The following is a 129,395-nucleotide window of genomic DNA, read 5'->3' as shown; positions in this document are numbered from 1 at the left end:
AGACCAGCAGAAACTAGCAACTGGCATTAAAAGAGAAGTGGATCTCAGAAAAACCTTTGCATGTACCAGAAGAAAATCCTAAATATTATAATTAAAAAATTCAGTTTAATTCTTTGTTTTATGATCTTGGTTGTACAACACTTGTGAATATTTTTATTTTTGCCTGAGGTCTACAAAGCATGGAGTTTTCCATCAGTCTGTGAGATGGAGCTGAGTAAGTATCCTTCCTATTTTATAGGTAAGAAAGTAAAGACATCAGGATCACCTCTGAGGATGGATTGCCTTTCATGTAGTTGTGCTGGTTCATGCTGGTTATGCCCTTTGGCTCTGTCTCAGAAGCCAGAAGTAGCAGGTCAAAGTGGGATCCTAGACAGGTAGCTGAGGACACATACTGTCCCTGTCCTTGCATCTCTCACATGCAGATTGCTTCAAGTCTTCCATTTTAAGCTGTTTTCTACTTAAACAAAGATAAATAAATTTTTGCCTGAATAAGGTTTGCTATAGGATTCACAAGACCAAATACCTCATTATGGCATATATGGGGGTAAAATCAGCAGCTCCCACTTTTTTGCTGTTTTTGACTATGTGGCTCCTTTGATAATGTCAAAGGGCTTAAGATGAAAGGAGCTTAGAAAATACAAAGACCTCTGATTTCCTTCCAGAGGTACAGAGGAATAGCAGGGAAGTGACACTGAGCCATCGTCATTTCTGTAGCTCTCATTTCATTCACTGCATGAATATGCAGTGCAGAAAATGCCAGTTTTCAGGACTATGAATAGATATTTTTCTTAAGTATTTAAAGTTCCTCAGAAATGATAGTTACATGGCCTCTTGCATGCTGCCAATCCTACATTTGAAGTCTATGATTTTAGGAAAGTTTAATACAGCTTGCTGAAAGTTAAGCAAATAACTTATCCAAATGCAATGGAAGTCTGGTCATATTATAAAACATTATTTTTTTTAAACTGTTACTTTTAGTTTTCAAGAAAACAAGGTGTCTAAAATGAGATTTTGTCAGCAAAAATTTCAGTGCTATCAGTTTGAAACATTAATTCTCTTTCCGGTTCTATCTCAGACTAGATCTTTTAATTTTAACAGACAGAGTGCAGAACAGCAGCATCATACACTGCATCTATACACAAAGACTTGGTTTGTTTTCCAATGAGGTTATAATTTTTGTCCAAATTTAGGCTGCTGCTGAACTCTGCTTTCAGTTCTACTGCAAAGTCTCAACAATAAAATAAGTAGAAGACATACAAAAATACCTAAAATTAAAGGTAAAAATTACTGAGAGTGTAGTTGAATAATTAAAATATAGGTGCTATAAATTGTGGTCATCTAAGCCAAATTCATCCATACCTACACAAAAATTCCCTTGTGATTTCACATTTGACATGAAATGCTTTCAGAACACAAATACTTTTCCAAGATTTTTGCAAAATCCAGATAATAATACAGTTAAATAATTTATATCATAGCTATATTAGTTGTAGCTGTATATATAGTTATATAGTATAATAGTTAATAGAACTAACAACTGCATTCAGAAATGTCAAACCTAGAAGAATTAAGTCACTCTTCCTTCTAAGTTATATGCACATGGGGTAGACAGAGACGTGAAGGGTGCCCTCTGTGTCTCAGGCCAACTTGTGTCTGTGTGAGGGCAGGAGCACCAGCAGGTTCTTGATCACACTGGGCCAAGCACAGGCAGGTACCAGCAGAGCTGCTCTCTCCTGCCTCTGCCTGTCATTTAACCAACTGTTAAACGCATGAAAGATAACTAAGGCAAGACATAAAACAATGCTGTTTGGGAATGCCATTGAACAAATCCAGTTATATGTTAACAGAGCTTGCAGGAGAGGGGCCTGATCCTACCAGCTGCTGACAACCCGCAGATTAACTTCGGGGAAAGATGATACTCTAGCTGGTGCTTGGCGTCAGCCTGGGCAACAGCTCCAGCTCCAGAGGGACCTTAATCAAGTCTCTCTACACAGGCTTTTCCTGCTACTTTTTAACCTCACAAGTCTGGTCCCTATGAGTGGAGGTTTCTAGCTAAAAGGCTAGCAATAAAACAAAAAACCCCACCCAAACCAGAGCTCTTCCCCCCACCACCCCCAAATAAAAGGAAAATAAAAGAATATGGGCACAGGGAATAGACAAATTGATGCATTTAAATTGTGGGCTTGCTAGGGCAGCACCTGTACTACACCATGCCCAGGTCACATGTGCCAGGATAGAAACCCCTTTACTGCGAGTAACCCTCCAATAACCACTCCTACAACAATGACAAGTGCTCACTGAGGGCCCCCAGAACAACCCAAGAAGTCCTGGCTTATTTCTAAACAGAGTGCCAATGCTGTGATGGATTGCTTCTTACTTGGAACCTTCTTTCCTGAAAAGCACAAGACTGCCAATATTTGTAAGCTTTACTCACACAGGTCAGCAAATATAATAGGCAAATATGCAGAGCAAAATACATTTTGATTGATTAGATGGTTTGAAAAGAAGGCACCAAATTCTTTATTATAGATATTTATCTTGTAGTCTTTTCCACTCTGCTGCTTGTTAGTGCATATGGAGGGGTTTGCATGTATTTTTAAATACTAATAAGTGTGAGAGACATAGGAAAGGTTTTTCTGTGGATTTTCTCTTATTTGAATTGAAATTAGGTCAGATATAATGCTGGCCTAATCATGTCTTGTTAAGCTCAAACCTATGTATTTTTTGAGTACTTAGGGCATATTGAGAATCTAAACTATGTCACAAGAAGTGCAAGTAAGATTCCTGTCTTCATAAATATTTCAAGTGTCCATTATAAAAACAAACATCACAGTAGCAGTGGCTTTTCTCCTTTATCTGCATAAGCATACTTGGGAATATGCCAGCATTTTCCCACCTAAAATGGTCACCAGTAAGTGGTGCTATCTTTTTGAATTCAGTGCAAGGTTCTTCCTGTTTGTTCCTCAAGCAAAATTCTCCTGCCTGCCTCATCTTCCTGGTAGATCTTCCTCAAAGCCTTTTGTTGAAAAATATGCAATTCTCAACAGATTAATCTCATATTTTCATATTCCTTCTTTGCTGCTATGACCTTTAGTTGCTCTTGCATGCTGGTCTTTGGTTTTTCCCTATGCTCCAGTTGGTTGCAGACAGCTGTCAAGCAGGAACCTCTGGGAACGTGATTCCCACACCCAGAACTTTGGCTGCACTCCTGAAGAGCTTACCTTTGTCTTCATCCAAAGTTCTTTTATCATTACTGTATATTTCCATTCTTCCTGGAAATGGGTCTTAACATTGCTCCAAAACAAATGAACCATTTTCATTCAAACTCATATTTAATAGAACTTTCATAAAATTCTGCTTTTGAAAGCAGAATGGTGTACAATAAAGCTGGTGATTTCAGTCTTTTATCTTAATCAAAGATATTCTTTTAGCTCATTGATTCACAATTCAAACTGATAGGTGTTTTCTGTTTTCAGTGACTGTCTGGTTCAGGGCAATACCCTGTAACTCCAACTAGCAGATACTGTAGTGATGATTCTGATGAAAGCCATGACGTTGGATTTGCATTGATGGGGAGAGCCAGGCTTGTCACTACCCAGCTGTCAGCATTGCATCTTATGTTGCCCTGAGCCCTGTGCAGGAGCTGAGAAATGCCAGTGACTACTGGACCAGGGGGTTTGCATGAGTTAACCTCCCCACTGGAGACCAACAGACCTCCTTTTGTAGCTGTGATGCTCAGGGTATGTATTTGTATTTATAGTGGCTTTGGTAAGCCTCTTTTTTTTCCAGTGCTGCCTCTAAAAAGCAGTAGACTTAACACTGAGCATATGCTGACTGAGGTACTTCTGAGAGCCTGGGTCTGGAGTGGGGCATAATATGTAAGAGAAGGAAAGCTGCCAATTCCAGCACCCTGCAGCACAGTATGGCCAGTCCACATCCCTCAGCTGCCTCTTGATTCCTGTTAGAGGGTATGTCTAGGCCAGGACACTTTTGGTAAGAGACTGCTCCTCCAGAGGCTCAATTCCTAATGGTCAGAAACAAAGACATGAGTACCTCAAATCATAGAACCATAGAATGTTAAGGGGCTGGAAAGGACCTTAAGGATTATCTAGTCCCAACCACACCTGCCAGGGGCAGGAACATCTCCCACTAGACCAGGTTGCTCAAGGCCTTATCCAACCTGGCCTTGAACACTGCCAGGGTCGGGCCATCCACAGCCTCCCCAGACAACCCCTTCCAGTATCTCTCCACCCTCACAGTAAAAAATTTCTTCCTAATATGTAACTTAAATTTCAATTTGTACCCATTACTATCATTACAGTTCCTGACAAAGAGTCTCTCTCTGACTTCTCTGTAGGCCCCCTTCAGATACTGGAAGGTTGCAATGGGGTCTCCATGCAATATTCTCTTCTCCAGGCTGAACAGCCTCAACTTTCTTAGCCTATCTTCGTAAGGGAGGTGCTCCAGTCCCCTTGCTAACTTTGTGGCCCTCCTCTGGACTTGCTCCACCAGTTCCATGCCCTTCATATGTTGGGGACACCAAAACTGGATGCAGTACTCTATGTGGGGTCTAACAAGAGCAGAGTAGAGGGGGAGAATCACTTCCTTCAACTTGCTGGTCATGCTCCTTTTGGTGCAGCCCAGGCTTTGGTTGGCTTTCTGGGCTGTGAGTGCACATTGCTGGGTCATAGTGAGTTTTTCATCAACCATCACCCCCAAGTCTTTCATGTGATGCTGTGCTCTGTGACCCCTTTGAATGGCATCCATAGTCCCTAGGGTGTATATAAGGAAGCTGCCTGAAGTCCTTTTGACCTAAAAAGTATAGATATTGTGAGCCCTATAACATATCAAAAGGACTGGAGTGCTCTGCTTGGAGATGTGGGCAGCCATGGGAGCTCCCCAGCTGGGCCTCAGCTGGGACACCTACACCACTCACTGGGGAGCAGCAGCATCCTTGGAGCGCTGCCCTTTCCTTCCCCAGGTTATGAGGCCACAGGTTGTCAAGCTATTTGTTCCTTCTGCTCAGCTTAATGAATGTTGGGAGGATTTTTTTTTCTGTTTGACACACCTGGAAAGATGAAGTACATCTCTCCTCCTCCAGAGGAGAGAGGAGACTCTAAGCCTCAGGCTAAGACTCTTCCCTCAAGGCTTAGGGAATCCCTTGGGGCAACACTGAGAATAGATTTGTCCTTTTCTTAATAAATGATGATCAGAAAACTGTTGTGTGAGGGTGGAAGGTGGTGCTTATAATGATATTTTAAGAATAGTGGCTGGAACTGCATAACTGCATTTCATGAAGGCCTTGATCCCTTGTTATGTTAAGGTGCTTTAAGAATATAGTGGCTCAAGGCTTTCATGGGGACAGAGGCAAACAAACGCCCTGTTTCTGTGTCTCCTTTGAATTTAAGCATGCCTGATTTGGAACCCTAAGTCTTGGGCAGTTTGGGGCATGGGCATATTTTGTACTTAGGACCTCCCAGAGTTGGGCAACAAACAAACTGTTGAGAGGAGGCCACCTCACTATTAAAAACTGTGTTCTGTACGCAATGCCCAAATTCCCAAGCTATGCAGCCTGTTTGACTCTAGACAAAGCACAAGAAAGAATGCCTTAATCTTGCACCTCTACATTGGGTTTTCTTTTTTTTGTCTCCAGCCTACCCTGAGCTAGTTGTCATTACTGATCTATCCTCCTGCCTGTGGGAAGAAACTGTCTTGTGCCCTCACTCACATGGGCTTCAAGGTTCATCTGATACTTTACTGAGGTTTCAGTGCTCTGCACCCAGACTGTGTACAGAGAGGTATTAGCTTACTTCCCCAGCCTGTCTTTTTTATTTCAACTGAAAAGTACAATTCCTAAACTGCAATTTCTAATGTGTGCATTGCTCTAGATAAGATCTTGCTGACCATGTAGGACACTTCACAATAAAAGGAATTATTTTGTTGCAAGAGTATGATTTATGAGTATTGAAAACTAGCACAGGAAATAGAAATCTGATATGAGGAAAAGAGGTATTGTTTGGGTACACATTGAGAAACATTGACATCCTTGTTACAGCTCTGGAGAAACCGGATCAGTTTAGCCATATGATCCAAAACATAATGGAGCATCCACATTAATTTTAAAGACCTCAGTAAATCAATAAGTGTCTTGAACGGTGAAACAAATGTCCTGAACATGAATATACATCTCTACCTCTGATAAGTTTCATACTAACCTAGCTGTTATAGAAATTGGTGAAGCAACTGTCTTCAACTTAGTATCAGCGCCAGACACAATATATGACATATGTAAATTCACTGAAGAAACAGAATCATCTGGGAAGAGGAACTTTTCTGATCCTTGACTACAGATGTAAAGGAATAGTAGAATATAGAACTGAGCAGCAAGTCAGACCTACTATAAATAAGTGCGATCCTGAAAAAAAGACGAGAGAGGCAGATTTGGAAATAGGCTGCCTGGAAGAGACTTGCTAGAAGCACCGAGACTGTCTTTGTTTTCTTAATCCCTCTAATGCCCAAAGGAACAGGCTCAGAAATTTTGTAAGAAACAGCATTGCATCAATTTCTCCTAAACAGAATAACTTGCAAAGCCTCCATATTTTTGGCCAGAAAGTCTTGGATTTGCTGCTTTGCAGTTGCTTCAGGATCAGCTTTTTAAACATTTCATAACTGCAACCTTTTTTTCCCCAGTTTATTCCATTTTATCAGGTTTGTCTAGAGCTGGTACATATTGTCACTCCTCTGCCAGGTAGGAACAGATTTGAAGCTTTGCAGGCTGGTGTCCTGCAGAGCAAGAAACCTGTGCTGCAGGAGTACGTTTTTAAAATGTCTTTGCTTTACCTGCAGACACTGTGTGTGAGGATACAGATAAAAATAGATTCAAGAAAATACCCTGTTGAACTATAAGCCATCAACAGCACCTCATGGCTCCTGCTGCACAGCCTCCAGTGCTGTCCAAGCCTTATTTTTCTGTTTATAAATCACTGGCATGTACTGACTGCTATGTGTTTAGTTGCTTATTTAATATTGGTAAAGACTGAAGAGAGCAAAGGTTAAAATAGAGATGTGCAAATGATTACTTAGTACCATTAAATTTATTGTCTTTTCTACTAATAGATAAGACAATTTCTGTCTAAAATATTTTTGACTCAGCTGTATGCTATGGCAACAAAAAGATATTTTTAGGTCTTTCTACTGTTTCCAAGTTCAGATGCTTTTTTCCACTATTTTATTTCTTTACTTCATATTAGACAGTTCCAACATTTTCTCTTGTCTTTCCTGCTTCTCAGTGTTCCTAATGAAAACTGCAGCAATAAAAGACCAATAAAAGGTAAATTCACACTTCGCATGGGATTTTATCATATATTTTTCATGCATTCACAAATTCCTACCCCCAAAATCTACAAACAGGAAATTGTGATTAAAGCCTAGGTAATATAGCAGAAGATACAGCTGAAGATGTCTCCCAAACTTCACTCACATCTTAGCCAAATAGGAATATCTGCATAGGTGCTTATTTTCTAAGCTTCCTGTAGAAATTGTTGCCTATTTTATTACTTTATTGTGGAATGACTAAACAGCTGTATTTTTGTTCCAGGGCTATTGCATAGGCTTAATGCTACTCATAAGACTATATGAGACACAGGAGGGCTGATGACACATAACAATCAGAGTCTTAAAACCTCACTGATAGACTCAAAAATCAACCACCTACACTTTTAAGTTTTCTATTCCTACCTATTCATTCAAAGGCAGAGAACAAGCTGCTTTGTCACAAGGTGACAGAGGCAGTGTCACAGGTGCTGCACTCGGTGGCTTTAGGGTTGGTGCAGCAGCACCAGGCACGGTGGGCAATGGGGGTTTGACCTGACCTGCTTCTCCCTTTGCCAGTGTAGCCCTTTTGACAAAAGTGGGATGAACCCTTCCCTCACTTCCCTTGAGCACAGCTGAAGCATTTTGGCCCAGTTGCCAGGAGCGCCCTTAGCTGGGGCAGCCCTTGTCCCCAGGGCTGTGGTTGGCATCACATCTGGATACAGCAAGGCTTCACCATCCTGAACAGAGCCCACGGCTGATAGGTGCACATGAAGGCAGATGTAGTCATCTGCTTTTCTGATCTGTAACCTCTGTACTTTATGGGCTTCAGCTAATGAAACCAGAGGTCCCAAGGAATTAAACACAGATATAATTCCTTTCCTCATAGCAGGCTGGGGATCTGCAGACAGGGTTCAGCCACAATGCTAAACTTCCATTCCAGCAGAAATGTCATGTTATTTACTTACTAAAACAACACTCTTATTGCAAAGACATGTTAGGAGTGAAAATATGACAGCATCTATTTTAGGTTGTCATTGATCTTTAATTTGCTATGACCTGAAGGTTTTCCATGTAGTCAGTGCTTTTTGGCCAAAATATATGACTGCAGGGAAATGAGTAAATGAGTGCCAGAGATGTTCTTTTTTTCCTATGAAAAGACTGAAATTGCTTTGTGTAAATGTGTGGAAAATGCTGATATTTTGTTTCTATAAATACTTTGCCTCCTGCGTGCTGTATTTCATTTGTGCTGTTTCCTAGGAGTATTTGGCTTCTTATCACTTTTACGCAGGGTGCTGAATACAAATGAGCTACAGTTTACCCAGCAACCAAGCTGTGGAGCATTTGTGGCTGTTGTGCATTTCCTGAGCAAGGGTAACTACTGAATGAAGCAGATTACCCTGTAGCCTTGCAAAACACTGAGGATTATAAAACATGCATTTAGTGGATAAATACACAGAGGAAAATGCACAGACAATCTCTGTTTCTATATATATGGACATGTGTGTACATGGATATAATTGGGAGATGCAAAAAAAACCCTCTGAAGTAATCCGTCATTTTATTGACAATTTAAATACAGGAAAGGCAAACTCTCTCAAAGTTGCATTTCTTATTCTCAGTGATACCACCTACATCCAGGCTCCTTGTTTATGAAGTCCATAAACAAGGCTCCACTACCACAGACTCGTATGATCACAGGATGATTCACACTTGAAGGAATCTCAGAAGATGACTAGTTCTACTTTGAGCAGGGCCAGCTCTGAGGTCAGACCAGGTTTGCCAGGGCTTGATACCATTGTCCCTCGAAACCCTTGAGCATAGAGACTGCACAGCCTCTCAGAGCAGCTGTCCCACTGTCTGATCGTCTTCCTGGGGAAAATATTTTTCCACATATCCAATCTGAACCTCTCTTGTTTCATCATCTGTTGTCTCTCATTCTCCTACCATGCACCTCTGTGAGTTAAAACCCTAGCCCTGCCTCCCTGATGACTTCCCCATAGTTGCTGGAGGACTGCTGTTAGGTGCCTCCAAAGCCATCTCTTCTCCGGGCTGTATAAGCCCAGTTTCCTTAGCCTGTCCTCAGAGGGAAGTTCTCTAGGCCCCAGTCAGCCTGGAGGCCCTCACTGAACTCACTCCAGTTCATCATCCTCTTCCTTTTATTTGAAAGGGGCAAAACTGGGCACAGGACTGCAGACATGGTCTCACTACTGCCGAGTAAAGGGATTTAGTTACCCCCCTGACCTCCTGGCCACGCTCTCAGTAGTACAGCCATGGTTACCCCTGGCCACACTTGCTGCCAGGGCATACTGCCAGATCATGCCCACCTCGTACCCACCGACTTCCCCAGGTCCATCTTGGGAGAGCTGCTTCCCAACCAGGTGGGCACCAGTTGTGTTCTCACAGGGGATTCCTCTTTCCCAAGTGCAGGATGTGGCATTCATCTGTGTTGAATTTCAGGAGATTGCTGCTGGCCCATTCCTTCAGCATGTCCAGGTCCCTCTGGATAGCAGACTTGTCCTCCCGTTTACTGAACAGTCCCCTCGTTTGGTCTAAACTTGATGACAGTGCACTCGTGGTGTCATTGATGATGTTAAACTGGACAGGTCCCAGAACACATGCCTGCTGCGCTCCACCTGTTACTGGCCTCCAGGCATAGGATGGTCCATTTACTCCTACCCTTTGAGCCCAGCCAGCCAAGTGGTTTTACAGACCAGTTGCCCACCCATCCACACCATAATATCCTCACTTCAATGCAAGAATATCACAGGAGGTAGTGTCAAAAGCCTCACTAAAGTTCAGACAAATACCATCCATTAAAAACAGGTGTTCCTGGAAAACTCACTCCATGATTTTACCAGTAACCAAAGTTAGGCTAACTGGCTTGTGTTCCCCTGGTTATGCTTTTGGTCTTTTCTGAAGAGGTGCAAAATTTGACCTCCTCCAGTTCTTGGGGATCTCTCCTGCTCCCCAAGAACTTTCAAAGGTGACAGAGAGTGACCTTACAAGGGCAGCAGCCAGCACAGCGAGCAGCCTTGGACGCAGCCCATCAGGTCCCATGGACACCTATGGCCAAGTTCTCTTGAGATTCCTGACTCAGTCCTCATCCACTGCCAGTCTCCTCCTTCTCCTACCCTCTGCACTCCTGATGCATTTTGGCAGCGGGGTGAAACAAGACAGCAGGCCCTCTTTGCTGGGGATGGAACAGCCTAGTAGATCCAAGAAGAAAAATATAAATTTTGTCAAGAACATTTTAGGTGCAAAACAGTGAACAGCTTTTACAAGACTTCTTGAAAAATGTCAGGAGGCTTTCCCCAAACTGGGTAACTAGCCATGGGCAGAGGAGGAACGGAAAAGTGCACTCGGAGTTACACACTTAAAGTCATCATCCAAGTCAGTTTTAGCTTTTCCTCATGCAAAGCCTGAGCAAGGACGTTGTGTTGCTTTTGGAGGCAAATGGCAGTGGAAGTGCTAAGATTGCCTCAGCCCTTCCCATACGTGTGCCACTTCTTTGATTGCTAAAATGCACACATGTATATGCCTGATCTTATTACACTAGAGCATTTGTGGTGTCTCAAATCAATTTAAATGAGCCTTATTCAACTGGTTGGCAAATGTAATACAGATGCACTTGGCCATTTTTGCCTTTGCTTAAATTAAAATCTAGTCAGTGACATAGTTTGCCAAGTTAGGCACAATGATGTTATGATTACTGTAAGTTCATGGTCTCTGTATCATGACTTCCATCTACTTAATACCTGTGGTTTTAAACCTTTGCTACCATACATTGGGATAAGCTTTTCAGTGCACTGGATTAGGTTGTATGTTGTAGTAAAATAGAAATATATTTTATAAATAAAGAACATATTCTAGCATAATGTAACATTATTGAACACAGAATATACTTAGTGAATATGAATTAGTTAACTAGAACATAATTAGTGAAAATACTACTTGCCCTCTGTAAGTGGTTACCACACACAGTTTTCATGGGATGGGGGTAAGAGAAAGTGAAGGGAGGGACTCTCATGTGGAAATGAGTATAAACAGTAACAGAGGAGTCTGCTTCCATCCTGATGCTCTCCACGCCAACAAGACAAGTGGGAGAGCATCCAACAATGAGCAACCCACCTTCAGGCAGTTGCATTATGAAGAAAGAGCTGGCAAGAGAGCAGAAACTTCTACAAGTATTTCAGTATATAAACACTGTGGTGGAAACGGAGCAGGATGGGGGAGAAAGGAACAGGTAGAGTTTGACTAAGCTCTAAGAGCCCTTACTGTTTGGTCAGCACTGCCACTGCCCCTTCACACTTCCAGAAGCATTTAGCATGCCCAGGCTGCACAACACACTGAAACCACACAGAAATTAGGAGGAAGATGAGAAAAATCTAACAAAGATAGTACCAAATGCTATACTGACAACACCCAAGCTGCTCTGCACCTCTTTGGGTAATCTTAGATTGTTCTGTCTGTTGTCCTTTGCTGAGAAAATAGAGCTCGACCTTTCTGAAATTCAGAAAATATTGCAACACTTTTTAGCATCACTAAAGATGTGTCAGATTAACTCTGACTGATGTGTGCAACCTACAAGCTGAGCAATGTCTGCCCAGTGATGGACATTATCTTAAGCTTCATCTCAAATGTGCAGAAACCAATTTGGGGTCATTTTCAGGGAAATTTGGACTGCAGAGAACTGATGCTCTTCTAAAACGTAGTGATTGTCTATTCCATAAGGGTGTTGTACCCAGGAATCCTGGTTTGAATGGCAAGGTTGGAAGGAGCTCAGTGCACATGAAATCAACAAGCAGAATTGGGGTGAAATGGTCAAGGAACTGCAGTTGATCAAATGGCAGTTGATAAAATTTGTTATCTGATTGTATAATTTGTCTATAAACAAATATATACAAGGAAAAATCTAGCTTTCTATCTTAATAGTCCCCTGCCATGATTCCCACAAAACCTGCTTTCCTTCTCCTATGGCCTTCCTGTCTCTGTTTGTGGGTTATCTGAAATTATGGGGTATCTAAGTATTTATTTTCAAGTGCCTCTTGTTTTGAGGGGCTGCAGATTATCAAACTTTGTCCAAACATGGAAAAAATACACCCAGAGTACCACACTAGCTGGAGGTACTTCCAATTTCTTGCCCACCTGAAAAGCACAAAGATGGGGTACTGTTGGAAGGAGGGCAGCCATTGCCTGAGGTCACTGAAACTGGGGTAGTGAGGAAGCACAGATCCCAGGTGGGTGAGAATGCTGCAGAGAGGGAAGGTGCAGAGGGATGTGGATACACAGCCTTCAGTCAGATTCCGTTAATTTTGCTCTTCAAGGAACAACTTGCAGGTCCTTTGGTGTCTCAGGCATTCAGAAGTGAAGAAAGAGAAAGACATGTGGGTTGTTATGTTTATTGATTTTTTTATTCCTTACATGCTGCTAATATACTACAAATACCTCTTCTCAAGAAGCCTTATTGCAGGGTAGGACTATAGGTAAGGCTATATGTGAAAATCTCTGGAGCACCTCAACCTGTTCCACCTGTTGCTCTTTCTGCAGTGACTCCTCTCCAGATCTGGGGATTTGGAATCCCTGTTAAAGGGACCTTTGGAAAACATGAAAGCAAGGAGAGTACGTGTGAGCAAGTCCTCTTTTTCTGGTGTAATGTGAATAACCACCTTCACCACACATGGAATGCAGCACACCACTGGGGTAAGAGACCAGGGCTGGGGGGCATGGTGTCACTGCAGAGGACATGTTAGCTCCCACAAAGTAGGATTTGGCAAGCTGTATTTTTGTTTGATTTCTGAGAATATTTTTTTAAATAGTTTTCATGAAAGCCTATCTCGTAGTACTACATTTCAGCAAAAAAAATTCTTCTGCACTTCCTTAAGGGAAAACTGCAGTAACATACCAGGTGTGTGATCTGGACCAGAAATCTTCAGGAGTCAAAAGCAAAGGACACTTAATCCTGACCAAGCAGACTAAACATTTGGTAAAAAAGCTGGAGTACATTCAAGATAATAATAACGTGCTCTGCATGTTGCAGTACATCTCCTCTAGCAGTTGGAGTCCAAAAAGGTCACACCAACCATGAGTGAAGAAAGAAAAGGAAACACTCAGCAAGATGAATATTGCTCAGAGCATTAATTTTCCCACACCTTCTTCCCCAGCAGGGTCACAAGCAATTAAGAGTCCTCATAGTGGGAACACTTCCACTGACACACTTTCCTCTCACCCACAATTTTTTTCAAATCTCTTACTTTGGGCAGGTGGTGGGGCGTGATCCAACAAAACTCATTTTTATTTGCAAATTAAATGAGAAATTAAATTTTCTCAGACAGAAGGTTGAAATATTCTTCCCTTCCATACTTCTCACTTGGTATAGAGTGAGCTGATCAGCAGCTTTCTATCTACTACTGTCCATTTCTGTCAAGTTATAGGAAAAAAATATAGTCAAAACCTTTATATTAATATTTATTCAACAAAGCAGGGGTTTATGAAACAGGGATTGAGAATCAAAAATGAGAACATATGAGAAAGACCTTCCTGGTCTTGAAGAAACAGAGCAGACAAACTTTCCCATCAGGATATTTATTTTAATATTTATGTGCTCCTATACATTCATCTGATTCCATTTCTCTTTGCAATTCAAGATAAATATCCAAGATTTCAGAAAAGAGATAGAGTCGTTGTGTTAGCAGAAATGTCAGTGATAACATCATAGATCACAGGGGTGAGATGTCTCAGCTGTACTCACCTGGGAACCAGAATATTTTCCATTTAAGATCCACTTGGAAGATCATGTGCACCACTGCACCCATCTGCACTGGGGTACATGTTGTGTTCCCGGGGACACCCATGTTCCTCTGCATACTCAGTTATGGTGACTGTTGAAAGGCATGGCACAGTCTTGGCATCTCTCGTTTCTGTTCAGGTTTTTATATCATGTCCATTGACACACTGTCTAAGTGCTTCTTTGCTTGTGTTACCCATCTGAAATGCCATTTTATCTATGGGTATTGGATAGCACAATCCTTCATATGCTGCTGACTGCATTTATTTGTGGCATGACTTGAATGGATGCACCTGCAAGTCTACATAAAAAATCACCTGAACATATGAACTGGAATTTGAAGGAAAGCTACAAAATGCACATTTCAATGTTATTTCTCATTCTTTGATGCTCTATATCAACATCTTTTTTCTTCTCAATAAAGAGAGAGGATTTCATTTTTATTAAAGGCTACTGCATGGTACAATAGACATCACTTTTTCAAACAAGCAATTTTTTAATGTTCTTTTAAGAAAATTTACATGTGCTCATCTATACGCATATTTATATTTCTAACCCCCCAAACACCTGTTTTCTGTCATGTGAATTTTCCAAAACAATCACTCATTTTTAATATCAGCAAGACAGGACCGTCTGCTGCATCCTGCTGGCACTCCAGGCTCTCTCCTCAGCCTCTGATGAAGCCCTCACTCTTCGCACCTGCTCCTTCCTGCGCAGTACCCCAACCCTGCTGCATCTGCCTTTCATTCCTCCTCCGACTCATAAGGAAGGCTCCTTGACACTTTCAAGTCCTCTGGAGAGGGTGGTCCGTGCCTGGCAGCCCCTCACTGAGAGCAGCATGGATGCTGCAGACTAAGCTGCACAGAACACTCCAGGTGGGGAGAGCAGGAGAGAATCCTTCTTCCTCTTCCATGGGGAGGTGGAGGTGATCATCCAATAAATTGCATTTAAATCAGTTAAATCAGAAAACACCTTGTCTGCAAAACGAATTGTGGGCAGTGCTAGCAGGTAAATAGTTTTCCCTTTTGAAGCGCCCTGAGATTTTTGGATGCCTGCATGAAACACTTTAGCATGAGTGAAAACTGAAGAACCGAGTTGTGGACGCAGGGTCCTAAACTCTTTGAGGTGAAATAGCTGTGTATCTTTTAGAGAAGATGCCTTACCTGCCAAAGTGGCATTTGGAGACATTTAAAACCTTGTAACAATACTGAACCCTGGAACTGTGTTTCTGACAGCATGTTGAGAGTCACTTGCAAAGGGTGAATGCGTAAAAGGCTTCCCAAAGTGGCATCCCTGGATGGCCACAGCAGTCACGCTTCATGGAGAAATCTCTTGTTTGGTTCATGTGAATATCATGACTTCATTGAAGTTTTGGGAAATTATTGTTGGGTCTTTTCTATTTCATAGAATCATAGAATAACTCAAGTTGGAAGGAACCCATAGGGATCATCAAGTCTGACTCCCTGTTCCTCACAGGTCTACCTAACACAAAACCATATGACTAAGTCACATTCAGATGCTCCTTGAACTCTGTCAGGCTTGGAGCCATTACCACTTCCCTGGGGAGACTGTTTCAGTGACTGACCACCCTCTCAGTGAAGAACCTTTTCTTAATGGCCAGCCTGAACTTCCCTTGATGCAGCTTCTTTCCATTTTCTTGCGTCTTATCACTGGACACTAGAAAGAGAAGATTCAGCATCTGCCCCTTTGCTGACACCTTGAGGAAGTTGTAGATTGCAATGAGGTCACTCTTCAGCCTTCTCCGAGCTGAACAAACCCATGGACCGCAGCCATTCCTCATAAGTCTTGCCATCAAGATCTTTCACCATCTTGAGTGCCCTCCTCTGGACACAGTCTAATAGCTTTATATCCTTTGAGCCCAACCCGTCAGTCAGTTGTTTAGTCAGTGTATTATGTACTTGTCTAGCTGTGTGCTGGATATTTTGTCCAGAATCATACTGCGAGAGACAGTATAAAAACTTTTTGATTTCTAGTAGTGTTCTTGTGGTTGGTTTTTTTTCTGGCACTTACAGTGACTTCAGGATAAAGCAGCAGTGACCCAGATGGACAAGAATGACAGGAAAATCCAGCAGCGTTCACGGTTCACAACAATTTCTGTCTGCTTGCCAATGAAATAAACATACTTAGATTATTGTGGTTGTAGAATTAAGATGCAGACGTAGTGCATAATAGCTCCTGCAAAGAGGTGTATTACACAAATCATTAAAATCACTGGAAAGATAAAACAAGGCAAACAAAACTGGGACTAACAATTTCTCTCCTTTGTTTCTGCCTAATCAGGTGATAAATTAATTAACCCATTATCTCGGGTGTTGCTCATGCTTTCTGAATTTTTGCCTGCTGGAGGTATTGTGGAAGTGGAGATGAAAAGACCTGGATCTGCTCAGCATGAAGGAGTCCCTCTGATGTTTTCAGTCACCTAACGGGAGGCTTTGCTGGAGCTGTGTGGGCAATGGTGAGGGGCAGCAGGCACAAGCTGCAACCGTGAAAATTGTCACGAGATTCTTGCAACTGGGCTGTGCAAGGCAAGGAGAGAGACTTGGAGAATAAAGTTACTGGAGTTACAAAGAGTAATTCTTTGATGTTAAAACACAAGTAACTTGTACCACAAAGTTACAAGAGTAATTCTTTTACTGATGTGAATGATGTGTCCAGTTCAAATTAGGGCCCCCCAAATGTGGTTTTACACACAGTTCTGAAACCTTTCGAGCATTCAGATACAACAAGATTCAATTAATCAGTACTTAACACACACATATTACCACAAAGCAAATGTAATTGTGTGGTGCCATCATCCATCTGCATCTTTCATGACCTAGACATCCCTGGAGTTGATCTTAGAACCACAGAATCACTAAAGTTGGAAAAGACCTCTAAGAGCATGAAGTCATTAACCCAGCACTGCCAGTTCCACCACTAAATCATGTCCTTAAGCACCACACCAACACATTAGGCTGCACAGTGAAGTTATGGATGCCCCATCCCCAGAAGTGTTTAAGGCCAGGCTGGATGGAGCTCTGAGCCATCTGGTGTAGTGAAAGGTATCCCTGTCACTATCAGGGGATTTTGAACTAGATGATATTTAAGGTCGCTTCCAACCCAGGTCATTCCATGATTCTATGATTCCATGATTTTTTGAACACATACAGGGAGTCCACCACTTTCCTGGGCAACCTGTTCCAATGCCTGACCACCCTTTCAGTGAAGAAATTTTTCCTAATATCCACTCTTAACCTCCCCTGGTGCAACTTGAGGCCATTTCCTCTCGTCCTGTCACTTGGTAACTGCGAGAAGAGACTACACCCATCTCACTACAATCTCCTTTCAGGTAGTTGCAGAGAGAGATAAGTCCCTCCCGAGTCTCCTTTTCCCCAGGTTAAACAACCCCCCAGGTCCCTCAGCCGCTCCCCAGCAGGCTTGTGCTCAAAACCCTTCCCCAGCTTCGTTGCCCTCCTCTGGACACCCTCCAGCACCTCAGTGCTCTCCACCCCTACTTTTTGGGGTAGCATCTCTCGGGAGCCACCAGCGGGGGGCCACCCTCGCTTTGCCGGGAGGCGGAGGGCGAAGGTGTCCCCGGCCGCGCCTCGCCCCGCCCGCCGGGACCCCCCCTCCGCGTCCCGGCGCCGCAGCGGGGGCGGCGCCGCGCTGATGTCAGGGGCGGGCGGCGGGCGGGCAGCGGCCGTGCGGGATGGCGGGGCCGCTGCGGTTGCTGTCCGCGCTCTGCACCGCCGCGCTCGTCCTGCCGCCGCCCGCCGCCCCGCGCAGGGCCCCGCGCTGCGGGCCGCCCTGCAGCTGCTGGCGGGAGTCCGCGCTGTGCGTGGGGGCCGCGGGGGCGCCGCGCAGCCTGCCCGCCGGCCTGGGCTCCCTGTGAGTGCGGGATACGCGGGGCGCGGGAGGAGGAGGAGGAGGAGGAGAGATGATGGAGGGGAGCGGGGCAGTCCCGCCTGATGGGTAGCATCTCTTTTTCCAGGAGCCTGGTCAACGGGACCTTCTCCGAAGTCAAGGACAGGATGTTTTCCCACCTGCCCTCCCTGCAGCTGCTGTAAGTATGGCACTGGAAAGGAGCACGGCCAAGTAGCACTTCGCCCGTTTCTCCTAGAGTCCCTTTAAGCATAGAGCCCCCCCGTTTCTCCTAAATAGAGTCCTTTTCCCTTGTGAAAAAGGAGATAACAGCTAAATCCCCAGCTTGCACAGCCTCCCGATGTAGCCGCCGTTTCATAACAGGGATGCATTTTCCGCTCATAAACTACTTTGTAAAATGTGTATTTAGCTACTGAAGTAGGGCAGAATGTTTTCTGATGCCCTAAGTTTCTCTTTTTTTAACTTCAGCTTTAATTAGTTTAGGGCTGAGTTTTCCTCTCTGGAGTCATGTGGTGGCTCTAACTCCTGTTCACTTTATGCCAGGGAGTCTGACAGTGGCTTTGGGATGTTGCAAGCAGGATGGGGCAAGCAGAGGCTGCCGGGACACACTTCAGAGGGAAGCCTTTGTGTGTGAAGTGCTCGTGTTGTCTGCAGCATGACTCTGCTTCAGTATCCAATTTGGAGGGTGGCCCCTCGGATGCCTTCTGACCCAGTGGTCCACTGTCCCAGGAGACAGTGGTCCTGCTCCCAGCACTCTGCAGCCTTCCCTCCTTCATGTCCTCGGGCAAGTCACTTTGCAGTGCTCAGGTTGTAGTTAGGTGCATGCCTGAAGCTCGAGGAGCTTACCCAAGCTTGCTTAATTTAGCTGTCCTGGGAGGCAGTAGCAGGGAAGGTACAGACACAGACTGCGGTACAACCCCCCTGGGGAGCCTGGGTACTCGTTTCTCTGGTAGTCTGCGGCGAAGCCGAGCTGCAGCCTGTGCCCTGCCTAGCCCAGTGTAGGCTGCCAGGAACGCCTGGATACCAAGCAGACTCTCTATGCCTCCCCCTCCACCCCATAAAGACTGGCTTACCCCCCAGGCAAAGACACGCTGTGAGGAAAAATTCAGCAAAAAGATCTGAAGCCTGCCAGAAACCTAGGCTGAGTGCTTTCCACAGAGTTAGATGTTAAAACTGGTCTTAGCAAGAGGTGCCTAAAGGCATCTGGTAGCATGATGGCCAACCTCCTCTCCTCAGGCACCCCAACTTGTTTGACTCAAAGGCCTATCTCACTACTAGGGGCAGCAGCATCCCTTGCAAAATGCTGGGGAGAAGTGGGCAAAGCAAGGGGTGGAAACTGTCATCTCCTTTATTGTGACATCAGTCCCAAACCCAAGTTTTTGTGAGATTTGGGGATCAGTACAGAGCCCTGAGCAGAGGGCAGGAGGACTTTGCCCATGGGTGAATGGGGGCAAACAAACAGCTGTGCCAGCTGGGAAAGAAAGGGAGGAATCCTAGGGTGAGTTAAGAGAAACTGTGGGTGAAAAATTAGAGATGGGGGAAATCTGGCTTTTTTTGGATGGTGGTATTAGGAAGAAGCAGGAAGAGCAGAAGAAAGTTGTCCCTTTTCCTTAGCTGTAGTAGATTTCCAGGAGAAGATGTTGGGGTGAGGGGAATGGTGGACAGAGGTCAGTTGTTGAGGAAGTCAGAAGTCATGTCACTTTATGCGGTAAGTCAGATGTGGCAGTGAGAGGGTTTTGTCACCGTTGTGACTGCCTTGGGCCCTGACAAATTCTGTCAGTTAGTGTAATTTGTGACTATTCCCTTAAACATGAGAAAAAATAATGATTAAATGGCAAAAGAGCTGCATGCATAATTGAGCACTTGGGCACCTCAGGACAATGTCTTCTGTGGCAGCAGTCATGGTAAAATAGTAACGCAAGGATTTATTTTTGATGGCAGTCTGCATCTTTGTCAGATTTCTTTGGGATAATTTAAGGAGCATTTGTCTAGCATTAGCATACTATCCAAGAACCACAGGGAAAGTTTGCATTTCATGTTCATTAGTCTTCTAAATTAATTTTAGTGAAATGCCTAAAACCATACAGAAAGAGGATTAATAAGTTGCTCTAATAAAGCGATTAGTGCAGACATGTTCATTCATAGCAAAAAATTCTTAGATTTTCCAAAAATTATTTCTTTTGAGTAGTGTTCATTTTTTATACCAAATAAGAAGTTTTGCTGTTTTCTTGAAAGGAAATCACTTTCTGTGCCTTTGAACACCAACACTGGAAATAGTCCACTGTTGTACTTTGATACAGCAAGGAAGGAACTTTGCTGACAAAGCCCCTGTAGCATCCTTCTCCCCGATTGCCTTGTCCTGGCTCAGGTGACAGCCACTCTGGTGCAGTTCTAATATGTTTTGCCCCTGAAGTTCACACAGGAGGAGGGCAAGGCAGTGCCTGGAGGAGGCAGCACCACTGCTCCTCCACACCACCTGCAAACACAGGGCTTTGCTTTATCAGGATAGCAGGACTCTCCATCTCTGGTGGTTTGGGTATGTCTCTGTTTCCAGCTGACAAACTGGGTGCTGTCCTCCCACACCGTGGGCTGTACCCCATCTGCAGGTCAGGCTTGGAGCATCTCCCTGGGAGCACAGAATAAGTGAGCACTGACCCACTGCGACTGCTTAGATGAGAGCTGGTGCTTCTTAGCTTATGATTGGTGCTGAGATGATCTTAAAAGTTGTCGTTGGGGCAGGAGGGGTGATAAACAACTGGCGTCCACACTCAGCAGACCTACCATCCCATAATGGCTTGTCCTGCTCAGGGGACAGAATTGAGGACCAGGTTGCATTTAGCCAAGGTCAGTGGCACAACAAGCATTTTCCTGGGGAGTAGCGGACATTAACTGCCATCACATAATGCCTTTGGGTTTTTTTTTTTTAATAGACCATTCCACAATATTTTATGTGTGCTGCATTGGTGGGGCAATATGGGCTCAAGTCAGTAAGATTAGTTTGGTCATGGGCAATAAACACAATAGGCATAATCCAGTGTGTCAGGTTTTAATGTGCTTTCCTAATGCCTGCTCTCCATTTTCAGCTTGCTGAACTCCAACTCCTTCACTATTATACGAGATGATGCCTTTGCTGGTCTCTTCCATCTAGAATACCTGTAAGTTTGGTACTTTATGTCCCCTATAAATAAAGATATTTTGATAAGTTGCCAAGGCTCCTGCTGTGGAGTCTTGGTCTTTACGGTGATTCCCAAGAGCAGGGGAGATGAAGGATTTATGTTTCGCTCCTGTGCGAATGTTCTTTACGGTGGCTCACAATCTTTCAAAGGTTACAGTGCATTGTTAAAAGATGCCATGAATGCAAGGTGTCTCTGTGCAATTACAGCACATCAAAAAGGCATTGTTAGCAAGAGCTTGTCTTGGCTTTCCAGAACAGTGTCATCACTGCCAAGGGGATTTGAACCTCAGACAAGAGGTGGGAAAGCCTGTCCTGACCTGCAGGCAGCCTGAAGAGGAATTGCAGAGTATCTGTGTACTGCCCAGAGCAACCTTGATTACCATCCTCTTTCTCTTCCCCCAGCTTTCTTCTCCAACTTCTCCTTTTTTCTGATATCCCATTTAATGCCCATGTCATTTATGTTTGTATATTAATTATAAATACATAAATTATTGTAATTGTTTATATTATTATTTAAATTTGGTTTACATAGTTCACTTACATTTTTTACATTGCTTTCATTTCCTACATTACTTTCATTTCCTGATCCTTATTTTTTGTTTATTTTTAGTTCTTTTAAATACTTTCTTTTAAAAAAAAGTATTAGCCCTGCTACGAGGTTGTCTTCCCTTTGTACTCCAAAGGACTGGCATTTCTCTGTGTTACTGGATATGAGCTGGTGTGTTTGAAACTATGAATACAACCTCAAAAAAATTCCTCTTTCCACCCACCTTTCCATTCTGAAAGGTAGCTGTGGAAAGCATTTGTCCTTTTCTAAAGACAGACCAATGCTGATAAAGCTGACTCTTGCTAAAGTCTTGCAGACAAATAGGTATTAAAGTTAGAAATATTCAGGGTTAATAGTCTGATACCTGCGGAGCAGCCACCAATGGAATTTGCAGACCAAGAAACAGAGGATAATGGCAAATGGTGTATGCTAAAATCCATGATTCAGCTACATCTGGATTTTTCAGATAGGAAGTTATCTAAGTATTCTCTTTTACTTGTGTCTATAGGAAAAAGAATTATTTACTGTATGTTTGTGAAAAGGAAGAATAACATTTTTATGTTGTATCATTAAGTACTTATTTTCAAGTGCTGATGAGCTTATCCCTGCAGTCGTGGCCATTGCACTGGTGACTGCAGCCAGATCCCTGTCCAAAAGAAACATCCTACTCTCCTGAGCTGTCCCCAGCCACCAGCTGCAAGCCAGGGAGCAGGATGAAGATTGGTAAAGCCTTACAGTTTCAAATTACTTTAGCAGCTGAACGAGTGGTCTTGGGTACTGGTTGTGGTTGCCCTTCCAGCCAAGTCCATAGAGCTCTTCCTCTTCCTAGCAAATCTACCCTACACATTTTGGGAGCTGGCTGTGAGTAGCCTTTCTCTGTGGTTCGTTTTTTTGGCCGTGCAGCCAGGAAGACTATGACAGCTTCCATAACTCATGTGTCTTAGTTACCAGGGATCAGACTTTATGGAGAACGAGGAAACCTCACTGACAAACAAGAATGACAAGTGTCTTTGTGTACAAAGCAAAGTCTCTGGATGAAGAGCATCTGGGGAGCACCAGCTGTGTCCTGTTGCACTTGCGGCACTGATAATGACATTCAGTGCACTCTTAAACTAATTGACTCTGTGTACAGAGTCTGGGTAAAACAGGTCTGATAAAGACGGGAGCTTTGCTGGTGAACAGAGTGGTGTTCCCAGGGTAGCACCTCTTGGAGACCAACTTTGGTGACTCATGAATCTGGCAAATTACTGAGCCCAAATTTGCATCATCTTGCTGTGCTGTTTGCAGTGAAGCCTTATGTATTTGCATGGACCGGTGAGCTGGCGCTGTGCAGGGATGCCAGGTGCCAGTGAGGGTGTCAGGAAGCAGTGTGGTTCTCTGCTCTGCAGATTGAATTCATGCCCCCAGACAGCCTTGTAATGGCTGACCCTCTTCTGACACTTTCTACCTAGACACAGCACCTTCTCATCCAGTCAGGGTCCCAGTCACTTTGTGAAGGATCTTGGCTACTTCTAAACTCCAGAGCCAAGAGCACTTGCCATCTTCTGCATTCCCATCTTGACTCTTGAGAGAGGAGACCTTGTCTCACAGCATTTTTCTTGTAACTTCTCTGGAAGGCAAACCAGGGTGCATAGGAGGAAGGGAGGCATTTTTATCTCATCAAACCTTTTATAAAGTCAGCATGCAGTTGTCTTCATCCAGGTACAGCTGTACCAAGCAATATCTTGATGGCCACCTGGCTGCAATCGCTTTGCTGGGCTGATGGTGTATTTAGGGATGCGTCCTTAAGTGCTTAGGGGTCAAGATGCTCAAATATCAGCTCTTTCTTTAAATGCTGACAGGCAGTCAGGAGGAGCAGTGTGCTCCTGGAATCGATATGTGCCTGTCATTATTCCCCCAGCCCACAGGGCCATGACTGGTGTGCAGCTGGGCACCCTGCAGAGGTGATGTCCCAGCTGGAGAGAGCTGAACTGCGGCAGCCGGAACAAAACCAAGGCAATGGTCGTGCCGTTTATGCAGACACTGAATGTCTGCAGCTCCAGTCACAGCTGTGTGGGTGTGGAGGTGGCACTGTGCATGCAGCCATGGGAGCTCCCCATCAGTGTTGGTCTGCAGCCTGAGCAGCCCTAGCACCTCTGTGCTGCCCCATGGTTTTAAAAGGCAGGTGATTTGTGAGGGGAAGGTAGGACTTCAGCTTCTAAAGCCCATCTCAGGAGCCCCTTCTGTGCAGGTCTCTTGCCTCACACAACACGTCCCAAGAGGATTAACCAGGAGGAATAATTTTTTTTGCCTTGTTCACTTTGTTCCTTTTTTGTTGGATGTTTTTTGTTATGTGTTGTCCCTTGTGCTGCCTGCTACTTACATCGTTCCTTGCAGTCTGCCCAAGGAAAGAGGATAAGGGAAAGTGAGCAGCTCCACTGAGACTTCCTACCTTTCAGTCTGAAGGAGCTGCCCAGGAACCTGCTGAGTTTGGCAACCATAGCTTAAAGCACTAGTGATGCTAATAATAATGTTAATTAAAGTATTTTAAAATACTTTTTTCCCCCCTAGATTCATTGAAGGAAACAAAATTGAAACCATTTCAAGAAATGCATTTCGTGGCCTTCGAGACCTGACTCACCTGTAAGTTGTTTTAAGACTTGATAGAGTAATTCCTACTTGAAGGAAACTCCTCTGGGGGACCACTACACTGAAACCTTCTCTTCCCCCTGTGTGTTGGCTTCCTCCTTCTGTCAACAATGTGCCTTTTGTAAATTAAGAACTGGCCTTAAAGCAGTTCCTGCTCAGGCAGCACTGCAGCACGTTGGGGTGGGGTGCAGCTGGTACCCCCAGTGCTGCAGCAGTACAGCCACCACACCGTGACTAACATTGCTGCTTCTTTTCAGCATCTCACTGATTGCTCTGTGTGCTACATTTGCATTGCGGCAATAAAAAAGCTTTAAATATTTTACTTTTATGTGATCTTCGAGCAATCCCTATTCTTGAATGGGAATAACTAACACCTGTTCCTGGTAACTACTAACAATGCCAGTGGCAGGACAGTATCAGATAATTAACAACCTGTAAGTGAGCTCAGACTTGGTAAGAGCCACCAGAAAAGAGTTAGCAATGATACTAAGCTCTAACTTTCTTTTCCAGTTCTTTGGCCAATAACCACCTCAAAGCCCTGCCAAAGGATGTCTTCAGTTATTTAGATTCTTTAATTGAACTGTAAGTAATGACAATCTTTCTATTGAATGCCTGCTTTTGTCACTCTCCTGTTCTCTGTTCTAGGTTTCTGGGGGTGTGGTGCTGTATCTGGTAACTACACAGAAGAATAGAAAGTGTATTTTTTTGTTCTACCTTTTTTCATTTCATAATTATTTACTTGATAGACTCCTCTAAAGTAACTCCTTTTTCTTATATCACTCTTGCTCCTCACGATACCGTATACAGCTTGTGTCATTGTACTTCCTTCTGCTATTTCATGTAAATTGTTTTTTAGGGAAAGGGAGACAATGAATTTTAAAACTACAGTTTCCCTGAACAGTTTTCCCTGTTAATATTGCATGCATTCCCTGAGATTATTTTAGTTAAAAGCATTAATTAAAAAAAAGCTGTTTTTCCTTGGTTTTGTGCAGTTGTAGCACATTGCTAATATACTGTCAGCGTTTCCTTGTATAACTGAGCTGCTAGTCGGCTTCCCCTGTTTTTGGCCTGGCTTTCCTAAACAGCAAAGTATAATTGTAAGCCACGAAATTTGCCAAGGGATCAAAGAACAAGTACAATGTTGAAATTGCAAATACGTTAGTAGAGGGAGGTTAAATTGACTCTACATCAGTAGCAACTTAAACAATACAAGCCTTACATCTGCATTTTAATGTAACTCAGAAATGGTGCCAGCACGGCCACTCGGTCAACCAGCAGTACTGGAACAGCTTAGTGAAGGAATGGGATTTATCCATGTCAGTGGTAGGTGGTGTGAAGGAGGCTTGCAACAGATAGCCTGACTGTCAGGATTTATTTACATTACAGTCCTAATCCTATAGAAATTTACCAAAAATTAACTTTACACATGAATCACAGTGTTCTATTACTATGATTATAAGTGAGAGTAGACTGTAGCAATTTTTCAAAAAAACTCAGTGAAGAAGAGCCCATATTAAGAGTCCAAATAAAACTTAAGAGACTTCCCTGATCTCAGTTCAGAACAATTCAAGGATACTCAGATATTTTGAAATTCAGCATGTCAAGGTGATAACAGTTCTGTAGTACTCATATTGCTATCAACCTTTTCAAATATGTTTATTTCTGTGTGTTTTTTAGAGATTTAAGGGGAAATAAATTTGAGTGTGACTGCAAAGCCAAGTGGTTGTTTTTGTGGTTAAAGATGACAAATTCCACTGTTTCTGATGTCCTGTGTATTGGTCCAGCAGAATATCAGGATAAGAAGTTAAATGATGTGACAAGTTTTGATTATGAATGCATCACTACAGGTATTCAGAATGTATATTTCTAAGCACACTACAAATGGTTAAATATCAGACATTTAGACTATACCCTTTCGTTCTGTGAGCATGACCTGGGGGGAGGAAAGGGTTACGTACAAAGTACATCCAAGTACTAGAACAAGTATAAAATGGGAAAATTACATTTCAAAGCAGAAGTAAGTACTGAGTTTTTATTTGGATTAAGTGATACTGGGAAAAGAGCTCTGACAATTTGTATTCCAAAAGACTTGATTATGACTCACTTTGTGGCTTAATTTTCATCACAGAATGCTTTCTATTATCTGGAATGAAGCCATATAGTTATGGCAGATGAGCTTCACAAAATCTCAGTATTTCACAGAAAGCAATAAAAATAAGTTCAAAAATGTGGCTGTATGTGTTATATTTATTTAATAAGCCACGACTTATTAGCATCAAATGGGGTGGCAATAGTGGCAGCAGTTCTTCATGGAACTCCATTAAGTTGGAGAGAAATGTCCAATAATACTCTGACTACTGTCTGTTTAGGATCTTCATTTTTTTTGGTAATGTAAAGCATGCTGAAGGAAGTGAAGAGAAAGTTGCATGTGATTATGCTTATATTTTATGACCAAATAGCTACAGTTACCTATCTTTAAATGTAGTCACATCATATAACTGAAAATATCAGCTGCGAGTATTGTTTTTCACCTTTTATGTATAAAATGTCAGCACTCTGCCTTTTTTCTACACAGTAATATCAGAGATGTTCGAGTTCTCATCTGTCATTGAGTCAGTCATCATTATTAAAAGATAACAGAAAAGTTGATTACTAGTAATGTGAAACAAAGTTTCAGGAAAAGGTATGAAAGGTAATTCCGTGGCAATATGTGAAGGAAAAGAGAATGAACTCAGAATTCAAAATTATGACAGAAGAGCAGCAGAGGTAAAGTGCAATAATCTGCTGCATATAAGGATGTCAAGCACAGGAGAGCAATGAAGCTTAGAATGGTACCACAGTTACATTCCCATGTCTGCCAAATCACTGAGAGGCAACAGTACAAAGTAAAAGCAGGCTTTATTTCGTTGCAGTCTGGTTTAAAAGCACTAACAATGTGCAAGAACAAGCCATACTGATCCTCAGACCTATACTGACCTACCTGCCCTCTTTCACCTTTTCATACCTAGAAACTATGAAGTTGTTACAGGCAAAATTCACCCTTAACATTTGTCCCTTCGTGTGCTCCAAGGGCAATTACACCAAGCACAAATCTAATTTCATGTGCTATAGAGTTTTTGGGGACTGAAAATGTTCTATGGGGCTAGAATTGCCCAGCTGAATATTTGTTCAAATGCCATTGGAGAAGTGCTTCCACAGCACAGCACAGAGCTGTCACACACTGTTGTGTATGACCCTCATGGTCTGCAATATCAAGCCACTGCTGCTTTTTCCTTCTCTGCCATTGCCTCCCCCAGCTCCAAAGGGAGCCCATATTCAGTGCTTGAGGATTGATTAGTCAGAGGCTCAGGCTTATACCATATTCTGAAGTAAAGCAACATATGCTGTAGGTGTATTTTCCTTTCCCAGTCAGTGACAGGAAGGGCTCTACAAACGTCTTTCATTCGTGCTAGATTTTAGTATAGTGTTTCCCTCCCTTGCCAGGCAGGATCAGACTTTCCATCATTTCTGGTCTCCAGTACTCTGTGTCAAGTAAGACTGGATGTAGGATGTGGTAACAAAGCAGTTTGCTTGATAAATTGTGCATCTTGTCGGCTCAGTCAGTTCATTGCATCAGCTGAACTGCTACAATGGTAACAGGAGGAGAGATGAAAAGAGGTGCTGCCAAATTTAAACAGAAAGAAAGACAAAGAACAAAATGGTCCTGTTGCTTCTTCACAGAGAAAGTGATTCAGTGTTGGTGATCTGCACTTTTAACTCTTTTTGTGATAACATCTATCTTTTCCATTTCTCAGTGCTTGCATCATGGAAGCAGGTTAAGCCATTTCACTTGGTTTCTTGTCTTTCTCCCACAACAGTGTGTTAGGGGGTGTGCTGTGGCTGTAAGCACCACTTTGCCCAGACCTGCAGGCAGGGATCATTTCACTGAGCTTTGAAAGCTTGTTTTCTCCTTTCTTTAACTAGCTGGGACTGCCTTCTGGAGGTGGTCCTGTCTTTCCCCACTGGCTAGAAGGGAGGTAGGTTGCAAATTAATAGGTACCTGCTCCATAAGTGCTCCTGTGCTGGAAATCTCCTGTGATGGGAGAATGGGAGGGATAGTTAATGCTCCCTGGTGCACACCCAGGTCGTGGGTAGCCTCACCTGGAGTAGAAGTTTCCACTGCAGGGAAGAAGGGATGTGAGGAGACTGTGACCAATTCACAGGATGCAGTTTAGAAGCTGCTGCCCAAACATATCATCACTGCCACTTTTCCTTAGTGTCCTCCAGCATCCTACCTGCATTCTCTCCTCTGCCAGCATCCATGCTCCTGTGTGCTGGGATCAGCCAGAGCAGGGTCTGCCGGAAGAGAAATCAGCCCAATAAAAGTATTGGGTCCCTCATCCATGAACTCCTCATGCCAGTTCAACCACAGAGGGAGCAGAGGCAGAGTGGGTGACTGCAGGACAAGGGGACTACCCCAGCCTCAGCCAGCAAAAACCAGCATGAAAACCACGTCTTGAGACAGGGAGAGCAAAACTATGTATGGAGTGGGAGAGAGGGACTGCAGCAATGGGGAAAGTGGGGGCTTCATCCTCTTCCCTCTCCCATGCAGGGGATCCAGCTTAAAAGAGAAAAAGTTGGAAAAGAGCCCCCTCGATCTTGTATTTACTGTACTAGCTCTGTCAAGCATTAAAGCAAGGCATGTAGAACTAAAGCAAGCCCCCAAAGCCTAAATTTTTGGCAAGACTGATGCGGCAGCATCTTTTTACTGTGTAACCCTGTTCTACATTAGAGTCTGGTATTTCCAGAAGGTGCTAAAAATAGTGGGTTTTACTGATTATAACAGATTTTGCTAGCTATTTTTACATACAGATTGGCTTGTTTCAATTCACAGAGTTCTCCAAAGTGTTTCACAACTGTTCGGACTTCAAGACATGTCTTTTTCAGGATTAGTTTTTTATTGTTTTTTTTCTCAAGATTTAAAGATTTTTTTTATTTTCTGTGACTATCTGCTGTTGTTCCATCCTTTATCTATCTTTCATGATTGGTCAGTTAATTTTACTTTCTACATACTTTGGTGTCAGTTTTCTCCAGTCCTTTTAGTTTCTCAGTGGGAATGAAGATAACTTTCCTGTTTGCCTAACAGCATTTATGAACCAAGCCCAAGCTCTATTTATAACAGTCTCTCGAAGAATGAGGACTGTCATTTCTTTCGCAGCTGTAGAATCTGCTCTGTTTGTTTAATGGTAGTCATCTATCTTTATTCTCCAGAAGTGTAACTCCTCAAGGGCAAGGCTTTCAAGCATGCAGAAACAGAGGGTTCTTCATTCAGAACCAATTATTTCATAATGCACCAAAATAAGGGACTCGAGTGAGGACTTAATTACCATTTCACCAAAATCCCTGGATGCTCAGGCCCTTCCAGCATAGGAGTGTGTGATGAAGGCATGTAGCAAATAGAGCTTAAAACAGAGTAGTGTGTGGTTCTGCAGAGAAATGCCATCATAGCAGAAGATACCTTTCTTTTTCTATGTATCTCTTTGCATACATTACTTCAACACAGGCATCCCACCCCATTCTAGTCCCAAGTGCTGGCTTTTCTTTGCCAGGTCTGCTATACCGTGGGTTTTTTCCTAATGACAATGACATTGCCCAGCTGTCAGGTTAAAGATCAAATTCAGACCCAAGTCTCCTTGCTTTGACCCAGATTGGCTCTGTGCTGACTGCTGACTTACACCAGGGTGACTTTTATAATTAAATCTACAAAGGTACTTAGGTTTTGAGAAAAAAAACCCTTCAGTTTTGGAGTTACACTCCTAATTTTTACAAGTTGCTCCAATTCCTCATTCTAGGATAAGTTTTCCACTGGATAGTAATTCTCAGGTTGGTTGTATTTTATGCCTAAACTACATTAGAATGCCCCATAAAACTTTGTGTTAACTGAGTTTTTGATTACACCACTTTGTCTATGGTCTAGATGAAATGGGGTTATCCCTAGACAAACTGATATCATTTCACTTTCTGTCTGGTTTAGCATATCACAAATTGCTAGTGATTAAATTTGCACGACTTAAGAAGTTATTGGACTTCAGCTGGTAGTTTTCATCTCTCAGCATCAAAGTGATTCTGGCAAGGCCATTTCGCTTGGCGAGAAAGCCACTTCCAGCTGCAGGAAAAGAGACTTTTCTCTCGATATTCTGATTGCTTTGATAGTAGCCAACCTAGCGGGAAAATCTGATTTCTTTCACTATTTACCTATTTGATCTCTTTGGCAACTATATTTTCCTAGGACAGTTTATGATAACTAAAGCAGGAGACACTTTCCCCTGTTGCTGCATGCCTAACATAAGCATTGACACTTCCATTCTAGTGTTATACAAAATCCAGAGTATTTCACTCATTTTTCAGTGTAAATCATTATAATCAGCTATCACTTACTCCGTGTCTCCAGCAAGGATGTAACCTAACTGTTGTAAATGTGTATTTCTAGATTTTGTTGTTCATCAGATTTTGCCCTACCAGTCCGTTTCAGTGGATACGTTCAACTCAAAGAATGATGTGTTCGTAGCCATTGCACAGCCCAGCATGGAGAACTGCATGGTGCTGGAGTGGGATCACATTGAAATGAATTTCAGGAGTTACGACAATATCACAGGTATATGAACACTGGAATTCCAGTCATTGATGAACTGTTGGCATTTCACAAGGATGAGATTCATACATGGGACCGGTTTATTAGGTTTTGTCCTGAATCCTTGTTGAATTTGGCCAATCAAAGTGTGTGATGTCTGGACATGAGTGAGTCCACAGAGTAGTGCATCTTGTTAATACATGCACATTTAACTTCACTGTAGCACACAAACTGGGCTTTTTTTGTCTGATCTTGTAAATTGTTCTGAAGGCACAAACACTTGCTGTGAATGTCACAGCATGGCCCAGCTTAGCACTCACTGCCTCAATCACACAGCAAGTCAAAATAGAAGTTGAAGAAGCACTCACTCTTGCCAAAGTGCCTGTAAAACAGAATATAAAAATGCTCTATTGCATGTAGAAGAAAATAGGTCTGAAGGATGCTTTTAGGGTGAGTTGGCCAGGAACCCAGCTGAAGAGGGCATAGAAATATTTCAACCATGGTTGTTACCCAAAGAGATGTGCTATAAAGCTTCCATGTTTACTTTCAATTTACAAACATGCTCAATTAGCATCCTGGACATACTACTGATCAAACAAAAAGCTCATGTGAGTGCCATGTGATGTTCTAAAGCTGATTTTCTAACAACTGTTCTGTCCCTAACCAACACTCATTGTGCTCAGTCACACCATGACAGCAGGGACAGAGTTTTTAGAGCTGTTATCCACTGCCTGATTTCCCAGCTGCTTCAAGCTAGTGGTTCTGAAGACTTGGGAGTTAAATTTATCATGGAGCATCCTTTCCTCCTGTTCCCTTGTTATGTGTGATAGATTATTTTTTACCTTACATTTTGGGAAACAAGGAGCACGCTGTGTCCTTATCTGGTGTTGAATTCTACAAAGGCAACAAGCACTTACCTCCTCAGATCAGCTGTGAGCGTCGCTAACAAAAGTTTTCGAGATGCTACCCCCCTGCCAGCTAATGTTGGAAATGAAAAATGTTGCACTTTTGGGTTTCGTTGTGTTTTGGTAGATTAGGGTGAAATATGTACCAGTGGATGTAAATTGAGAAGTCAACAGCCCAGAGAGAGCTAGCTGAGCCTAGAAAAACTCTGGAATTGAGCTTGAGAGTTTGAGTCATTTGCAATGACAGCTGCCATCCAGGCATATTTCACCTTCCTGTGAATTACTTGATCAACAGACATTTCTGCCAGGGACTCGAGTCCTAACTCCACACCCAGAGTGTGTGCCCAGGCTTGTTTTTCAAACAACCATCCCGTGTTCCTGGAAGGCCTGAGCTCTGAAATGTACATGAGCAAGAGATTTTTGCCAGGGGACACAGACCCATGAGGAGCCTCTTGCAGAGCCTGAAGAATGTTTGTAGAGCTCTGGAGCCAGCTATGTGCTCCACAGGGAATTCCATTACTATCTGTATGCTTGGCATTCAGATATCTAAATTTAGCCATTTACAACATGGGCTTATGGAGCTGAGCTAGTTGTCAAGGTTGCCTTTATAGCGAACATGCAGAGAAAGACGTTGCTGTCCTCTGCAAGAGGAGACAGGAGACAGCTGAAAGCTCTTCTAGAATTAATTTTGACTAAGGTAGACCAGAAGGAGCCTGGATGATCAGCTCAAGCATTCACGCCTGCACCACAGATACCTTGTGGTATTTGAGATGAAGGGACTCACAGCGCTCCCACAGTGAGTGGGTGGCTGGTCATTCCAGACCAGCTGTGAAAGCCATAGGTAGAGGCACAGCAGAGGAATCAGGACAAGTCTCCTGTTGTGACTGACCAGGCAAACATCAGGAACTCGTGCAGCCACAGTTCTACTTAAACTGTGTGCTTCAGAGAGGAATTCCTCTCTTCCTCCAACAAAATCTGTCATAATAGTCTGGTGGTTACTTTTTTTGATGTGATTCCTCTATAGTATAACTTGACGTTCTCAAAACAGACCATAACCTGATCTGATCTAATCTGGCAACTGCAATATTCCTAAATATTTCTAGTTTAACATAATCTCAGGAATACCTAACAGAAACAACAGAGTTAGATTTATCTTTTTCATCCTGCTGTCAGATGATATACCCACAAGATGCATCAATATTTCTATTTACAGTAGGAAAAAAGCTGACTCCAACTCTTCTGGAGCAAGAAAAATATGCGATATTTCATTCTTCTAGTTAAGCTGGAAAGACAGACTTTCCAAGAATAAGAGAATTTTGGATTTCTGATCGGCAGCAAGACAATAACTCTTTGTTATTTTGAAATAATAAAATTTATCTTTAATAGTTATTTTGGATATTAGGGGCTGTATGTTTGAACAAACAGAGAAGTAAAAAGTATTGTGGATAAAAAGGAATTAGCATTTTATGATATATAATACTTGCATACCTTGCAGGGTGTGACATTTGAAGTCATCTCTCCAGTTATTGGGAAGAAAAATGCACGAAAAGAAACTGTGATGGCATGTAACAGAAGACCAAATTATGAGATGGTGAAAGTTTAAAAAAGGGGAGGGGTGACTTGATAATCTCTCTGGGGCTTAAAGGGTGCTTTGTACTGTGATAATATACATGCCTTTTTTTTTTCCTTTGGTCAATAGGTCAGTCTATAGTGGGATGTAAAGCCATTCTTGTTGGCGACCAAGTCTTTGTGGTGGTGGCACAGCTCTTTGGTGGCTCACACATTTACAAGTATGATGAAAGCTGGACAAAGTTTGTCAAATTCCAGGATATTGAAGTATCTCGAATTTCCAAGCCAAATGATATAGAGCTTTTTGAGATAGACAGTGAAATGTTTTTTGTCATAGCAGATAGCTCTAAAGCAGGTTTGTCAACAGTGTACAAGTGGAATAACAAAGGATTTTATTCGTATCAGTCCCTTCATGAGTGGTTCAGGGACACTGATGCTGAGTTTCTCGATATAGATGGGAAATCACATTTAATTCTCTCAAGCCGTGCCCAGGTTCCCATTATACTCCAGTGGAACAAAATCTCCAAAAAGTTTGTCCCACACAGTGAAATCCCCAACATGGAAGATGTCCTGGCTGTGAAGAGTTTCAGGATGCAAGATAACCTGTACATCACACTCACGAGATTCATTGGTGACTCCAGAGTTATGAAATGGAATAGCAAACAGTTTGTGGAGATACAGGCTCTTCCATCCCGAGGAGCCATGACACTGCAGCCTTTCTCCTTCAAGAACAATTACTACCTAGCCTTGGGAAGTGACTATACCTTCTCCCAGATTTACCAGTGGGATGGTGAAAAGAAGATATTCAGATTATTTAAAGAAATCTATGTGCAAGCACCACGATCTTTCACAGCTGTGTCAACAGATCGAAGAGATTTTTTCTTTGCCTCTAGTTTTAAAGGAAACACTCAAATATTTGAGCATATCACCATTGACTTGAGTTCATGAAAAGCTGCTGGAGTGAAATTTATGTAGAATGACATTTATGCACAAAATAAACAAAAAGAGACCTTTCCAAAATCAGGGTGCACCTGTGGACTACGATGACATTTTCTGAACTTTTCAAACTTGCATATTAATCAGGGACTGCCTTTACTTGGTTACTGCATGACATGTCCATTTTATCCTTTTTCCAAGACATTTTGCAATCTGCACTCATTCAAAGAGCAGTGCAGTGCATTAGGATTAATATTGACATCTAAGAGAATGATCTAAATTTTGTTCAGAAAACTACTTTGAATTGAACATCTCCTAAAAGAAAGTGAAGAGTAAGCCATACAAAGCATAGAAATTATCTTGACTCCTAAACTAACATGTTAGTAATGATTTTAATACTAGAGCCAGTTCTTCATGGTTATTGATGAATTGTAAAAACAAACAGGAACATTCCAGAATACATTTTATTTTGGTTTCTTGAGGTCTGCCTTTGTGGTTTGTAGTAAATCTGAGGCATTGTTTTAATTCATTGTAGACTAGAGAGTAAGTCAAAATCAATTGCCATTTTTCTTCCATTCACTTTTTCAGCATTAAAATGTGCATAACAGGTAGCCCAGCCCACAGTAGCTGGGTAGCCAGGAAGAGTGTGTCACTTTCAGACTACAAGGTCTTAACCAGTTAATACAGACAGAAAATACCAGAGGTCTGCATGATGCCATGAACGAATCCACTCTCTGTTTTAATAGGTATTCCAGAAATCCATCCTAATTCATTCTGTCCTAATTTATACTTTTCCCGATGATCCCAATAGATTCTGGGTGTTTTAACATGTTATTCTGTTGTGACCTCTCACTCCAGAAGGCAAACCTTAAGCTTAGCCTGAAACACATATCTACATTTATGCACTCCATGTTGTAGCACTCCATGCACTCGTCTGTGCGCAATGAGATGATTTATTCTCTAGTGTTCTCCCCCCAGCACAGCTCACAAGCAATAAATTCAGATTTGGGTCATCACAAGCTGTATTTGGGGAATCCTCCTTCTGTCTCAACTCTAACTGTGACTTCAGTATTACCAAGTCACTTGAAACTAAGGCAGTTGGAGCTGTTTCAGGCTAGACCTGACCCTGCCTCCGAGAAGGATTTCCACTTGGTGGGTCCAGCTTTTTGCCAGATTGCCAATTCATTGAAGGTTAAACAGGAGGATGTGGACAGACTCTGCTTCTTTAGTGGTTTGGGTGGTTGCAGACCAAGGCATTCAGTCATTCTAAGTAGGGCAGTCCTGGCACACAGAGTCTCTCTCAGGATAACAGAAGGGGCTGTTATTCTGGAAAGGCCCTTCACCATCCTGGTCCAACAAAATTGTGTATTGGAGCTCTTGTTCGTTCAATTACAAATATGTTTCTTGAAGTTTTCATACCACTTAGCATTCTGGGTTGTTTCATTGTGTCTTGCTGCTGCGCTGCTGCCTTGGATTATAGGGAGGCTTTGCATAAAGCAGGTAGAGCAAAAGAAACTGTCTTTTATTCCTTCATACTCAGGACTATTTTGCTGTCCCTCTGCTGAATAAGCTTCACATTTTCCCCCTGGACATGTGAAACATGGCCTATTATCACCTATAGAGATGTTCTCATAGGCTTTCTGATATCCAAGGCATGAAGTATGCTGCAGAAGGGGATTATGTATAAGGGCTCCTGTGAGGAGTCATAACCTACAAGTGACCTGGCATATTATAGTTCTCCCCAACTTTTGCCTCTCTGCTATGAAATAAAGTTATTAGTGGCCTGTCAGAGACATAACTCATTCTGTTCCTAAATTACCTGCTATTTTTTTTCCTACAGAGGTGCTCAACCTGGTTTTGTTTTTAACTACACTGGCATCCTAGCCCATCCAGCCCTCTGAAGTATCAAGCGCTGCCCTCCAAATCCCAATGCAGTGTCAGTCCCAGTGGTTCAATCAGACCAGTAGATGCAAACAAACCATTTGCAGTATGTTTTAGCAATACTTCTCCTAGGATTAAGAAACAAAACAAAGAGATTCCCTGCCAGGGAATGCAACTTCTTACCACGTTACCAGTTTACATTTTAAAGTGGATATGGCTGGCAAGCAGTGTTTATTTAACCTGTGTTGTGGGAAAGCATTTCATGTTGCTTTTCTATTGAGCATGCAAGTTTAAATAGAGTTAGATATTCTGACAAGGGGGGCATTTCTCAGTGCACCAGCATTTGCTTTTAGGGCTCACTATGAGTACCAGTCACTCAACAAAGGGCATCAGAGTGGAAGGCTGGTTCAGAGAAATTGGATCCTGGCATTTTTAACTTGAAGGGTAGCAAGAGGATGGTGGAAAAGGGCTTGTGTATTGAACACCAGCAGATTGTACTCTTTCAAGAGCCAAGGGGATTTTGAGACTTGGTTATCAAGTTGAATTAAATTAAAATGGTCTCTGCAGAGACTGGCTTAATAAAGAGGATAAAGTGATCCACAGGAGTCTAGCTCATTCACACAGGACCAGGAGAAGAGAGTGAGGGAAATAAATTCTGCTGGCAGGCTACCACTTCTGCTGAGTAGCTCTGTTGGTTGGTCAGAAAGCCCAGCTCAGCATCCCTCACGGCCCAAGGAAGAGCCTGGAGTCAGACACTGGCCTGCCTGCTCTGCTGAGTTCATGCACAGGAGGTCAAAGAAGCTAAGAGGGAGGACAAAAAGCACCAGTTGATAAAGAAAAGGTTACAGTACTTTTCACAGGATTAAACAAAGGCAGGATCTCAAAAAGAGCCTTGGTCTGCTCTTCCTGCTCCCAAGGAAAAGCTGCAGGATGCAGCCATAACAACAGAAATCACTAATCATCAAAAATACTTTCTGCCTTTCCAAATGCAACAGCAGGATTGTCTCTATGACCTATATTCTGTAATAGAAATTGTTTTGAATAGTAAATAAAATATTCATATCCATAATTCATTTCAACTGTTAGACCATCAAGACAGTGAGAAAAGAAAACAGAACATGCCAACTGACAATTTTTAATATATTCTAAAATACATAAATCTATGTAAAGAACAGTAGTTTATATAAGCATCAATTTAATATGCTAGCTACAGCGGGAGCATTTTAAGGCTGTATATACATTGAGCTTTTTTTAGTAAAGAGGAGCTGGTGCAATCTATGCTGCTGACACATGTATGTACTCTTTCAGTATATGAATAAAATGTAGTTAATGAGACTAATTTTGGCGTGTCATGTGTGTTAAAATATCCACGTTGTGAAGATCCACAGTGCCAGAGGAATGGAAAAGGTGCAAGCTTCTACTTCTCTGCCTGAAGTAGTTCAGACCTCAAAGGTTTTGCTGTTCACCAACTTTCCCCTTCACTCTTTCCTTACACCCCATCTAGTGTTAGCAAATATGTAATGCGGCTGTTGCTGAGATTCTGGGTTCATAATAAGCTTGGTTCCTTTCTTTCTTAACACAAAACCGAGATCTTAATTTTCAAAATAACTTTTAAAAATTTTTAAGATACTTAAGTGGGTTTCTTACATGCTGAATGAATAGAAACCAAGTCCTAAAATTAATTCTGAGACATTCTGATCTTTGCTCTGGGGTCTCTTAAGATTTGTTAAATTTTTACTGAATCATTGACATTTACTCTAAAATTGAAAAAAATAAATCTATCAAATGTGAATACATTTTATTTAAAGCAATACTTAAGTGTTATCTACTGATCCTGCTAGTCACTAGTGCAGGGAATAATTCTTTGGTTTCCTCCTAGTTCTTCAGCAATTCTCTATAACTAATTATAGATTTGTGCAATCAAAGACATGTCTGACATACCATAATGGGATGCAGTTGCTGGGATCATTGCTTTCCTTTCTTGTATTTCACCTTTTTAGGGGTCAGCAGCCCTTGTGGTGTGGTTCACTGAAACTCCATCATAGCTCAAACATCAGTTGCAAATCAGCACCATTTCCTCATCTACCATCCCCTGGTTTCTTTGCCCTTGCTAAGTGACCAATTTTTTTCCACCCATTGCTACATTCTTCAAATCTTCCTTGGAAAGTTTCTATTACTCCTTGAAAGTCATAGCAAGATACCAAGAGAAAAGCATTCCCAAAGAGCAATGTGGGGATGGTCACTCCTCTGCAAATTTTCAAGGGGAAGAGAGAGCAGGATCTATTTGAAAGGTCAGGCTAAAGGCATATGTGTAAGAAACAGCTCTGAGAATTCTGCTTGCCCCCTCTTAAGTCCCATTCACTGCTGGCCTACAGAGATGAGCTGATATCACCACTCCTTCCTGGCAGCAATACTCACAGCCAGGAATTACTGAGACTTCTTTTTCATACCTTAACCCAGAAGAAAGGGAGTTAAGCTGCTAACAGTGGTTGGGGTTTTTTGTTTTTTCTTCCTAGTATCTGGAATCAGCCTCTTAACAACTCTTTCTCTCCATACAGTCAGCTTCCTTTTTGAGAAACTGCAGCCTTGATGATCTAATGGGCTTCAAAACTGATCTTCAAAATCTGACAAAAACCAGCCGGCTACATGATATTAAATCCTCCACAAAATGAGAAACTGATACTGTGAAAGTATTTCAAATGACAGCTGCAAAACCCTAATCTATCTCCCAGTACTAATTTGTGCATAAGCCACTACCATTCTTGCCCTAGCTGTGTGACGAGGTGTCCAACACCCCTACCATGAGAAGGGACATCTTCAACTACGTCAAGTTGCTCAGAGCCCTGTTCAACCTGACCTTGAATGTTTCCAGGGATGGGACATCCACCACGTCCCTGGGCAACCTGGTCTGGTGTTTCACCACCCTTCTCTTAAAAAATTTCTTCCATCTACTCTGAATTTAACCTCCTCTAGTTTAAGACCATTACCCCTTGTCCTGTTGCTACAGGCCCTACTAAGATGTCCCCATCTTTCTTATAGGCCCCCTCGAAGTACTGAAAGGATACAATGAGGTCTCCCTGAAGCCTTCTCTTCTCCAGACTGAACAACCCCAACTCTCTCACTGTCTTCATAGGAAAGGTGCTCTAGCCCTTTGATCATTTTTTTGGCCCTCCTTTGGACTCACTCCAACAGGTCAGTGTCCTTCCTGTGCTGGGGACCACAGAGCTGATAGGGTCTCACCAGAGCAGAGTATCAGCTTCCCCAATCTGCTGGTCACATTTCTTTTGATGCAGCCAAGAATACAATTGGGTTGCAAGCACACACTGTTGGCTCATGTCCAGCTTTTTATCCTCCAGTGTCCCCAAGTCTTTCTCTGCAAGATTGCTCTCAATCTCTTCATCCCACAGCCTGTACTGATTCTGGGGGTTGCCATGACCCAGGTGCAGCACCTTGCACTTGGTCTTGAAACCCCATGGGATTGCCATGGGCCCACTTCTTGAGCTTGTTCAGGTCCCTACAGATGACATCCCATCCTTCAGGTGTGTCAAGTGCACAACTCACCTTGATGTCATCAGCAAATTTGCTGAGGGTGCATTCGATGGCTTTGTCTATGTCATTGGTGAAGATATTAAATAACTCTGGTCCCAGATAGATTCCTGGGGGACACCATTTGTCACTGATCTTCATCCAGACATTGAGTCATTGACCACTACCTCTGGATGCGATCATCGAACCAATTCCTCATCCACCAAAAAATCCACTCATCGAATCCATCTCTCTCTAATTTAGAGAAGGATGGTGTGGGGGACCACGTCAAAGGCTTTACAGCAGTCCAGACAGATGACATCTGTAGCCCTTCCCTTGTCCATCGATACAATCACTCCATCACAGAAGGCTGCTAGGTTGGTTTTGGGAAGATTGGATGAGAAATTTCTATAGGCATCTCCTTTTTCCAGTTTTGCTATGTCAGTGAGGTAGCCTAGGTGGAATTTGGTGGAAAGCAAGGAAAGCAGGCACCAGAAGTTTAATATAAGTAATATTGAAGTAGAGATTAGAAAACCAGAGGTGGTGAGGCTGTAGACAAATGTTTAGTTACCTTGAGGGAAACAAATCACATTTTCTAAGCACAGAGATAAATCAATGTGAGATCAGGGAATCAGAGAGAACAAAAAAAATCTTTCTAAATAAAGGAAAGGAATAGGAGTGACAGCGTATGAAGTGTGAGTTTACTTAATTGCTGTGTAGAGAAAGTATATAAGTGCCTTTCCAAGGTCACTCAGAGAATGCAATCCACATCATTTTCCTTTCAAGAGTCACCCTAGTTTATGCTTAATTAAACTATGCAAGCTCTGCACACTCTAGAAAATGCCCTTTTTATTACATTGTAGGCAATTTGCATTTCTGAAGGGCATTTGGGAACCATGACATCACCAGAATGAAGGGCTTCTGGTAGCCTTGCTCCCATCTTTATTCATTTGCAATTGTTGACTTCTACTCCAAAGTTCATTTCTATTTCCTGCTTGGACATTAGCACTGGGTTGTACAAGAATGCTCGTTTTCCAACTTCAGTGGCTGTTTCAGTTCTGACTCAGCAGCCCCTTGGGACTGACTCATCATTCAGCTGTAGGTGTGCCCTGACAGTTAATCCTCCATTTTGGTCCCATGAATGAAAGGCCAGTGGGTCAGGAAAGTACTCACCACCCAGTGCTGATGGGGTCAGTGTGGATGGAGCCTGGGCTGGCACATGGAAGGAGGGAGCAGCACTGCTCTCTGCACATTGATCAATGTCTTCCATTTCTTTCTTTCTGATCTTGCCTGTACAGAAGTAGGTTTTGCCAGAGTTTTATGGAAAGCAAAATACTGATGAGGCCAGGTTTACTTGGGATGCTTCTGACAGCAAGCTGGAAATAGAAAGAGGAAACAGAATTTCAATCAGCAACCCTGGTTAATGGCATCTACCTACTATTTGTTTGCAAACTCTGAAGCCCAGGGGTCTCCTTGAATCCCCAGCTTCTCCTGGTTCCTGCTGACAGCATTTTCTGACTCTGCTTTGTGCCATTAGCATCTGGGGAGAAAACTGCAGGCCTTTCATTTCAGAGGAAGGCTCATTACAATTATCCGTGCCTCTGTCACCTCGGGATCTGATTATGGTGCTGGGGTTGCACCTTGCAATCGTTACAATTAAGACTTAATGAAGTGAGTAACTACAGAGTCCTGCAGTTACTCCCCACAAACTTACTGCAACTACCTCTATCAGAGGAATAGCTACCACCCAATTTTTATGATTTTTAAATAGTGAAACCTCATATTTGGAGCTTGTTCTATATAACCCCACACAGCTGGGACTGTGAAAGCCAAGGCAGCTCACCTTCCCTGTCACAATACAGACTGGATGAGCTTGCTGTTGACTGAAGATGGGTGTAGGTCAAAGAAAAAAAAAACGAAACAACAAAATTCAATGCTTTTTGGGCTGGAAAATGATAAAGAAATCCTGGACAACAACTGTGTGGGGAGGCCTATGCTCCCTTCCATGCTGAATCCCAGTCCCACACTTTATGGCAGAGCAAGTATGCAGGTGCAGGCAGCCAGTGTGCCTGAGCCAGCCCACTCCAGCATTGCAGGAGATCCATGGCTACTCCGTGGTTTGTCCCACTGTGCATTAAGGATGTACCTGACCTAAGCCAGAAGAATAAAGTGAAATACGGAACAAACTGACACTTTAATGGCTTCTTGCCACCTTTGCTTAAAATGGAGTGTACATGTGTGCAGACACACTTGCCAATCCTGTGCTGCCTTGCTAGTAACAAATAGTGATTGGTTCCTTTACTTTTCTTAGACATGGATCAAGACAGATTTGGGGGTAAAATGGAAGGTAATAGAGAGTTTATCTGCTTTCAATTTTCTTTCTTTCCCCTTTGCCCCCAATTTATTTGCCTCTGTCTTCCTAATCGCTGGGAGATTATTATGTCTGAATCATCAGACTTGAAGAACCATATGCCATTTCCCCTTAAATGACAGATGAGATGTTTATCTTTATTGTTGTAGGGAGTCTCCTATCCACATCTGCAGGTCAGTTGAGGATAATTTGTCTTCTGATATTTTTGATAGACTATCAATGCGAGCTGGCTGGAGCCAATCATGGCCCTTTGGTGTCATGGACAGAGGAGAACAAAGAAGTTCTTGTAACTTGGCACTAGAAGCTCCAGGACTCTTGTCCTCAGTAAAGAGACCAGCTGCCTCATGGAAGGTGTGGAAGAAAATGCTAAAACTGCTTATCCATGAAAGTAATAAACTAAAACCTTTTTAAAAAAGATACTTATTTCAGTGTCCTGCTCTACTCTGAAATATTTTGGCAAATGTGACCACGGCTTTGAACATGGTACTGGTAGCCTCTATGATTTTGCTTGGTACACAGGGGTTGCAGGAAGTATTTCTAAAATGCCTAGTGCTTTAGAAAGACAGAGATTTATAGTAGCAAGAGGCAAGGGGGATGAAGTTAGGAATAAGTTACTTGCTGATGTGCTAACACTATAGGGGTGGGGGGATGAGAATTAGGTTTTGAATTTGGGAGTTCAAGATGAAGAGGCTGAAAGCTCAAGGCTACCAAGTGGAGCTGTGCACATTTTTGTCATCTGATCATAGACACTGGGCCTCTTCGGGGAGGTCCACTTCAGTGAGTGCTGGGAGAGAAGAATCCATTTGCAGTATGTGGACTGTAGAGAGAGCTGTGCAAGTCAAGGAGAGCTCTCTGCAGTGAGAAATGCCGCACATTCGCTGCAGTCATCAGTAGAGACGTGCTAGATTCCTTGGGAAAAAAATGCAGGAATATTCACTTTTACAGTTGTTATTCAATTCCTTTCTGGAATTGTCTTTAGTGTTGTTGTCTTTAGTGTTTGCTTTCCTGAGACTCCTCTCCAGGTTTTAGTTAGTGAGCTGAATATTAATTGTTTTCTACCTTCGTTGTCCATGTTGGTCAGACCTGCAATAGGAAGGATTGTCAGAAACAAGGCATTCAAGTATTGGAATGTCTGTCATGACTGGAGACAAACCAGAAAAAGTCATAAAATCACAGAATGGCTGAGGTGGGAAGGGACCTCTGGAGGTCATCTGGTCCAAACCTCCTGCTGAAGAGTTGGTTGCTCAGGACCACGTTCAGAAGGACCAGGTTTTGATCTCCAAGGATGGAGACTCCACAACCTCTCTGGGCAACCTGTGCCAGTGCTTGGCCACCCTCACAGTGAAAAAGTTTTTCCATTTTTCATTTTTTGACGTCCACTCAAGTCCTTCCTAGGGAAGGAGAGCAAAGAAGAAATATACTGCTTATAACCACTTTCATAGAAAATCCAGCTATTCTCTGTTCCTCTTATCCTCACAAAAATGTATGTAGATGAAATCACTTCCATGTCATTTGCAGCACCAAAGTGTTCCTAAGTACAGACTTAGCTTGGTGACCTTGTAGTGAATGTCGGCAGTCAGTTAGCACTGACACTGGAGCTATTTAGGAAGTAATGAGTTGGCACAGCACACTAACTTCTGGAATAACTGGGAGCTTTAATGTCTGCTGCATGCCCCACATTGTGGTATAATTTAGGGAAGAGAGTGAGTCACTCCTACTGCTCCCAAGTGCAGCCCAAGATATGGAGTTTGTCTTCACTAAGAACATCTCAGGCTTATCTATGTGTTTCTTCCCTGCTGTGCTTCACCCTCACTTGTCTACACCGACAGCTAGCTCAGGATCTATCCCTTCAACTGAAGAAGACCAGCTATCTGTAGTTATACACAAACACTGACACTGAGGTAAACATTGTAGAAATTATCTAGAGTCATAACAACAGTGGCAAAATGGTATTTCACAAACCCACTGATCTGAAGGAGGTCATGAGTTGCTGACAGTTGTCTCTCCATGGATGGGCTAAGAAGAATGCTTATTGGGCCCTCTTTCTATTTGTAAGAGCCTGAGTGGTAGGAAAGCTCAACCCCCCTCAATTCTGAGGGGACACAGGGTCTGGTATCTCAGTCCTGGGGCTCCCCAGATCCCACACTTGGAAATGAGAATAGATAAGCAACACCCTTTGTTTCTTGGAAGTGATGCTGGTTATTTGGCACAGACAGCATCCAAAGGTGTCCAGGTCTTTGGGGAAAAGACAGACAGAGTATTATAAGCAGTTTTAATTCCTCTGAGCAACAGAAAATTGGAATAGGAGTTCCTTGGGGAGCAACTCCTCCCACCTAGGGAAGGCACCAGCATGTGTCAACTGCTCCTGTCACTTATTTTGTACAAAGCAAATTTCAGTCAGAAGCACCTGCTTTACATGAACAATTCAGCAAGAGAAACTGGGAGAAAGTTTGTTTCTGTTCATAAGGATGGGGTTTAGACCTTCCCTTCCTTTATTTGGTAAAACCTGGCACTTGTCATCAAGAAACGAAGGCACAGAACAGACAAACTGTTTCATGTGGGAAAGCAGAAAGGATGTCTGGATGCTCACAGTTCCTTTCAGCACTCCCCGCTCTTTGCAGCATGACCTTGAGTAGTTACTGGAATGCGCCAGTAACTCAGTGTGTTGGCAACCCTCCAGTTACAGGCACGACCTCCAGTAGGTATCAATCCTGCACAAATCTGTATCTTTGTTTCGTGCTCGCAAATCAAGACCAATCTCCCACCCGATTCCTCTGTGAAGATCCAAAGATACACCTGTGAGGAGCACACAGCTTCAGTCTGAGGCAGCTTCTGAGAAAGACAGACTACTTCCTTCACTGACTTTGTTCTCTTGTGTCAACAAATCAAATCTGAATTTGCTCAGTTTAAATATATTTTCAGAAAAATTCACTGTTGGGTACATCCTATTACACAAATGTCTGAAAATCAAAGGAAAAATGATTACAAAAGGCTCCTATCTTCTCATTTTTTTACTGTTGCTTCCCTCTTTGAAATCTTTCACATGCAGATGTTGATGATTTGTCAAGCACACAAAAAACAGCTCTGTTTCTGCAGATGCAGGGAAACAGAATATCTAAGGAAATTGCGGAGAGTGAAGCAAATGAAAGATCTTTTTCAATAACATACAAGGTTACAGAAAACAAAGATATTCATGAACCTTGTAAAATGGAATGCAAAGAAGTGAGATTGTACTTACTTTAACAAGAGAGCTTTCTTTCCTATCTTTGTATTTAACCTCAAATTATTTGTGTTGCCTCCCATGGCAACAAATTCAATCCTTTGGAAACATATTTGCCTTTTGTGAGTAATATCTATTACAGTAAAACATATGACACTTATTGTCAAGACCTGTAAAGGAGATACAGATAAAAATTCAAGGAAGGTAAAAAATAGCTGGTTTATTATACCATGTGTTCAGCACACCAAACTACAAACTGTTTAACCTCTTGTCTCTAGTCTGCTCTTCAGGTCAGCATGCATTTGAAGTGCTGCCAAGATTACATACTCCTTTTACATGGACTAGAGATTGCTCAGTAGTGACCTCTCTGCCCAGTTACAGACTGGACTGAAAAATGACTGCATGTTGCTAGGGATTTCTACCTCATCCTACTTGGCTGCCTACTAAGAAAGACCATACAGGAAGTGATTACCAAGAGGTTGTTAGATGCCTTTCAAGAAATAGCATGAAAGAACAACTTCAGCTGGTGCAAACTGTGTTTGGTTTACTTCCAGGCAGATGCCTACGTAGGTAAGAGAAACACCAAGAGCAACATGTTTGATCCGTGGGATTGCAGCACTGCTGGGGAACAGGAGGAATGAGACAGCAGGGAAATTTGTCCATCTGACACGGGTGGATGGCTGAGGCAAAGTACTGCATCAACACAGCAGTTCTGGGCTGGTAGATCCTCAGGTCTCCACAGTATGCATGGGTTTTTTGGGCTGGGCATCATTGCACCATGCACTGCTGAAGGTGTGCCACTGTGCTTCAGTGGCTGTAAATTTGGTGTCCTTGGCAGAAGCTTCAAAGTAAAGAAGTCCTCCTTTTTGCTTCTGACTCTTTGTGATGAAAAGGTTATTTCAAAGATCTTTCCTTGCTTAGTTCTCAATTCCTCTGTTGACACCTGAGATTTATGATAAGACACATGGGGTCATGAGCAGCTCAGGGAGTGAAAAGAACCCTGTCCTGGTAAGAGAGGTGGTTTCTGACGAGAAAGACCACACATTGTGCTGAGCCCTCTCAGCTCCTCTCCTTGATGCAATCCATGCCCAGAGATAGGATGGAGCAATGATGCAGATCTATACCTCTGCAGTAAGAGATGGTGCTGGCTGTGAGAGGAGCAGAGCTGGACTTCAGTGAGTTCTCACCTGTTTAACTTGCTAATAAATTGTATCATTATGGTGGGCCAAGCAGTGACTTGGAGCCCTGTGGGTAGGAAACAGACCTGCAAATACCAAAGACTACTGCTGCAAATTGTGAGGAGGGAAGAGTGAATGGGGAGGAAAAGTGGCCAAAGAGCTATTCTCTACATGGATGGGAAGGAATCTAAGCCAACTATCAAATAAGAGGAAAGGATGTCTTTCTCTTTATTTATATGTGCTTTCCTGCTGTGTTCTGAGCTTCTGACTGCATTCACTTCCCTCAGGGAAGATATCCCTCTTTGTAAACAACTTCAGGGAATGCAGTCAGATGTTCTGGACACACAGTAGTTGCATTCAGTCTTCTGGGGTCTCAGGATGCAGGTTTAGCCCATTCTATTACTTGTTTGGTTGCTCTAAGAACCCCAAACCATAACCACCTGATAGCATGGCAATGTAGCCAAATATTCCCAAGACAGTAGTGGAATACACAGCGGATTCAGTAAAAACCTTTGCAGAGTTCAGGCACTGCATATTTCCTCATAAGATTTGCATCTTACTCCATTGTGTGGTTGAGGATAATGGAAGTTTGAGACAGTGTTTTCAGGCAGTTTCTGTTCTAGTACTGCTGCGCAGTTCTGAGAGGACTTTTCACTCTGAATCCCACATTATCTATGCCCCTAGAATTGCAAGAAAAATGTGCTTAAGAAAACTGCAAAACAGTAAACATTGGACATTGTCACGTCTGATTTTCCTGACTACTGGTCTAGTTTATGCTCCCAAAGACCAGCCATTTATCTCCTCCTGACTGTTAAAGCTCCTTTTCTCTCTTGTTCCCTTTTCCCACAGCTCTTTCACCCTACAATTGGTGTGGAGAGCTAAGACGAAAGACAGAAAAAAATGGATGGAAGAGAAAAAGATGAAAGACTTTCACCAGGAATTTCTTGTTGAAAGAAATTTGAGGTATCTCTGTGGTATGAGGGTAAGAAGGTATTTCAAGAAGTCTTCCTGTCTTTGTCTTTATTGTCTGTCATAGGTATTACTTGTAGGTGAGTGAAGCAGAATTATAGTGTTAGTCTGAATTTTTTCCTGGGACTACAACCTTCATGGGGTGGTAGCATTCAAATGGGGCTGACTTTGCTCAGTCTCTGCCAGCCCCACCTCTAGTCCCATTCCAACAGCTGTCTGAGCCATGTGAGTGTTTTTCAGCAAACTAACCCCCACTGGCACTTCTTGCCCCCTCTCTAATGATTTGATTAACAGGCTTGATTGAGCAACATCATCTTCTCAGAGCAGCCTCACATCACTGGGAGGGTGCAATGGCTAGTTTCCAAGCCATGCAGCATGGAGCACTAGGGCATAACAGTCAACTTACAGAATCGTCCTGATACGCAATGACGAAGGAAGGAGGGACATTAGTCACAAGCAGACCAGGGCTTTGACAGTGACAGCTGATGATCTACAGCAACTGCATTTGGTTTGCAGTCAGTTCATGCTACACTTCAGATGTTTATATGTCTTTTAGAGATTTTTTTGTCTTCTTCCTTTTTTTTTTTTTAATTATATCCACGGAATTATGCACATTGTTCCAGTTGCTGTGGATATACCAGACTGAAAAATTGTTCTCTTTCAAATCCCCGGTGGCCTGTTAAACCCCCAACAAGCAGCGAGGATTAATTCCTCCCCAGATAAGATTTTCCTAAACCCTAACAGATAATTTGTTTGAAGTTTAATTTTAGTCTGTTATTACACACACAGGGGCCTTATCTTCATGCAGAGTTGTTAACAAAATTAAACAAGACTCTGCAAACAGGAGAGGGAAGCATAGAAGAGCCCCAGCACATGAGTGAAACTCAGGGTTAATGGAACTAATGGTAGGCTTATGCAGTACTGGCAAGTCCGAGTCCTCAAGGAACCTGTGATTTGTTATGTTCTTGCATGTATGACCCATGCAACTAAGGTACATCCTTAGATGGGATCCCATGATACTCAAGCCACCTGTGCTGTGGTCCATGTCAGGGTACCTATTCCCTGCCCTTCCTTCTAGTTAACAGAATGCCTCACTGCAGGGCTTCCCAACCCTTGCCCATCTCCCTGCATTGCAGCAGCTCTGGGTTTGCTCCCTTAGATGCCAAAGAAGGTATAGCAGCAGTGCACAGTGGAACAAAGAAGAGAAGAAAAGCAAGGCCATGTCACATTTTTTGTAATCCTTTGAAATGTAAACTGTATTAGTGGGACCACTGGTTGAAGTCTATCCTAATTGCTTTGCACTGTGGATCCATATCCCCACTAGTGGGCTGAACTCTTCCCTTCTGTCCACCCTGACACAGGAACTGGGGGACAATGTCACATCCTCATTGCACCTCTCTGTAAATAGGATTTGGGCCTTCACTCTCAAGGTGTCTGAACATTTTAGCACTGCACTCTGCTCCTGGTCAGGGTGATGTTTAAGGGAACATCTAGAATGCTGCCATTTTTATGCTATGTGACCTCAGTCGACAATGTCTGAATCAGAGCTCAGCTGAGAATGTCATATTTTGTATACAGTCTTGTCTTTATAAAATCAAGATTGTTTTTAGGCAGTGCTCTGGAAGCCTCCCTTCCCCAACTGCAGTGTGTGTAAAAATCCCAGATCTAGAAAAGGGAAAAGGGACTACAATTACTAGTGACTTTAATCAAGCTGGAAAAATAACAACACTGCCACTCTCTATCTTTAAATCAGTTCTTTCTTCTTTAGCACCACTAGCACCACCTGGGTCCCTCTTGCAAGTACATGACTAATTCTCCCGCACTGGAGCTGAGGGGGTTACTTGGAGCTCTTCAATTTTGGCATACAGTTAGGCCTCGGGATAGGATGGTGAAGACCTAAGTTGCATTTCCTACTCTTCCCCCATCCTTAGGTCCATGATCAAGTCACTTAGGGCTAAACTGATGGGAACGTCAGAGGGATGCCAATATGTCCCTTGGGCATCCAGCCAAAGAGCCTGGGGGCTGCCCTGACCCCTCACATAGCTCACAGGTAGAAGCAGGTACCTCAGAAGGGATGAGAAATTGTAGTGGCCATCCACAAACCACTCTATGAGGTTTCCACGCCCAAGATGCAAAGCAAAGCACTAAGTGTGGATTTTAGCATTAGTCTCACTCTACCTTGGTTCCCAACCTTAACCTTTGATAATTATATTTCCTAATCATCCAGATGTATTAGCAACATAGTCATCTAATTTTTTATTTACCTATGGATATAAAAGTAACTATTACTAATAGAATTCCTAATTTTTAAAGAAAAGATCATAATTCAGACTCTCTTTGTAATTCAGTTAAACAAAAATTAGGCAAGTCAGTCTAGAGTAAGATAATGCAGTAGTCTGCCTTCCACACACTCTACCTATATGTTCACTAGTGCATTTATAGCTGTTAACTAGCTACTTCAGTGGTTACAGGTCTGCCACATATGTTTTAAGGACAAGGTAAAAAAGAGTGACTATCACTAATTCCTCATATTTCTCATAAACATGAAAAATCTAGTATATTTCTACCACAGAAATGAAGACTTGTTAATTCTTGTAAAGGAGGAGTCATAAAGCCTCAAGACATGGGAAATCCTGTATCTGAACACCAACATGATGCATCAATAAAACCTATTGAATTCAGCCATTACTTTTGATAATGGAGAATTGACTGTATAATTTAATTTAGGGCAGCCTGCAAAAAGAAGCTGTAATAGCCAGAATATGCCTTCATTCTTCTTGCCTTATAATATGGGTAGGTCTGTGTAGGGTTAGATGGAACAGAGAATAATTTTTCTCCTGTTTAAATACTGCACAGCAAAAGAACAAGAGGCAACAGACACGAATTGGTGTAATGGACATTCTGGTTAGATAGAATAACAGAATGGGTAAGGTTGGAAGGGACCACAATGGAAGGGACCATTTTCTTCTCTCAACAGGTAGAAGAAAGTAAATCCATTCAGCATGGGGAGACACTGCACTGTGTTGCCCAAGGAGGTTGTGGGATCTCCGTCCTTGGAGACACTCAGAACTAGACCTCACAAAGCCCTGGTAACCTGACCTGACTTTGACATTTGCCATGCTTTGAGCAAGGTGTTGGACTAAATCACCTCCAGAGGTCCCTTTAGCCTCAGTTATTCTATGATGTTATGATAGACACAGAAGTGCTTTTGGCGCATTAATTGACAAGTTTTTATATTACCAAGAGGGAGCAACATGTTTTAGTTCATGGACATGAATACACACATATGCTGAAGGTCTAAAGGCAGACAAAACACCATATAGGCTTCAAATATCTACATGCAGTTTCACAATTTCAGAGAGCAGCCTCCTGCTCTGGGTCATGAGTGTAGCTGTTCCCTAGAGGTTAGACCACATCTTTGTAAAGTGTCTCATAGACTGAGTTGTTTAGGTACAAGTAAAATTGGAGGTAAGTTGTTCAAAATTATATTTTCAGGATTTCTGCTTGCACTAATTTGGAGAGCTTTTTTTTTCCTCTGGAAAGTGTATACTACCTCCAAATAGACTAGATAGTGTTATGTTCCTCTAAGAGGTCACTAAAATTAGGTCAGTTCTTAAGAGGTTATTAGCAGCAGGTCACATTTTCAAATTATTTGTATCATAATATTTTCCACAAATTAATTTTGATTTTTTTTTTCTCTTCATATACAAAATGACCTATTTTGATACCAAAACTATTTAAAAATTGTGTATATTTGAGTTTCTGTGAAAACATTACAGCAAATATACCACTGCATGTGTGCTCCTCCTCAGTTTGCACAGTCATGCCAGCTTATTTGCTGTAAACAGTAACAGCATGTTGTAACTTCATACTGCGAAAAGGAAAAAAGCATTTTCAACAGCGGCCTGAGTAAGATTGTAAACAACGTAACAAGCTGTGGAAAAACTAAAGTGATGCTCTTTTGCTGAACAAAGCCCTCTAAACACAGATAAACAAGGTGAGGTACCTGGGTATCAATATGTCTAGTGCAGATAGGGATTGAATCTACATTTCTCTGCTATGGAACTACACATCCCCCATGAGATGCAAAGCATGCCTTTCATAGACTGAAAGCCATTCTGATTCAGGCTAAACATTGTAACTCATTCTCATTAAAAGTGAGTTAGGTAATTTAGATTAGTCTTAAGTAATTTAGATCTCCAAATCCTGAGTTCAAGTGAGCAAGGAAAATACTTTCTTCTTTCCACCACCTTGCTTTCATATCACCTCTAAACAGTCAGAAAACGTGAGCTAGTGGAAACTCATCATTCAGAGACAAGGAGGAAAAAAACCCCTGAATATTGTGACTCTGCTGAGTAGATGACAGGGCAACAGGTAAATTCCAGATAATTGGATTGCCAGTGGTGTTGATATCAAGACTGATTTCCCTTTATTGCAATCACTTGTCATATAATTGAAACTTTTTTTATAATTTATTTTTTACTTCTGCACTAGTTTAAATTTTGGTATTTTTTCAGTATTAGACACATAGATTCAGGAATGGAATTATGGGGAACATTCCTTCTCATAGTTCAACTTCACACGTTGTTTAGAGTCATAGCTAAGCAGAAGTGCTGCTAGTTTTTATGAGGAATCTAGTCCTTATGGACTGCACAGTCACTGGACAGTCAACTATGTTTTCCTGAAAGCACACTTCAGTAAATCTTCATGCCAACAGAGCTCTGGGATCAATCATGCTGACCAAATAAACCATATGTACAGATCTTTTGGGTACGATCCAAAAGAACCTTAGACGTTCTGGAAGGTAAGTTCAAAACTCTCACCCTAATGTGGGGTCACCTTTAACAACTTTATTTACGGAAGCAAAATTCTCTCCGATCGAGAGCATGGTCTTGAAATCTATAATGGGATCTGATTTGTGTGGTTTGATTTCATCTGAGGTTTTAAGACTGTTAGTTCTTATTTCTTCTTGTGCTATTGATTTGTGTTCCCTTACAGAATAAGCAAAAGATTCACTTACATGAATAACCCCTGAGGCTTGAAATGCCCCAATACTCTAATAGAACACCTCATTTCTATTTAGTTTTTGTAGCAATGTTTTTTTCCCCACTGGTTGCTAACTCCTTTCATCCTAACATTATGACAGTGTAAAACTTGGGAGCTGATTCAAAACCTTCCCTTAAAAAAAAGGAAAATGGTAGCTCTACTGGCAGATATGAACTCAACAGGGGATGCAATAGAGAGATTCACTCCCACATTGCCTCTTGCTGGTTTGGTCACACCAATACAGCCCTGCTGCCAACAATATGGCTGTGGAAGAACATCTCAGGTGGAACCTGCATGGGACAGCTCTTTACCACTTATGCAGATAAGCCATAAGGTAAATGCTATCCTGTGGACTCCTCAACTTCATGAAGTTTTTCCTTCTTTTTATCATAAATTACTTTTGCCAATATCATTTGCTAATATGCTTAGTTACTGTAAAATTCAGTAAAAGTATGGTATGTGTTGAACAGATCCTTGAGTGGGGAATGCTTAACAAAACTGCCAATACCACTGCTGCTCACCTGGAGCCCAAAAATTGTGAGTCAGACCCCAGAAAAGTCACAAAATCCTGTCATTTTTCACTTACACATAGGATCAGGTAACACTCCTGATTCTGTGTGTAGTTTGCAGTGTGCAGCTTGCTCTTCCATCCCAGGACCCCTCCACATGGGCTGAGAAGCTTGGTCTCCATTGCTCTCCTGAGAATCTGCCTCTCCTCTCCTGTACTGCTTTCTCCTGTTGCTTTGGAGGTGTTTAGTGCTTGCACTCAGACTTCCTTGCTGGCATGTAATGCCCCATTTCTTTGACTCTGCTTGGGAACACACTTTCAGCCCAGCTTGGTGTTTCTCGAGTTGTTCATGTGCCCTTTGTGAGTTGTTCAGGAACTGGTTCTTCTACCTCTGATTGGCTGCCTTTTAGTGTTTGAAAGAATTAAATCCACCATCACTCGTCCTCTTCCTCTATATTGTGCCTGTCCTTCATCCCATGTGCTGCTTGGCAAGGAGGCATTCCCCACTGAGCCTTTCTGCATTCTGCAGCTGCGGAGCAGCACCACTACCTGACCTGCTCCATGTGCTTGGACTTGCCAAGCTTTGCATCACATGCTTTAACACACCTCTTGCCACTGTGAATAGAGGGTAGCCCAGCTCCCCGAATCAGAATATAATGCACCACCAGTAGTTCATTCTGGTATATGAAGGCAAGAACCATCCTCTGGCTTTTTCCAAAGTAACAGCTTCCTTTTTTGTTTTCATTTTCCTTTTCTTTTTTTGTCTGTTGAGGTGGAACCAGTATTGTCCTCATATGTTAAACCCATTATATTCTCAGATGGATGTTCAATGCACTTGGCTTAGCTCAAGCCTACACCTTTTACATCCTTGACTTTATATGGTTGGTATTTATCTTGTTTGGTCAATTCTTGTCCTGGCATTAGCTGGCATTTTTCAAAATCCTGTCTCACATACCCAACCCACACTCCTGGGGTGAATTCTCTGGGAGAGCCATGGACTGATCTGCTGGACCCAGCTCTTTCGCTCCTGGGAAAGGCAATGGCACACTGACAGATCCATGTTTGTCACACCCAGCCTCTGCTTACACCCTGGTCTGACTGTGTGGCTCAGTCTGCTGCTGGTAGTTACTCTTGTGGTCTGACTTTACCCTTGGCTTGTGTTACTGGAGGCTCATGTTGGGTGTGCTGTAGTTCCTTGCAAGAGCTCTGCAATGGCTTCTGATCCAACTGCAAATGTAGCTCATGCCCAAAAGTAGCTGCCAGATGAAGAGCAGAGACAGCAGTCCTCCTTGACCTCATTTATGAAATGGGAACCATGGATGGGCCAGATACAGATCTGGGGATTCAGGAGAGGAAAGCCTCTCCAATCTGGATTTTTATCATTGTGAACTAGTCCTTCAATTGGGCCCTGCTCAAAGGCAGAATCACAAAATAAAGTCAGATAGAAAAAGGGCCCACCTAGAGTCAAAAGGTAGAAAGAAAAATAAAATATAAAGAGAAGGAGAAAGATACAATGCAAAAAAATTTGGAAAAATTAGAGTAGATTCATTGTAAAGAGGAAGGTGAAAGGGAAAATTACTCAGTAGGCTAATAAATAGTATGTTCTCAGGTTCTAGTTGTCCTTCAGTTAAACTTTTATGATTTTATTTAGAGCTAAGAGAAGGAAGGTGGACTTGTCGGCACATAACAAGCTACCTTTTTGGATCACAGTGACTTCCTTAGATTTTGCAGCCCTAGGGATAATATTTTCTGTATTACTTCTGGGCTATCTCTATAGCACTCAATTCTGATGTAGCTATGCCACAGCATGCAAAATCTTTAATAACTCCTGTTTCAAAAGGAAGGATTGAAACCTTGGCCTTTCTAAGGTCAATGAAAAAACTCTATTTCACTTCAGTGAGAATTCAGGATTTCATCTCAGACATGGAGTTTGTTCAATACTGAGAGCTCTGTGAACCTCGGGTCATCGCCAAAGCCAAATCTTGGGATTCAGGTGTTTTTTCCCTAGAAACTAATGTAAGTTGGCAGGAGTTTCTCCCATTTCTTATAAGTGGAGAGGCTGCTCCAGGGTTAGTATAAAATAAGCCGCAATTCTTTTTACTTTGAAGAAGAATTTCTCTGTGTGGTGTAGCAGGGGTAGGTTTCACAAAGGTGATTAGAAAACAAGAATTTGTATACAGGACTTTCAATGAGGACGTTATCTCCTCTAATCCGAGAATTCTCTCTTTTTTCCTGGCTTGGGGTGCACAGTGCTTTACAGACAAACACAAAGGCAAAACAGCCATGTGCTCTGAATAACTTACATTCAAATTAGATTGACAACATAATGAAAGCTGAATAATGTTATATTTGGAAGTCATTGATAGAAATCATCCTCAGCTCGTATCTTGAAAGGATAGTAGGATGAGTGGTTATCTATGCCTCTGCTACTCTGCTTCTTTCACAGTCATTTTCTTTTCTCATCTTGCCTGGCACTCTTCAAAAATAGCCTCTTTAAGATATGAAATTTATCTTTATTCTTCAAAAAAAAAAATCCTCCTAACTTTCTGGATGGACTCTTATAATGCTCTGATAATGTTTTAGAGTTGGTGTACTCAAATCCTCACTGATTTCCAGGATGGGTCTTAAATCACACATTATATACCCTTATCCACCAATACTCTGCTTTGGATTTACAGTTCCAGTTAAAGTTAGATCTGTGAAGGAAGATGACATCTTGCTGCTGCCCATCCTTTTAAAACACCAAATCGATTTAAGGTTTTAACTTATTGTTATAGTTTATCCTGAACCTTCTGAATCAGTTCATTGAATTTTAGCTGTAGCTATATAAAATTCTATATAGTGAAATTGTTTGGCCATACTGAGAATGTCTATGTCATGATCCATCACTGACACTAACTGCCAGCAATAAAGAAATCCTCCTTTATTCTCCATTCATTTAAGTGGCTCTCTAATACTACTATTGAATACCAGGAGTATATCTTACTAGGTTTTAATTTTTTTATTCTTCTTTTAAGGAGCACTTAATATTTACCTGAGATGCACTTCATTGTTGAGTGTCTTCTGTAGCTGTCAAAAAGAGGCACTGGAAACACCCAACGAAATACAGACTTGTAAGACTGACTGTAGTGGCGAGCAAGATAATGGAAACATTTATAAGGCAGATTACAATTCAGTTAGAAATGTGATTTAGCAAAGGGAAAGCTGCATGGTTCTACTAAAGAAGATCATGTATGACAAATGTATTAGGGTCATTTCAAGGCATCGCTGAATTGATAAATATGAAATCGTTGACATAATTCATCCAGATTTCAGGAAAGTATTTGTTACAGACTGTACAGGAGATCGATTTACAAGGTCAGAAAGCTGAGCATAGGGGACAATGGAATACAATTCGTTGAGGCACAAGAAACAGATGGTGTCAGTAAAATGAAACAATTCAGGGTGCGATGAGGTACGGATATGCCTGAATACTGAATACCACATGATTCAGGTCCCAAATCATTTGTTGCACTAGGAATGTGGGCATAGGCAGGTCTTCAATGCTTTGCAATGAAGAGATTTGCAAACCTCTCTGGGGTGATTGATTGAAAACAACCGTGAAAATGCAAATCATCGTGGAGAAACACATGCAGTAAACGCACTTCTGAAGTCCTCTATGGACAGCAGAAAAATGCCTAAAATTCACAGGTGATTAACCACTTCTACCTGCTTTTTAACACCATCTGTGCACCTTGTTAAAAACCAAATTGAAACAGATATATTTTCCTGGTGTCAGAATCTGCCCAACCACTGAAGTTGAAAAAAATGACATTGTGCTGTTAGTAAAACCCATGCAAAGCGCACCAGTGTTCCGAGGCTGGAGAACACACTCTCCATCAGCAGAATGTCCAAGGAAGTGCTTAATAACCAGGCTTGGACTTCTTTGTTCTTACTGTGTGGACTTTTTGTTTCTGGAACAGACTAAAGAACAGAGTAGAACTGAGCACAAATATGACTGAGCACAGCAAGCTCATAGAAAGGTCGTAAAAACTATCAATGTTCCACCAAAATCTCATTACTTGTGTACACAAATTGGCTCAAACACGAAAAAGCAAGAGGCCACATTACTCATAATACTCCGAGAGATGATTGTGTTATTGCTTCTTTTAAAGCAGAAAGGCTAGACATACTAAAGTCTCGATGGGAATTGGGCTCCTCATGGCATTTAAAGTTCCACCATCATCTTCTAGCACTGAAGTTGCTTAAAGCGAGTGATCCTTTTGGACTCCACCTCCAGTGATGAAAGCACCAATTAATTTTATTTATTCCAGTCTTCAAATGTATGTATTTCTGTAAAGCAAAGATGCTTCTACTTAACAAGAATCATGATATAAAACCTTTCAGTCCACAATGGAGATAATCCTTCATGGAGGAAATAATTCTGACAAAAACACATAGAGTCTGACCTATTCAGCTGAGATCTGAGTATTTTTGGCTCCTTATCTTTGGATACAGGTAACCACACCAAATTACTAGTGCACACCCTCAAAACTACACCTTGTGCTCTGCTGGTAGGTTTCAGGAATCTAACTTGCAAAAGCAAGTAGATGTAAAACAGGTGGCTAAAGAAACTACCATAGGTACACATAGCATATACAAATTAATTGAAATCCATTTTCATTCATTTCAGTACAGCTGGCTTAAAATTGTGATTCAGAAGCTGTTTCATAATTTTTATTTGTCCCTACCAGCTGCCTCTAGAGGACAAGGCAAGGGCCAGGGAGAGTACACACTTCAGCCTGTGATTTCTGCCCAGTGCTGAATACAAGTCAGAGCCCCCAGCCCTTATTTGATCTAGTTTTATGGAACTGTGCTTGGTACTGACTGTTTGGTGCTTCCACCATTTGTCAGAGCAAATAAATAAACTTACTATCCACATATGACCTCTCACTAGGAGCAGGAGATTATATTTTAAATTGATTCAGTGACCAATAATCACGAAGAAAAAACACCTTTCTTGGTGAAAGGAGCTTATTTTAAAAATAAACAGTAATGAACCAAAAATAAAATAAAAAGGTATGAAATTCAAAGGTAAAACAAGCAGCAACTAATAAATTAAAGGCATAAATCTACTTTCAGTGGAATACTAACTTAAAAGATCATAATCTAATCAGTTATATGTATAGGCCAAGTGAAATTCTGGAATAACCTTACAATGGTAATAATGACAGAGTTGTGGGTTTGATCCCCATACAGGCTATTCACTTAAGAGTTGGATTCAATGATCTTTTTGGGTCCCTTCCAACTCAGAATATTGTGTAATTCTGTGATTCTGTAATATCTACACCTTGTCCAAAGTAGTTTAAGGGGAAGAATATATTTGCAAAGTGCTCCTAAGCACCCTGGTAGTACTAGATATAAGATCATGTAACATTGAACAATTAGAAGTCACACAAGAAGAGAACCAGGTGTTGTCTCCAATACAAGAAATCAGCAGAGAAAAAGAAAAGAGACAGTCCCTCTAGGACAGTATCTACTTCAATGGCTCCTGTGATAATTACAGAGTTCAGTTTCTTTCCATTTGATTCAAACCCAAAGCATAGAAACAGATGCATAAATTTCTTCTTGTTGTACTTTTGTAACTCGGCATTTATGTGAAGAGGGGGAGGTTATATCCTTTCTGCTACAGTCTTATCTGGGATGTGGAAGTAAAGCTTCAGCTCCTTGATCCAGTTGCTTTTACCAACTGGAAAAGTTTCTAGGTGAGCATTCTTTTATCTCCTAAACTTCACTTAGAAAACGCTGAGGCTGTAGCCCAAAAGTCTGCATAATTTGAGCATAAAACAGAGAAACTTCAGCTCAATGTCTCTGTGTGGTGCCAGTGCCCATTCTAAAGCATGCACTACAGATTTGATGAGATATTTCCTCATGAACCCAGAGAAAATGCACACCAAAGCTGTGTCTACCATCCAATCCATTTTGTTTTTTTCCAGACCGACATTTTCAAATGGAAAATTATTTTCGTATGATATTCACAACAAGTTCTGTTTCAATTTCATGTTTTTGCTCTTCATCAGTGGGCTTTCTTTCTTTATACCCTCTAAATTGACTAGAAATTACAGGATCAAGGTGGCTGTACTTTATGTTCCCCATCTCGTCCTTTTTTTACAGTCTGCTGAGTATTGACCACATATGTAAAGTGATGGTCTTTGTGCTGAACAGTCTGCTATCGTCACAGCAATAAATGTCTTTGCAATGGTCTGACAGTTTTCAGGGATTTGACATACCCCACCAGTTGAAAAATGAACTTACAAGTCTGAAAAACCACTCATATGTCAGATCTGATGGCAGTACTAGGTCACTCTTCAATTTCATAGTAGCAGAAAGTAATCTGAGTACCCCAGTTGGATTTTTTAGTAAAATTAACTACTTTTTATATTTTTCTAGTGCACTCAGAGGAACAGAAATTGCAGTACATGTTTCCTTAATATCCATCAGTTGTGCCTGTCTGAGCCACTTGACAAAATATTTTCTCTGACCTTATATTGGATTTTTAGTTACATCAATAGCAAGAAAATTTTAAGAAAAATAATAATGATGCAGGAGGGCCGTGAGAGACTTTCCAGTGTCTTGAGAGACTATCTTGACAGGAGGAGTTTGATGCCTCTGGGAAAACAGAATTCATTTACACTAATTCTATATATATAACTGTAATGATAAGGCCTTGAAACAGTCTTTGAGATGTTGCACTTGCTTTCTTTACTGCTGTCTTTTAGTTCCTACTGAGTTGTTCTTATTCTTAGGTTATGGGGAAGAGCCACAGATTCTGCTGGTGAACATTATTCATAATCCCTACACAGTTATCTACTATCTCTATCAGAGACAACAGAGCCAAACTTTTCCAATATAGTCTAGATCAAACCAATTAATTTTATAGATACTTTTAGAGAACTTAAAGACTTCTTATCCAAGTTGGATTTGAACTGTCCCCAGCATCTTCTGGAGCCTCATCCAGCCTGGTGTCCCTGAGGGACTTCACTGAAGACCATGCTCGGTGTCAGGCTAAGTATGTCCAGAAAAGAGAGTGTTTGAACTGAATAGTTCTGTATAATTGATGTTTGCTAGCAATATCTGAGGGTTGGTTACCTGCTCTAACACCTGTATCTTCCATCCAACCCATTTTTTGAGCATTTCAGCCCTAAGCAATCTAGGAAGAACCCAATCAGCTGTTTTCCAATGAAGATTTCTCTATTGCCTGAGGCTAAAGATTTCTCTACGCAGATATATGCCTAAGAGTTAGATGCTGCAACACCACAGGATTTTGGAGAAACCAGGCTTTAAAACAATATTATTCAAAGCACTTGCATACAATGTTATGCATAATATATTACTCCCAGAAAATCTATGCAACAGAACACTCCTGACTTTGGATTTTCAATCACTCAGAAAACCTCAGTTAGGAGAGGTTTTTTTTGTTATATGTGTTCACTCATTTAAAAATTATTTTGTTTTCAAACTTGCAGTCTCTCCTCTGCCCCACCAACTTACAGCTTTCCCCTCAATGCTTTCCATGAGCATCCTGCCCACCCACTCACTGCACTCCCTCCTCTTGACTGCTGCTTTCCTTTGGTTTTAACCTCCTTTGGCCAGACCTCATTACCAAGCTCCATCCAAGAGCTGGTTTGTGCAGATCACAGTCTGTTCCTGTCTCTTACCCCAAATTCTCTTTTTTCCACTCTCTCTCTGTAAGAGAGACTCTACTCTGACCTCCAGTGTTCGGTTGCACCAGCCAAGTTATAAAATAGCTTTAAAAAACAAAAAGAAAATAATGGCTGTCCCCGATTTTAATATTACAGGCAGCATCTAATACACAAAGGAAAGCAATACATTGAAGGTCCAAACCATTTGAAAAGGAAAAGAGAAACACCAGCACTTTAACGATCTTTGTTGATTGCCTAAGATGCGTCCTTCACGGACTTGACTGGCCACAAAAGGATTCAACATAAATGAATAACTGCTAAACTGCTTCTGATCTGCAGATCATATTGTCCTGCTGACAGATCATGCATGTGAAGTAGAAGAGCTGATACAGGATAGTGAAACCAGCAATGAACCTGAGAAAATTGAGAAGGCGTGGCTGGAATATAAATGGACAAAAAGCAGCCTCTAAAAAAGGAAAGGCAAAAGCAAAGGATAGAAAACAAATAGGGGAACAGATAAAAGCTAAAAGTAATGGTATCCTCCACAAGCATAGTATACTTCCTCCAAAATGTGTGCATGAGGGTTTGAATGTGTGTTTATCATCAGATTAGCACCAACATGAAATAGAATAATGCTAATATAAATTACCAAAAGTACTCAAATGGATGTGTTATGTATGATAGGTTATATCCTCATTCAGAGGTATTCCTTGATTAAATGGAACCCCGAAACATCCGTAGAGAGTCAAACTGAATCATCCTTCAGTGGACAAGCATTACATGTTTTCATTATATTTCAATTATACAGCCTGTCCAGGTCTTAAGGATTTACACTGGCTTTTTACTCTTACATTTCTTTAGAGTTAGACATGGATGTAATGATGAAGTTAGTGCAGTAGATAGATGCTGACAAAAATAAGGAGCAAAATTTGCAGTGATCCATTCAGTGGCTTACCTATGGATACAAGCTCAGACTGTTTTTTTTCTTAATGTATGACAAAGACACTGATTTCTAAAAGCTGTGTTTTAAAACTATTGATTAAATCTCTTGCAAGTGAAAACTGTTTCTTAAATCTCCTACATATGTCTACCTGAGTAGTTGTATCAACAAGCCACAGTAGCTTGGATCTGACTCTGAATGCATAATTGTCTAGGCCAATAAAAAATGTTTTTTAGAAAGTCTGAATCCTTCTTAATGAAATGTAGAAAATGCTTAGAGAAGTGGAGGGTAATCTGGTGAAAAGACAGATGAACTCAAGATACCAAGGAAAAGATTGATCACAAAGCAGAATTGCAGAGAAGGAAGATGAAACACTAGAAGTAGATAACTTTATCTAGTGAACATATAGAGGAAGAAAGCAAAGATAACAGATCTAGAGACAAAGAGAACGGGATGGTAGCTGGAGAGGAAGGTTGAGATTTTTTTGTCTCAGATGTTCAATGACAATACTGTACTCTTCTGATGTTGGCAAGGTGATGGTGCAAAAGAAGTTACTGCAGCAGGTAGGAACAGAGCCAAGACATCCTGTTAGTTTTGCAATTAAAACAGTCGACTGGTAGTCCTGAAACCTGCAATTTCACTCCCTGGTTGTGTTTGTAACTTCAGTTTTCCTAGGCAAGTTTCCTATCTATAAACTAGGGTGATAGTACTTCTTTTCTATCCTCTTCTTTACTTGTTTGTCTGAGTTATGACAGTAACTGTATCTCAGTACGTTCCTGCCTAGAGGCTGACAGAGTAACCTGGTCCAGACTGGGACCCTTACACAGGAGCATCTCAGGAACCACTGGTAAGTGAGGCAGAGAGGATCAGGAAAGATGATGAAGCTGCCAAAAGTCTTGATATCAGGCACTAGAAGTGATTACTTAAAAATACATATTTGGGTCCTTTTGTTTCCTTTCTGATCATATCAAGTGTACTCAAGGCACATTTCAGCTTATTTTTTATTTATTCCCTTGAATCTTTCTTTTACTTCAAAAGAAAGTGGTTATTCTCATCCAACAGCTTGGGCTTTCTGAAAAACACCAGCTCTTATCAACCTTTTGATAAAATCATAAGAGCTGGAAACATTGAGAGTTCCTTTTGTTTTAATAACCTCTCTTTCATGAATATTTACTTCTCATTTGAATACTTATCATCAATAAAAATTAAAACCTTATGTTTGTGAGGAGGGTGAGCAGATTTGGGATTAAAATGACTGACATACCTCAATAATAGGAGCTGTTTCTGCAAGAGCATTCTGAGTCCAGAGTGCTACACGACTGAAAAAACAGGAGAGAAATTTGGTTCATCTACACTAGCAGTTGTATAGCTCTAACTATTAACAACACTAAGAAAATGATTGAGTTTCTAAGATCACTAACAATCCTTTTAATCAATGGCTTAAATTATAGTTCTGGCTAATTTAATTTTAATTATTTGCTATTTACCTTTGCAAACATGATGCCGTTTTCAGAAATGGTGTTCTGTGAGGACATGCAGGATTGTGATATATCACACATGTGACAACATAAACCACAAAAAATATGAACAAAGAGGAAAGACAAATGTACTCTCTAGAGCATTAAAGTTACAGAATGCCTAGAGATGAGGAACAGCTAATATAGGAGGATATGGGCTACAAACTGGAGCAAATGTCTGTTTGATTTATAATTTGCAGATAAAATGTATAAACTTTCTAATTATCAAATTGAAGTTCCATACTAAAGCTAGCTGCTCTCCTGGACTTTTTTTTTGGTGTTGTTTTTTTGTTTTAATATGGACATAACCACAGGCATTTATTAAACGTGATAATCTTCCATTCAAAGAGACCTCCTACTGAGTTCAGATGTGACCTATGTTTCTTCCCATATAAGCCGTCAAGTACGCACCGGGAAAAGAAAAGTTGTCAGTGGCGAGGCCAACATCCCTTGCTCAAAGGGATGCGAAGTTGTCAAAGGAGGCTCTCGAAGCCAGTTTAGAAAACAAAAGGACACTGTGCCTAGATGCCAGAGCACAAACAAATCTTAACAGTGGGTAAATTGTGGTGAGCAATGAGGCATGCATATTTTAACGTGTTGTCTTGTGCTGTTTGTGCTGTTATTTAAAACAAAGAGTACTTGTGAGTTAAACTGCTCAAATGCTCCATGCAATTACACTTGCACTCTGCCTGGAAAACATAAGTCCTGGGGACACTCGCCGTGTTAGTACAATAAAGATCACCTGTTATGTGCCTCAGGGTAGATCTAGTCCGTGGGGATGGACGTTCCTTCAGCTCTGGCTGCAGAGGGTATGGCTTGAGCAGAGGGATCAGGAAGGGGCAGGAGCGCCCTGTGGGTGCCGTGCTTCGGTTTTAGTGCTGATGGGGAGTGAATGTCTGTGGTAGTGGGGTGAAAAAGAAGCTAGATCAAGTCCTGGGTCATTACGTTATTTACACCTCCCCGAACTGAGCGAGAACAAAGATCTGTGCCCAACGTGGGCAGTGTTCCACCATCATATTTTGAGAAAATGGTTTTCTATCTCCTTGTCCTGCTGCTATGTCTTACCTTACACACACAACACAAGCGTGTACATAACTTGCAAGGGGTTTGTTACACATATATAGGAATATAGTCTCCCTGATGTCCGCCGCCTCATCGACCAGTCCTGACGGAGGCCTGGCTGTCCAGAGCCTGGGACGGCAGCAGTGCCCAGCTGTTACACTGGAGGAGCACGTCAGGAGAGGAGGGCCCTTCTCTGGGACACGCACCCGGACACTCCCGCACAGCCCTCGGCAGGTGCCGCTCGGGCCCCGCCGCTCTGCCCCGCGGACCGGCCTCCCTGCCCGGGCACCAGGGCCCGGCGCTGCCGGCGCTCGGCCGTGCGGAGCTCGGTCCCGGCGGGCCCCGGCGGGCAGGGTCGGTCGCACGGGCGGCCGCAGGCCCCGCCTCTCCCTCGGGCTGCTCGGGAAGGCCGGGGCGGGCGGAGCCGGTCGCTGCCGGGGGCCGCCGGAGCCATGAGCTCCCAGCGCAGCGAGAGCGACTGGCAGGGGCTGCTGAGCGAGGTGAGGCGGCGGGGCGGCCGCGGGCCGGGGCAGAGCGGCGGCAGGGCCCCGCTGCTCCCCGCGCCTCGGGGGAACTGCCGGGCCTCGGGGCTCAGCGGCCCGGAGGGGACCGGCCCGGGCCCAGGGGCGGTGACGGGGGGAGCGGCGGGCGGGAGGCACTGGGCTGTGCCGGGCACGGCTGCCGCTGGCCCTGCCCTGCTGCCGTCCCCGCCCCGCACGGCTGTGAGCGCCGGGAGCGAGGGCCTGAGAACCTCTCCGTGTGTTCCCAGCCCTGGGTCTGCGGAGAGCAGGTTTCAGGCGCCGAGGCTGCTGCGGGATTGAAATCGCCGAGGATTCACTGCCCGAGGCCTCGGGCCGGCGCTGCCGCCAGCCCGGGGGAGCAGCGCAGCCCCGGTGCGGCAGCCAGGCTGGGTGGCCGGGCTGTGCCCACTGCCGTGTGCTCGTCTTTACTTGAATCGCATATGGAAGGGTTCTGAGAGCCACGGGGGACGTTTATAAAACGGGACAAAAGAATGTAATAGTACAGTAGCCATCAGCTTCAACAGGTGGAGGATTTTCAGATTACAAGAATAGAAACTTTATTGTCAAAAGGTAATAAAGATTACCAGGTGTTTAACGGGTACACATTTTCATGTAGGATAAGTTACCAAACTCGAAACCGTTTGAGGTCAGTATAATTTAAAGGAGTGTCACCAAAGTCACGTCTATTTAGTAGGAAAACTCATGAAATAGGTTGGTGTGCTGATTTTTACATGGCATGTTGCATTTCATTAATTTTGCATTACTATAAAAATAGTATTTTTGTGTGTACATTAGCAAACAAAACTTTTGTGCCACCAGCATGGGCCTAGATAAACCTGTCTGCTGTCCTAGAGACGCAGGTGAATTCCTGTTTTCAGGAGGGCTTTGCCTCCCTTATATTATGTGAGCATAAGGCTTAAGGCCCTGACCAGTCAGAAAGATGTTTGAGTTTAGGGTCTTGAATCTGTCACCTGTCCCGATGATTTCAGTGGGAGTTTGTGTAGGCCCAGATCTGTGCTAGTACACTGCATCTAGAACTGGAGGCTGCTTATGCAAACACGCAAAATGATTCAGAAGAAAGTGAAAGGTGCACTCTTAGCCGTATCCTGATTGTGCAGTGTTGCATCTGATGTCTCATTTCTCAAATGGAGTTTTATTTGGGGGTGAGGGTGGTTTCACATGGCAGTGAAGGGTAAGAGATAAAAGACTTTTTATATAGTTCAACCTAAAAACTTCATCCTGAATTTGAACTCTTAGTTTAGGGCTTCCTAATTGTAGCAAAGTTTAATGATTGTGCTAAGCTACAGTATTCTCTCAGATATTTAAGCACACATATAATTTCTTTTTATCTGGAACAATTAGAGGCCTAGTGCTTTATATTCCATTTTTCTACCCTTTTTCTCTGTTCCCACATCAGGTTTACAGCCTGTTTTTCTACTGCTGTCAGATATAGGCTTCTCTCTTTTGCCTTCCTGTTCCCTTGGCTGTTAGTGATTCACTCCATGCAATTTACCCATTAACTCCAACATCCTGATGGGTCTGTGGCTCAAACTTCTAAAGTAACTTGGAATGAGTTTTTCAAATTTTCCATATCCCTGAGCAGTACAGAGCTTCTCAAGATCTCTTAGCTTCAGTGTCTGCTAGGTAATTTTAAGTTTTTTCCCTGTGCATTTCATAAACATATTGAAATGCTTTCAATAAGATAACACAGACAAGAAAAGACATGGTAACTCTAAACAAACCCTCTTCCATTGCTGATGCTGGACAACTAAAACATAAGATGGGGTTAAAAATCTTGGTGTAAAAGGCCAGCAGCTGGTGGGTTCAGATCTGTGGTCACATTCTTTTTCGTTTACACAAGCCCAATCCCCCAAGTTTGAAAGGTAGGAGTAATTTAAATACTTGTCAGAACAACTGTAATTTTTAAAAGTCTGGTATTGCAGGTTTTAAGAAAAATGGTAGGATGTGGTTTTGGTACTTATATCTACTTGCACAAACACTTATACACACAGCATATATTTTTGTAGGTTGTCTTTTCATTTTTCATTAGATAAAAAGAATACCTTTTTTTTGGTCTGTTGCAGTCTTTTTCTATATTTACTCTTCCTTTTGAGTTTTGTTCCATTTCAGTGCTTTTTGATCTGTACCCTTTCATATGTCTTTCTCTGCTTTTATTATGCTCACCACTATCTTCTTGCTTGTTCTTTTGCCTCCATGTTTCTGTATTTTTCCACTTACTGTACAGCCACACACATTTCAGGCCTAGTGTGCACCTGGTACTCTGAAAAATCTTTGTAACACATGTACCTTGAACATTCTTTAAACTAACTCTGAATAGGATGGCGTAGGAAGGAATACTGGGACAAAGCCAACTTAGCAAATACTGAAGGACCAGAAAGAGTCATTGTTTCCACTGATCATTTCACAAGCTGGGTGCAAAAGAACAGGCTTTAAGAGCAAGAACCCACATAAATTTTACCCATTCTTTAGGTGAGTTCATGTACTGGTGATGGATGGATATATATAAAATGTGAAGTACTCTCTTGGGACACCAGGTAATTTTTTGCTTGGTCTCCGGGTTTTTATGTAACATTTATGTCCCTGAATGACCCGTGTTTAGGGTATTTAAAAGATGATGTAAAGTTGCAGGATGAAGACCTGGTCAATAACTGCTTGTTTGACACGAAAGAAACTTGAGTCGTAGCATTTGGAAAAGGAAATGGAAATGCTGAAAGAGTTGACACTGTGACTTACTGCACTCCAGAATTCTCAGGAGCTGTGAGAGAGGTGCTGTGAAGACCTGCATGCTGGGCTTTTGGGCAAAAAAACCAAGTGTTTGCTTTTCATGTTGCCATGTTTCAGTTCGGACTAAGATACCCACAGAGATGTTGTGGAACAAACACAGAGAAATTAATGTAATCCAGTGCACAGCATAAAAAGCTTTTAAGGGCCGGGCCACATCAGAAAGTAGTGTTATTTTAAACAGTAAATTACGGTAATTCCTACATGACCAGTGAAGATGATGTGGTGTAATATTGTCATCAGGGTAAGACATGGTGTTCTGAGGAGCTGCTTATATCATCAGTGAATGATACCATCCTGCTTCGTGTTTGAGCAGCTGGGAGGCAGCTAGTGAAGCAAGAGCTGGGCAGCAGGAAAAGCGGAGTTGATATGGTGGGATAGAATCAAGGTCACTGCATTTTTCTCAGGTTTTATCAGAGATGAGGACATAAAATGGCAGACAAATGGCCAGCAATTGTGTATTTCTCTGGGTTTGAGTGCTTGACTTTCAGATAAGTTGAACAGTTTAATCAGAAGTCAAGGGGAGCAACATTACTGAAACACAATCAACAAACATCCCAAATAATGAGATTGCAATATATTTTGAGACTTTTCAGTTTCCACAACAAAATTGCCTCCAAGAGTATTATGAGGAGAAATGTGATAAAACTTCAGACAATTCAGTAGCAGTTGGATCTCTTGTCCAAAAGGTGGTGAGCAGAGTTTTCCTGGTTTCTCAGCATGGTGGATGATAGGTTTCAAGGCCCAGTGTGGTAGCCCTTCATCATTTAGGAGGACACAAGACCCTGGAGCGTCAAGAGAACACAGAATATGATCCACAGTGATACTTTTAGTCTCAGAAAATTAGATATTTTCCTTGACATTAATTGCCATTAAATACCAAAGTATAGGGCAGTAATTTGTACAAATTAAAAAACAAAATTCTGATGGGTATTCAGTCTGTTTTTTGGTTTAAAAAAAGAAAGTCTAAAACCTTGACAGTGTTCCGACCTCATCAGATTATTAGACCATGTCTACAACGTCATTAATGAGATCTACCCAGATTTGTCACTAAAAATAGCAATGGACAAATAGTAAGTGTTCAGTGTAGAGGGTCACCTTGGAGCAGTTACACTCTCCTGTAATGTCAGTCTCTTTTTACTCAATTTCACTAAAGTAGGCTGTAAAGCAGTCCAGGCAGTAATGTAGGATGTCATATATATTCCTTTAATTATTATGATCTTCCTCGTAGCAATTATAATTTGCTTTATTGCAGATAACAGCAAATTGGTAGATGAAAGTCACTAGACTGATATGAAAAGTTGTCTATTGTAGCTTTTAGATTGAAAGTACAGCAGCTGGTTCTTGTTTAACCTTGCTTTTTAAATTCATAGATTATTTTGTAACATTAGTTAAAAAGAAATAAAAGACCATTAGAATGTTTCATAGTAACTATAGTGCATAACAGAATTCACTGGTTTGTCTGACTGATAGACAGCACGTGAGAGGTAGGCTTTCCTTCAGTAGCAGAAGAAGAAATCTCTATATGAATGAATGTCAGCAGCATCTACTGAATACTTTTTTCAGACTATTTGAGAAAATTCACCTTATTCCTTGCATTGCTCCAAAAAGACTGTCACACTCCTATATTCCTTTTGACAGCATACCAATTGTGTTGCACTTAGTTGTCCATATAAAGGAAATTGTGTATGGGACTCAGTTGTTTTCCATTTCTGGTGTACAGTCATTAGGTTGGTTTATTGCTATGGTTAGGGCCATTATTGCTACATTTTTTTTTAATACTCAGAAACATACATATTGAATAATCTCTTCGAGGTCTGTCTTTGTAAAATTTGTTTTTCTTTCAAAAATGGTAAGGGGAACTGCAAACATAGCTCTGTTGAATAACCAAGTTCCACAGACATGCATTGGCTTTGTTGTTTTTTGTACCATAAGCCCATGGAAAAAAACTATTACAATATTACTACATTTATTTGAGAAAATCAGTATATGCAAAAGGCAAAAATGGCTTCCAAAAGTCTTCTACGGGGTCATTTTTGTAGTAAAATGCAAACAGTACATTGATGGGAGATGCCAAACCCCTTCTGTCTGTATAGCACATCATCAGTATATAATTCATCAAGTTAAAATATAATTTGAACAAGGAGGACATAATTATTCCTTTTCATTTAGACCCTGAATGCAATTGCCCTCACAATCCTTGTATAGTTTGTTATCCACAGCCTAGCAGATAATGGAGAATTCCCTTGGCCCCACCAGTGCTGCTGTGAAAGGTGAAGCGTTCTTTTATGCTCTGAATGTGTCTGTTGTGGAGGGCTGTGACTCATGGCAGAAACAAGATTTGTTTGGTGCTAGGTCTGTATTTCCTGCCTCATAAGTACTGGGTTTTGTAGTCTTATCCATATGCTCTAGTTCACTTGTGACTGTCATACACTCCTTCATACACCAGCAGTGGAGGCAATGCTTGGAGGCACCTGCTGGCACTGTGGGTGTATTAGGTGACATGTTTGGCTTCCTTCCACTCCCATTGTGTACATTGCATAGGTGTTGGCTGATAGGCCAGCTGCATTCTTCCTGCTGGTTAAAGGAATAGGACAGGCTACTTGGTTCAGGGCTTTAGGCTGTTGGGTTTTTTTGAAGTGATTGTGGGGTTTGCTTTTACTTATTTTTATTTGCAATTACTCTATCAGATTGTTAGTATTTTAAAACAATTTAGTGAAGGCATACTTTAGAATTACTAAGACATTGGATGAAACTGGAAATAGAAGAAGAGAGATTGTCAGAGGTAAATATTTCACTGTAAGGGAAGGAATTATTTTATCAAGTTCGAAGCAGTTTACCATGTCACTATATTCACTTGCTGACAATATTAAAGTTTAGCTTCTGATACCTTTCAGTGCTTTATCAGGGGATTTGACATTTGTGTAAGGTATCAGTAAGGACATAAGTACATAGGTACAGTTGCCTTTGTTGATGCCAAGGCATCATAATCCAGAAAATTTATGGCAGGATTTCAACTTCAGTATTGCCAGAAATAAACTTAAGCCAAGGTGGAAGTGTCCTTTTTGAGAGTTCAAATCCTTCTTGGAATTGCTTTTCTCATTCCCTTCCCACTTTTTTGCAACTAAGCATTTACCATTTTTGGAAAAGGTTGGCTGTACTAATATACCAAACTCACTTTTCCCTTTCTCATTGACTTGAAATTGAGGTTAACAAAGTTAATTCCAAGCAAGTAGTACATACAAATAATGATTTCTGTCCCAAAGAACAGCACTGACTTGAAAGTACGGAAGTGCTGATGCTCTTGCTTTGTGCGAGAGCCCATAATGACAAAGTATTCTTGTCAGAGGATATAATGAAACTATAAATTGTTTTCATGACTGCTGTGGTATTTGGTCTCTTGCAGAGCACATTCAGAAAGTATTTAGTGCCACGTTGTATGTCAGTAACATCAGAAATAGAAATAAATGCTTTAGCATGAGCAGTGTCCAGTGATGGGTGAGAATAATCTGCTGATTGAACATCACGTTAGGGGAAAGAAGTTACCTGAAAGTTCTGATAGGTAACATTGAGGATGACATACACGTTACTCTCTTCCTCTCGATGGGGAAAGGCAGTGAAGCATGTCGGACTAATGCAGAACACCTTAGATTTGCAAGTTCTGCTCTGCTTTGTGCATGAACCCTGCACATGAAAGGCGGTGGCTGGAGGGGAAGGTTCACCTCTCCCTTCCCTCCCCATTTAGGTGTTTGCAGCATTCTTCCGTTATTTCCTATTCTTTTGCCTCAGCAAGCACGTGCCTGTAGTATCACACAGTAATTAAGTTTCTTTTACCTGTGTCAATAGGGTGTCACACTGTAATCGTTTCAGACTCAAGGTAAATTTGGTTAATGCTCAAGCTACCCCTTCTCCTGTAACATGGTCCCATTTCAGTGTTCAGAGCCCAAAGGACACTGCTGGTAGTGAGGAAGAGGAGGGCAGTGGGAAGTGAAGTGGGAAGGGCTCGTTGCTACCTGAGAGCTGGGTATTGTGAACACAAGTAGAAAAGGGAGTTTGCAAGTGCTTCTTCCTTCTGGCAGCCTTCCCAGGGCTGCTGGTCAAATTGCAAGGTTCCTCATACTACTGCATGTGAGGAAAAAGAGGAGAAACTCAAATTGCAAAGTTTTTCTAACTCACAGTGGTCAGGTGAATGTGTAGCCTTACAAATTATTTCAGGCTTCCAATACAACAGATATCTTTCCCGTGATTATTGTTAATAAGCTAAGACGACTTGTGACAGACTTTGATCTTGTGCAGAGTCTTCCTCCATTCTTTTAAGAGAACTTGAGCCTCTTGTATGCAGTACTGGCTGGGGTAGAAATGGCTTGTTACATTTATGGTTTTTTTCTCTTTTGCAGTATCTGGTGTGCAAAAGGAAGCTCGAAAGTAAAAAGGAGGCATTGCTAATCCTTTCCAAAGAGCTAGACACCTGTCAACAGGAAAGAGACCAGTACAAGCTTATGGCCAACCAGTTGCGGGAACGACACCAGTCTCTGAAAAAGAAGTATCGGGAGCTGATTGTAGGTTGTTCTTTATGAACACTGTATAATTGGGGGACAAAGTTGAACCTCAAAAAAATGGAAAGAAGTCCATAATAATTGCTGCACAAATTGTTTAGGTACTTGTTTGCAGTAGTCCTGCAGCTGTACAGCCCTGATCATATTATTACTCATTTGTTCTGCATTGATGAGGTAGTGCTTATTATATAAGACACAAAAAGACAGTGCGTGCTCTGAAGAAATTACTTTCAGTCATAATTCTATTTAAAAACTGACTGCATTATTATTATTCCACAGCAACTTAATGTACCATTATGAAAAATAGTTCAACATCAGTTGGTAATGACCTGCTGTTCTAGAAATGTAAACAAATCCTCAACCTTAGAAATCTTTTGGAGTTGAAGTTAGTATTACTGGTATTCATCAGTAGCATTTTAGAAACAATTTTGATAGCATTTTAGTTAAAATACATGTTTTAAAATTTGATCCACAGAGTTAATATAGTTGCTGGTTTGAGAAATAAGTTGCCAATAGAATATGTCCATTTATTTGTAGGATGGGGATCCATCGCTTCCACCTGAAAAGAGGAAACAGGTAAGATTTATTTTTCAGTTGATGTTATTTATCTGCTACAAAAGTACTTCACAAAAGAGTAAAAATATTAACTAAGAAATCTGGTAAATCTGGTAATCTGTCTATTGAAAAGCTTAGTCTTTAAGCTGTGACTTCTATTTTCTCTTCACATTTCACTCTGAAATACCTGAACTATCATTATTTAGAATATATGTCTATTGCTTTCATATTCACCTGAGACTGAAATTGGTCAGTGTACAGAGATTGCTCTCCTTGTTTTTTATCCTTCTGTATTGAGTCCTAAAATGGATTTGTGACAGGACTTTTCATACTGAAAAGTAATCTGGGAATGCATTGTCTGCATTCCATAATTGTTAATTTATTGTTGTGAGTGCTGTTTTCCATTAAGTATTCTCCCAGACCACTTGGACTCTATGAGTTATAAATGCTAAAACAATGATAATTGCATTTTATGGTTCCCCTGAAAAACTTTTTGCCTGCTCACATGCATTTTTGTTCCTTGAGATTCACGTAGTGTGTCCCTGTTGTGGAATGTTGGTTGTCACACTCTTAAAATTGTCTTAATTTTTAGAGAAAAACACAATGTGTGGAGCAGGGAGATGAGGACAATCTAAAAGAACAAAAGTTGTTGCTGTAATTGCTAGTCCTGAAAGTCTTCTAACTATGTTTAAAACATGGTTATTACATTCTCTTAATGGATCAGTAGCTTTACTTATCATCCTTTTCCTGGGAGTTTGCATATAGTTCTTGCTATTTTCTTCAAATTTAGGGCTTAGGGTTTTGGTTGGTTTAAACTAAACTTCCAGAGGCAATATAATTACTCCTTCAGGCACTTAAACAAATAGCTGCCAAGAAGTCAGTGGCTCAGTGTAGAATCATTTAACTTCCTCATTATTTAGCATAATTTATTTGCAATTCTGGTATTTCAACAGAATTCTAATAAAAGTTTATGACTAGATATGTTTGTGCATTCTAAGTGTTGCTGAGGAATGTACAACTGAAAGGAAGAAAACCAAGGCACTATATGGATCATTACAGAGATAAGTAGGAAGGGAGATTTGCCATTCCATAGATGTTGTTCTAATTAATCTTTCATCTTCCAAAACAAATAAAACTGACACTTGTTTCTAAAATACTAGCCAGATTCGGTCTAAGTTCAGAAGCTGCAATTATATTAAGTGTTGGAAATTTGTTTTACCATGGCGAGTGCCTGGAAAGCAATTTAATAATCTACCTAGGAGTTTTGGTGGGGTTTTTTCTGAGGAAGTTATGTATTCATGCTAGATAGCAGTGAAAGAAAGAAAATCTTGTCTTCAAATGGGGTCATTGATAGGTTTCCCCCAGGAACAATATATGCTTTAGGTTGTACAGTAATAGACTGTTAGTGCACTTCCTGAGTTTTCATTTTCCTGAGAAGTGTGTCTGTAGCATACAAGGTGGGTAACCTAGAGTAGTTAGGGCAACTCTTTTGAAGAAGAGTATAGTTTTGCTTTGAGAAATGCATCAGAGAATAATAAAAGAAAGTTATGAATATTTTTCCATTATTACCGTACATACATTTTTTAGCATTTTCTCACCTAAGAAAGAGTGAAGTCCTCTGTGCCCTTTTGTGCTTCTTTCATCCCCTTCTTGCCCAGAACCATAGCTTCCTGCTGGGAGAAGTTTGTCATCTCAGTCAGTTTATGACAAGAGATCTTGATCCTCCAATGAATTTTGTGTGACACAAAGGTGCATGTTTTCATGGTCAGGAATGAGATGAAAACCAATTTGCTATGTGTTGTGTTTGTTTGCCACAGCTGAGAAATTATTGCTGAAATTTCAATTTAGAACTTAAATGTAATAGGTGGGTTGGAATTGCTACTGCCTTCTCCTTCTTGTTTTTATATTTCACCTTTATTGTCAATTATGCTTTGTGACTGCTTAAAGTGTCTTGTTTTCCACACTGTGCCTTCTCATCCTGTTTTGCAACACAGAATCTTCATCTTTTTTGTGAAAGTATCGTGTAACCAGGCATTTTCTGTTGGCAAGCACCGAACTCAAAATTAAGTGTTACTTAAAGGTATCTTAATATGCAGTGCTCTGCAGTGTTTTCCCTCTCAAAGTTGTATTTGCATCTCTGATCTTTTCCAACCTAAACAACTCTATGATTCTGTGGTGATTCTATCCAAAGACTGCTCTGTGTGTATTGTCTTCTGCCAACCAACAAAGAAAATGAGAAACTGTGCTACTGAAATCTCTTTTTCTACAGTAGGTGTTTAACCATTACTGTTTTTACCACAACTTGTGAACTGTCAGTGCTTTCCTAGCCCCTTGTGCCAAACACTCTCAATTAAATGCTGTGGTTGAAGGTAGTTTTTTATGTCTTGTGGTGTCAGGTGTAGGGTAATTTTTTGATAAGTAGTGGAGAGGTGAAATGTTTCAGGAAGATAGGAATAACGAAGAGTGTTTTTATGTTAAAATTCACCAGAGATGGTAAACAACAGACACTCCCCATTTTGAACGACATATTAAAATATTGTTCTGCCTACATAGCCTCTGTTGAGCATCCTATATAAATAGAAATTCTACCATTTTACCATTCTGCAGTGATATATATTTATATGCATTAGCTGTGATACAGGACATTTTATTGGCAATTTACTAGATGTCTGTTGGCCAGTGTTGCCACACTGGGAAACTTAAAGAAAAAAAACATAGTTAAGATTTCTAACTTGATATATACTGCCTATTATTTTCATCTACATTGCTTAAATTTTCAATATACCTTCAGTTTGGGAGAAGCTTTGCCCTTGGAATAACAGATCAGTGAACCTTTGACCTTCTATATGAAATGGAAGTTCTTTTAATACAAATGAGATCTTCTGGATAAACAAAGGTGAAATAAAATGCATGTTTAGGAAAATGACTGTACTGGGCCACAGTCCTAAATATGCTTTGCTTAATTTGATCTCAGTGAGACCACTCAGTTGGAGAAAATGGGTTTACACTGGGCCTGTGTGTCAAGAATAAAGCTGCAATGCATATGTTCACTGGTGAGGCCTTATATTTGTATTTTAAATGTATAAGGAATCAAATTAAATAGAACTAAACATTTCAAGACCACAGAGTGGTTGAGGTGGGAAAGCAGCTCTTGAGATTAACTAGTCCAATCCTCTTGCTCAAACAGTGCCACCTAGAGCAGGTTGCCCTGGACCATTTTCAGTCTGGTTTAGATTATCTGCAAGGATGGAGACTCTACAGCCTCCCTGAGCAACCTGTTCCAGCATTTGAGCACTCTCACAGAAGGGGACGGTGTTGAGATACCTGCAGGTACTGAAGTAGCTAAAATCGCTCTTGAGGACCAGAGCCTGTGAATGTGAAGCTTCTTCCAGTTGTGTAAAGAAGGCCTTATCTACTGCTTCCTGATCTAGAGCAGATACCCAGTACAACAGCATATTGATCTGCCCACAAATCTTGACCCAAAAGCTCTCAGCTGACTTCTGACTTGTCCAAAGGCAGGGCTTCATGCTTTCCAGTTACTCTCTCAATAAAGGGCAACCCCCTTTCTCACCTTCTTGCTAAAGTCTGTATCCCTCCATCACAGCACTCCAGTTTTGTGAGCTATCACACCATTACTGCATGATCCCAATGAGATTGTAACTCTGTAACTGCACACAGTCTTCCCCATGCTGCATGCATTAGAGACCTCTGAGGGGCATCCAAGTGTGCTGGTTCTGTGCTGCTTGAGAGCTTTCCCACAAGGCTGTTCTATAGGAACTTCCTTCTCTACATGCCTGTGGTCAAAGAAATTACACTTCAGCTCAGTTTCTTTGTGAATTGCTATGTCCCTTCTCTTCCCATCATCCCAGCCTCTTGATTTGTCTACCCTATCCCAAGTTTCCTTATTCCCTCCCACATAATTTCTAGAGTAAAACTCTCCATATGAAGTTGGTCGGCCTATTGGCAAAGATCCTTTTGCCTCATGTAGTGAAGTGGATCCTGTGTCTCCCAAGCAGCTGTTGAGCCTTAGAGGGGTCCCATGGTCATAGAACCATCTTTGAGGCTTCTGGTACTGAGTCTCATAACATAGTGATGACATAGTCCTAGTACAAAGCACAACTTGATAACTAATCTCTGGTGAGGCAAAAACTCTCACCAGAGAACCTACATGCATCGTTCCTGAAGGTCATGATCCTTAATGCTATAGTTATCCATAGGTGTCCCAAGGGGATTCATTCAAAACCAAGACTGACTGCTTCGAGGGGCATTGATATCACAGCAGCATGGTACCCACTCGCTGAGATGTTGGTCACACAGTTTGTTTACTGCTAATGAGTAAGTCCACGAGCATGGCTTTTTGGGGCAAGCACAACATCAGAAGGACCAGAGGTTCCAGACAGGGGTATGTTGTGACATACCGTAAACTGACCCATTTTGATCCTTTTCACTTCCAGATTCTAAGGCACTGTACTCAGCTGTCACAATTCACTTCTAAAAAAACTTCAGGGATTAATTTATCACTTTTCTTCCTTCCTTTTCTTTTTCTTTCTATCACATCATCATAAAAAATTACTAGTGTGACCATTTCTTGTTAATTAATGAATTCAGGAAGTTTTGCTAGCCTTGTGCTAAGGTGCAAAAGCTGCATTCAGAGTTGTATGAGATAAAATTTTCAGATAAAATACACTACAGGGTAAGCAGTCATTTTGTATTTATCTCACAGTTGTGCTGTGATGATTAATGTGATTTCCTCCTCTCTTCAGAGGGATTGAAGATGAAAAACGTTATGCATGTGCCCAGCTTAGACCTATGAGCTTTACTCTGGTTTATAGGTGCATGTGTTTGACTCCCATAGTGAGCAGTTGGAAAACAGACATATTGTTTGCCCTTGCAACACATAGAGCAATATTCTCATGGATTTCAGAATGTGCCTGCTCCAAAAGCATAGCCAGTAGAGAGAGTTTGTTTTCTGGACACTGAAATTTGCTGTTCCATTGATCAGAGCAGGTGGCAGTACGCAAAACCTAGAACTTGTTAGCTACGCTAGCAGTCAGGCTTTGTGAAGTGACACTGTTGTTTCTTCAACAGATAGGTTTTACAATAAACAGAGAATCATAGAATCATTTAGATTGCAAAAGATCTCTTAAGACCATTGAGTCCAACCATTAACCTAACACTGCCAAGTCCATCACTAAAGTCCAGGAGAGAAGGTTAGGAGAGAAGTGCTTATTCTCATAGATGTGATAGTTCCTCGTCAAAATTTGGAGTGCTGTTCAGACCTGATGTGTACAACAACCTCTCCTCTGGTTGCTGGGTCTTATCTTAATGGACCAGAGAGACACTTTTTCACACCCCTACACCTGAGTACTCTCAACAAATATCCTGTTAATTAATCATTCAGAATGTTTAAGGAATTTTGATTCTTATTGTGCATTATCTCAAAGTTTAAGATACCCTGAGGATCTCAAGCAGCTAAAATATCTCTGATAAAACAAGCCAATGATGCGATCTTTTCTTCTATCCTACTGCAGTCTTTTTGTAAGCACAAATTAATAATTTCTCTTTGATCGTGTTTGTCTGCCATCAACAAGAACTTGATGACTATATGAAGTATGAGGGGACAGAAGTATGTTTTTGAACATTCCCAGTGAAGGAGCTTCTGCCAGTTTCTCATGACACTGGTGATTCATACTGACAGCCTGGGTTGCCACTTATGTGTATTAACAAGTTGTTTTGCAAAAACTGGCCTCGTAAAGGACTGTGTAGTTGATGTTATCTTTATTAGGTTTGTCAGGCTCCAGCAAATAGGTCTGTATAGGCAGTGTTTGGCCTTGTACAGCACTATCCTAATCTAACACAGTGAAGACTGGTTGAAAAGGAGGGAAAAGTATTTATTTTATGTGTACTCCTAAAATGGTTTTTTGGTTCTATTAATTGACGCTACAAAAATTCCACTTGCTGAGTTTCTCGAATGTATGTGAGTGTGAGGAAGTCCTTCTTGTTTTGCAGAGCCTTATCAAGTTTTGACTGGTGTATTTCTATGGTGGGATTTCTACCTGGTTCTCAGAGCAGCAGATACTCAGAGGAGTGGCTGCTTGGCAAGGCTTTGATTTTTTGCTGTTGTTTTTTGGTGGGAAAATATGAGCCATATCAAGTGTGTTTTGTTTTGTATGCCCAGGACCTGTAATTTCAAAAGTCTTCTTTATGTGGTTTTTCAACTTAAAGAGAAAAATACAACAATTTGGGGATTTTATTGCAAGGAAGCTAGTGCTAGGGCATGTCATCAGTTCCTCTGTCTTGAACAGTTGTAGCTGGTAAGCAAAGCAAGCTTTTCTGTGTTAATTCAGCCATTGCAATCATATGAATGCATTGGAGGAGAAGCTGCACTTAAATTTGCAATAAGCTACACCCATCAGGTGTGCTTAATGTTTCATCAAATTTTTTTTTCTGTCAGCCCTGTAATTCAGTGTTCTTCTTTGTTTGGAGGTGTGGCTGAAACTGTAAACTGCAGTATAGGAATGCTTGTTTATATTTAAAAATACTTTTAAACTGTAAAGGTTGGAAGATCCCCCTCTTCCTTCCCCCTTGCCAAATTGCTTTTTCAGGCAGTACCCTAAAGGCAAAAAGTCCTTTTTTTTTTTTTTTTTTTTTTTTTAAATGTCGGATAAGATTTATGTGCAAGAGAATTGAGAGCTATATTAAAGACTGTTACTATCCATCATTCTTAAAGTGGTGTGAAGAAAAATAACAGTGTGTATGTATAGCTATATTTGCAAAATTGTTAAAGGAGCCAAATTCAAGTGTAGTGCATAATGCCAGCAATGACTATTTGGAGTTACTTTTTTTTTCTCCTTCTTCTTGAGTCATTGGTCAGTAGTGAGCAAAGATCTGTTGCTGCCTGACAGGTGTTCACTGGCTTATGGTAATAAATATTTATATATTTTTTTTTGTCAGTAGTTTTGGATGCTCATCTGTAGCGAAATGTAAGGTCCTCTTTCACCTTCTATGCCAAAAAATGTTCTTGGAAATTTTAATGAAGTCTGAGTGGAAAAGGATGAGGTCTAGATCCCATCCCACTGAATCTTTCCCTCTGTGGTCTGTTCTGATCTGTGGTGCTTTTTCCCCTATGTAATAAAGGTAGGCACTTCCCACTCAGCATTCTCACATCAATCTTTTTCTCATTTCTTCCTAAGTTCTGGTGGGATTGTTGGCTATGGTTGCACTTGCTTTTGGTCAGAAGAAAAAGGAGTATGGGAACAGTTTCCTATGTCTAGCAGTGCAGTGGAGGTTTGGACTGTGCTCAAATCGTGGTTCACTGGGAGGGTGGTCATGCGCTTGAAGAGGCTCCCCAGAGAAGTGACCATGGCACCCAGCTGGGAAGAGTTCAGAGGGCATCTGGACAACACTCTTAGTCATATAGCTTAGTTTTAGGTAGTCCTGTGAGGTGGAGGAAGTTGGACTTGATGATCATTAGGGGTCCCTCCCAACTGTTCTATGAGCCTATGATACATACAACCTTCCCATGATGGGTGGATGTAAAACAAAATCTTGTCATGCTGCAGAGGCTCCAGAGTACCCACCAGAAATGGAATGTGGATAGAGCTCTGGAAGGTTGTCTGATACAGGATAGTTAATCAGAGACAGGAATGAAGCAATGTGTAGTGTTTGAAACAGTTGCATTGATAGAGGGTAGGAGAAACAGTTTCCACTGCTGCAGATTGTTGCAGAGGGAAGGCAAGATGAGCTAGCAGAAAGGTGTTCATGTCTGGGTTTTTCCCTGTTTTTACCCAGGGCTCAGAAACCTCTCTTCGTCACTACTTTAGAGTTAGTTTTACATAGTGTGAGTGAAAGAAGTAAAGTCTTTGACAGTTTCAGGAGGTTTTTTTAAGGCTTCACCTTAAATCAAAATAAACTGTTGAAGAAATTGAGTCTAGAGAAGCTGAATTTGGCTAATTTTCAGGGAGTTGTTGTCTGTTGCACAGGCAAATGATATGAGCTTTATTGTCTGCTGAAGTAACTTGTCTTGAATTTCTAAGTGAATTCCATGTTTGTTCTATGAATATTGAAAAGAAGTTGCCAAGTGGAAAAATGAATTGCCTTTGTCCTTGCATAGATTTCTCCCCTTTCCTCAAAAAATAAATAGTTGCAGGTTCACGAAGCCAGTCCTCCATTGTTAGTTTTATCATCTTTCAACCATATGGTATGTTTTCTTATATATGCCAAAGAAATGGTACCAAGTCCAGGTGTTGTTGAACATATCCTCTTGGCTGGCTCTCTTTAAGCCCAGTAGAGCACTTTTGAAAAATCAAATATTTCTCCTTCTATCCACATCTCACCGAGAGCTTTAATGAGGTCTTGCCAAAACCTTTAAAACTCGGAACAGTCTAAATTATACATTGTATGGAACCTCTAAGCCAGAGAAATGAGTAATTGCTGGAGACTACTTCTGTGACATAGCTTGGTTGTTTTAGTTCAACAGAAGTATAATACAAGCCTTGCAGTAAGGAGCCAGTCTATACTTAGCTCATTGTAATGCTCTTGGCATGCTTAAACAAGGCTGGTTTATTTTGGTGTCTAAAATTCTTCATTTAAAGTTTCTTTCAAAATCTCTGTCTCAAGTATAAAGGTTTTTGTCATGTTAAGTCATTTATATGACTGACAAATAAAATTCAGCATAGAATTGCAATCCCAGAGAAATGATTTTAAAGGAAATAAATCAGAGCAGGAAGATTTAGTATAGGCATGGTAATGCCTTTCCTGCAGTTACTGGGAGCCAGGTTTTGACTACAGATGCTAAAATCCTGGTGTTGTGGTTGTAAACACTGATTAGTGAGATTGAGTTCTTTCCAGGTGTTGAAATTACATGTGCTATTGCAGTGTTAGGAGTTGTTCCAATTCATCATAAAAAGGGACTTTATAAATAGAAGTGTTTCAGAGAAGTTTGTGCAAATCATGTTCCTTTTAACTAACTCAGGCTTTATTGAAAGTCAGCTTCCTTAAAAAAAAACCTAAAAAATTGCATCTAAGCAGTAGCCATAGATACTTCAGTTTAAATACAATTTCGTGCAAACATGGGTTCTTTGTCTTCTTTCTTTTAGAGAGCCTTTAAGAAGTACTTCTAAAACCATTGATTGAATGTGTTCTGAAGATCCTTTATTCATTCGTTGTGTAAATGGCTATTACACATTTGTTTATCATGTACAGAAAAAAATCATTCTACTAAAACATACTTGAGAAACCTTTTGCATTGCTTGAATGGTTGTTGTCTTGAAAATAAAATTAGAGGCAGCTTAGTTTTTGTCCTGTAGTTGACTATTTATGGGGGAGGGGCGTTGCCATTACACTCTTTTTCCAAATTATTTATTTACAGTCTTCACATTTGTCAGTAGTTTTAAAAATGCTTTAAACTGTGGGAGATTTACCTTGCTTTCTTCTGAACTTTTGGTCTCAAAGTATTGGAAGTACAGAATTGGAAGTACAGGCTTGTTGTTCATCAAATAGGATGTATCAGTTTCTCAAGTTATTTTTCCTATTTAAAAGTTTGAAGCTATTGCTAATTTAGACCAACTGGAATGTGGAGTTGGCTTCTTCATATAGTAGTGTACAAAAATTGCAGTTGATTATAGTTTAATAGTCTAATCCTGCAAATGGTCAGATGCATGCATGGCTGTGTTCATGTCAATATCCATCTTAATAGATTCATCCTAATATTTCTCTTAAATATAAAGCAAGACGTGGAAATAACAGTTGTTAGTAGACAAGGGGGCAGACTGCAGTAATGGCTATTAGATACCTTGTTGGTTTGATAGTGAATGAGTTGTAAAGATAAAGCTCACAAAAACATCCCAGGAGACTGTCAAGCGGTAGTGAGAATGACTGGGTAAAAGAGCAAGACTGAAAAAGAGAGAGGGTTATCAGAACAGAGAAATGGGGGAGCTGGAAGAGAAGCACAGCAAGTGGGAAATAGGGAATCTAAAACTGAATCTAAAATACCATGAAAGAGCTGGGAACAGCCAGTTGATGCACTGGCCTCAAATCCAGGGAGTACATGGAAGGGTAGCTCAGAGATACTGACTCATGAGACTTTACCACGTCACGCTTAGAAGATCTAGAAATTCTTTTTTAATTTCTTTTTATACTTTTGAGATTTATGGCAATGGATGACACACAGAGCTGTCCATAGGCAATGTCTTGAAAGGCTGCACCTTAGCCACTATGATTAGAACTCTCTGATGATGACATGTTGTCAGCAGGTTTTTCCTGTCTTGAGTCAATGCTTGTGTATTTGGGAGACATTGTTAGGATAAAATACAATAAATTTATCTGTAGTATTTGCTTATTTTCAGGTATCATAAATAGGAAGGGAAGAGATTGCATTTATTTTTTGGTAGAGATCAAGCTGATGGAATTTAATAGTTAAATTATAGACCAGACTGCTTGCCCTGCTAACTTAGTAGATTAATGCGAATGATAACTTTTGACCTGATTATTTGGAGGATGATGGTGGTGGTGTTTGTTTTTAAGTTTTAGCTTTCACTTCTATTTTTCAAGAATCTGTGCTAGCTAACAACACAAATCAGGTCACATTTGAAGTTTTGTACTACTAGATATCGATGGTAGAGGGGCAGGGACTTCGGCTGACATCCTCTTAACTGGCTAGGAATCTCCTCTAAACACGTAAGGAATTTAATTGTATCATAGTTATTTCTCAGCTGTGCCTTTTGTCTAATTATATGCAAGTTAAAATTATTATTTTGGCAGCTTTGTATAAATATTGTCTAAGTAACTCTGCATTCTGTTCTTCCCACCAGCCAAGATACTGGAACTAGCATAGATGTTTTTGCTCTGTCTTGTTTGGGGTTTGTGTGCTGTGCTGGGAGTCTGTATCTCCACATACTGTTTGTATTTTCTATTAAGGATAAAGGAACCCAGGTGACTTTTGTTGTTTTCTCTCTAATGAAGTATGAAGTCTGGGTACCAACAACAATAAAGTAAAGATTGTTGGCAGTTAAGAAGTAATTCTAGGGTTTCTTTTCAATCACCACTTACACTTCTGACTTATGATTGATATTTACTCCTTTTCTAGGCAAATCTTGCTCAACTACTGAGTGAGGCTCAAGATCGAAATAAACACCTTGGAGAAGAGATTAGAGAGCTTCAGCAGAGACTGGGAGAAGTACAAGGGGACAATAAGGTATTACAAACTTTTTTTACTAGTAAATGGCATGAAATGTGTAAACTGGGCTGGAATTTTGCATTTACTTCTTAGGAAAACAAATAAAACAATGGACTACAGAACTTCTACTTTAATTACAATAAATGCTTAGAACAGTAGAACAAAAGAAGCTTGTATGGGATACCAGTAAGTGCAGCTTATTATATGTTTTTGTATGCTGCTTTTGCTCAGTTGTCCTTAGCTATGTATTTTGTATCTAGCCTTGCTTTAATGCTCTCAGACTTTCTTTTTCCCTTTCTATTTTTTAAAATATATTTTATTAGTGATATTTCCTCTTACAGATAAGTACAGATAAGCATGTCTTCTTCATCATGCGATAATTTTTAATTTTTTGCACTGTAAATGCAAAATTTTAGTAGATGATAAAACCAGAGCAGCCATAATTTTTCCTTTAAAAAATATGGAGGAGTTGATCACAAACATATATATTGAGCTTTGTATTAAGCCCTCATCCCATTACCCTTACATAACCAATTTATTTCATTGCTATATTTAGCAAGTTATATGGAACATTGCTCAAAATCTGCCATTTGGTATTAATCAAGCTCCTGTTGTCTCCATTAATTGAAATATTTAAACTCAAGCCAAATGTGTGTAACATTCACAGCTGGAGCTTAATGCAAAAGTACATTCAGAGATCAAACTAGTGAGAGGTTGAATTGGAGAGTCGAGGTGTTTAACAAAGTAAAAAATTGAAACAAATAATTAGTTATAACTTCTCTCCCTCAACTACAGTTTTAAAATCATAGGATTTTAAAATGTGAATAAAAATGGTGTGACTTTTAATTAGTCAGATGGAGGGGGTTCTTTCCATTTAAGTTTAGTTATTTTCTTTTATACATAAGTATATTGTGATTATGTAGTTTTATTCATTGTTTTTCACAAAGAACTCCCCTGAATGTGTTCAGGGAGCTGGGAAAGGGTCAAGCAAGACCTGAATTTGTAGTGAGCATAGCATTCAGCGTAACTTGCTCAAGTCTTCAAAGACCAGATTTCCCAGTGTTTATTTTCATTTGCATTTTACTGTTTGAACTGTATTATGGTGTAGAAGTCAGTGCCGTGCAATTCCACAGTACCAAAGGTATGCCATATAGCCTTTCCTAAGCCAGTCCTGAATAGATACAAGGGTTTGTAGGTGCAAACAGAACACAAAGGTAGTAAAACTACAGTATATTTAAATATCAAGGTTATGTACCAATTCTAATTCATTATGAGACAATATGATCTTGGTAACATAGAGCCTACTTCTTTGTACTTGAACTGGTGCTGTTTATGTTCACCTTTGTGGGTTAACTTGGTATTAGCTGATCATGCTGGTATTCTCAGCATGAATTTAAATTCATTATACTCAAAACAAATGGAAAAGTACAAAAAGACTTATTCTGCCCAGTGTGCCCCTCTCCGAAAGGTGCAAAACAGTGCATCGCTAAATAAAGTGTCAGAGGAAAGAGCTGCATCAGACACGGATTAATTTAGACTAGGATTTTCATTTTTGGAACACATTATTCACTTTCCTAGTAAATGAGAAATAGAGCTTATTTTAGAATCAGGTTGCTGTTTTTCAAAATGCCTAAAAAAGCATTGCCATCTCTCTGAGGGATTTAACACTCTCCTCCTGTGTCAGATTTCTCTCTCTACAAGCTTCAGTGATAAAATTCTAGTGTTGTTCCCGAAGCCATTCTGTTCTGCTCATCAGTTCTCCTGTGCTGGCAGCTGGGCTACTTCAGGCACTGGAGTCCAGATAATGTATGGTATATACAAAAACAAAGAACTATAATAATTTGTTTGTTCTTACATTTTTCCTCTGCATCCTTCTCACTGCTTTTTCCAGAGTGAGGGAGGGCATCCTGCCCAGCTGGTCTACGTCAGCCTTACTTCTGGCAAGAGATGAACAAACAGCTGCTTTTGCAGCAAGTGAAGCTGCTTATGGATGAACAATTCTGCCTGTGTCTGAGCAGAGGTGACTCATGCAGGCTTTGTCACTGAGTGGCAAGAGCTTTGCAGGACTAAAAAAGAAAAAAAACCTCTTTAAATATCACACATCAGCTCTGTTGATAAGGAAATGTTTTCTTGGCTTGACTTGTTTTTCACCGCTTTAATTTTTGCTGCAAGTAGGGTGCAGTCACTTGGATTAGAAGGAGACCTTGAACCAGAGACATTTTACTTGTTGAAATCATGTTAAGCACGTCATCAGTTAGGCAATAACGAATTGCTTGCATTTGGTTTAACTGGACTAATTTTTTCCTCTAATTTAACTAAAATTTTGTTGGCACAAATAATAGAACTTCTTCAGACAGTCTCTGGGAGGATTTGCTGCTGCAGTTTGAAAAATAGTTAGACTGCAGCGCTCCAGCAACAGATATCTATTTTTATGATTGATCACAATCTCACTAGCTGTGACACGTGAAAACTCTTCTATGTTTGTGATAGTTATTTGTAAATCTTTTTCCTTCCTAATGTCTTGGCAGCAATGCTTGAAAACAATTACTAAAACGTTAGAAGGAGATAGTTAGGAAATCTAATTCTCTCTCGTAAAAGGGAAAAAATGGAAAGCTCAGGAGAAAGTGGAGACTTCTGCAAGACTAGATGACTCAGTTGCCTTCCTTGAATTCCTACCTACACAAAGAATGGCTTTTGTAAGCTGCTGAGAGCAGCGCTGAGCAAGAGGAAGGTGCACAGGAAACAATGGCTGCGGTGTTACTGCCAGTTCCTTATTGCCAGGCAGACAATCATTCATGCAGCAACAGTGGGAAATGTTAAATGTGGCGTGTGTGTTTTGGCAGAACTGGGACTTAAGGTAGCACATTTGCATAGTTTTAGTCCACTTTTTAAGATTTTGTAGTCAACGTGGTGAAGACAACTGCTGTCAGTGACTGTGGCTAAACATGGTAGTTTCTGCCTTCCACAAAGAATTTAGTGGTTTTGCTTGTTTTCCTCTTCCTTCTGCATGTTTTATTGATAATCAGGAGTGTCCAACTTCAGCGCAGGCATTGTCTGTTGACTCCAGGACTGCACAGCACCTATCCCAGTGAAGCTTGTTTAGCTGAAAATTATTAAGAAAAAGCTGTGATATTAAAATAAAAAGACCAGTGGCTTGCAGCACTGGATTGTTTTGATTAACAATCTATGGGTTCTTGACAACCAGGAGCTCTCTCTGGTAAGGTGCCATTAATTTAAATCCACTCAGCTGTAAATGCTGTTCACAGAATCCTGAGAGGTAGTGTTCACCTATTCTCTAGGTGCAAAATGAAGTTGAGCGTTCCTTTCCTCAGTGATTTCTGAATGACAGAAACAAAAATACAGCAGCCAGAGGGCAAGTGTATAAAGTTTATAACAGAGCACTAATATGAAATAAACCCTTAAACCTCTGGCATAACAGTGTCTCTTTGGGTCACAGCATTTTCAGGGAAAGATTTTATAGCAGGTGGTGCTGCCTCATGAGACATTCGCAATGCAGAATTAAACGACTTGGCCTGTTCTGCCCTGTCAACTCTCTGATTGGCCAACTGTCTGGAAGAAGCACTCTGTTGTTTTATGGATTGGTATTTTACTTTATTTTATGTATGTTAATAATGCGGCTTTTACTGGCTGAATTTGGAAAGCGTTCTTTTCATAAGACTTCATGTTCTTTTTCTTTCTTTTTTCCCCCCCCTCAAAATTAGTAGTAAATAAAGAGTTCTCCTTTTATTGGCAGACTGTTTGACCTTGCAAGTTATAATTGCTTGCAGTTATAATTGCATCTCATGCCTCACCCACTCCTGGGCTGGAGAAAAGTTGGTCATAGTGCATGAGTGACAGCTCTGATCCAGTTCCCAGCCTGGTGTCGAGCATTACACAGAAGTTTTGTTCTGCTGCAGGCACTGGAGGCATTAGTAAAGTGTTATTCCCCTTCCTATTTCCAGTTTTTCTGGACAAGATTGAGACCTCAAAATGTTATTACATTTTTTTTCTTGTGGCCTTTCTCACTAGTGAGAGATTCTAGAAATTAAATTATTGTAGCTGAATTAGATCATGTTACCACACGTTTTGTTCATTAGGCTTTTAGCATTTAAAAAAAACAATCCAGTAGCTATGAAGCCATTCCAGGATTTGCTAGTTACCTTTTTGACTTATTTGATTTGATAAAGAAATTAGTAGGAGTTATATCTCCTAGGATCCATTCAGCCTTACTAACTGTGCAGTGGTTTGGTTTGTATTTTCCCTGTGAGGATAGGGAAATGTAGTTTGCCAAAACAAGTTACTTTTGTGACCATAGCTTCCCCTGAACAAGTGAACTGCTTATCAGAACATGTTGTACTGCTGGCTTCAGTGACTTGTGCTGAACTGGAGCTGAAATAAGTGAGGAGGATGATTTTGGTAGTCTGTCTTGCATCAGCAGGATTTTAATTGGCACATTGCAGCTATGGTGACTGGCATCCCATAAATACCAAAGACAGATTTTAATGTACAATCTTCTACTTCAGAAGATTGATTTTTTTTCTATTTCTGCAATATAATGATGTACATTAATTCCTTGGTGCAGTCAAAGATACAGGGAAAGTCAGGCTGGTTATTGTAGTGGGTTTCTCTAGTCTCTATGGAGCTCCTACAAATGAGGCCATGGGGAGGCAACACTTTTGCCTAGATGCACTCAGTATAAACAACTGTAAATGCTGAATGCCTTATAGATTGGTATTTAATACTTCATGGATTTTGAAAGGTCGTTGCTTTTTGCTTTGGATATTGAACATAAATGTGTAGTAATTCAAATTAGGCTGTTTTCAGCAGTCACAAAGCTCATGAGTTCATTAGCTGCTTGAGCATTTTGGCTGAGTCCTTTTGTTGTCCCATTTTTTGTTTTTGACATGAATTAACTTTTGTGAGTAGATTAAAAAACTAATGCATAAGCAAACGTCTTAGCAGCTGTTAATACAAATTTTGCACTAATGTAACATGGAGGGGTTTTTAAGTAAAATGAAGCTGGGCAAGCCACTTCATGCTCTTTTATTAAACAGGAAGAATTCTCTGTTGCAGACAGTTTTAATATTTACATATGAAAAGGGCTTTCTGGTAATTCTCTAGTTTTTGTCTGACTGGAATTAGTTCCTGTCACTCCTAAAATACATTGACCATGTGTCTGTGTTTACTTGGTCTCTCATCATTTGTATACTCTAGTGACTGCTGTTGCAGGGTCTGGTTCAATTCCTGTCAATGCTTTGACCGTTCAACTGGAATTTTTCACTGAGAACAGGATTGAGCCCTCAGCTCAGAAGATTCCCTCTGGTTTAAATTATATCAACTCTTTGGCCTAGAAGAGCTGAAATCTAGGACACCTTTACTCTTTCTAATACAGATGTACTCTGCTGCTGCAGCCTGTGTTCTTTTGCTTACCAAATCCTGGTTTTGTCATGGCAGCTCCTTCGAATGACTATAGCAAAGCAAAGACTTGGAGATGATGAAGTTGGGGCTCGTCACTTTGCAGCACATGAACGGGAAGACCTTGTTCAACAGTTGGAGAAGGCTCGAGAACAGGTAATAATTAAATGGGCATATAGTGTCATGTTTTCCAGAGCTAGTGCAGTAGCAAGTAAATGGCTTCTGTTGTGTTTGAAGGGCTGGTAGCTGATTAACATTGCAAATAGTGGGGAAGGTGTTGGGATTTTTACTTAAATAGTCCTTATTGAGCACTAATTTAAACATGCATACATGGTTAGAGTGAGTACCTAGTCTCAGAAATGCCTTCTCTAGATTATTGATTCTCCTTTTTCATAGTAATGTCCAACGACAATTTGTGACAATTGAATATTGTCAGTTAATGTCAGTGAAAGGGACCCCTTAGTGAAAGCTGTTACAAGTATTCAACACACTATGCAGTGGCTGATATATCTCCTAAAGATAGTCTCTGAATCAAATTTTCTGTAGAACTGTTGTTAGTCTCATCTTCTTCCTGCCTCTGAGCTATTTCTTCCCCTCTTTGGAAAAATTCTCACATCAGTCCTCCTTTCCCTGCCTCAAGTCTGTATTAATACTATGTACCATGCAGCATCCAATTCATCAGACTCTTTCCCTAATATGGATACATAAGTTTCTGGGCAGTTTGGGCGGGTTATATTCTCTGTTGTTCCCACTCTCATTCCTACCTATCAGTTCCACCTTGAATGAGCCATTCTGTGATCCAGGAAAGGTTCATATTTCTGATTTTTCAGTCTTCACTGAACTGCAGCACCATTTTGCCTTACCAGAAAGGCTGTTGGGCTTCTTCCAGGGTGATCCTCTCTGCTAACTCTGTTCCCAAGCTCATTCTCTTTCTGTTCATCACCTGACCTCTTTCAGTATGATGACCTCTTCACTGAACTGCAGCACCATTTTGCCTTACCAGAAAGGCTGTTGGGCTTCTTCCAGGGTGATCCTCTCTGCTAACTCTGTTCCCAAGCTCATTCTCTTTCTGTTCATCACCTGACCTCTTTCAGTATGATGATCTATTGTCCTTCCTGGCTTATCCGTGTTTTCTGAGGTGTGGATGGAGACTTCTGAATTCATTGCAGACTTTTCTCACACTCACAGTTTCATCTCCTTGGAAGTTTGAAGCTCTTTGTCCTTGAGTATCTTTCATACTGGACTTCTTCACCCTTCTGCTTGATAGCAGAGCTCACCCTGTTGCCTCCATGCTGGCTTATTTTGTACTTTTTCTGTTCTTCTTCCTATTCTGTGAAACTTCATTGCTCAAGTCCCATATTAGTATAAATTCACACTTACAGACCTTTTTTTCATTTGCCAAATTTGACAGATTCTTATTCAGTTGACTTAATTCCTGGAGTCCTAGAAATTATATACTAAGATGAGCTTAATATGTTTGTAGCAGAATTATAGTAGGGATTGATGTTTCTTTTGCTGTTACATTTTAATTGTTTTCTAGAAATTTTGTAAAACAAATCTAACTGGTAAAGTTACTTAACTTAAATTAATGAAATACTGCCAAAATAGAGTGAAAGTACCTGAGGTTATGAGCTTTGAAAAGACTTCTGACTGTCCAAAATCAATCCTGTTCAAACATGTGCTTATTGCTGTTTTCAGGCTGGGTGCTATGTAATCTTTTGTTTAAGTTTTAAAAGAGTGATGCAACTCTTCTTTCTTCTCAGATTGAGACTCTAAGATATGATCTTCAGGCTGCACTGGATGAGTTACATGATGTGAAAGAGGAACGTTCTTTTTACCAAGATAAGTCTGACAGACTAAACCAAGAGCTGAATCATGTCTTAGGAGGGCATGAAAACCGTATCATTGATGTAGATGCTTTATGTATGGAGAACAGGTGAGTGCATTGCAAACCTTACCATTTCCCTAGAAAATACAGTGCATTGCTGTAATAGGAGCATCAGGTAGTCAGTCACAACAAAACTTCAGAGAAAATTTATCCAAGAATACAAGTTAAGAGATTTTGGTAATTGTTGTTGTTTGTACTGTAACTAAGCAGCAAATATTGAGAAAGTTAGGCTGCAGAAAGTTACCAATATTGTATTTGGCTACAGAGATGTCAGTGATGTTCCCAAATAGAGCTAAACATGGAAAAGGAAGAGACGTTCAGACCTTTTTATTCCCGTCACTGTATGGCACCAAAAGAAAGAATATTAAAAATTTGTGTCTTGAGAAACTCCTAGTGAGCTGTAATGGGCTAGTCTTGGATTGAAAACAAGGACTTTGAGTACTCTGAGTTAATACTTTCAGACATAATTTTCACCACAGGGAGAGGTGGTCAGTATGATTTGCCAACAGAATTTGCTGGTGAAATCACCCACGTATTCTTGCCACTTCCTTGGGAAAAGAATATGTTTTATGGTCTCCACTAAGAATGACAGAGAGAAATCACTGACAGAGCCATAGCAGGTACCTCCCTTAATGTCAACAATTACCTTAAAGTGAAATAGAACTTGTAAGACACTTTTCATTTACAAAGACTTATGCTTCAGGTAAGAAAGTCTAATACCAAAGGCATTACTTCTTCCCAGCAGCTTCAGGGTTTTTTTCAGTTTTGTGTGGCCTATGGAATTCTGTATGAATTTAAACCCCCTGCTCCCCTGAAAGTGGCATAATTTTTTTTTTTCTAAAATAATTAAATTGTCACTAACCCTAACACAGCTGCAATTGCACTACGTGAAGGAGAATATTTTATAAATCCTTTATACATAAAAAATGTATTTTCCTATGTGGAAATAACTGTCTAATCCAAGTGCATAAACTGTATTAGGAAGAACTGTACTGTTTAATTTAACTGTGTGCCATTTTTCAACTATATTGTTAAATTTTCTACTTTGTGATTGCCAATGAGAAGTGCCAAGTAAGTGATGGATATTGCAATGCAAAAGTTCTGCACAACTGAGTGTTTTGTTGACATATATACAAATCTTCACGTGTCCATCTCACAGGCCTTCAAGTACAGAGGACACACATAAATGCTTCCTGACTATTTCCTCTAGACGTAAATATATTCTTTTAGCTTTCCTCCCCAGAAACCTGAGGACCAATATAAAATAGTTGTGCAGCATGCTTGACAAATCTAACAGGAGGGCAACCTCCTGTTCTGATGCAATTTTTTTCCGTACTTAAAGTTTTATGGGGTCAAGAGCAGTAAGATTCTGCTATCATATCCCTCACGGAACTGCAGAGGGAAAAGAACTCTCAGTAGTTCAAAGAGAGGACATGCCAAGTAGTAAAGAAGACTGCTTAAGGCGGTACTTGAAGGTAACATGAAGTAAAGGATTACTTCTTTTTCAGGTATCTTCAAGAGAGATTAAAACAACTTCAAGAAGAAGTCAACCTTCTTAAGTCTAGTATTACTAAATATAAGGTAAGATTCTCTCAGTGTATCATCTAAACTGTGCTTCATGGTTCATGGAAGTTATTGTTCATTTTCATTTTATATGTATTTAAAGAGCAAATTTGTGTCTTGCAAGAAAAATCCACCATTGACATTCTGACAATATTATTATGTATATGTATTACGTGCTCAGTCTTCCTCGTAGGCTTTTTAGCTGATGGTAGTACAAAGGGGTACCTATTAACAGCATTTTGAATAATTAATTAAATACCTTTTTTTAAGTTCTGTGGGGGAACTCTCCTCTTTCCAGGGGCAGGTAATCAGCCTTTCAGCCAATTGGTAGGTGAAAAGTAGCAGATCGTGCAGTGTGTGGTGAATGACTGCAGCTGTGCTGCTGTCACAAGAAAATCTTGTCTCCCTGTCCCCTAATGGCTGTGCTATTTCTTCATGTATCTTAATAATCACTAAGCCTTCATTGTTCTTCTATTCCCGGGTTAAGGTATATGCTGTTTTACATGAAACCTTCAGGACTGAGTTTTGCTCTTCCCTGAAGCTAAGCCCTCTTATTTTCTTCTGATTTTGGGGAGTGGGAGGGGAGGTCTGCTTGTCAGAGCAGAGAAGGATAACCTTAGGATTGTCAATAGGACTTCTTCATTTAGGTCACTGTAAAGCAGTCACAGCACTCACTGCTTTTTGTGCATGAGCAAAGCTCCTCAAAGTACCAACTTGATTTCAGCCTCTGTTTGTGCTTACAACTTGGGTCTCTTGGAGTGTGAGTCAGTTTATTGGTGAGAACTGAGCACCTTCGTGGTCTGCTGGGTTTCACTGAACTGTATTTGAAAGAACTGGACTTCTGTAGCAGGATCATTCTGCTTCTGATTCCTGACAGTCAGTATTTGCTGCTAAAAGGGCTTCTAGAAACTCTGATAGAGGAGTTTGAGCTTTCCCTTTGAAGTCTATCCAAAGAAAGGTGGGGGAAAGTCTGAGTTTGTTTCCAACCAATATTCTCTACAGGATACTGCAGTATGTTCACTGTCGCTATTATTAAATAGGCAAGTCTTAAAAATACGTTGTGGGGAGTGGGTGGGAGAGATTACAGTAAAATGATTGCAATGAAACAGAATGAGTCTTTGTAACATTGCAGAGACTGTTTTGGCTGAAGAATAATTCTCTCTAGGAGAGTCATATGCTTATAGCTTCTATGGGTGTAAGCTCTAGGCCCTGCAGCATTGTTCTGAGACCAAAACCCAAAATTCCAGACTCTTTTCTCCTAATGACAGGATTTGTTGGCTACTGTTTTTCTAAATAAGATATTTATTGTTTCCCTAGAATGCACTAGAGAGACGAAAAAATTCAAAGACTCATAGTAGATCCAGTAGCAGTGCTTTGACTGGAGTCCTTTCTGCAAAGCAAGGTATTGCGTAAATGCAGCATGATGTTGCATATCTCATTGAATTCTTTTCATCTTACCTCCTAATTTCAGTAACTCTTTTCTCACCAATCAAACCAAAAGCTCTCTTCTCTTTCCCTGTTTATTATTATGTGCTAATTCTTGTCCTTCTCTTCATTGACTTGACAATATAAAATTTGCCTCTTGATTACTACTTCTTCTTTTGTTAATTCTTTTGCCCTTCATTCTCTCCCCATCAGTTTTACCAAATATTTTCTTTACTCTCTAACCCCCTCTGCAGCTTTGACCCTGACAAATCACTTTATTCATCTCTCTGCTTTGGTAACAATGGCAGTCACAATTCACATTCCAAATAAAAATAGACTGGCTGAGGGGCCTAAAGTCAGGTTTTCTGCTACTGTTTTTGGAAGCTTTTACATTTGTATGTTTTATGAGAAATCTTTGTATCCCATGTTTCTTCATGGGTAGCAAAATGGAGTAATCTCTTTTCCCCGTTTAAAAGAAAATACCAAGATTAGGAAAAATGGGGAAGAGAAAATTCTTTGAGCCAAACTATATCTTGTGCCCTCCTTTTTAGATGTAGGTATATTCATTCACACACACAAGGTCAGTGGTAAGTGTCATGGTAGATTTAAACTCATTTTTCTGGTTTTGACTTCTCTTTTGTACTCTTCTCCATGTACTTGCATACATACATATATATAGAGAGAGAGAGAGACAGAGCCAGGTTCTAGTTACAGAATTTAACAATACTTGTGAACTTCCTGATGTGGCTGAGAGGTACAGACTCTAAGCTACAGAGGAAGAGTTCATGGGTGACTGTATTTTCACATCACTCTTAAATAACCTGAAGGATATAATAATTCTAAAAAGTAATATAAAAGCTTCCTTGTGGGCTTCAGTTGTAATATAAGCGGGAAAGAAATGACCAGTTTGGACCAATCTGTAGGGCTGTAAAAGAATGATTTTGTTTCCTTCTGAACACAAATAATTTTCCAAAAGTAGAACTGAGTTAATGTAAGATGTGTCTGCCTATACTTGTTCTGGCTTTTGCTGTGAAATAACAATCAGCTTGGAAAGCCACCATCTTTATGCCAGCTAGAAATTATATTTCTGGCCTTTTTCACTTTGTTAATTGAAAGAAAAATATATGTATTCATTTAAATAATGAGAATAGTTCTTTAATACTAGTCAATGTTTGTGTTGCATCTCTCTCCATAGAGAAGCCAAAACTCATTTGTGTTTTTAACATTATAGTCCAAGAGTTGTTGTCGGAGGATCATGGATGTAGCCTACCAGCCACACCACAGTCCATTTCAGATCTCAAATCACTGGCCACTGCATTGCTGGAAACCATCCATGAAAAAAACATGGTCATACAACATCAAAGACAAACCAACAAGTAGGTGGCATGACTTCTAAGTAAAACAGAACTTACCAAGCTATGGAAAAGTCATAGGTTGGGGGGAAGTTTCAGGGAAAAGGGAAAGAAGATACATTTTCACAGAAAATTCATTGTCGTGGTTAATTGGCGGATTCTTCAGTTTTTAAGACAGGTACGTGATTAGAGAAAAATTACATTTTCAAATTAAAGTCTGAGGTTGACAGAGACATGTCTGCCTCTGCTAGGCAAGGATTGGTTTGCTGCTCAGGTTTAGGATGAACCATAATATCACAGGGGAGACTTCTAGCAGGAAGTCTGTAGGGATGGCTAAAGAAAAGCTGCAGGGAGAAAGAACATCCTTGAACTGGAGAAGATTTGTGATAATTGGTTGTAATGTAGGAATTTTTCAATGAACACTGGTGGGGATAATAAATGTTGCACCTAGAAAAGGGTCCGAAAAGATTAATGTTATATTTGTCTCAAGCTAGCAGCCTATGTGTCCTACAAGTGATAGCTGTTGCTCCTACAGTTATTTAACCAAAAGTTGAAGGAGATAAACACAGTTGGATTGCTACTATGCATATTTTTTTTTTTTAATCTGAACTGAACTTTCAAGGAGAGTTTGTTTACTCTTAGCTCTTCTGCTCATCAACAGAATTCTTTGTGGCTTGTACAGTTCCTATCATGGTAGAATACAATAATTTTTGACACATTTTTTGACATTCTGATATTATTGTCCTTATACAGTATATGAAAATCAGAGCTAGGAAGTGTTCCTTGATTTTGTGCTCAGTTTTCCCCCCTTTCTTCTGTGGTTTTTTTTTTTTTAAACCCTGAGTCACTACTGGTAATCAGGGGTTATTCAGGCTTCTCAAAAGCACATCAGGACCAGATGCCAGCAACAGACAGACATCTTTCATGAAAGGAAGGAGTAGTACTGAAGTAAACTATATTGCACTAGAATAGATGATTCATTTTGAAAATTGATAACTTAGATACTAGATGGACTCCATTGCATAATTCTTAGTGATGTGGCAACAGAAGTAGAGGAGCAGTTTATAGCTACTCTTAATAACCTTGAGACAGCAAATGCCTTATCAGCTAAAGGGATTCTAAAGCGGTGAAAATGTAGCCCAGATCTATCTGATGGTAGCTCAGTCAATTTGTGTCTGTCTGTCCTGTGATGCAAGAGAAGTTCCTGCACAGAGCAGTGCTAAAGAAGGGCTAATCCCTGCTTACTCACTTCTTACTGCTAATGCAACATCAGAAGAAAAACATCCAGAGAAAACTTTTGTTAATTCCAGGTATAACCAATCTTTACCTTTTACGTCCTGATACTTTATCACTTCCTGGTGTTCTATTTTGCGTGCTCTTTCTTTTTTTGCAAAGTTCTTTCATAACTTTGTATTTCTCTTTGATCATGTACAGTCTGTTGCAGCTCTCAAATATCACTGCAATGATGGCTTTGCTTTCTGATGCTAGTCTCTGCTTTCAACTATTGAGTATGAGCTTTCTTGAGATAAGCCTTCACAAGGAGATACAGTTCTTTTGTCTGCGTGCCCAATGGGTCACATATAACCTCGGGAGTAGCAATTGGATGTATGCACAAACTGGTATTCTCTGCCCAACAGAAGATCAGGTCCCGGAGGGAAGTGACACTCCATGTCTGTCCGAGATCACAAGTGCGCTCAGAACTTTAGTGTCGTAGACAGTTCAAGATACTTTAGAGGAAAAAAAAAAAGAAAGATAAATCCTGGTCAAGTTGAGTGAAGAGCCTCAAAAACACTCCTATGTGGTATGCTCCTTCTTTTTGTCACATTTGGCTTTAGTTGGATTAAAGCTTGTAAGGACCAGGAGGAATGGGAACCACTACAAGTAGAAGCACCTAAGACATACAAAAACTAAGGTGAAAAAGGGAAATGCAGACAGGACATCAAGAAAAGACATCCTTTATTTGAGATGCATTAACTGTTGTTGGGGGCACTTATTTGCCATGTAAAGAGTTAAAACTAAAGACTTCTGACTTCTGAAAATGGGCAAGAAACTACCCATCTGTTGGAGAAGGTTGGAGGTGAGAGCGTGGTCAGTGTACAAGATAAATGGACAGGTTCATAAACCGGTACTAGTATGGATGGGTGCTTTTGTTAAAGACATTTCTCCATTCAAAGTAGGAAGTTGAGAAGGAAGTGGGGCTAGAGAGAATTGTAACAACAAAAACTTTTGTATAAATCACAAGGTAGAAATCTTTCTCTTCACAAAGAGCATGTTTGGAGGACACAGTTAGATTTGAAGATTGTTGTTTGAAGAAAGTGAGATTTATTGGGTAAAGAACGTGAGATTTTGGGGTAAATGTTTCATTCAGGGAAGAAGTTCTGCTTTTGATATTTGGGAGTTTTTTGACCTAGTGATGATTTTATTATCAGTAAATGAGACTTTCCAGACCATATGAACTTAACTTTCCTCCATACAGTTAACCTACTCTAAAGTCTAAACCTCTTTTGTTGCTTGCAGATTGAGAGTTGACTATATGAGTTTACACAAGCAGAATGGGGGATTTGTTTTCTGATTAACTGAAGCAATAACAAGGCTGTGGATTTTTTTAATGTAGATTAGAATTTGGATGTGCTGTTGAAGTTGACTTTCTGCTGTTACACTGTTGTTAAAAACATCCATTGCCACTTGTTCTTGGAAAAGACACACTATTATTATTGCCACTTTTCTAAAGATGTGGCATGATAAAAGGAGCTGTGGGAGTTTGTGCCGAGGAACAAGTAGACTAAATCCAGCCTTTATCTTTTTAGCCTCAGTTTTCAGTAAAAAAAGTAGTTGTTTGGGAAGAAAACAGATTGTTTTTCCTAGGTGGTTGGTAGCTTCTAATGCTATGTTTAAGGCAGGTCCAGTGTTTTATCTCACAAGTCCATTAGCTTAATTTGAAAAGACAGTTGCAAATTAATTCTGTATGCAGTAGTGTGTTGCAAGATTAAGTAGTTACATAAATGCAAAACCAAACAGTCCTAACCCTATCTAGCAAGTGGATAAAAATCCTTTTTGTTCTGCCAGCAATAAACCATTTATTAGATATTCTTTTTAGTGCAATTTGTTCCTGAAATTCTCAGCACCTATGCAAGCCAGATCAGTGTAGAAGCTGCTCTGCTGGTCAGACACGTTGCACTAATTTTAACGTTTCTAACTTGGGCAAGCTCAGACATCACCAAACTTACAAAAAGGATGGTGTCGGTCTGTAACTTGAGTATGTTTCCGTGTGATGTGTAGAGCTAAATATGTGATTGTGACAGACTCTATTTACAGGCATTTAGGTGATTGTATCTGTATGAGGGTGTATGTCTTCTGTAGCAAGATGTAAATTGAAAGTGAGGTGAATGGAGCTCAGGTGCTGTAAATCACCACAGCTCCCTTCAGATTATGGCCATGTATGTTGGAAACCGTGGGAGAGCCAGAAAGGGTCTTCTAAAGTCAGGTGGGAGCATTGCTGCTTTTTCAAGAACAGTAGATTTCTGTAAAACTTTATCCTGGAGGGAGGCTTAGACTAACTCCTTTGTTGATTAAACATATGACCAGAGGACAGTGGAAATAGCTATGAGAACCTGGGTCCACGACATGATCCTTCTGTTTTAGTTGAAGGATCTGGTCCACTGGGTCTAGAGACAAAAAAACAGATTAGGGAATTTGATACTACCAGCCCATGCAGCCCCTTTAAAAATACCTACCCAGGTAGGCCTACCCAGCTCAGTCTTCCCACAGCAGATATGGAAGTGGCAAATTATCTGGAGGTCAGAGGAGAAAGAAAGAAATGTGAAAAAGCACCTTGTGTTCAGAATTGCTTACACATTTATCTTTCAAAATATGTTTCTATAAGAACTTACAGCTTTATTTAGGATTTATTTCTCTCATACCTGTCTTGAGATAATGTTTTTTTGAGGCAAACTAGAATCATACTCATCACTGAATGTATTTTGCTCTCTTCCTGAATGAAAGGAGTGGGGTTAAGTATTGTCCTCTGCTTTTGCCAACCATTGTTCCGAGACACAGAATGATCCTTCTATGTGAGAACCTGCAACAAAGGTTAAAAAATAGCTCAGCACCTCTTCTGAGAATTCAGTGGGTATTATCAGGATATATTTTCTCCGAAACCTTTAGAAATAGTGTGGTACAGCTGATAAATGAATTACAAAATTTAAGAGAAGCAAGAGAAAAGTGACTTTGCTCTTGTTGCCTAAATAACAGGAGCAGTAGTAATAACTTGATACAGAGGGTTGAGTTTCCTTCTGTGGTATGGCTAGCTGGCAGGGAGGGTAGCATCCTTCCCCTTTTTTTTTATCCTGGAACTACTGGTGAAATACTTACTAAAATAATAAGGATTTTTTTCTTTTCCTGGCAGAAGTGCTGAACTTCTGACTCATTTGTGGTGACAGTCATTAGCCAAATCAATGTTGTTTTCTCAGCTCCCTGCCTGAGCCAACATGCTGTGAAAGAAGTCTTGCATGATCTCTCTGTTCCCTGCCCCTCTAAGCCTGGGGAACTCCATGTCCTTCAGCTGACCCTTGGTGAGGCCTTAGGCAGGAAGGTGGGAATGGGCTCCCTGTGTGCAAGGTGGAGCTCCCTGAAAGCTGCTCTGTGCCTTTCTCTGTCAGCTGTTGCGCTGTGCTGCAGAGAGCAGTTGCTGGATGTCAGGCCATACTCTGGGATATGAAAATAGAGTTATTAAGGCTGAATCTTTCATACCAGATGGAAAGCATTCTGAAAGTGAAATCTAGACTTGAATAATTTTGCTTTTTATTGGAGAAGACAGTAATAGATCCATCATAACCTTGGTAACATACTGGATTACTGAGTTTCAGTGGGGAAATAAACACAACTGCTTCCAAATGTCTTCTCTGCTTTTGAATGTGATGAACTGTTTGCTTTTTAGCTGACATACCCCTGTACCTCTCAGTGCTTTCTTTGATGTTTATTATAAGCTTTCTCTTTCTTTTTTATGTTCCGTCTCTCATCTTGATATTTTTGTAATCTTTAAAATACTTATGGGCTTTTGTTGTGTCATTGCATAGCCCTCACAGTAGAGATTTCAAAAATACTTAATCCTTGTTAATCAATTTTTCTAACCCCTTTGATATTTGCTGGGTTTGCTATTCTTCATGTCCTTCCCAGAATCTGCCATCTTGTCAGTAATGACATTCCCAGTACGCTCAAATGTCTGCACATAAAGCCCTCGCTGGAGAGCTCCAGTGCAGTATTACACAGCTCTGATGTGCATGGGAAGATACTGTTGCCTTGCTGTGTTGTGATATGCTGCTTCTCAGCATTCAGTTCAAATTTAACTGACTTATCCTGTTGCTGTAATTTGATGAGTAAAACCTGCTGTCCATAATCCGTGCTGTCATGTTTAGAATTGCTGCCTCGTCTAGGTTTCTCAGTCTGTTGAGTATTGTTTGGGATTTATTTAAAGACTTCTGACTCCAGGAGACTTGCTGTGCCTGTGAAACACTTTCAAAAATTCATTGGAGAAAAGAGCTTTCTTTGCAAGATAGAAATCTCTCATTTGATCTGGGGAGAGAATTAAGACTAAAAGTTAAATCCTGCAGGAGAGCTAACTGCAAATAGTATTTGTGTATGAAATCAGATACAAAAGAAGAGATGACCCAAGGAATGCAGTGAAAACTAAGAGAGGGTGATAAAGGCACCAAAGGACTTGAAGCTTTTTAGTAAAGGAGAAAACAGTTCAATACTAAAAAAAAGGTATAGTGGAAAAAGTATTCCTTGCCATTTTAAGCAATCTTAGTGATAGAGAAACCTCTCTGAATAAAGTACTAGGCCAAAATTGTGTCTTGGAACCTCAGAATCAATCTAGATGTTGTCTTGAATTTTCCATATTTTGTCTGTGTAGCTTTTACCTTCTGGGTTTAGCTAGAGAGAAAATAAAGTGATATTTGCAGGCAAGGAGGTAGAAATACTGTGAGTTGCTATTCTTTTACTGAATGGCAAAGATTGAAAGTCCAGTACATCCTAGGCCTTTTTTTTTTTTTTTTTTTTTAACCATGGGATAGATTAGACAAATATATTTAATTTTTAACTCTGGGGGAGGTTGTCCATTGCTTTTAGTGAAAAGAGATGACTGTATACAGATTTACTGCACTAGTTAAGTAGCAAATTAAAAATTCAACTGTAAGGTGTAAGCAATTGCACTTTGGTTACCTTGGTATAACAACTATTCTTTTTCTGAAGAATTCTAGGTAATCGAGTGGCAGAACTAGAAAAGAAATTAAGAACTTTGGAAATTGCTGGCTTGTGGAGTCTTCCAGGTTAGTAAAAATTCGAGACAATAGCTTGCATTATATAGTTTTCAAGGGTATGTTTACGTTTAAGAAAAGTTTGGCTATAATTTTTTTTAATGATGGTTATTTTGCAAATGTTCTTTTCAGCACATTTGCAAAATTAGAAATGTCTAATATATATTAAGTTGAAGCCAAAAATCACTAAACTTTTTAACTCTTAATTAAGTGTAATATGCATTGGAAAAAAACTGAAAAATACTGAAAAAAAGGATTTAAATGTTGGGAATAATCAAATTATTTCCATAGACTGCAGACAAAACAAAAGGAAACTATTTTATTTAAACATTGTATAAAATATTACACAGGTTATTGGCCATTATGTTTTTCAACAAATTTTATTTATTAATTTTGTACTTCTTGTAACTTCCATGGATTTTTTCACTGTTTTTAAATTTTTTTTTCTGTAGAATCATAAACTCTTAGAAACTGGAAATGTAAATGGTCCTAAATTTTCCAGTCCATCTCTCCAGAACAGGTTTATTCCCAGTAGTGTCTTAAGTATTCTATTTGGGTTTGAATTACTCAAGTAATGGGAGATTAATCTGCTTCCTAATAGACCTCATTGTTAGGAAAATGTGCAATATTTAATTTACATTTACTTTTTTGCTTCTTTTCTTCCCATTACACCTAATTGTGTCTTCTTTAACCACTGTAAATTATGCTGCTCCATTGTTGGTGTTTGCATCATTAGGCTTTGTTGTTTTTACAGCTTCCTATCAGTGCTGCTGGGGGTGGGAGTGAATGTGGTTTAGGCTTCTAGGTTTTTGACTCTGTGTTTTTTCTACCTAACTTTTACATCTAGAAGAAAACATTTAACAGAGCTGAAGAACCCCTGGGACAAACCTATGCTGTTCATCTGTTTGGGCTGATGTGGTGTGTTTCCACTTCAGCTTGCCCGTTGTGGGCATTCTCAATCACCTCTCTGGAACTGGCTCTCTTCTTGACTCTTTCCAGAACTACAGGTCCCAAATTTGTTTCCATGGATTACTCCTCAGTTAGGCACCTGACAGGCATAGTGTGCTTTAGTGCATTTGTCCCTCCCATATTGTCCAAAAGATGTCAGTGAAATATTTGTCTAAGACGGTGCTAAAGCAGTTTTGTACACTAGTACAGATGTGTATTATAAACTCACTGGTTCAAGGTACCGTAGGGGTTTGTTTGGTTGGTTTTGTTTTTCAAAAATAGTGTTCCATGAAATTTTTACACTAATAAATGCAGCATTTCTAATCTTTGCAAAATGTATTTTAAAAAATGGAAGCGGAAACTTCTTACACCACTGTTGATCTGTGTAGGTAAGAAAAGAAATTAATGTTTATATAATAACTGTCTTTTTCCTTCCTTTCTTTTGCTGCCTGAAGGCCTGAGCTACAATGTCTCAGTGGGATTTGGGAGTAGGTTCTGCTTAACGTATATTTTTAGTGACTGATTTTAGCAGTACGTTAAATATTGTTGCTGCATGTAAATAAATGGAAATGGAAATGTTATCTGAACATTTTTCTATCCAGCAGATTAAGATGTTCAGTCAAATGAGTTAGATGACCACAGGAGAAATAGAGGCTGCTCCACATGACAATTCATTTACATTAAGGAAAATAGTAAGAGAGGATGATCTTAAAAGTTCTAAAGGAATTTTACACTGGATTGCAAGTTCTGTTGAGGCCCAAGGTTTGTTGATTTGTTGCTTGCCTTTTAAATCAGAAGTGCACTTTTATTTCCAAGTGCACACTAATCCCAAGGTGGTCAGAAAGAGCATTGCAACACCTGGTGGGTCACCAGTTTTCTTTTCAGAGCATGTAAAACTTCTGCTCTGTAAAACAGCAGTGCCTAACAAATAGTGTGGGAATACCACAGTGGATTTTGTGGCTGAATGTTGGTTTGGGTGAGGAGCAGAACATGGGGAGTATCTCTTCTAGTTAGTCTTAAATCCAGAGCGAAAAAATATTATTTGGTTGTGATTAGAAGTTTTCATCGTTGAAAAAAAAAATGCAGATAAAAGCTGATGTTCATTCTAGCACTGAAAGAAATGCACATTATAAATTTCAGGTTTTTAATCTGAAGTTAATGTTCCTACTTGGACATCACTGTTCATATAACATTTATAACATCCACTGTCACCATGATAATAATATCTTCCAAATGGTGTTAATATACTCGATCCTATTGAAGAAAGATTTTGAAGGCTTCTGATTTTTTGTTAGGTGACATATTTGTCATCTGCTTTTTGAGAAATGTATGAATGAACTATGGGGAAACTAAATCAAGAGGAAGCACATATTTAATTTTTGAAAAGGTGAAACCAGTATCGTATTTCATTTTCTGTAGAAGTTCTGCCTACCACAGACTTTAGATTCCCCTGCTTGGAAAACGGGCTTTAATTAAATGAATCTCTTATGAGGTTTGTTTTCATTGCTGAAAAGAAAGCAAGCTTGGGCATAGATTTGGCTTTGATTATCTTTTTATGATCCTTCTTGCCTTGAGAAGGGAGCAGAGAATGTGATGTTCACAGAAACGTTTAATTCTTTGCTTTGTCTTGGGTACATTGTGGTTCAGATATGCACACATAATATGTTAAATGTATTCAGTAATAGTATATAGTAAACAGCACCTTATTCCTCTCACAATTTGATGTCACTAGACATTCAAATAAGTTATACTGTAATTTTTTTAAATATATCATTTCCAGAAAATTCCAGGTTTTCACTGGAAAAAATTCTTAGAAAAGAACCATCCATGACTCATCCTTTTTCTGTGTGGGATGATAAGAGAGTTTCAGGGCTGCCTCTTGCTCTGCAGTAATCGGCACGGAGCAGGGGCAAGGGAGAGTTAATGGGCTCAGCAGCTGCAGTGGCTGCAGCCACTTATAGTGGTGTGGGGTGCAGCAGAGGCTATAAGAGGATACCCAACCCTGGAGAAGAAAATGAAAAATTTACTACTACTGAAAACTTCTGTGTGTTTTGAAATCAGTATACTTTTCACTAAAGTTCTTGAAAAATTCATTAGAGGAACATGAAGGTTATGAAATTGAGTTTACAGAGCAGATAGTTGAAATTCCTTGTGTGTAATCCAACTTCAGATCATGATTCTCAGAATGCAGTGTAGCAGTACCCCTATGTCCCTCCTTCATGAATGGATATGAGTCGCTGTTAATAAATAAATATGCATCAGACTCTTTGAGCCACATCTATTGTTAAGATGTGTGGATACTGAGCTTAGCTTTATTTTCTGTAACCAGATTGGTTTTCAGAGAAAAATATGAAAGTAAATGTGTTTACTGTGTAAATGCTGGCTGGAAGTCAAGAAATATCTTTTTTGAAGCTTGTCTTGCAATCTTCAGGAACTTCAGCTCAGGCTTTACTTTTTTTATTAAATTAAAAAAATACTCTGCTTTCTACTTTCCTATTAAAACCTCCCCTCAATATTTTTATTCATCATCTTTATACTTCCTCTGTTGGATTCTTTTGTATCTCTCTGGGTATGTGGCTGCTTTTGACTGGTGTGACTATCTGTTGGGTGTTTTCACTAGTTCTTCCCTGTATGATTTATTTCTTCCAGTACAAAATTCCTTCACTGTTACAGCAAAGTACATTCATCTAGGGGCTTTTGCATTTTGAAATAGCCATCGGATTTGGTTTGCCTTTTTTTTTTGTTTTTAAACAATTTTGCCTTACACTGGGGGGGGGTTTCTCCTCTTTGCTGCTAGTTAATATTGTTTTTTACTACTGACTGTGGCAAAGGCAGAATTCTGGTGCATATGTCAGGGATCAAAGCTTGACAAGATCCATGTTTCAAAAGCATTAATTGCATTCATATTGCTGCAGTGTATTGCCCAACATGAGGATAACGGTATAAAAACATCATTAATACCTTCAGGATCAAGGTATTTGCAGCCAGTGCCTTCAAAAGTAGTTAGGGATTGGGGTCATCCTGTTAGACTCCATGGGAACAGCTTCACTTTTATTATTCCCCAGTAGTTACCAGAACTTTCTCAGAGCTGGATTTATTCCAAGTATCTCCTGACCTGGTGCTCTTTTGAAAGTCTTTGTCTTGGATGGGTGATTAGATTTAGGATGTTGCATTAAGGTGAAAGGTGCAAACAGATTTAGAGGGGAGAAGTGGTTGTTACATAAATGTCCGTTCTCATGGAGATAAATAGGGCAGTGGCTTGCTGCCTCCCCAGCCATTACTTCTGGGTGGCAGTTGTTCTGGAGGCCACACAAACACCACACTTAGCTGATCTTGCACATTTCCTGCTGTTTCTTCTCGAGGTTTAAGGTAGTGTCAGTCGCTAAAAACATGACCATCCTAAGTAGTGTAGTACTTCCTAAAGGATCTGCAGGTGTTGCTGTTTGTATTGCTAGAATATGTAAAGACTAGGCATCTACAGCAGAGTCCTCAGATGAAGAGTATCTTGCATTATTTTGTCTGCAAAACAGCTGGAAAATTGCCCTTTTTCATTTGGTTTAAAACGAAAATGCTCAGAAATGTTTTTGTAATTTTCAGATTAAAATCTCTCCTGTACTTGTTTGCTCCCTCAGTTCTTAGTTATGCTAAGCTTTTAGTATTTATTAAGGGAGTATTGTAGAATAATATGTAAGCCTGAAGTGTAAAACGACATAATTATGAACCTTCTTGTATCACATGATGCAGAGTAATACAGAGTAAAGAGCCAGTGCTGAACACCTGCTGGTAATAGCATGCAAATGATCCATTATTCTTTATAAAACTTTTGGTATGATCTGATTATTAATATTTGTAATGGAATGCTAATTGCTAATAGCATTTGCTGCATACAGCACCTGGTCTTTCAAAATCTGGCCTTTACTCAGTACTGCAGGTAAAAACATACACCTTTTCTGCATTTTACTTGTATGTTCCAGATCCAGTACAGAGGGTTTTTTCCATGCTCTGAAAAGGATCATTTGAGATGCTTCTCCTGTTCTGTACTTTTCTGTAACATTGCTAAAAAATTGTAGGATATGTTTGGATATCATTAGTGCACAATGGATTAATTGGTGGATTGTTGGTTCTAACACTGAGATTGTTCCAGGTGGAAAGGATACGATAACATTCAGTGACCCAACCTTGCCCGTGCTGCAGCGCTCCAGGTCACCGTTGTCTTTTACTGATAAGCCACAGAAAGCTGAAGTACAAGGTGAGCACCTGGAACGTAAGGAACATGATGAGAGCTGAGCACTCATTTCTTTCCAAATAAAACGTAATAAATTTTCATGCTGGGATAGCAGAAGGCAAATTTTCAGTGGTCACGGAGATTGAATAAATCATCCAAAAGTAAAACAACCAGGTGGTCCCAGTGCAAATAGCAAAGACACAATTGAAAAATTACTGTTGAATAGATTGCACAGGACTAGGGATCAGGCCCTACACCTCAAAGAATTTTCCAGCCAGGTAACCTGATAGTGTGAGAAGTTATTCATGCCATCTGTGTGACAGTTAACTGATTCCTGCGTTTTTTCCTTCAGTTAAAATGCAGTGTAGGAAGCAGTCTGTGGAACTGGCTTAGCGCTTTCCTGCATTATAGGTGATATCTAGATGAATGGGTTCCTGATTGTGCCCAGTAAATTGAAATACCCAACTCATTTTCCTGGAGAAACTGACTGCTTTTTCATAGTCTTGCATGTGTTTTGTTAAAAATCCTTCTCCAATGGCAAGCTTTAACATCGCTCCAAAATCAAGCTTAACTTTAATTTACAGTAGCAGAAGATAGTGTTTTGCTGATAACCTTGATTTTTTTTTCCCCTTAGTTTTTCATTATGGATAGGAGATGGATTATTATGCTTGCTTATTGGCGTTTGGATAAGCTCTTTAATGAGCATAACATTTTGGTATGCCCAGATCTTTCTCAGCTAACCATGAAGTATCGTAAACAATTTATTTGTTAGTCCTGAAACTAAATAGATTGTGGCTTAATTTTGACTTTATAATCCATGTCATCATCTGATAAAACTCGACAGCCAGACTGATCTTTTTTTATGATCTTGATCAGCTGATATTTTTGCTAAAAATAAGAATTGAAACTATAGTGAATAGCTCTCTGGTGAGTAATAATAACTCATAAAATTTTTTTTTGCCTACTTAATTGTTGATTTTTAATTAAATCTGCAGTTACTGAAAGTATTTACTTGGTGGCATTAAGCTCTTTCCTTTAGGTATTTGTCCTAGGTGAGGCTGGTATTACAGTTGTGATTACAGGCTGATCAGACAGGCAGTCTGATCTGCCTGTCACATCTCATCAGACCCTGTTGCTGTTGCTTTGTAACACTGTCAAATCTCTGTGCTGAAGCTTTCCATGCTGTGTTTTCTACTTCAGCTGACTTTTTTTTTATAACAGCCAAATGACTTTTTTTGGTGTTAAATACTGATGACCACATGGTTTTGGTGGGCTTTTTTGTCTTTCGTTTGTTTGGAGTTTGGGGTTTTTTTTAAACATGCAAGAATTTAGTGTATCTATAATTGAAAGGAATTTGAAATGTGGGGAAAAGGTTTTCACCCTGAGAAAAAAGGGTGAAATGATTCACTTTCAAATCTCATCTGCTAAAAACAATGAAAAACAAACCAATAATTCTGTTGAGCTTTCTTTGTGCTACCAGTGTTGGTAAAACTCTGTATGCAGAGTTCCTTCAAGACAATACAAACTTAGAGGGAACAAAACCTGGAAGAGAGGAAAGACTGAAATCAGGACTCTCGAGTGATTGAAGGACTAGAGTACATGGGGATTGACAGAAAGTCTGAGTGAGGGGGAACCTGCATCTTTCTGAGCAGAGGTCAGAGCACAGGAGTGAGGAACAGGCAGTGAAAGCAAGATGTGATAGAAAGATAGAAAGGTGGATGAGAAATGGGCAGAGTGAGTGTAGGGACTGGATAAACAAAGGGATATAGAGCAGGACCTGAGAGATAGGGAGGGGAAGAGAAGAGCAGAAGAAAGCAGCCTTAGAGAGGAAAAGGCAGGTAAGGATTAAACCTGTGGCAGTCACAGGAAGAATCAGCTCCCAGTAGGTCATCACCTTCTTTCCTCCTCTCCGTCTCTTGAGCGTAACAAGAACCAAGGCCGATCACAGAAATTTTGTCATAAAACTGGAGTAGGTTAATAAATTACTGTTCTGCCTGCCCAAACAGCTTGGTTTTTTCCTTGCCTGTGTCCCAGTGTAACTGAGAACCTGCAGTGAGAACTCAGACAAAACTTGCTTCTGTGATAATTAAACTGGGCCAACGTTTCTGTGACATAGATGAGCACATATATACTACCAGCCACGTGGGGAAAACCATAGCTTCAAGCAGTAGGTGGAGCAACAGTAACCTGTTCTACTACTCCAGATGCTTTTTCTGAAGGATGTTTGGGGCTGCTATCTTCCCTTAAGAACCTGGAAAGGAAGCAGTGTGTTTTCAGCTGTAGGGCATGTCCTTGTGCTTGGAGTCACACAGCTCTTCTGCATTCAGCATCTATATGGGACTGATGCACTGGTGCCTTTTGTACCACTCTGCATAGAGAATGGCTGCTGTTGAGTTTTAAGAGCTTGGGGCATATTGCAATTTTTCATCTATACCATGTACCTTCAAAATCTGGGGCAGCTTGGCAGCTGGGAAGAACATAGGAATGAGTTTATCTGCCTTCATTTGCCAAGCAAGTACGCTCTTGGTTTAAAGTATTACTGAAATAAAAACAAAACTACTTTTATTTTCCTATTATTGAATGATCAGTTGAGTGAAAACAGTTGATAATCAGAATAGCAATGAAATTCTTTTGTATCTGTGTTAGACCTGAAGTCACATTGGTCAGATGCAATCTTTTAAACAGTACCAATGATATTTTGTGTCTGTTTGATCCAAGGAATGTTTTTAGCTTTTGAACAAACATACTATCTTTGTCAGAACTTCTTATAATGCATTAAGTGTTGCCCTAGCTAAATCTGCAGATAATCAAGAGGGCTTTTGCAGGCTTTTTTTATCCAATCTATCCGCTTACCCTGGTCTCATCAAAGCCTCCTTTAGTCTGTACTTGTTATCATTGTTTCAGTTAATCTAGATGGTGGGTGTCTGTAGGATATACTGTGCATTTCCTGTGTGAAATTCTGTAATGACATAGTACAGTCATATAAATTAAACACTGTATTTGTCACCAAATCTCACTTTTTCTGATGCCCAGTGTTGTGGGGTAGATTGTACTTGAGTATCATAGATGCTAATGAACAGCTACTCAGGGTTTTTTCTGCTCCATTGTTGAATGCATTGTCCCTGGGCGCTATTTCAAGCATTCCTGAAGAAAACAGTACTATTTTTCTATGAGCTTTTCTCTGGTGATTTAGTGCTTAGAAACAATTTATCATCAGCAAATTGCAGGAAGGTGATAGGTTGGTGTTATCCTACTGTAAGAGGGAAGAAACTGAGGCATGAAAAGAATAAGGTAGAGTCCCTGCTAATTTCAAGTGCCAGTTTAAGGTACATACATTTTGGCTCTTACTTGAGCAGTTTGATATACAACATGAGCAGAGCAGTCCTGCACATCAAGCTCCTAGGTTTCCAGCTGACTGCTCAGATAATGAGGATTAGATCCAGTGGGTGATCACCTTTTGAAAGTTAATTTATCCCTGCCTTTCCCACAGACTTAAATTCCAGGTCTTCAACACTGCATCCCTAGCTTCCTTAATGGTTGTAAGAGTGTCTGTTCCCTTCATGCCAACCCTTGTCTCACTCACTCAGTAGCTCCCAAATTATAAATGAGACAGGTCTGATAGAGACAGTAGGCTGGTCCTCCCTGCAGCTGGGCTGTCCTGTGCCCTGCATGAGGCAGGATCCCTGTGAGAAAAATAGAGTAATTGCTTACATACTAAAATGTAATGCATCTGCATGACAAGAGTCATTTTAAGCTGTCAATGAAGCCATACTTCTGGCCTTTCCTAATTTTTCTTACTTCACTTTACAAGCTTATTTTCAATGAGGCCTTTTGTTGTCTAATGGTATGAGGACAAATTCTCCCTCTTTCACAAAGTTGTTTGTTTACACATTGCTGTTTTCTCTATTCTGACATTTTGTTCAGTGTTTGCCTTTTGGTATAATGATATATTTAAAATTCTTCCACTACTGCTTTGTTTCATGCTGTTACCCTAATCAAAATAATCTTTTATGTTAGGAGAAACATTGCAGGACCAATAACAAAACTTCATTATTGGATGAAAGCCTGTGAAAAGCTTCAAATAAATGAAGCTTGTGTTAACCCCTGAAAGTGGTAGTGATGTGGGAATTAATTGTAAGCTGTGCCAAAAATTACCATAGCTAAGTGCCTTCCTTGCAGTTGATATTCCTTTGAAAAAATTTGCCTGACCCTGCTGTTCTACAGTATGGTATTGACTGACTCCTAGGATTGTTGGTGTTGGGGAAAGACAGGCTCCAAAACAGGGCCAGATCCAGCAAGAAACTTAGTGCTGATTGCTTATCATCTAAGAAATGGGCCTGGGAGGGGATAGGGAAGAACTCTTAAAAATTCCTTACTAAAGTAAACATCTCTGTGGTCTGGCATTAGTGGTGACACTCTTCAGATCAGATATATAAAAAATACCTGTAACTGTCTCAAGCATTTCACTGTTCCATTTCTCTTTCAGCAGAACAGAAGGGAGAATGTGATGAAACTTGTGCTGTTGCAAGTGATTCTCTGGCTCCAGAGGGAACAAATTTAAATATCAGAAACAAAAATAAACATTTTTATCCTTCGTTGCCCCAGCTACCTTCTGAGGAAGAAGAAATAAACAGGCTTGGAAGTCAGGTAATTAAACTGACAGTTGCGGAACTGGAAGGGAAAAGAGCAGGCACTTCTGCAGGGGAGCAGAACGTGGTAGTTGGAGCAGAGCTTAATGGTTCATCAGAGGGAGAGTTCCCACTTTCCAGCCCTGACCCATCCGACCCCACAGATCCCTCAAACTCTGAGAATGAACAAACAGGTGAAACCGAGGCCCTGAAAGACAATGATGAAACCTCAGAGAGCAACTGTGAAATTCCAAATGAAAGAGGGGATCAAAATAGCAGCTCCGTGGATGTGGTGCATGCTGAAGACCCTGGAAGGCATGGAGGGCTCAGTGTTACAACTGCAGACACAAATAACAGCTTTGAGGAGCTCTCTGAATCTGAAAACAAGAAACCATCTGATGCTGCCAAAAACTGTGAATATTTGGATAACAGTTTTGCTTGAGGTACGAAATCCAGGCCCTGGAGCATCTCACTGTAATCCTTTTGCAATGTCTGTGCTGTTGCAAATATGATCAGTGAAACAGTGTGCCGTAGGGTTGATTATTTTACATTGAACTGTTAATATTTTTTTAAAAGATCTCTTTCTGTTAGTTTTGGTTGTAGTGTACCAAAACTGTAAATTACCTAAGGGAAAGAATTAGTGATGAGGTTTAGTCATGTTGGGTTTTTGTAATGATTTGAAGTTTCTACATGGATTGATGTAATTTACATTAGTGTAGCAAAGAGGCCAATGATAATGATTTATCATGTTATCACTAGGCTACTGTAACATGTATGGTCCTAGTGCTGGACTGTGTTTTATGGTTAGAAGTGTCTCTCAAGGGTGATAAATTGAGAAGCATCTTAAGGCTGCAAGGTTTTGCTTCTTTCTCAGACTGCATTCTAGTTCTCTTTACATATAGTGGCTGTAAAAGTACATCCTTGAAATAAGATCACTGTTCCTCTGCAGGAAGTTTCTGAAAGCTATCCCTGCATGTATATAGTTCTCTAATTACAAACCTTTATACCTTTATGTTTTGTCAACTGTACAAAATTTTTCCTTCCCTCTCCCAGCTCATCTCATGAAAATGAAGGGAGTTATTTCACCAGATACTGAGAACCCAATTTAATGAAGCTCTGAAGGAAATATCATCAGAGAAGCCAGAAGTCTTACTGAGTGAAACAGCATTGCTGTTCCAAAGCAAGGAAAACAGCAAGAGGAGAACCAGTGATGCCCTGTCCACCTACCTGGCTCTCTCAGTTACTGGAATTGCATTCCTCAACTTACAGGAGCTGGAACAACCCTCAAGCTGAGTTAACAGGTGGTAGATTTCAGCCAACTCCATCTGTGTTCTCCTTTCTAAAGGAATCTGTGTCTTTTTTTTTATTTTCCTATGATTTGGAATTAAGGATAACTCTTCCTTTCCTCCTCATTTCACAAGTCTATGGTATGGTAGAAGGATTATTTGCATTGTTGCCACTTTCTTAAACTTCTTCTTTTGAAGATGTTTAGTCATAGGAAAACATTCCTATAATAACTGGGGAAAAGGGAGGCTGCTGTGTCATTCTCTAGCTCAATCCTGATGCTGGAGCTGTGCCACTGTGCTTCTAGGAAGGCAGCAATGAGGGAATACTTAACGTTGAAGTTAGCAGCTGTTGGAGAAGGGGAGGCAGGTCCTTCCTCTCCTGTTTGTAACACAAGGAATACTCTCAGCAGCTGTGGAGCTTCTATGGGCCAGCAGCCGTCAAGGCAATTTTTCTGCTGGCTTGGGACCTAATTGTCTGTAAATGTTCATTTCTCATTCCTAGAACTTGAAACCAATCAGAGAGAATTAAACCAAATTTAATAAAATACTACTAATAAAAAGGAAAATCCCTCCCAGATTGAGTACTTCTTTGACAAATAACTGCCAGCTGCAAATTTTTACAGCCCACTTGCCAGCTACTGAATAAGGAGAGTTTATATTAGCAGTACTGACAAACTCTTCTGTATGTGGAAGATGAGCTAGCAGGTGTTGCCATAATCAAGGTGTCAGAGTCCATGAACAGTTTGTATTCAGCAGAAGAAAGGCTGTATGTAAATTATTACATATAAATATAAGGGGTGATAGTGGGAAGGTGAAAAATGTGGCTTGTCTCTGTTCTCATGTGTTTTCCCTAGCAGGTGCATTTGTGTAACCCTTTCAGTGTCTGTCTGCAGGATATAAAGCCATACTCCCAGTGCTCCTCAAATATGTTTACTTTCTCCTTAAAGGTTATGGGACATTGCAGCATTCCACTGATGTTAAGCAGCAGCCCTTAGGAACAAAAGCTACCTGTATATTTAGGTGTATTAAGGACATGAAGCAGTAAAAAGTTTTTATTTCATTATCCTCATCACCATTTAAGTTCCTTATTACCTGAAAAAAACCAAGAAGAGTTTAAGTATTTGAAAGACTGTTGGGCTGTTCCCAGTAATTGAAGCTGACTGCATTATTGACTCATTTGTGTGACAGTCAGAAGAGAAATAGCTGAAGAAACTGAAATCTCCAAGAGAATGTGGCAGGATTTTTTCCTTTAGTGCCTGAATGTCATGTTACGTAGCATTTTATTCAAGATGTGTTCTTTTCCATCTTTCACAGAGCTAAATATCAATACTCAATATCAATGCTAAATATCAATCAGTCAGAACTGAGGCAAGCAAATAAGGTCAAGATTTCACGTAGTTGAGCTCAGAAATCTTTTACTTGTTCCCTGTCCTGTGTCTTTCCTGACCCAGAGATGGTGAATGAACATTTTACTCCTGGTCCCTTAACGGCCAGTTAATGCTATTAGTTAGTGAAGAATTTGGTGTAAAAATTTGAGCAGGTAGAAGCAGTGCTAGACCAACAGCTTTTTAATGCCTCATTTGTTGACTCTTTTCACTATGTCTTTTCTGTGAGAGCATAGTCATGTACCAACCCAACAATTAGGACATCTTGGTAATTGTCCTCATACCGTTCTCTCTCTTAGATGCCATTTTTATCTTTGCAATCACTGAATTCCAGTAAGATACCTAGATCTCTGAAAACCTCATTTTCAGTGCGATGTCACTGCTGCAATACTGCCCCCTCCTTCCTATCCTAGCAAATGTGTATCTTAGCTACATTTTTAGCCTCCTCCCAGGAACACAAGACTTCAAAGCCAGGACACTTGTAAAAGTGAGATGTTGTTGCTGCTCTAGGTAATTAAATATTCTTGTCAGTAACTTCCTCGGATATTGCTTTAATTGATATCATTGTGCTATTAGAACAATGCGGGGGTTTTTTCCCCAGTAAATTTAATTAGTGTTTTGTTGTGGAATGAACATACCTTAGGTTTGAGGGGAGTGGTTTTGTTTGTTTTGCTTTGGGGGTTTTTTTAGACCTGTGTTCCCTGTTTCTAGTTCTTTAGAAGCGAAGAAATCACAACCACACATATAAGCCTTTTTGGTGTTGGGCTTTGGGGAAGCAAAGTGGGAAGGGACTGTTGTGGCAGGGATATGGGGAAGGTACATTTCACAAACTGATTTTAAGGAGATTGTCTCACCTAAAAGTGAATTCATGCATTATCTGTGGGAAGGATTTCATTTGAAAGTATCATGTTGTGGTTATTGGAAAAACAATGTTCACTGAATTTGTAAAATAAGTGTGTGAAAATGACAGATTAAGAAGCATTCTTTTAGAATGCTGCTTCTTTTGTAAGTAAGACTATTTTTAAGCATATGGGAATTTGTATAATAAAGACTGGAATTTCTTTAATCCCTATGAGCTCAGGAATGTATTTCAAAATCTTAACTGCGATTAAACTGAAAGTCTGCTACATTTCTAAAAGATAGCATTTTGTTTACCAGCTTCTGTTTTGCAGTTTGCTTTCTAAATTATGCAGTTTAATTTATTTGCAAACCTCTTTTTTGTTGCTGCGTGGATTAACAGCACAACATGGTTAAACTGTATTAATACATTTTGTCATCTTTAATAAAAACATTTCCCGATATGCTTGTTCTACCTGCTTGGTTCCTTTTCTCAGTATCAGATGATTCATAGCCATGGGATGGTGTTTTAATATTCTTACTGAGTTGTGTTACATTAAAAAAATAAAGCCTTATTGAGTGAGAGTTTTAAGTCTGAAAATTATGCAACAAATCTTTTCACTGTCACTTCTCCCAACCTAAACTGACTGATTTACTTCCTACATATTTGTATGAAGTAAAACACTTGGTCTTTTTTGGCTTTGAAAATAGTATTTCTCTCTGATCTGCTAACTTTGTCCTTGTCTAAGCAGCATTAAAACTTTTGTATACAACTTGGTTACAAGCAGGCACAAACTAGAGGCTTATACAACTGGAGTAACAAAATGGATCTAAAGTTCAACACAGAAGTGTCTGTACTTTCCCTCATTTCTAAGGGAAGTCCATTACCAAGGTCTTGCAACACAACATCCAACACTGTTAAAAGCATAAAGACCTTTTTTCTTTTCAGGTTTGCAGCTAAATACAGAATAGCATCTAATGAGAGGCAAATTCTTACTTAGTAACTTTTTTTCCTTTAGAATCCCTTAAGAGCCCCTTACAGCACAGACTCTTTAGTCTGTCGACCATATCCATCAGCGCTCTTACTTACATGCATTCAACTCCCAAACTGCATAAAATAGAATCTTTTGTCTTCAAGAAAACACATCACAATGTTGAGTTGATGCTGTTTTTATTGATAGGCTTACAGAAAGGACGCTCTACAAAGTGATATGCATTTCATAGAGGAGCAAGCAGATGGAAACAGGAATCCTTTAGCCATATATCTTAGTGATCAGCGGTGCAGCCTGAGTCACCTTGTGCTGCCCAGGCTGTAGCGGACTTTTAGTCTTCACTTAAGCCTGGTTCTGTGTACGTTTGTTGAGCCCTCTCTTCTTCTTGTCTGTAACCTCAGGCAGTTTCTCTTCCCACAAGTTCTTGTTGCATATCCCAATCACACAGCAAGCCAGACGTTTGCCAGCATTTCCATTTTCCAAACTGGCCTTATTATTGCCCTTGCCCATGTCGTCTTCCTGCTCATGGATCACAACAGATCTGCCCATGATGGAATATGGGCCAAAGATCGTGGCAAAGAGATTTGTTTTGTATTTTCTGATTTTGCCTTCCTTAGGAAGAAAGTTGCCAAAATCCCCTGGGTGACGGGGGTGATTCACTCTGAAAGGGTTATAGTGTCCTCCTGTAGAATCACAGCCATTGCTGAGGTCTCCAAGCTCATGGATGTGTATAGCTCTGCTAGATTGATTGTTATCCAGTGGAAACCCATCCAAGTAAAAAATAGCTTCCAATCTTCCATATGAGTAATACTGCCTGAATAAGACTTGTCCAGTCACCTGTGGCTTGTCGGCATCTATTTTGGAGCTGGGCTTCATTTCACAAGTGGCATAAACCATCCCATCAGTCTCATTACCACGTGTTACCGGATAGAGCAAACTCTGCCAGAGGTCATTCACTTGTTTCTGTATCTCCTGCAATGACTCTTGGCGTGGATCAGTCTCCTTGTCTGTCGGGACACCGGAAGCAGACAGGGCGAGCCCAGTGACCAGAGAAAGAATCAGAAACATCTTGGCAATTTAGAGCCTGCAAAACGTACAGGAAGGTACAAAGAATTCAGGATGTTTTGCAGCAGTATGGCTGGAGAGAAAGATACGCAGCCAGTGGGGAGCTGAGTGAAACAGCTGGAACATGGTCCCGGGGGACTGCTGCTCGCCAGATCTGTCTAATGTGATGAACTGAAACTAAATCAGAATGCATGTGTGTTTAAACACCTATAACTTACACCAATGACTAAAAGAAATAGTAGTGATTTTTTAGTTTACATTAGATCTTGATCTTAAAAACTGCCTCTGTTTCCCTGCAGGAAGCAAGCAAGCCAAAATGTTCTTAAATCTGTCTCTGAGTTTGTACTGAGACTTTTCTCCTCTGACAAATTCCAGCAAGACGGTTTGCCAGGAGTTTTTTCTTGGTCCATCTACTTAACCACTAGTTAGGCATTACAAACAAAAAGTAAAAATTCAACGAGTTGATTACCTTGCAGAACCCCTCAGTAGTAGCTCTTCGCCTCTGCTCCCCTAAACCGAGGTGTGATCAGACAGCCAGAGCTGCTTGAAGGTGATGCTTATAGGAACTGCGTGTTTGTGTAGAAATTAGGTAACGCTGGCTCAGGGGAGGCGTCACCAGGAGAACCGTGGGAGGGGAGGGAGGCGGGAAAGGAGGGAGGAAGGGAGGGGGAAAAGTTGTAGGCATTTTTGTTTTGGGCAGGGTGAACAGTTTATCCTTTCTTGGTGAGTTTGTTAGTCTGGCTCTCGGTCCTCACCGACATTTCAAAAAAACAAAAGGAAAAAGGAAGGCCATGAAGTTTTGAAATTAATCTGCCTTTTGGTGACTTCATGCACTTCTAAAACAAGTGAACTTCGGCAGGCAGGGAGGGGAGAGGAAGGAGCTTTATTAAGGCACAGTTGGGCAGTTTCCTCACTTGTGTGCTGGTCGTCATGGAGCTGGTTTACATTTTTAGTTCTTCGTTAGTCAAAAGTGGTGCTTGAGCAACATAGACTGTTCTACATGGATGAACAAAAAAATTTCCGTGTTTTTAAAACCCGAGTTTAAACTGTAGATATTGAGGTACATGCCAATGATGCCTCTCTGTGAAGTTTTAGGGCTAGTTAGTGTCTGCTGCTTTATTTGCCAAGTTAGCTTTTTCCCTGAGGCCTTTTTTCTTCTTTTCTTTTGGAAACAGCAGTGATTTCTTTCCTCAGAGAGAAGTGAGCAGTACTGAGGCAGTGCAACATCAGACTGAGGTGCAGAGAAATTGCTCAGAAACTGGCTGGAGCGCAGAGAGTTCACGGGTGTTTCCTCATCACATAAACTGAGAAATGCTCTCCTCTCGAGGACATCGCCCTGCCTACAGCACTTCCCTCTGTTGTAGCTGAAATGTGGATTCTGCTGTCACAAGAGCGATTTAACAGGCTGAGGTTTCTGTAGAGAGAAAAGAGTAGTTCTTATTACTCTGGAACAATTCTCAATGCAAGAAATTTGCAAAGAAAATCCTTTTTCCAAGTTCACATCTCCTGCCAGCTGGGTAAGGAATAGGGCTGTCAGCTTCTGGATTGGTAAAATTGTATCTGATAATCTTACTGGTATCATATACTACAACAGATCCAAGATACTCAGTTGTCTGAGAGCCAATTTTTTTTCTTTCTCTCTGATAGAGTAGAGCTAAAGCAATGTCAACTACCTGGATCATTAGCCAGGGACTAGAAATACAGAGTTAACTTTGTCTTGGGATATTGGGATATTGAATGTGTTACTTTATCTCTGGGCATCAGTTCCTAGTCTGTGAAACAGGACAACTGGTATTTCTTTTCTTCAAAGTATTTATGGGTTGTTCAGATTACTGTGCTCCTGGGCACCATGCAGGGGTCACTGGAAGCAGAACTCTCAGGCCGAGTGCCAGGATTGCCCATTCCCCCAAGCCTAAGGCTGCCTCCTTTGCAGCTTTTCCCAAGTTCAATCTCTGGCAGTATCTGAGCTGGGGAAATCCATACTTGCAGCATGGTAATATTGTGAAATTACTTCGTTTTAAAGAATTTGAAAGTTTTGTAATCAGATTTTATAAACAGATTCAAAAAATGTTCAGCCACATGCAAAGGCGGATGGTTTAAGACTGTAAAGTGCAGGAAGCAAGGGTCCAGTCAAGGTACTATTAGAAAAACTATCTCTTAGCATCATAAACCAATTTTTAAGGAGACACAACACATGGAAGGAAGAAAGGAGCATTGTTCATTGTTTACTCTTTGAGTCACAAAGTAGTGAACTGCAATTGAGTTTAACACTTCTACAAGGAAATTTCCAAGCCAGCAGTCAGCAATCCAAGAGAATTGTAAAGCTTTAGTTGAAATATAATGCATTTTGAGGTAAGAATTAGGGTCAGAATTTTAGCTGGCTAAAATACAGTAATGTTGCTGACTTCAGTGGCATTTGTGCTGTTTTACATCAACTGGGATTCTGTCCCAGGAAAAAACCACTTGCTGCAAAGCTCTTTTTTGATGTACTGCACACACCGACTGAAACAGAAATGCAGAAGGTGTAAAGGAGATGATCAAAGGGACAGAAAGGACTGCAGCAAAGCTAAATGATGTATTTGTAGTGCTCTGCACTTCAGAGAAAGAAAAGCAAATAGTAACTGTGAGCTGCTGTCAGAAAGATGTATTTTAAAAGGGAGAAGGACTGATAACTACAAAAAATGCAATTGCCAGAGTGATTTGCCGTTCAGTCTGGGTCTGAAAGATGGTCGCTAAGTACTAACCAGATGCATCATTAAAGTCTGTTGTTACCTACTGCCTCTGTTTTAATTTTCTTGTTACAAAGAGGAGCAAATAATGGGCTTAGCAGCCTTTAAAGCAGACACCAGTTACTGGGAAGAAAGGCCACAGTAACCTGACCATGCACTTGTGTTACAATCACTGCTTAAAAAATAGACATCTGCTTTTGTTCCAGTTCTACAGGATCTTTTGTATCCTGAGTTTCAAACAATGTCCTGGGCTATAAACAAAGTTTCCTGGGCTATACAAGACAGAGTCATCAAAACAACTTCTGCAAGGCTCTCTAGACCACGTAGGAAAAAATTGGCTTTACTCATGGGCTTTACAGTGGACTTTATACCAGACTGCTCACAAGCTCTCCTTCCATGCTATGACCTTCAGGGTTGGTTGGTTGGTTTGTTTTGCAGTGACATCATCCTACTGCATTACGCTGCTGTTTGACTTAACATCATTTGATTTGTCCAGCACAGAGTTAAACATGATGAAGAAAACACTGTGTAGGAAAGCGTCCTTTTATAGCAAGCCGTAGCCTTTTTCGTGTCTCCTGCACTTGGATCTGCTCCCAGGGGATTTTTGATAGAATGAGTTTCCATAAAAACAACACCCAGAGAAGGAAGCTTTTATGTCTTCAGGAGTGGGTGATGGAGGTGACTGCTTTTCTCCACATATGGCTGAGGCTGGAGCAGCTGAAAGAAAGGGGACATTTGTTACCTGAGGGAAACAGAACCAAGACCTTTGGGCACCTGATCTGCTTCTTCAGCTCATTTCTGGGAGCCAGTTATGCTGGTGGGTCCTCAGGCAGCAGCAGGAGCCTCAAGCATTTGTTGGTGTGTGAGTTAGAGACTGCAGGGCACCAAAACTTCCATGCACTGAGTTTGGCGTGGTATCATATGTGCTCTGTGCACCAGCCCTGTGTGATGGCTGGCATGTCCTGGTACCTGCCTGAGGGTCTGCAGGCAAAGCCTGCAGGGATGGGGTTTGTCTGTAGTGCTATGAGCAGTGCTGCCAAGCTGGGCAGGATTTAGGGAGCAGCAGTGCTGTCAGGGTGGCCATGAAGGTGCAGTGGCTTTGGATATTTACTGCCCGTTGTGTTGTCCAACACAGCCTGTTAATGTTGTGGATCTCCACTGCTTACAAAGGGCTCCATCCTGGACTGAGCAGTTTTAGAATTTTAGCCTGCATGGTGAGCACAGGGCTGGCACTGGACCATGAGCAGCACCACATCCTGCAAAAATCACGGTGGAGGAACTTATTTGCCATTGCTATATGGAGAAAAAAAAAAGACAAAAAAAAGAAAAGAAAGGAAAAGAAAGGAAAAGAAAAGAAAAGAAAAGAAAAAAGAAAAGAAAAGAAAAGAAAAGAAAAGAAAAGAAAAGAAAAGAAAAGAAAAGAAAAGAAAAGAAAAGAAAAGAAAAGAAAAGAAAAGAAAAGAAAAGAAAAGAAAAGAAAAGAAAAGAAAAGAAAAGAAAAGAAAAGAAAAGAAAAGAAAAGGAAAGGAAAGGAAAGGAAAGAAAAGAGAAAAGATTTTGCTGTAGCAAATGGAAAATCTGTTGCTGTTGTAGCTTACTCTTCTTGTTTATTCCCATTCCTTGACTTGGTATTTCTATTTAAAGAAATAAGATATCTAGTGCCTGAGATAAGCATCCATTTATAACATTCTTGCAAAAGAGCTATAAGCATTTCCAACTTTTCAGGGCATTACCCATAAAAAAAAATAAGTTAAATTAATATACCAAAGGGAAACAACACTGTTCTCTCTGGGGAATAATTTCTCTTGAAAATAGAAGCTATGCAACTGTCAAAGTACTTTGCATCAGCCAATTTGAAAAATTCTTGAAATTCTTCCTCTTTAATAGCTTGCAAAGAAGTTAGTTTATGAGAGCGAGGGAAAGATGATCTGTAAGTAAGCTTTTAGAAAAAGCTGCATTCAGAAGCTCATTCTAAGTCTGTCAACCTAATTTAACAGAATTTAATCTTCACACGTGAATACAAAATATAAATGTGTAATCTAAAAGGTAGGGATGGAAGCCAGCTATTAGATATTAGACTATTTAGGTTATTATTTGTGTTTGCATTTATTCCCTGATCCTTCTCAAAATGTTTATCCTTTTCAGTGCATAGCATTAATTTGATGAGGGGTTTGCTGTTTGAGAGGAGACAGTAAATAAACACAAGACTTTCCTCGAGTTCAGTGCCCAATGGCCATAAATGGAAATACCTTGATTCTTTTATAACTTCGAAGTGCACATTCCACAAATTGTGCATATTTGCACAGCTTCAACTCTGTGCATAGCTTCAAGTTGCAGCTCAGGAGCTGCAGGAAGGCTGCACCAGTAGGTCAGGTATATGAGCAGTGGTTACCTACAAATAACTAAATACAAATCGATTTCTCTTTTTATGACACTTAATAGCAACTGTCTCAGAAGTCTAATGATCATCACAGATGAACCAAGCATGATTTCCATATATTTCTATCCTTAGTGTACTAAAAAGACTAAACCATTGATAACAGGCCAAGTCCTGCCTTCTGCTTGTGTGTGCTTCCATGTTTTTGTTGTCCCTGCCTGGGCTGCTGGGGCAGGAGGTGGCTTTGTGGGTCTGACAACTGCCAGGTCTTCTTGGGAGCACTCAACTGAAAACCTCCTACTCAAGGAGGAGGCAGCAGGACTTTCCAGGACCATAGAGGGGAAGCTTGGTCCCTTCCTACAGAAACAAGCCCAACCCTGGCCCAGGCTCATCCCTGCCCTCAGGAGCATGTCAGCAAGGTGAGAGAGGGCAGGTAAGAGCCACTGCAAGAAGCAGGGATGGACACAGGCTGGAAAGGAGGAATTACAGATACTTCTACAGGCAAAAAGTTTGAGTCACAAAGTGGCCTAGTCCTTTTTCACCTATTTCAGTTCAACTTTTATTAGGATTATATGTAAAGGATTAGTCCAGTTTCACTTAAAGAGCAGACAGTATTCCAGAATAAGAGAGTTTAAACTCTTTTGATTTACATATTGCAATACAGATGCACTTTGCTTTATTTCAACAATAGCCTATCCACTATCATGGAAACCCAGTGCTGTGGAAGAGTAGGAGGAAAACAAACTGTGCAAAGAAATACAAGTTGTTTTAAAGAATGCTAGGAAAGCAGTGCTGTGTCCACCCTTTCATCACCCTTTGTCTTGTATCTGTGCTACGGTCTGAAAGGGATTTAGAGACACTGTATCAAACCATACCAATGTGAATCATGATTAAGCTTGTCTATCCTTTAAAACACTGTAGTGGGTTTTCTTTCCTCTCCCCTTTGGGGAGGGCAAGGGGGGGGGTGAACCTGCGAAGGCTCGGTGGACACCTGGCGTTCAGCCAAAGTAAACAGCCACAAACACGTCATTGCTGAAGAATCTGCCATCACCCATGGCTTGACTATCCTTTCTCTTACAGGTTTTCCAGCTCTCTAGCCTAATTCTCACTGCAGATTAGACCCACTGATTTGGTTGTACCCACTACAGACACGGCAGACAGATTATTCTCTTCTTTACATCAGCCTCATTCAGACTTGAGAGTTTAACTCTGAAGTGGCTTTTCCATATTTCAGCTAAACATTTCCAATTCTTTTAAGCTTTCCTCCTAAAATTTGTAGGCTCCTCTGTTGAGTAGATCACCTTTTCCTATGGACTGTGCACCTCTTTCTGGATGAGAAGTGCACGAACATCTCAGTGCACCAGCCATCTAGCAAGGACTACCATCATGCTTGTCATGCAGACTGTATTATTCTCTATATCATAATGTGATCTGTGCCTGAGCCTTTCTGCTGTCTATGCAATTGTTTCCATTTTATATTTCATTAGTTACTATTATTGCCGTGTATGGAATTTTACCATTGTCTTAATGGAGTTACCTCCCTTTTTTTTTTAATTTCCCCCACCCCTTATTGTTTCTCCAGCTTGTCACAAACATTTTGAATTCTAATCCTCCCCCACAGTGTATTTACAGCACTTCCAGATTGGTGTCAACTGTGAATTTAATCAGTTTACTTTTTGTTCTGTCATTTGAGTCATTAACAGAAGGGATGAATAAAGCTGAATAAAGACAAACTACTGCACTCGAGGCAGGCTGCTCTTCCCATTGGGAACTGACTGGTTTCCAGACTGGGTGCAGATTTCCCATCATCTCTGTACCTGTTTTATACAAGTGTGATCTAGGTTTTTTATCCCAGCTTGTGTGTAAGAATATCATGTGAGATAGTAGTTAAGATATTTAGCAAAGTAAGTGAAGTTCAGATAATCACCTATTTCTTGTCTTCTCTATATACAAGAGTGATTATTCTTCTGTAGAAAGAAAATAAAAACTTCCTGATGTCTTTTATTCATTTCCCTTTCTGGCTTTCAGGTGAATGCAAGAAGTTTGCCTCTTTTAGTGGTTTTTCTGTGGCTGTGACTCCTGGATTAAGCCTCACCTGTCCTCCCAGAATTTTCAGGCTTCATAGGAACCAAAATCATTTACTGGCTCTATCTCAAAGTATCTGCATTACCATTATTCCCCTGGGAGAAGCAAAGTGTGTTTGAAGAGCTGCCTGGCATTAAGTGGTGTCTGAAACCTTATGCCTACAAAAACTAATGAAAAGCCACCTTTTAAGTGCACATCCCCACATTGCTCTGTCCCTTCTGCCAAAAGAGTGGATGGGATCCCTTGGATTTTAATGTTACACCAGCTATGGAAGCAAAGATTAGGTTAGTTCATACTAACTAGACTAAATAAATTTCCAAAGGTTCCCATTTCTGACCCTCTTACTTCTTGCAAGCAGCACCTGTTTGTGAAAGTCTCCCAGTTTGTCCACATTCCCCACCACTTCATTACAATTGCCAATACCAAAGGCACACCTTGCCAAAACCAGGGAAGTTATACCCATTCCTAAGTTTGCATTTTAATGTAGAATCATAGGTGCATGCGAAGTTACTAAATAAAGTGAAAAATGTTGACACTTTATTTACACATTCAGGAGGATCTTGGTACTCCCATGCCACAGACCAGAAGCCCCATTAGCACTTAAATCCTTGCTGACACCTGCAGTCACTGAAGGCTCTGCTCTGCACTAGAGTGAGCTGGAGCTCAGCAGAAGCCGAGGGCAGTCGTGTTCCATGAGGACAAAAGCCCACCTGGCTTTAACAGCAGAGAGCAGCTCCTGCTCTGATGAGAGCCCACACGTGGGTGTTGTGTGTGGAGGCAGATGCTGTTGACTGGCACTTGTGAGTGGTGACAGCCCTGGGCTTTTGATGCAGTTGACACTGAGCAACATCCGGGAGGCTCCTCATCCTTGAACGGTGCAGGAGAGCGTTTGATTTCCTGGAGGCTTTCTTAGAGTGGGTATTTCACCACAGATGATGTGGTATGCTGCAATAAAATGAAATAATAAAAAAAATATGGCTTACAGTTTGATATCTATCTTCTTTGAAAATTACGGGGAGCAATTCAGGACCAGAGCATCTGACTACTTATCAAAGCAGTTTGTGGTAAAACTGTTGCATTTGTATCTTTTAGAACAGGAGAAACAGTAAAATTTCAAAAATGCAACTTTTTACAGAGTAAAAATAGTCTTAGTGGTAAAGTGGCTCCCCACCTTTTTAGCCATATTTATCCTTCTGGGTTGATTTTTGTAAGCATAATTGAAACACTGGGAGACAGATGAATTTTAACAATGTGTGTTAATTATATCCAGTTTTGTTGTCTCAGTGAAAACGCAGACTCCTAAATCCTATTTGCACTCTGAAATTTCATAGGTTCCAGCCCTCATCTGACCTTAACACCTTTTAGTTTTGTGTAGCTTTTGTAAGCCTGTGCACATGTTTAAATTCTCCTGTGGAGACTGGGTTCGGATATCAGATGTTCAGGGATTAGGATCACAAGCATTTTTTACCTCGTTTAAAATCATTTTGACATTCTAGTGGAAGTCATTAAGATTGTTTTCTTGAACTCTCAAGTGGGCCACAGTATGGGTACACCATTTTTTAGGAAAATTAAATAAAAACATTTTAATTGCTAAATTACCTTTGAGAATGTTAACATAAATATTTTGCACACTCTGAAGTTTCTATCTGAGGTAAATATTTTCACCTGAATTTCTCCCCTGAGAAGATTAGCTCCTAAATAAATAAATAAACAAACAAATAAATAAATAAACTCAGGGGCCATCCTGAGGGAAAGCAAGTATGGATAGTCATTCCTCTAGAGCACTTCACTGAAGATGGTCTTAGTATTGTTTATATTTACGTTTGCTTTATTTTCTTTCTTTCTTTCTTTTAACTGTGTAGTGGAAGAAAACTCTCCCCACGTGGTACTAGGTTTGAGGATCTCCACTGAGGTGCAGCGTGGATCTGTGGGTTCTGATTTCTGACCAGGTGAATCTCATTAATTCCAGCCCAGCAGCACAAAGGATTTGAGCATCTCTGAAGTCGGATGTTTGGCTCTAGAAAAGAAGAAGATAGATAGGAGGCAAAACACATGAAGGCACTATGTTTTTACCAGCTCCAATGTATGCATTAAGGAGCAAGACTGAGAATGCCACCTGCTTACAGGAAGACTTTCAACTCATAGAGCATGGAGTTCTTAATAGTATTCCATTAGATATAATGAGGTATGCCGGTGCAGATTTCCCCCATGAAGTTTGTACACATTTGTACAAAATAAGGCTCCTGCTGGGGTGTTTTATGAATGCAGAGTCTTTCAGTTCTGTTAAATAGGATAACCAGCTGTTTTCCAGGGCATGTGGAGAAATCCTTGGATTTGTTGTTCCTACTCTCAGCATTAGCATGCCTGCAAAAAAAGGAATAAAACCAGAAATATTTTACTGTGGTCTTCTTGAAGGGAAGACAATCCTTTGAATGCATGAGAAACTGCACTAATAGGTGCAGGGGGAGAAAAAAGAGAAAAATCCATCTCTTTGTCCTTTGATTTTGTTACAAACCTTTCTTCCATCTTCAGCCTCCAAGTTTCCCTCCTATGAGTTGTCATCTGTGTTGTCACTTGCAAGACTTTATTCCCAAAACCTGTGGATGTTATTAAATTTGAGGATTATAAGGTTATGTAGTATGTGGTAGAAGCCAGATACAGATTGCATGTTTTTATTAGAGGATTATCAAATTTTGTTAACAGGAGTGCGCCTGAGTAACTCCAGTGGAAGCTCTGCTGTGCTTGTTATGAAACATTTGGTCCTGAAGCAGATGCAGAGTTGCACCTTAGCAAGGTCCAAGTCTGTAACCATGCCGAGGACAGTTCATGTTCATGATGTGTAAAGCTGGATCATTGCAAGTGATGTATAATGCTTTCACTGGGAAAAGTGTAGTGGTTGTGGCAGAAGTATCTCACCATAAAATCCCAAATATCCCAATGGCAGAAGTATCTCACCATAAAATCCCAAACATCCCAATGCCTTATTTACTTCAAAATCCTTTTCCACTGCTGGTACGCCTTATAGGAAACAAAATAAAATCATCATACAAGATGTGTACTTCAATGTTAGTTTCAAATACAGTGAAAATATCTGATGCTTTTTGTAGCTTTTTATAAGTTGCCTATCCCTACTACATGACACCAGAATCTTAAGCAGATTTGTTGCTCCTAAGATATGAGATTATGATGACATGTAACTAACTCTCTAAATGTCAATACCTTAGTGTGCTTGTGAGTGAGGGGCTAACTCAAGCTAGTGAGCTTAAAGCAAGAAATCAGGAGAACACTGACACCAAAGAAAATTAGATAATCTGACCCTAGAGTCACCCTTTTCTCACAGTGGTGAACTTGTCTAACTAAGGCCACCCAAGAGCTGCTAAGCAGGTAATTTCTACAGGTTCTTCTTTTAAGAGGAAGGTGAGTCAGGAAGTTTTCATAAGCTCTGAACATTTTGCATAAAAGGTTGTACCCTTCTGTGATGGGTTTGCACCAGTGGGCAGCTCAGACCCACCAAGCCACTCGCTACACCTCTAACAGGATGGCAGAGATGGCTGGAAGGGCAAAAGCAAGAAAATCCATGGGTTGACATAAAGACAGTTAATGGGAGGTGGGGAGTGGGGACAAAGACAACCTGTGATGAAAAAGCAGTCACTGCTCACCAGCTGACCATTGCCCAGCACTGCCTGTAACAGTATCTTTGGAAAATCTTCTCTCTCTCAGTTTATGCTGAACATGATGCCATATGGTATGGAATATCTCTTGGGTCAGTTGGCATCAGCTGTCCTGGCTGTGTCCCCTCCAACTCCTTGTGCACTCCCAGCCTCCTCACTGGAGGAGTGGAGCGAGGCAGAAGAGGTCTTAACTTTGTGTCAACACCTCTCAGCAACAGCTAAACCATCCCTGTGTTACCAAGAGTGTTTCAGTCACAAATCCAAACTAAAGGACCAAAAGAGCTACTTTGAGGAAAATTAGCTCCACCCCAGCCGGGCCCAATATGCCAGCAAGGCTGGATGCTGGCATAGCCCTGTACTGGAAGGGAAAAAAGAAAACAGGTTTTTGAGTCACAGCTAACGTGGTCTGCAATTCCAAGAGGAAAGTGAAGGGTATTGACTAAGGAATTTGTTTTGTACTTTCAGGTACACCTTTCCTTCTGCTACAGAGCTGAATTATTGGTGCTGGGATAATGAAGTCCACTTGATTTGTCTGAGCAGACTCCTAATCACTTAATAAATCACTCAAAAAGTTTTTTGGTAGAGTGGCAAATTATTAACTGGCTGGAGATCCAGCAAGCAGCAGCTGTTTCATAGTAGAAATTTGACTGGGAGAATTGGCCCAAGAATGCCCACATTCAATGCCAGAAAATTATTTTTCCTAAAGTTTAAAGTTATTCCCCATTTGGATCCACAAGGAAAGGGAAAATCCAGGTCCATGTATATAATTTTAAAGTGTAATTAGTGACATAAACGAACATTTGGTATTTATACTATATTTATGTATTTCCTAGCTGTGGATGTTCCACTCTGAAACCAATCATCAGTTTGAGTTTTTCATAGAATTATAGAATATCCTGACTTGGAAGGGATCCACTAGGATCGTCAAAGTTCAACACCTGGCCCTGCACAGGACCATCCCCAAGAGTCACATCCTGTACCTGAGGGTATTGTCCAAACACTTCTTGAACTCTGTCAGGCTTGGTGCTGTGACCACTTCCCTGGGGAGCCTGTCCCAGTGCCCAAACACCCTCTGGGTGAAGAACCTTTTCCTAATATCCAAGTTAAACCTCTTGTGAGGAAGTTGTAGACAGCTATGAGGTCTCCACTCAGTGAGGCTATTCAGTTCTCTATAATCCAGTTGTCTGTTTCTGTGGGAAGGATGAGTATCTTTTGTCTTGGTTATGGATATTTACTCACGTTTTTTACTAGATCTAAGATGGCACAGTAGGATTCTTAGTTTTAATTTTCATTTAATGGATAATTTTTAATTTCAAGATTGCTCTCACAATATCCAACTGGGTAAGGATTT

General features: G+C 40.6%; 3 protein-coding genes across 7 annotated transcripts; 2 read left to right on the top strand and 1 right to left on the bottom strand.

The window, feature by feature from the left end:
• Window positions 1–17,807: 17,807 nt before the first annotated feature.
• Window positions 17,808–34,986, top strand: LGI2 (leucine rich repeat LGI family member 2). Its single transcript, XM_051789853.1, has 8 exons — window positions 17,808–17,986; window positions 18,090–18,161; window positions 21,064–21,135; window positions 24,253–24,324; window positions 24,841–24,912; window positions 26,008–26,177; window positions 30,800–30,964; window positions 33,545–34,986. Exons 1-8 carry the CDS (start codon window positions 17,808–17,810, stop codon window positions 34,360–34,362), a joined length of 1,620 nt encoding a protein of 539 aa, XP_051645813.1. The 3' UTR covers window positions 34,363–34,986.
• A 29,577-nt stretch (window positions 34,987–64,563) lies between these two features.
• CCDC149 (coiled-coil domain containing 149) lies at window positions 64,564–115,589 on the top strand. 5 transcript variants are annotated; one of them, XM_051789849.1, is made up of 14 exons: window positions 64,564–64,749; window positions 71,970–72,131; window positions 72,666–72,704; window positions 83,770–83,877; window positions 89,314–89,430; window positions 91,038–91,210; window positions 92,671–92,743; window positions 94,043–94,127; window positions 95,382–95,526; window positions 101,752–101,828; window positions 103,220–103,252; window positions 106,909–107,013; window positions 111,479–112,060; window positions 112,671–115,589. In XM_051789849.1, exons 1-13 carry the CDS (start codon window positions 64,702–64,704, stop codon window positions 112,057–112,059), a joined length of 1,746 nt encoding a protein of 581 aa, XP_051645809.1. In that variant the 5' UTR covers window positions 64,564–64,701; the 3' UTR covers window position 112,060; window positions 112,671–115,589. The 5 variants fall into 5 exon arrangements, with proteins under 5 accessions (XP_051645809.1, XP_051645808.1, XP_051645810.1 ...); XM_051789848.1 differs by having other exon boundaries at window positions 111,476–112,060; XM_051789852.1 differs by lacking the exon at window positions 64,564–64,749 and adding an exon at window positions 64,802–65,340 and having other exon boundaries at window positions 111,476–112,060.
• Window positions 115,590–116,279: 690 nt separating this feature from the next.
• SOD3 (superoxide dismutase 3) lies at window positions 116,280–117,805 on the bottom strand. The gene is made up of 2 exons (XM_051789863.1): window positions 117,652–117,805; window positions 116,280–117,201 (listed from the first exon to the last, which is right to left on the bottom strand). The coding sequence occupies exon 2, from the start codon at window positions 117,183–117,185 to the stop codon at window positions 116,460–116,462; it is 726 nt and encodes a 241-aa protein (XP_051645823.1). The 5' UTR covers window positions 117,186–117,201; window positions 117,652–117,805; the 3' UTR covers window positions 116,280–116,459.
• Window positions 117,806–129,395: the final 11,590 nt, after the last annotated feature.

The sequence above is a fragment of the Manacus candei genome, unplaced genomic scaffold, assembly GCF_025592945.1.
Source record: "Manacus candei isolate 608988 ecotype Guabito, Panama unplaced genomic scaffold, ASM2559294v1 h1tg000028l, whole genome shotgun sequence".
In the NCBI taxonomy this organism is placed as follows: domain Eukaryota; kingdom Metazoa; phylum Chordata; class Aves; order Passeriformes; family Pipridae; genus Manacus; species Manacus candei.
The sequence above is the reverse complement of the archived record's forward strand: the minus strand, read 5'-3'. Positions and strand labels throughout refer to the sequence as shown.

What these genes read in the sequence shown, in the direction of transcription:
- CCDC149 (XM_051789848.1), top strand. Translation starts at nt 64,702, where the DNA reads ATGAGCTCCCAGCGCAGCGAGAGCGACTGGCAGGGGCTGCTGAGCGAG. An exon ending in GCTTTATGTATGGAGAACAG is followed by an intron (nt 91,211 to 92,670) that starts GTGAGTGCATTG and finishes CTTCTTTTTCAG; the next exon opens with GTATCTTCAAGAGAGATTAA. An exon ending in TGTCTCAGTGGGATTTGGGA is followed by an intron (nt 103,253 to 106,908) that starts GTAGGTTCTGCT and finishes AGATTGTTCCAG; the next exon opens with GTGGAAAGGATACGATAACA.
- LGI2 (XM_051789853.1), top strand. Translation starts at nt 17,808, where the DNA reads ATGGCGGGGCCGCTGCGGTTGCTGTCCGCGCTCTGCACCGCCGCGCTC. An exon ending in CCCGCCGGCCTGGGCTCCCT is followed by an intron (nt 17,987 to 18,089) that starts GTGAGTGCGGGA and finishes CTCTTTTTCCAG; the next exon opens with GAGCCTGGTCAACGGGACCT. An exon ending in TTAGATTCTTTAATTGAACT is followed by an intron (nt 24,913 to 26,007) that starts GTAAGTAATGAC and finishes TGTGTTTTTTAG; the next exon opens with AGATTTAAGGGGAAATAAAT.
- SOD3 (XM_051789863.1), bottom strand. Translation starts at nt 117,185, where the DNA reads ATGTTTCTGATTCTTTCTCTGGTCACTGGGCTCGCCCTGTCTGCTTCC.